Source organism: Sus scrofa, chromosome X, assembly GCF_054392235.1.
Source record: "Sus scrofa isolate SSC_HxYL_T2T_F1_AM1 chromosome X, Sscrofa_HxYL_maternal_Yorkshire_Landrace_v2.0, whole genome shotgun sequence".
Classification (NCBI taxonomy): domain Eukaryota; kingdom Metazoa; phylum Chordata; class Mammalia; order Artiodactyla; family Suidae; genus Sus; species Sus scrofa.
In genome coordinates, this window is record NC_139401.1 from 10,568,368 (window position 1) to 10,710,323 (window position 141,956).

At 50.1% G+C, this 141,956-nt stretch overlaps 1 protein-coding gene, 1 long non-coding RNA gene and 1 pseudogene across 3 annotated transcripts in view; 2 read left to right on the top strand and 1 right to left on the bottom strand.

The window, feature by feature from the left end:
• Positions 1-6,969: 6,969 nt before the first annotated feature.
• CLCN4 (chloride voltage-gated channel 4) lies at positions 6,970-81,698 on the top strand. Of its 2 annotated transcripts, none has more exons than XM_085007305.1 (12): positions 6,970-7,033; positions 39,071-40,185; positions 43,151-43,698; positions 46,589-46,776; positions 50,149-50,271; positions 57,983-58,189; positions 58,302-58,382; positions 59,056-59,601; positions 61,798-61,984; positions 63,466-63,864; positions 70,578-70,794; positions 79,597-81,698. In XM_085007305.1, the coding sequence occupies exons 3-12, from the start codon at positions 43,461-43,463 to the stop codon at positions 79,685-79,687; spliced, it is 2,277 nt and encodes a 758-aa protein (XP_084863431.1). In that variant the 5' UTR covers positions 6,970-7,033; positions 39,071-40,185; positions 43,151-43,460; the 3' UTR covers positions 79,688-81,698. The 2 variants fall into 2 exon arrangements, with proteins under 2 accessions (XP_084863431.1, XP_001925262.5); XM_001925227.7 differs by having other exon boundaries at positions 39,071-39,225; positions 43,599-43,698.
• Positions 81,699-87,602: 5,904 nt separating this feature from the next.
• LOC110257807 (uncharacterized) overlaps positions 87,603-141,956 on the top strand; it is a 222,429-nt gene continuing 168,075 nt past the window's right edge. The window contains exons 1-4 of the long non-coding RNA XR_014835145.1: positions 87,603-87,727; positions 98,351-98,811; positions 112,349-112,438; positions 115,328-115,476. This is a non-coding gene — a long non-coding RNA (uncharacterized LOC110257807). The remainder of the gene's footprint in view (positions 87,728-98,350; positions 98,812-112,348; positions 112,439-115,327; positions 115,477-141,956) is intronic.
• On the bottom strand, positions 93,961-94,394 carry LOC100153188 (large ribosomal subunit protein uL24 pseudogene; annotated as a pseudogene).

Below are 141,956 nucleotides of genomic sequence, written 5' to 3' on the forward strand. Positions count from 1 at the left end.
AAACACATCTCCTGATTTTTTTTTTTTTCTTTTTAGGGCTGCACCAGCGGCATATGGAGGTTCCCAGGCTAGGGGTCAAATCAGAGCTGTAGCTGCCGGCCTACCCCACAGCCACAGCAACACAGGATTCAAACCACGTCTGCCACCTACACCACAGCTCATGACAATGCCGGATCCTTAACCCACTGAGCGAGGCCAGGGATCAATCCCGCGGCGTCCTGGATACTAGTCAGGTTCCTTTGCACTGAGCCACAACGGGAACTCCCAATACATCTCTCGATTTATTGACCTATTGTGCGGCGAGCAGTAGAAACTTGGACTCAGTCACACAGCCAAGGCCAGCAATGTAGCACCTTCAAATCTCTGTCTCTCTGACTTGTGTTTCTGTTGTCACAATTTCTCTGACTCCAACCCTCCTGCCTTCTCTCTTAGAAGGACTCGTGATCACACTGGGCCCAGCCACACAACCAAAGATCTTCTCCCCGTCGCAGGAACCTTAACCTAATCACAGCTGCAAAGTCCCTTTTGCCAAGTAAGGTAACATATTCACAGGTTCTGGGAATGAGGGGCATTGTACAGCCACAGAGACGTTCACCTTTGAAGGGTGTGTTGCTTTATTCCAATATGTGTAAGCTTTTGTCATGCATCTCAATTTTTGCGTAGAAACAAGTGACCAGACACTCCCCTGTTAATTTAGAACAAGATAGGCCGGCTCCCGGTTGCATCCAAAGGCAGTGGCTGTACATTTTGTGACATTTGAAAATGTCTTGCCTGGAACCTGTGGCCAGAGGCACGCAGCCTTCTGGAATCTGTGCTCCACTGTGCTCATTCGGCCAGCTTGAGGAGATAGGTCTACTGAATTGCCTTGGCACAACCTGAGTTTCCTGGCAGCCAAAGAGAAAAAGGGGATGCTGTCAGCTACTAGTTCTTTTCAGAGAGAAAAACAGCATAATGGGTTCTCAGGGGGGAGCAAGGGTTCTCTGAGCCTGTAGTGACACACAGGATCTGCTCTCAGGCGTCCTGGAATGACACTGTCCTTGACAAGAACTCCACTGCCAGAGCGCAGAGGGCTTCCAAAGCTGTCATTTGTCACAGCGAATGGGGTGGCATGGCCCCCATGTGCAGCTTTCAGATGTCCATTGCGATCTGCGACCACAGCAGGGGGTGCCTGGGGAAGGCTGGATGGAATCTTCCTATAATCTCCTTCATTCACTTATCCCCACATCTTTCAGGTTGGCCACGGGGACAGCACCCCCCTAGGTGTGGGGGAACGCATTCCTTTGCCCATTGGGAGGAAGTGTTTGGATGCACATGAGCTCACTGCGTAAAGACAGATGAAATACGGTCCTCACCTCTGGGTTTTTATCAGACACACCGTTTCCAGGATAATTTACCAGCCACTTGGGGCTGGAATTTGGAGGAGGTGAGGAAGGTACTTGCCCTTGGGTGCGACATTTAAATCAGCCCCACAAAATTCAGTAATCAAGATACCATACCAGTCATAAAAATCAAGATTAATGCAAACAATTCACGAGGAGCAAAATGTCACATTTTTCAATAGACAGGTTGTGGTTTGACAACCTGCGTTATTGTGTAAGTGGAATAGTCATTTCCAAGTGGCCAGGGGTTACATGCCTTGCTCGTCCCTGTGGGTGGGTTTATGTGAGTTGACAGTGGTGTGCAAATAAGCTGGGCCACGTGGGGCTTTATGTCTGGTTGTGTGTGTGTGTGTGTGAGTCTTTATTAGCTTTTTCCACTTGGCTCAAAATATGGGAGGATATTTTGATGAGCATATATAGGGGTACACATGTTTCCTTGCGTCTCAGGTTCCAGGAAGGCTCTGCAAGGCGCTGCTTTCTCTTTCCAGATCTCTCACTTCAGCCTCAGAGCGCCCCCAGGTGGTGGATACTATTATCACCACCACTGCTCCCCACTTTACAGAAGGGAAAATTGAGGCTTGCAGAAGCTTGGCAAATAGCACAGACAGTGATACTATAATATGGTCATGTAATATTTTAAGATGCAGTATGAGAATATTTGGAGACACTTGGTTCTGGTCTAACATTGTATCCCAGAGAGAGTTTTTTGGTTTTTCTTTTTTTTTTTTTTTTACCATGCAATGTATTTCCATGTCTATGAAAACTTCCTTTCCTCTTCTGTGTCCCAGCCACTGGGTTTTAATCCCTAGGGATAACTGCCTTTCCCAGCTTCCTGTGCATTGATTCTGGAATAGTCTAGGAACATACAGGCAATTATACTTCACACGTGCCAACAGTATAATATTTAAAGGACTGTAATGAAGCAGAGCTTCTAGCATGTTCTACAATGGGGAACTCTTACAAATGGCTAGGAGGAGTTCCCTGGTGGCCTAGCAGTTAAGGACCTGGTATAATCACTGCTGTGCCATGGGTTCGATCCCTGGTCTGGGAACTTCTGCATGCCCTGGGCACAGCCCAAAAAAAGAGGGGGGTGCTGGGGAATGGAAGATTTGGGGCATCAAATTACACTTTATAAGGACCGCTAAAGTAGGGTTTCTCCACTTCAGCACCAATGATATTCTGGGCTGGAACATTCTGTGTTTCGAGGCTGTCCTGGGCGCTGTGGGATGGTGAGCAGCATCCCTGCCTTCCAGCCACCAGATGCCAGAAGCACCCCTCTTCCTGAGTTGTGGCGGCCAACAATGTCCCCAGACATTGCCAAATGTCCCAGCAGCAGATAAGAGGGAAAAAAAATGTGAACGATTCAAAGTGATTGACAAGGAGAAGTCTGTGAAGAAACTAGAAGGCGCCAGTAAGCGAAGAATCTTTTCAGGAAGGATGGTGACAGGTGACTTTCTCTCAGAGCAGAAGAGAAAGTGAATTTGAAAGGAAGAGAAATTGAGGCTGGATCTACAGATGATTAAACAGTAACATCAGTTCGGAGTTCCCATCATGGCTCAGTGGTTAATGAACCTGATCAATATCCATGAGGATGTGGGTTTGATCCCTGGCCTCACTCAGTGGGTTAAAGATCTGGTGTTGCTGTGGCTATGGTGTAGGCCAGCAGCTACAGCTCTGATTGGACCCCCTGCCTGGGAATCTCCCTAGGACGTGGGTGTGCCCCCCCCCAAAGACAACCCTCCAAAAAAAACCCCAGTAACACCAGTTTCAGGCTGCCATCTTCTTTCCTAAAGATTTTTATGACTAGGAATTGTTCTCTCAGGGCTTTAAGATTTGTGAATCTTCAAGTAATGAAACCTGCATTAAAAAGTAGCAAAAAAGGAGCTCCTGCTGTGGCACAGCAGGTTAAGGATCCGTGTTGTCTCTACAGGGAGACTTGGGTCCATGCTGAGGCTTGGGTTTAATCCCTGGCCCTGGGAACTTCCTTATGCCCCGGTTGCAGCCAAAAAAAAAAAAAAATCAAAAGAGATATATTTCATAATCATGTCTACTATGGTGCTTTTAAAAAACAAGCAAAAACTGTTTCTTTTTACAAAAGCAATGCATGTTAGAGAAAAATTAGAAAATGCAGCTAAGCTAAAAAGAAGAAAGTGAGAAGTACCCTTAATCTCAAAAATGAGTGAAACATTAAGGTTGATACTTTAGTGCATTTGCTTCTGAGTTGTTTTCTATGTTCATAGATAAAGGTATTTGCGTAGATACAAATATATTAAACTGTAGGGGCAGAAAACTTTTCCCTTCTTCCCTTCTAGATCTTTCGACAGGCCTAATAATTCAATTGACATAAAATAGATGGACTGGAGAGAAACCAAGTTAATTCCCTCCTATTTGGGAGCCCAGAGAAGGATGATTCGGAGAAGTCACCAAAGCAGGCAGCTCTTAGACCTCCAGACAAGGAAACGGCAATTGTGGGAAATCAAAGCGCTTTGGGTTTGGGCTAGCAAATTAGTGAAGTAACAAGATTTGTGTAGACAACCTTCCAAGGGGTCTCTGGTGATAAGAAGGTCTTCTATCTGCCTGGTCCAGGAAGGGTACCTCTGCCAGCGCCCATTCGTGTGCCCGATGCACAGTGAGGCCAAACAAACTGAGACAGGGTTTGGAGCAGAGAAGGGTTTATTGCAGGGCCTAGGTAAGGAGCTGGGTAGCTTGTGCCCTGACCCCACCCCCCCAAAAAAAAAAACCCCAAACTCGCCAAACCAAAATTGTAAAGCATTTTGAAAAGCCAGGAGAGGGAGGGGGTTCGCAGGGTATGCGATCAGCTCGTGCCTAAGTCTCTGATTTGCTGATGGGGAGCTGGTGGCGCCGAGTCCGAGGCCTTAACCGCGGTCCTTAGGCTCCAGGAGGTCTGGAGGCTGTGTGCTCCCGGTCATCCAGAAGTTAACTTCCTCCATTTGGTGGGGGCGGGGCGGGGGGGATTTTCACCTGCGTAAAACAGCTCTGGAAATGCGCATCAAATACTGTTATCTGTGCTTTAGAGCGGAGCTAAGCCGAGGATGCTGGAAGGGCCCTAGGGTCCTGCTGGGTTATACTTCCACAGGCTCTTTTGTTTTGGGTGGGGGGACAATGCTTAGGCTGTTTCTTAAGTAATTTTAATGTAAAATAACCAATAGGCCAAGCGGCATATTCTGCTTCCCCTCATCAGCATTGGATCATTCAGCATCTAATGCTTTGGGCCTTGTTTCATTTAAGACACTGTAAGTCTTTAAAGTATCTACCATCCTATCAGTTTTAATTCTTCCACTGGACCAGTGTCTTATGATTTAACCCATCCTCTGTTTTTGAGGTGCTTTGAGGTCCTAAGTAAGAGCTTCTGGTGCTTCGAGGTCCTAAATCATAGCTCAGCAATTTTTCCTTGCACGATTCGTTCCATTTCCTTCCTCTTTACGTCCAGAAGCAAGTTCCCAGAGAAAAAAAAAAATGACCTGTCCGGGCCCAATAGTGTTTTCCAGTCTGCACACATTCGGAAGGCTTTTGGTAGGAATTGCTCAACCAGCCCACCGGGAAGATTGTTCAATTTACATTCTTAAGGGTGTTATCTGGGGGTTTTTGAAAGCCTTTGCCAAAAGGACAATTTCGTAGGTGGGGACGGAGGGCGTCGGGAAGGATCTCATTGTGCTGAAAATCGCCTTTCGGCCTTTTCTGAATTGCCCGTTTGCCGTCGTTTTTGTTTGTTTGTTTTGCTTCTTTTTAAACGCTGGGAACTATCACCTGGAAGAGAAAAGGTGAAGCTAACCTACCGGCCAGAAAATCGCCCCACCATAAGGGAGGTGCCTCTACTTGAGCCGTTTCCGCCCAGCGGGAACGCACAGCGAGTCTTTTCAGACCTCGGGAGGGCACTTTATAGACCAACCCCCCGCCCCGCCTCCCATTGATTCTAGGAACTCCCAGCCCTGGACTCCGTGCAGCCCAGCCTCCCGGGGCAGCGCGTCCAGGGTCGGGGACACAGGGTTCCCTCGGGACTCGAAGGCACTGACCGCCAGAGGTGAAAGGGATTGGCAGGGCCGGCCTCCGGAGCTGAGAGGTGACCGAGCCGGCGGGGCGGGGCTGAGTGGCGGGGCGCCGCACGTGACCCTCCCCGCCAGGCTCCCGGCTGGGAGGTTACGGGGGGGGGGGGGGGTTGGGGGCGGGGCCGGCCCTGGGCGCCCGCTGCTGAAATCGACATTTGCCTCCGGCCGGAAAATGAATTTGTCAGTTTCTGTCTCTGTCAGACCCTCAACCCACTGGAGCCGGGGATCTCCGTAGCTATTTTTTAATTTTATATCTCAGGCATCTGGAGCAAAAGGTAAGTTGCTTATCAGAAAAACACATGAGAGGACGGACCTAGAATGCCACACGGCCACTTGGTTGATTTTTAAAATCGAGCTGGAAATGATCGATCGCTAGGAGAGGCAAGGGCCGTTATTTATCCCCCACTTAGAGACTGACCTTCTGAACAGCACTTTGGTTAATCAGGAGGGAATAGTGGTACAAAGGGCCTGGGTTAAATATAGGACATGAAAGCTGCGGGAATAAATAGCAAGTCTGTAACCCTGGCCTGCTTGTAAAACAATCCATGTCACATCTTTTTCAGGGGCGCGTGGGAAGGGAATGTTAAAATTGTAATTTAAACTCAAAAGAAAGGAAACGAATCTATATGAAGCTGGACTACAAAGAGAAAGTTCCCGCCTTTGCCCTTTCACATTTCAAAAAGGTTTACGTGCTTTGGCAAGAAAGTTGGTATCTTCACTGTCCATATTTTCTCTAACAGTAAGATGACTCCCTTCCGCAGAAGGTGATAAAAATTAGAAAACGTGAAATAATGAACTGGTGTGAGTTAACTTGCATGTCTGAGAGATCAGGTTCTTTGCCAGAAGACTTGAGAACACAGACACAAGTACAATCATGTTGATGCAATAGCGCTTTATTTTAAGTAACCCGATGTTCAAGTAAGTAGTATCCATATGTGATGTCACGATTTTTTCCTTTAGCAAACACACGTTACTATTGAAATAAATTGAGCGTGATTAACTGAGAGTAATTGAAAGGGTTATTCGTCAGTGCAATGAGTATACATATCCACAGTGAATATGCTTCACATTGATATTTGATCTCGTATTTGATAGACGACTTGAAACACTGGCCCTCTTCAAAGTAGCTGTGTGCGCTCTGTATTTTAACTGCCCCAATGATTTGCACAAAATACGTTTATTTCTTTCTCCACTGTATTTGGTGTTAAAAATAAACAATGATTTCCTTTCATTACTAATCCCCTTATTGCTAGTTCTTTTGAAATCCTATTACCTGCGTGGAGGCTGGAATCATCTGGGTCTCTCCTGCGTGCTTTGTTCCCCACAGTCGGTGCAAGGCTACACCAGGTGCCCACATCAAACCGCGCTGAAAAGAAGCCGGAGCGGGGCTTCCCGGCCACCGGCTCCCCACCTCCCGGGACTTCCAGGGTCTTCCCACCCCGCCCCTCCCAGCCCCGAGGGCGTCACGTGGCGGCGCGGGGCCCGCCTCCCGGTGACGTCACCGCGCTCGCTGCCGTCGCGCTGAAGAAAGGATGCTCTAGGATGCTGTGCAGGTGGGCGGCTGGCCTGCGCCATGCGGCAATGCAGGTAAGGGACGCTGCAGGCGGGGCCCCTGCCCACGGGCCTGCAGTCCGTCGGCGCCCCAAGGGAGCGAAAGCGGGGTCTCTGGCTGCTGCGGCCGCTGCCTGCGCCAGGCGCCAGGGGGGCGCGGGGGCGGCGGGGGGGGCTCCCGCGTGACATGGGTCTTGGCTTGACCGTCCTGGGAAAGTGGGCAGGGGCCTGGGCTTCTTGCACAGGAGGGGAAAAAAAAAATGGAGCGATCACAATACATGCATTATGAGGCGAGAAAGGGGCTTGTCAGAGATAACTATCAACTGTTTACCAGCTGTCATTGTGCTTCTTGAATAATGACACATTTGCTAAATCTCCCTGCACGGATTTGTCCTCAGTATTTAGCCTGATTTCTTTTGAAGCAAAAGCTGCTTTGCTGGAAACTTCTTGGTTAGCAATTTAAGAGCTAGATATGCAGTCTGAATTGTTTTGCGTTATTTTGCAAGGTTTCAGCATTTAAAGGGAGTATGTCAGAAGTGCGGCTTTTTTCCCCCTCCGCATCGTTTAAGGAAATTAAAAAATAACAGTATCTGATAAGATAAAGCTTCCAATTCGCATTTAAGAGAGGGCAAACCAGCTACATCTTTTTAAGCACAAAATGGTTTTTAGAAGGGGGTGGAGTTGGAGACGAACACCCAAACCCATGATTTCTCAGTGTTCTTTTTAATTCCCTTGCTGAATAATTTGCCTGCGGAAAGAAGGGGCTTGATGACTCAGCAGCAGATGGAGGGGGGATCAGGTGACTTCAATTTTAGCAGAACAGGGGGTGGGATTTTAATGGAACTCTCCTTCCCACCTGGGTTTGCATTCCTTTCTCTGGTTCACATTCCGACCTGAGGCCAGGACCTGTGTGGACACCCTTCGGAGGAGAATGTGGCGTTGTTTCCTGCAAAACGTGACGGCTCTGGAAGCCGTGGTGTCACTTAATTGTATTAGAACCCACCGCGTGAGTCGGCCGACCACGTCAGCAACTGTTGGAAGACCTGTAAAGCCATGCTATTTAAGTTGATCATTAAAGAAGGCATTTCTTTCCGAGTTTGGCCACCCCAGTGTGTTGCTGCAGTAAATGAGTCGTTAATTTCCTGCCGTTTTCTTCATTTGGTTCAGGTCCGCTGTGAAGGTTAATGCCCTTAGGTCTTCACTCACCCTTCTCCTCCCTGCCCCCACCTTAGAGCAGAGCAGACGATAGAGACCTGTTTCCGTTTCTGGCTGTGGGACTGTGGAGCCTGGAAAAAGCCACATTGGGTCTTTGGGCCTCAGTTTTCCTGTCCTCAGAGGAACCAAGGAATTTAGATCAGAGTTTCTCAACCTTGGTGCTGTTGACATGTGGGGCTGCGTGAGTCTCTGGTGGGGCCAGCAGCTCGGCAGCATCCTTGACCTCTACCCTCTAGACGCCAGGAGCACCCCCCCACACACAAGTTGTGACAACCAGAAAGGTCTCCAGACCCTGCCAGGTGCCCCTCGTGGGGCTCTGTTGAGTGGTTGGGAATCCCTGATTTGAAAGATCTGGAAATATTCTTCTGGCTGTGGTAGTCTAGGGATCATTTTCCTGGGACGTGTGTAATGCTGAGCTCTTGGTGGGAGATCTGATTCCCTTTCAAAACGTGGGCTATATGGGGAAACACAATGCGAAGCCTTTTTTTATGCTGTGGGGTTCCAGAAATAGTTTCTGTTAAAAGGGAGGGGGCCCGTTGGTGTGCCAGTTGTAGCAGGGAAGCTAGCTTGGCAGAAAGCGTGTCAGGGAAAGAGGAAAAAAGTGTTTGGAACTGGGATAGACCAGAGTCCCTGTCTTTTGTGTATTGTTTTTTGTTTTGCTTTTTAACTGACGTGGGCATAGCAGGACCTGCGAGGAGGTGTTTTAAGGAGGCAAAAGGAGGTACTGGTGCCCACTGTGGTGGGGAGATGGTGGCGGTGTGTCCTGCAGTGGTGTTGTGGAGTAATTTGTTACGTGTGTGTGTGTGTGTGTGTGTGTGTGTGTGTGTGTGTGTAGACAAGCCTTATTTTGTGATGCAGTGCTGAAGTATTTAGAGGTAAAGTGTCAGGATAACAGTAAGTTACTTGAAAAAATTTTTTTTAAACATTTTTGGAGATCTCTTAAATTTAATGGGCATGGGTGGCTGAAGAGAGGGCAGATGAATTCTCAAACTTGCTTCAGCTTTCAGTCTGTGACAATAGCATGTCATGTGGCCTTTGGAAACTGCCACCGGCCACTCCTGAGAGAATGAAAATGGAAAAAGGCAAATACCAATTTAAGATGATCATATAAACATTTTTGGGAGTTTCCTTTGTGGCTTAGTGGTAACGAACTTGAGTAGCATCCATGAGGACACGGGTTTGATCCCTGGTCCTGCTCAGTGGGTTAAGGATCTGGCGTTGCTGTGGTGTAGGCCGGCAGCTACAGCTCTGATTGGACCCCTAGCCTGGGAACTCGCATATGCCAGCAGGTGCTACCCTAAAAAGACAAAAAAAAAAAAATTTTTTTTTTGACAGTATGGTTCTGCTTAAAAGAGTCTTGGGGAACCTCAGGGTGAAACCAGACCACATTTTGCAAATCACAATAATTTACTTTTATTTTTTATTGTATTTATTTATTTGGCTTCCCTGTGCAGCGGCTTGATGTGGGATCTCAGTTCCCAGACCAGGGAGTGAACCTGAGTTACAGCGGTGAAAGCGCTGAGTAGTCCTAAAAACACTAGACCACCAGGGAACTCTGTTCAGTAATTTTCTTTTAAATGGTTCAGTTAAATGGAGAGTGAGTGCGTGAGATGAGGGAAATGCCATCAAATAGGAAAACCCTGGCTTAATTTGATAGGTGTTATTCATTGGCCTCTTTTTCATGTTCTGTGCATTTAAAAATGTGCACAAGAAAGAGTTAAAGAGAAGGAAGGAGGGGAGTTCCTGTTGTGGCTCAGTGGAAGTGAATCTGTCTAGGAACCATGAGGTTGTGAGTTCGATCCCCGGCCTTGCTCAGTGGGTTAAGGATCTGGTGTTGCCGTGAGCTGTGGTGTAGGTCACAGACGCGGCTCGGATCTGGCAGATCTGGCGTGGCTGTGGCTGTGGTGTAGGCTGGTGGCAACAGCTCCAATTCAACCCCTAGCCTGGGAACCTCCATATGCTGCGGGTGTAGCTCTAAAAAGACAGAAAACAAAAAACAAAACAAAAAGAGAAGGAAGGAAGGAAAGGTAGACTTGGGGGCATTTGGGGGATGCTGATTGAGATGTGGGGTGAAGCTCAGGTACCCCCAAGTGCAGGGACCTGAGGCCCGATGGATCCCCTGCCAGCCCTCCGCCCTCCTGGGCCAGGCCCAAGGGGGTTAGTTAGTGGCCGTGGCTCCTGTTCTCTCACCACCGAGGCGGGTGGGGGAAAGGCTTCATTATCAAAGCCTTGCCTGACCACGTTGTCAGGGCACAGCCAGGCGGAAATTTTCCTTTCTAAGGGCGGGAGTGGATTTCCTTTATGGAGCATGATGATAAGTATTTTTGGTTTTCTTTTCTTTTTTTTTGTCCTATTTTTTAAAGTTTTATTGAATTATATTCGACTTCCAGTGTTGTGATCATTTCTGCTGTACAACACGGTCACTCAGTTACATACATACGCACTCTCTTTCGGATTCTTCTCCCACGTAGATGCTCCCAGAATATCGGGTAGAGTTCCCCGGGCCGCACAGCAGGTCCCTGCCGGCCAGTCACTCCAATGCATGTGTGCATATGCCGATCCCAAACCCCAGGTCCATCCCTCCCCGCCAAAGGTTTTTCTATTTTTGCTTTTTAGGGGCGCAGCTTCGGCCTATGGAAATTCCCAGGCTAAGGGTCGAATCGGAGCTGTAGCCGCTGGCCTACACCACAGCCACAGCAACGCGGGATCCGAGCCACATCTGCGACCTACACCACGGCTCACGGCAATGGCGGATCCTTAACCCACTGAGCGAGGCCAGGGATCGAACTTGTGTCCTCATGAATACTAGTTAGGTCCTTAGCCTGCTGAGCCACAATGGGAGCTACCCCCCCCCCGCCCCCCCCGCAACACCCACAAAGTATTTTTCGAATTACTTTTTCACTGAAGTAGTAATAGATGCAGGTGGTGAGAATTTCAAGCAGGATCAAGGTTATGCAGAGAAAGTGGAGTCTCTTTCCCATTCGCAGTCCCTCGACTCCCTTTCCAAAGGCACCTACTGGCCTCGGTCTCATATATCGTTCAGAAAATGTCTGTGCAAACACACCCCTGTGTGGAATGCCTGTGGCTCTCGCCTTTACCTTTTCTCTCTTGGGATGCAGTGGACACGGAGTGATGTCTTCATTCAGTTGCTTTTGACAAACCGAGACGGAACATTCTCGGTCCTCACCCAGGGCCCCTCATGCCCTCCTTTGGCCAAATCCTCTGTCCGGTCAGCACGGTTTCCTTGTGCCTGTTAAACTTGATATATATGCAGCCCTACCATCTGTACACTTTGCTATCTGGCTTCTATGCACTTGTATTTCTGGCTTCTTCTTTTTTTGGGGGGGGGGCGCCACACCTGCGGCATCTGGAGGTTCCCAGGCTGGGGGTCGAATCCGAGCTACAGCTGCTGGCCTACACCACAGCCACAGCAACGCAGAATCCGAGCTGAGTCCGAGACCTCCTACACCACAGCTCAGGGCAACGCTGGATCCTTAACCCACCGAGCGAGGCCCGCAACCTCATGGTTCTTCGTCAGATTCGTTTCCATTGCGCCACTGTGGGAACTCCTGGCTTCTTTGACTAGGCGTGATTTTGAGATCCATCCATGCTGTTTCATGTAGTGGTAACTCATTCCGTCCGTGAAAGTACCTTTCGAGAAAGAATGGGAGCGCTTGCCATACCTCGTTTCTCTTACTCCTGTTGTTCAGGGGCTATTTGATACGAGCGTGCTCACAGTGTGTTCCAGAATGTGGCTGGTGTGGGAGTCTGCTGAACCAGTCCCTTCCTGACGGCTGTGTGGATTACTCAAACCTTTGTCATCCGTGTTCAGGGTATGAATGACATGCATGTGACAATGCCAAAGAGAAAAGGACCTGTGGGATTAATGAAATGCATGGAATTTTGATGTTGGAAGCCAGCTTCAAAATCAAAGCAACCCTTACATTTTCCATGTGACAGAGATGTCCCGGGGAGTCAGGTGACTTGCCTAAGGTCATGTGACCAATAGGGACAGCGTTGGGGAAGCCCTCAGGTCCCCAGATGCCTCATACCAAAGGTTCTTTTTTCTGCTGTGGGTTCTGTGAGGGCCTGGTGAGTGCTCGTTACATATTTGTTGGAAGAAAAATTAAGTGAAATATGTGTACCCTGAGAAAAGACCGCCAGTATCCCATGAACTGCAAAGGCATCTCCATGAGACCTGAGCCCCAGTGTTCCTTCCTTCCTCACTCCTTCGTATCCTCCTTTGTTCAGCCAGTATTTGCTGGGTCCCCGCTGTATGTCTAGGCCAGGGTTTCTCACCCTGGACACCGTGGACCGTTGGGCTGGATGGTCCTGTGCCGGGAGCTTGGCCTGTGCTCTGTAGGAGGTTTAGTGTAGTCGATGCGGGGGGCAGCCTCTGCCCCACTCCCACTCGTGACATCTGAACTCTAGATGCTGCCACGTGTTCCCTGGTGGGCAAAATTGCCTCCCTCCCCGCCACCCTGGCTCCTTCCGTTGAGACCTACTGGTCTAGGCAGAGGGTTTACTGGGGAACCAAACAGACAAGGTTCGACATTCAAGTTGAAGAAAGAGAAAATAACTGTATTTTCTAGGCTGTGCTGTTGGGTGCAGTGAACTCTAGCGGGAGGCGGAGGGCGGGCAGTGGTGGGTGAGGATGCCCAGTACACAAGGCGGCCACGGAGGCCTCTCTGAGGGCTCACATGTGAACAGGGATTGAACAGGCGCCAGGGGAACATTGAGAGGGCAGAGAACTCAGGGCTGAGGGAACAGCCAGTGCAAAGGCCCTGAGGCAAGCCAGGGCCGAGGGCATTGGACAGACAGCAAGGAGGTTGGTGTGTCTGGAGAAGGCCAAGTGGGAGAGGTGCACAGAGGGGGAACCGGGGCGGGCCACTGGGGATGTGGCCGGAGTGGCACCAACCCTGGGTGACTCTTAAGTAGGATGGCAAGCCACTGGCTACATTTGGGTGGGAGAGTGACATGTCGGGACTCGTGTGAAAGGATCACTCTGGCTGCTGTAAGGAGAACCGTCAGAGGGGCGAGAGAAAGGAAGCAGTGTGGCCAGCGAGGAGGCTGGGACAGTGGCCAGGTGAGCTGTAGCTTAGAGATGGAGCCCCCAGCTCATTGAGCTCAGCACCTGCGGGCCGTGGCCATCAAAGGAGTCCGGGAGGTCTGGTCAACCCGACCGTGTGATTACAGCGCCTCAAGGTGGAGGCCGCCTGCGCCCCCTCTCAGGACAGGGTGCCTGGTGATGGGCAGAGGTGCGCAGAGACAGCAAAGGCGACAGCACATGCATTGCACGTCTGACACCAGAAAGGCTCCCTTTTGGCCTTGGGGTGAAGGTACCCAAGCTTTCCCTCCTCCCCTGGAGACCAGAGCCTTCCCTTTTGGAGGTGACTGTCCCCTTCCTGCAGTCCTGTGTGGGGAGAGCCCTGTGGGGCGGGGCTGGGCCGGGCCTCTGATCCCCAAGAATGCTGTCTGCTGTCACCAGGGTGGGTATGGGGTGTGGCTGCAGGGAGCATCACGCAGCAGGGCTTCATTCTGTGTGTCCCCTTGGGAAGCCCACTCCTTGCTCTGGTGGCCGGGGGCCTGCTGACTCACTGCTGGCAGTGGACGCTGCTTCCTCCGTGCTTGCCTGGCACTTTTTAACGTGTCTCCGGGGTGGACGGAGCTTCCCTCCTTCGGGGATCGAGGCCCTTGCTGGGCTGGGGTAGCTCAGTATGGAGCTGCTCTTCCGGTCCCCAAACCCTGGGAGGCGTAGGTGGCGTAGGAGAAGCGGCCGCTGCGACATTTAAAGACCCGCTGTTTTTCCCCTTCGCACAGTCAAACCTCTCACCTCTTTTGCCCAAAACAAAGGAATTGACTGACATTTCTGGCCTCACCTTGGCAACCCCCCCTGGAATACTGTCAGGCCCCCTGGTGGCCAAGTTCCTGCCATGGCCTTGCTCTGAGGACACGTGGGAGGCCGTGTCGAGGCCGCGTTGAATGCCTCCCTGCATTTAACCCTCACGGAGGTGCCACTTGCGAGTCTGTGACTGTGCTTTCATCCATGAGAGCGAGCAGCGCACGTGAGCAGAAAGTAGATGGTTGTGGCAGAAGACGGTCTGCAGGGGTCCCAGGAGAGGGGGCGATGCTGGGTGGCCTTTCTCACCAGCAGCGTGTCTTCAGCCGCTGTTAGGGGCAGAAACGGCATCTCTCCAAATGCACATGTTGAAGTCCTAACCCCTGGTGCCTCAGGATGTGACCTTCTGTGGAGAGAGGATCTTTAGAGTGGGAATCAGGTTAAAGTGAGGCCGTGAGGGTGGCCCCACTTATCCTGGCTGGTGACCCCAGAAGCAGAGGAAGTCTCTGCACAGACAGGCGCAGAGAGAAGATGGTGCGAACGGATGCGGGGAGAAGACGGCTGGCTGCAGGCCACGGACAGGGGCCTGGGACCCATCCTGCCCTCGTAGCCCCTCAGGCAGCACACCTGCTGTCCCCTTGATGTCAGGCTTCTGGCCTCCAGAACAGGGAGATGAGAAGTCTCTGCCATCTGCGCCCCCCAGGGGTCGGAGGGTGGTCCAGTGGGCCCTGCCTTGAGCTCCTTCCACACAGTTGGGGAGAAGCGTGGCAGTGGCGCCCTCTCTGTGGCAGCAGGTGGTGCTCGGGTCCTGAGGGGAACGAGGCCTGTCCCATCCTCTCAGGACCCAAGAGGAAGGGCCTTTGGGGCCCCAAGGGAGTCTGGGTCCCTGCTCACTATCTGTGGGACTCGGCCTTGAGACCTAACCTCTCCTTTGCCTCAGTTGGCTTATCTGTAATGTGGGCCCGAGGGGGTTGGTATTGAATTCAGAGAGTGCCAGGAGCCCTGGTGGTGGTGGTGGACGCGTCAGGTGCTGAGTGGGAGCCCTGTACCAAGTCGTCGTTAATGTTGTTATTATTATCGTGAGGGGAAGTCTCTGGGGAAATCCGCAGTCCTCTGCCCTTGGCGCCAGGAGCCAGGAACGCAGAGACCTCGTGCCAGGCCTCCCTGCCCCCCCGGGGCGGGATGTGCGAACACTGGGTCCATTGTGTCACCCGAGGCCACGGGCAGTTTTCCTCATACCCTTCCCACCGTGCAGGGTATGTTCCAAAAGGGGACAGATTGCTGCCCGGGGGCCTGGGGTCCCAGGAACTGTGCCACAGAGGGCGGCCCCCAGCCCTGCGGAAGCAGAGGGGGTGCGGGAGGGCTGGATGCAAGGCAGGGGCCAGGGGAAGGAGGAAGGGGAGGGGGAAGTGACCCACCCGCTCTGCCTGCTCCAGGCAACATTTTCAAATGGGCCGAGATGAATTTTCCTGTCGCTTTTTGCACGTCCCGAGACTTGGAGTTTTTTTTTTCTTGGGGACTCCTGTTGGTTCCCTGGCCCTTGGTTCCTTACCACGTGGCCACCAGGGGCCCCTCTCAGGGTCCGTGCCTTGGGTCTGATCCCCCCACCGGAGCCCCGCTGGGGGCCAGAGGACTGGCTTCAAGGGGCAGGTGAAGCGTGTCCCCTCACAGTTCTGAAGGGGTCTGCATTTTATTTATTTATTTATTTTTGCTTTTTAGGGCTGCACCCGAGGCATATGGAGGTTCCCAGGCTAGGGGTCCAATCAGAGCTGCAGCTGTCGGCCTACACCACAGCCACAGCACGGCCAGATCCGAGTTGTGTCTGTGACCTACAGCACAGCTCATGGCAACGCCAGATCCTTAACCCACTGAGCGAGGCCAGGGATCGAACCCGCAACCTCATGGTTCCTCGTCGGATTCATTTCCACTGCGCCATGACAGGAGCTCCAGTGTGTGCATTTTAAAAGGTGAGACTCCATCATCTCAAAGGAATTCGAAGTTGGCAGGGTTCCAGATAAGCAGGTGAAGGGAGGCAAAGAGTGTTGACTAGTGGGGGACCCGGCCTCCAAGGTGCCCCATGCCTCTGCCTCCTGTGTTCATGTCCATGTGCAGCCCTTCCCACACTGAGTCCCTCCAGGCTGACCGTGCCACCAGCGGGTGCCCTAGAAGGGCCAGTGTGTGGCTTCCAAGGTCAGGTCCCGAGAGACTGCTGCTTCCACCTCGCTCCTGTGGATCGTCTGTTCTGGCGGAAGCGGCTGCCATGTCCTAAGGATGCTCAAGCAGCGCGGCGGAGGTGCAGGGGGCAGCGGAGCAGAGACCTCCCTCCAGCAGCCAGCACAGCTGGCCAGCTGTGTGTGGGCGCCGCCTTGGACGTGGGACCTCCTGCCCCCGTCCAGCCATCAGATGCCTGGCCAACAGCTGGACCACAACCTCCTGAGAGACCTGGAGCCGGAAAGACGCAGCCAAGCTGCTCCCAGATCCCTGACCCTTAGAAGTTGTGTACGATCATATGTTTATTGTTGTAACTTGCTGAGCTCCGTGGTCGTTTGTTCTGTAGCATTGGGAGGAGAGGAGCTCCAGGCATGGTTTAGGTTATTGACTATAAGTTAGGACGAGCCGATGATCTCTTTCAGGGTATTGATTTTAAGTGAGTGGACACCTGCCTGTGTTTCAGGAAAACGTCTCCTTCCGTGTCCGTCTTCATAGCCTGGCGACTTCAGTCCAGTAGCCCCCAACTGCCAGTGGGGTTTGGATGTCTGGCTGTCACTTTGAGTACCCAGCATGGCAAGCCTGGGAGGTCACTGTCTGCAGGACCATCTTCCCTTTTGTCCCTGCGCCAGCGAAACATGCTCCGGCCTGGAGTAGAGCTTGGAGCCCACGTCACGGTGGGTTTGCCAACCCCAGGGCCTTTGCTCGGCCAGAGGGTTCAGACCTTTGGCCTGAATTATCTCGGTGGGAGATCATTTTTCTAAGAGCTGATGCAGTAGGTATTTTAAAAGTGTTGCACGGACGTGTCAGGGACGTGTTGCAGCACGCCAGCTAAAAAGTGAACTTTTGTACAGCGAGGCAGTGAGATTGAATGCGAGCTGATGGCTCTTCGGGATGGGATTGCCGTTGGTGAACCTTTGATTGAGATACACGTGCAGGAGTGCGTGGCAAGCGTCCGTGTACAGCTTGACGACCTGCCACAAGGTGATCCCGCCTGGGTCACCAGGGCCCCGATTAAGGAACGCAACGTGACCAGCCACCAGAAGCCACCCCCTGTCCTTTCTGGTCCTTCCCCAGCCCCAGGGTGACTGCTGGCCTGATGAGCGCCGTGCCTCCGGCTTGCTTGTTGGAACCTGGTATTAACGGACTCAGGCGTTGCCGTGTCCGGCTTTCCCTTGACCGTGACTTTGCAAACTTCATCTGTGTCCGTTGTTCGTCTTCGTGGTTGTGTCTAGACGCATAGTTTTCTCTGTGTGTGTGTGTGTCTCTTTTCTCTTGCCGCTTGGAAGCTATCCTCCTTTGCACTGGGTTTAACAATTTAATTAGACGACCCCCCTCTGTTGGTTTTGTTCAGTTCATTTATCCGGGGGCTTGGGGTGTGTAGATTCGCCGAGCTTCTTGTTTCTGCGGCACCGTAGGCTCCCAGCGTGAATCTCTGTGTAGAACAGGGTGTCCTATAGTAAAAGCTCTGGGCCACCCCTCAAAATTTATTTCAGAGAAATTTCTTGGGCGTTGGGAGGGAGTCATAAAGCAGTGTCCGCCTCCCCTCCCCTCCGGTTCGAATTGTGCCGAAGAAGGGTTCGGCCCACCTGGCTGCTGCATTGCCGGTTTGTGATGCCTTTACTGCTGGGCCGGGTCCAAAGTCCACTCCCTGCGGCCCTGCGATTCTGGGTCAAATGCCGATGTTTGGGTATCAGCCAGGATGCTCGCCGCCTGCTCGGAGGAAGAAATCTGACTTTATTTATTTAGTCTTTTTAGGGCCGCACACGCGGCACATGGAGGTTCCCAGGCTAGGGGTCGAATAGGAGCTGCAGCTGCCTGTCTACACCACAGCCACAGCCACGCCCGATCTGAGCCGTGTCTGTGACCTACACCACAGCTCACGGCAACGCTGGATCCCCGACCCACTGAGTGAGGCCAGGGATCGAACCCGCAACCTCATGGTTCCTAGTTGAGTTCGTTACCACCGAGCCCCAATGGGAACTCCAGAAATCTGTCTTTACATTTGTCAGCCCAGCTTTTCCCCTGGGTGAAAAGCAGTAAGGGCAAAATCACGCTGGATCGAGCCGTTAAAGAAACCCCCGAGCAGGGGAGAGAAAGTCGTGCCCTTCAGACTTGTGTTGCTGCAGAGGGTAAAGCTGCGGACCATGGTGCCTGTGATGCAGTCGCAGCAGCGTGTCACCACCTCTTGGTTTCACTCTGAGTGACCCCAGTGTGGTTTGCATGTTCTTTTCGTCCTATATATATATATATGCACGGAGAGGCTTCCCGGAAGCTGGTAAGAAATGCAGATTCTCAGGCCCCGCCCCAGCGATGCCGCAGCCGTGTGTCTGCCTGGACCCTGGCCCCAGCCCTCCCGATCGGCCGCCAGCATCCCGTTGTGGCCATCGGTGCTCCCGTGTCCTGGAATCGCCGGAGGCCTCAGCACAGCCTGGGCCTTCTGGCTGCCTGGGCGTCTGTCACAGTCAGGAGCATGTCGGGGACGTTTCCTGCGCTCTTAAACTGCTGGCGCGTTTGACTTTGCCCGTTAGGAGAGCTTAGCCAGTTTGTTTCTTCTGAGGATCATGCTTTGGGGTCATTCCTAGTAACTCTGCCTCGCCCCGGGTCATGACGGTTTAGCCATAAAAGTTAGTCATGGGGTTTCACGGGCAAAGGTGTCACTGGCTCAAGGAATGGGACAGGGCACCTTCGTGGCAGCAAGGTGATGCTGCCTTCCTTTGAGTTCTCTTAGCAGTGGACCCCCAGACAAGGGTTCCAGTGCGAGGCGTTTCTTGGGCACTCAGGGACTCCTGGGGGGAGGCGCTGGGGGGCCACCAGCAAAGGCAGGTGGCACCTGTTAGAGGCTGGGCTGGTATCCACCTCCCTCCCCGCCAAGGGCGGCCGGAGCTTCCCTCCGTGCTTCGGAAACTCCAGGAAGCCGTGCTTGTTGTGTCATGAGCCCCCACTTCACCTCTGGGAGGACTCAGGGGACTCAGCACATGGTTGTCGTCACGGCTGTGACTTACTGCTGTGCAAGGATGTGGGACAAACTCAGCAAAGGGACAAGGCGCACGGGGCGGAGTCTGGAGGAAACCAGGCTTCGGCTTCCAGAGTCGTCTTCCCTCGGAATCAGGCGGGAATTTTCCCACGGCGAGTTGAGACGCTACGTGTGAAGTGCTGTCTCCCTGGGATGCTCGTTAGTCTCGGGTTTTTATGGAGGGCTGGTCCTGTGGGCTCGCTTTGTCCAGCTTGTGGCAAACTTGGGGACTCCCGGAAGGGAGAGCAGGGGTTCAGCCTCCGTCACTGTGCCCGCATGTGCCGTTCTTCGCGGTTCTGGGAATAGTGTGACCCTTGCTGAAATCCAAGTTCTCAGATGCCGGCTAAGGCCCACCCTCGCCAGCAGGCCTTCCTGAGCAGAGCCGTCTCCGGCCTGCAGTGGGAAGTGTTTTCGGCACGGGTACCGAACACATGCCTTGAAATGATCCCGTGCAAGGGTCCGAGGGAGTGGGGGGTATTTATGCACCTGTTCTGAGAGTCGTCTCTTAACACCTGCTCCCAGGAATGCACTTCCGGCAGGCCTCATCAGCAGAGATGCAGTTGGCAATCAACTGGAGCTCACTGGAAGGCTTCGCGGGTCATGGGTGGGACAGCATCGGCTGTAATAGTTATTCTTGGAGTTGGGTGGAGACGACGGAGCCATATATGCAGGGCAGGTCACGGGTGTGTGGTCCTGTGGCAGCCTTACAACCCAGAACTGTGCGTGAGACCAAGGTCCAGGCTTCCCTCGAACTTCCTTAGGTGCGGCAGGAATGCCGGCCAGGAGGCCCAGGGAGAGCCACACATGGCTACCTCCTCCCCGCGTCTGCCTTTTCCTTTCTCTTCTTCTGAGACTCCCATATGCATATATTTGTTTACCTGATGGAGTCCCGTGTGTGTGTGTGTGTGTGTGTGTGTGTGTGTGTGTGTGTGTGTTGGGGGATCATTGTGGGGGCAGAAAATACTGGTATGCTTGTTGTGTGTGTGTGTGTGTGTGGTTTTTTTTGGCTGTACCCCTAACATGTGGAAGTTTCCCGGGCCAGGGATCAAACCCACACCACAGCAGTGCCCCAGACGGCTGTAGGGACAAGGTCAGATCCTTATGTTTGTTGTCGTTTAAACTTTCTCTTTTCCTCTTCGAGTTCAGGGCAGCAGAAATGAACAGATAGACAGATGTTTGCTCTAGCATCACACATGCATGGCCAAAACATTTTTTTTCTGGAAGCCCATGAGCAGATGAAGAGAAGCGCGTCTGTTGTATAATTCGAAGCTAGCTCTGAAAGTATATTGCCTTGCATTTCCCAAGGGGGTCGTGGGGTTGTGTGCACAGAGGTTCAGGGCGTGAAGAGAGGCAGTCTGGGGGCTCCTCCTCCGGTTTGAGCTGCTCATTTCCTCCCCTGGTCAGAGAACTGAGCGACCGGATGGGGAGCTGGCCTGGCCGAGCCAAGCGGAGGGGCCGGGGACTGCCCTCTGCCCCACCCCGCCTCCAGGATCGGAATCTGTCTTTTAATAAGAGCCCCCACCCCCGCCCCCGCCCCGGATTCATGGGCACATCCCAGCCTGAGTCAGGGTCTCATTCGAGAGGCTGTACATCGGAAGCAGCTGGGGAGCTTTAAAAATGCTTGGTGCCTGGGCTCCCAGTCCCTGATTGAACTCCCCTGGGCTGGCGCTGGGGGCTGCGGGGTTTCTGAAAGGCCCCTGGCAGCTGGGTGGCACAGCCAGACTCGGGTGGGCCTGGGCCCTGCTGAACGCGCCTCCTGGAGGTCTCCTTCCTGCCAGACCCCCCCCCCCCCCGGGCCACTTACTGTCCTGGTGCCCTGGCTCTTTCTCTGGCCCCTGCTCCTGGCCAGCTCCCCGGGTGTCTCACTTCAGCCCGCGGCCTCTTCTCTACTCAACGTGCCGTCTGCGGACCTGTGGCAGTGGCCCCGCCGGGAGCCAGTGAGAAGGGCCCCACCCTGGCCGTGCTGGATCGGAAGCTGAGTTTCAGCCAGACGCCCCCTGCTCTGGATGTACAGAAGGGTGGGCGAGGTGCTGGTCCTGCTGCCAGAGCAGGGGACCTCAGCTGGCTTTGGCCTAAGGGACAGGAAGGGTCTGCGTGTTTGTTCAGTTTCTCAGGTGTCGCCCTTGACCCTGGGGCAGGTTGTTCTTTGCTGCACTGCTGTCCAGCCCACTGATGCTCCACTAGATGTCAGGAGCACTCCCCCCCCCCCCATGGTGACAGTTTAGAATGTCCCCAGGCATTGCCACATGGCCCCTTGGGGACACAGTTGGCTTTGGTAGGAACCACTGCTTCAGAGCAAAGCTTGCCCATAGTGGAAAGCCACTCTGGGAAGATGCGACTTGCGGATCTGCATGGTTCAAAGGTCGCCCGTTGGCCCTGGGGTCCCCAAACAACCCTCACAGGGAAGTGCCCAAAAGGCTCATCGGATCCATTTTTGGATCAAGGCAGAGTTTCTCTGCCTCAGCACTCCTGGCATTGGGGGCCGCCCTGGGCCCCCAGATGGTGAGCAGCCTGCCTGCCATGCCCTCCAGATGCCAGGAGCACCCCATCAGATGTGACACATGTCACATCTGTCCCCTGGAGGCAGAATCGCCGGTGGGGAGCCTCTGGTCTCTTCGTCTGTGGTCTCTGCTGCCTGGCCTCATCCCCGCTGCAGACCTCTCATAGCGGCGCTGGCTCCCAGGGGACCTCCTTTCCTTCTTGTCCACACATGCCCCCTTTTTTTTGGCCACCTCATGGCATATGGAGTTCCCAGGGCAGGGATCAAATCCGAGCTGTAGTTGCAACCTAAGCCGCAGCAGCAGCAACGTCGGATCCTTAATCTGCTGTGCTGGGCCGGGGATCAAACTTGTGTCCCAGCGCTGCCAAGACACTAACGATCCCATTGCACCACAGCAGGAGCTCCCCCCATGTGGTTGTGTGGGTCCCTTTCTCACCCCACGGCCAGTCACTCTGCCTGGTGGCTGCAGACTGTCACTGATCAGCGGGTGGCAGCTTTGGTACCAAATCGGGGCGGGGGGCCTTCTGGGGAGGGCGGAGGATGCCTGCTCACGCTCGTGCTCACAGCCCTATGTGGAGCTCAAGGCTCTGCTGAGCTGCCATCCCGGTGCCCACCTTGCCCACCTACCCCCAGGCCCCCCTTAGAGGGCGCTCCGCCCTTTGCCAGGTGTGCAGCCACATCTGCCTGCAGGGTCCAGGTGTCCTCGTCCCCACACCCCCTTCCCTTTCTCTTCTCCCCGCCGCCCCCGTGCCCCCCCAGGCCCGCCCCCCCCGCGGCTGTCAGGGCTGGTTCTTAACGGTTCCAAAGAAAGCGTGGCCCGGACTGTCTGCCTGGCTGACGGGAGGTGTCTTCCCAGCATAGTCCGCTTGGACCTGAACCTCCAGGACCGTGGAGAAGGGAGCAGGGCTTGTACTCCACAGAGCAGTGATGCTACTGTTGCCAGAAGAAGGCAGACACCCCTGGCAAAAGCCCCAGATGAGAATCGTGCCCGAGAATCTGCGTTTACCAGTGGTTAGGCCACGCTTTCAATCACTGCTTCAGTTGAGAAGGGTGACAGACAGGTCCCCGAAGTGCATACCACCTAACTGTGTGGCTTACTGGCATGTAAAAGAAGCATCCACGCCACCACCCGAGGTAGCACTGTTCTGATTCCATGTAGACGGAGTCACGCAGTGCGGATTCAAATCCGTCTAGACCTTGGTCAGCAGGCTGGTGTGAGACCCGCCGATTGCAAGCCCGTTTTGGGAAGCCCCGGAGTCACAGGGTGGGGAGAAGCAAAGGAGCCACTGAAGGTGACAGGAGTGGCGATGGGTTGGAGCAAGAATTGCCCCTGAGCCTCTCAGGGCGGAAAACCCAAGCCTTGGACTGTGAAGACAGGAGGTTCCTGTGACCTGAGGCAGGAGTCAGGGCTAAAGGAGGCGGAGGGAAGGACCGCAGGTGAGGCCGGGCGGGGAAGGCCACCTGCCTTCCCTCTGGGCAGAGGTGGGAGCGGATGGAGAAAGGACTCCCGGTGCTCCAGGCAGCAGGGCTGCTCGCAGAGCACCCTCTGGTGGCCTCATCGTGCAATGACACCCCCGCGGGGCCCAGGCTGGTGGCCTTCAGAGGAGCAGCCAGCAGCCAGGAGCTGACAGCCAGCAGATATCAACCCTGAGCTGGGTGCCCGGTGGAATCTACGCAGGTTGCAAGAAAAGGGAGTTCATAGAGGCTGCTTGTGATTGATTGATGGAGCTTCTGGAAAATCCGTAAGACAGGAAGCTAGTTTTTTTGTTGTTGTTGTTGTTGGTTGCACCTGAGGCGTGCAGAAGTTCCTGGGCCAGAGATCGAACCCACACCACACAGCAGTGACAACGCTGGTTCCTTTAACCACTCGCTTTTTCTGTGTATTTTTTTTAGTTGCCCGTCTAATTAAGGTCTGGCTCAGAGCTCGGTGTTCTCGGATCCTCTCCTCCTGTGTCCTATTCCTTTCACGGTGCTTTGTGAACACAGGTGACCTCTGCCTCTGGTGGCCTTGACCACTTTGTCAGAGTCTGCTACAACCATATTTTTTTTTTTTTGTCTTTTTGCCATTTCTTTGGGCTGCTCCCGCGGCATATGGAGGTTCCCAGGCTAGGGGTCGAATCGGAGCTGTAGCCACCGGCCTACGCCAGAGCCACAGCAACGCGGGATCCGAGCCGCGTCTGCAACCTACACCACAGCTCACGGCAACGCCGGATCGTTAACCCGCTGAGCAAGGGCAGGGACCGAACCCGCAACCTCATGGTTCCTAGTCGTATTCGTTAACCACTGCGCCACCACGGGAACTCCTACAACCATATTTTTATTCACGAGCCAGGGGCATCTGGAGTCTTGAAGTATTAGGAGAGCTCAGTGGGTGGAGAAACTTTTCTGATGGTAGGCTGTTGTGGGAACCTCCACGTGCGTGTGTGTTAAGAACGACCTTTTATTTCTGTGGAGTTCCCATCGTGGTGCAGCGGAAATGAATCCAACTAGGAATCATGAGGTTGTGGGTTCAATCCCTGGCCTCGCTCAGTGGGTTAAGGATCCGGCGTTGCCGTGAGCTGTAGTGTAGGTCACAGACGTGGCTCGGATCCTGAGTTGCTGTAGGCCGGCAGCTGTAGCTCCAGTTCGATCCCTAGCCTGGGAACCTCCATATGCCGTGGGTGCGGCCCTAAAAAGACCAAAAAAAAAAAAAAAAAAAAAAAAAAAAAAACCTTTTATTTCCAGATTGAAGCTTCCAGATTGAAACATTGCTGGTGAAGTCCTGTGCTCGCATGCCCGGGGGCCCGTCCTTCTCTTCGGAGTCCTGTGAGGGATGAGGGTGCCTCTTTATCTTTGTGCATTCCCAGTGATGGCCATGCTTTCTTTGCTGCTCCCGTTGGTGGCCGAGGCTTATAGGCCTGCTGGTGGCTCAGGAACCCGGACAGGGGCCTGGCACGTAGCGGACCCCATGTGCCTTCACGTGGGAAGCAGGCCTGGCAGCCCCCAGCCCACTGCCCACTTCTGTCGGTCACATGTCAGAGGCACACAGGCACCTGCCTGCCTTCTGCTCTGTCTGGGCTGCTTTGTGCTTCGCTGGCCGAAGGGCCAGCTGGAGCAATTGCCACAAAGACTGTGCGGCCCGCCGACCTCAAAATATTTCCCATCTGGCCCTTTACAGGAAACAGTTGCCAACCCCTGAATGGCAGTTAAGTTACTGCAAGGGGACAGGAAGGAGAAAGTGGCGAGGCCAGCCTGCCGGAAAGGCTCCCAAGGCCGGGAGGAGATTTTGGTAGCAGTTTCTTTCTTTTCTTTTCTTTCTTTCTGTATTTTTTGGTCTTTTTAGGGCTGCACCTGCGGCATATGGAGGTTCCCAGGCTAGGGGTCTAATCAGAGCTACAGCCGCTGGTCTATGCCACAGCCACAGCAACGCCAGATCTGAGCCACGTCTGTGACCTACACCACAGCTCATGCCAACGCTGAATCCTTAACCCACTGAGCAAGGCCAGGAGTCAAACTGCATCCTCATGGATACTAGTCAGATTCGTTTGTGCTGTGCCACGATGGGAATGCTAGCAGTTTCTGTCATGCCCATGCTGCCCAAGGAACCTGCTGGAACTCACTTCGGTGGTGACCAGCCTTCCTTGCTGGTGAGGAGTCGTCATTTAATCCGAGTTCTGACTTTCTCTTGCATCCGCCCAAGTAAGTCATCTGGGGATTAGCTAGTAGAGCCGGTAGGCAGAGAAGATGACAGGTCTGGTTTGGGAGAGGTGCACTGGCGTGACAATTGCCAGGCTCTTGGCCCCCTGGGCCCTGCTGTGTGGACAGCGGAGGGAAGAGGGGGAAAGGGCTTCAAGCAGTGTCTTAGGGGAGGGGGTTGGTGGCACCATGTGTGATGGCGCCCCGTGAGAAACCCCCCAGATGTCCATGGGCAGGAGAATGGATGAATTCATTGGACTTTGTTTTCGCAACTGGACACCACAGGACCGGAATAGGCAGAGAGCATCATCCTGTGGCCAAATCCAGCTCCCCGCCTGAGCCAAGAATGAGCTAAAAGTGGTTTTTACAGTTTATTTTACTTTATTTTATTGGCCACCCCCACTGCATGTGGAAGTTCCCAGGCCGGGGATCGAACCTGCGCCACAGCAGCAACCCGAGCTGCTGCAGTGACAGCGCTGGATCCTTAACCTGCTGCGCCACAGGAGAGCTCCGGTTTTCACATGTTTTTCATGATTGGAAGAAACTGAAGGAAGAAGAATGTTTTGTGTCAGGTGACGATTGTATGCAATTCAGATTTCAGTGTCCCTAAATCAGGTTTTATTGAAACCCAGCCCCAGTCGTCCGTTTGTGTACTGTTTCTGGCTGCTTTTACGTGCCGGGGGCAGAGCTGAGTAGTTCCCAACACAGGTCACGTGGCCAAGAAAGCTACAAATATTTACTCTCTGGCCTTTCATTGAAAAAGTTTGCTGTTCTAGGGTGTTCCCATCGTGGTGTATTGGTTAACGAATCTGACTAGGAACCATGAGGTTGTGGGTTCGGTCCCTGCCCTTGCTCAATGGGTTGGGGATCCGGCGTTGCCGTGAGCTGTGGTGTAGGTTGCAGACACGGCTCGAATCCCACGTTGCTGTGGCTCTGGTGTAGGCTGGTGGCTACAGCTCCGATTGGACCCCTAGCCTGGGAACCTCCATATGCTGCAGGAGCGGCCCTAGAAATGGCAAAAAGACAAAAAAAAAAAAAAAAAAAAAAGAAAAAAAAAGAAAAAGTTTGCTGTTCTAGAGCACTGAGGACGAACAGACAGTAAACTCAGCAGCGTGGCTCCGTCTCCCAACGTGATAGGGAACAAGAGGAAGAGACTCCCTTTTCAAAGAAGCTGGCAGTGAAAGAGTCCCTGTGTATAAAGTTCAAAAACAGGCAAAATTAGTCTGTGGTGTGAGTTACTTTTAGGGGTAGGGTAGGGCCTGGAAGGGGCCGTGGCGGGGCTCCCGGGAGCTGGTTATGTGGCCGGGTTCACTTTGTGAAAATGCATGGAGGTGTACGCTTCAGATTTTTGCCTTTTTAGGGATTGATGGTGACTTCAAGGAAAAACTCACTTAAGAAACGTGATTTCAGGAGTTCTCTTGTGGCGCAGTGGGTTAAATAAAGATCCAGTCTTGACACTGCAGTGGTTTGGGTCGCTGCTGTGGTGCGGGTTCGATTCCCGGCCTGGGAACTTCTGCATGCTGCGGGCCTGGCCAAAAAAAAGTGATTTCAGTTTGGCAGCTCCTCAAAAAGTTAAACTTAGAGTTGCCCTATGAGGGTGAGCCAGTAACCCTACTGCTAGGAGTCTTGCCCCTGGAAGTACGTGTCTCCACAGGGGACTCGGACGTGAATGATGATGCGAGCATCAGTCCCTATAGCCCCAAAGTGGGAACAACCCAGATGTCCCATCGGCTGATGAAAGGACAAGCATACAGTTCTCGCTGCGCGCAATGGAATTCTCTTCTTGAGCTGCGGAGAGGAGTGAGCAAGGAAGTTCCCCTTGTGGCTCAGTGGTTACAAACCTGACTGGTATCCGTGCGGCTTTGCTCAGTGGGTTAATAAGGGTCCGGCGTTGCCATGAGCTGTGACGCGACTCAGACCTGGCCTTGCTGTGGCTGTGGTGTAGGCCAGTGGCTGCAGCTCCGATTTGACCCCTAGCCTGGGAGCCTCCATATGCCGCGGGCGTGGCCCTACAAAGCAGGAAAACAACAGCAAAAAAGGAGTGAAGCAAGGGTGCCACACACGAAAACATGAGAATAAGAGGAAGAAGCCAGAAGCAAATCCATAGAGTCAGAAAGTAGTTTAGTTGTTGCCAGAGACTGGGCCAGGGGAGTGGCTGCTGTGGTCCTGGGGCTACTTTTAGAGCGTGAAAATGTTCTGGAATTAGATAGCGATGCTGGTTTTATGACCTTGTGAATATGTTAAATCTCACTTTAAAAAGGTGAATATCATGGTATGTGTATCATATCTTTTTTTCTTTTTAGGGCTGCACCTACGGCATATGGAGGTTCCCAGGCTAGGGGTCAAATCAGAGCTGTAGCTGCCGGCCTACCCCACAGCCACAGCAACACAGGATTCAAACCACGTCTGCCACCTACACCACAGCTCATGACAACACCGGATCCTTAACCCATGGAGTGAGGCCAGGGATCGAAGCCGTTGTCCTCGTGGAGGCTAGTTGGGTCCGCTAACTGCTGAGCCACGATGGGAACTCCGGTATGTGAATTATATCTTAAGAAATGTTTAAAATAAACAGGTTGCTGCTCTAGCCACCTGTCCATCTGTGTAAGTCAGAGGGCAAAGGCCCCAGGATGACCGCCACCTCGCCCGCTCTTCTAAGCACAGTTGACGCGAAGGTTGACGGGGGAAAGGCCTGACCTTTCCACCAGGTCATCCAGACCTGTCCCCAGATCCAAGGGGGTTGAGTAGCACAGAGCACTTTCCAGAAGCTGGCTGAAATGAGTGCATTTGATTTGCTACTTGTGTTTACTAAAACCGCAGTTCTACAAAAAACAGCACATTGGAAAATTGCAGACAACTCGCTTTTTGGACCTTTCCTGTGATTATGCCCAGCTCAGCCCCCCCCCCCCCGCCATTTTCCTGATCTCTGTTTCCATTTGGCCTGACTGGTTGGAGAGAAATTCGAATTTTTGCCGCAGCTTCTGGTGCGCATGCGTTTCCATCGAGGAGTGACGCGTGGACCATTGGCTTCTCCTGGTTATGAGGTCCCTGTGCTTACGGGGACCTGCTTTTCTGTGTGTTTAGCGAGCTCTTCTGGATTACACTTCGGGACCCCCATGTCTCTGCCTTCTCCCTGAGCAGGTGGAAGGGACTGGTACGCGGTTTCAGTCTCCAGGTCGTGCGCTTGGGCTTGGAAGCGCCGGAGAGACGGTTCTTTCTAGAACTCTGCTTTTCGAAGGGAGGGTGGCGAGAGTCAGCAGGGGTCGGCGGGGGTCACACAGCCGGACGGGCTTCCTGCACGTTTTTTTCTCGTTTAGTGGTCTTCCCACTTTGAGGAGATGCATTTCACTGGAAAGGAAACAGTCTGTAACCCGTGTAAATACTTGGAGGGGTTTTCAGGGAAAGATATGAAATGCCAGGCTGAGATTCCTGTTTCAACGGCCGCACGAGTTCTTGGCAAACAGACGTCACAGAGGGTCCCCCCCACCCCCCAGAGCTCAGTGTGATTTGTGGAGTGTCCCGGTGCAGTGCTGGAATCCATCAGGTCCCGTCCTCGAGCTCCAGACCTCAGAGGCCTGATGAGCTAGATTTGGGGAATGAGGCACGTGCAGGGTGGGCAGGAAAATGTTCGCATGAAATCCGAAAGGATTTTCACTTTACACATGCTTGTGAAGCACCAACAGTCTTGTGTCAGGAACAAGGTGCTTTATAAGTGTCTGCTCTTTGCGTCTTGTGAGGTGCGTGCTGTTAGCCTCCCACTTCAGAGATGGGCAGACTGAGGCACAGGGTGTATGATACTTGGTATGTTTGCTTTAAAACCTATCTCCGAAGACAGTACACCAGCATGCTACAGTGATGATTCTCTCTCGCGTATGACGACAGGTAATCGCTATTTTCTTCCTGATATTTTTCTGTGTTTTTCCAAAAATTTTTTGGTAACTTGAGTGATAAGTTGTATTTTTGAAAAATGCCACAATATTCCTGACTTGGAATGTTCTTCTAGAACCTTGCCATTCCTTTATTAAGTAATGGAGTCTTCTCCCCTCGCCTTGAACCTGGGCAGGCGTTTGTAACTGCCGTATGAAAGGAACGTGGCCACAGGGCCACTGTGCGACTTCTGAGTCTGGGTCATGCGAGGTGATCCACGAGAGCGATTTCTGCCCATCTGTCTCTCTCTTTCTCTCTGACATACTTACTTGGAGTCCAGAGCTTCCAGGTAAGAAGTCCTGCCATCCTAAAGCTACCGGGCTGGAGAGGCCGGTGGAACCAGATGCCCGGGGAGCACCAGCTCTTCTAGTCCCCAGTGTTGAGTCTTCCAGCCCAGGCACCAGATGTGTGGGTGCACAGCCTTCAGATGATTCCAGCCCTGGCCCCTCTCTCTGCCTGCAGCCTTGTGAGAAAGACAACACAGAATTCTGGGGTCAAAAAGATCAGTTACTTGGTATTTGCTCTGAAGGGTTTTACCTATATTAACTCAGTCTTCATGAGCCTAGGGGGGATATGAACTCTGACTCGCCCCGTTTCACAGATGAGGAAATTGAGGCCCAGAGTGTTTAAGGTGTGGGCAGAACCTCATGGTGGGCATAAGTTGGGGCCCTTACTCCTGCACATGGCCTAGACCTTAGATCCAAAGTTTGGTTTTTCCTGGGAAGCAGAAGCAATCAGTGAAGGGGATGGACTGACCGAAAACTGTTAAACAGGTGTAAACTTGGATGCTGATTTGTGAAGTCAAAACTGAGGCGTGGACTACAATTTTTTTTTTTTTTGTCTTTTTGCTATTTCTTTGGGCTGCTCCCACGGCATATGGAGGTTCCCAGGCTAGGGGTCGAATCAGAGCTATAGCCACTGGCCTACGCCAGAGCCACAGCAACGCGGGATCCAAGCCGCGTCTGCAACCTACACCACAGCTCACAGCAACGCCGGACCGTTAACCCACTGAGCAAGGGCAGGGACCGAACCCGCAACCTCATGGTTCCTAGTCTGATTCGTTAACCACTGCGCCACGACGGGAGCTCCGTGGACTACAATGTTAAGGAAAGGTGCTCTCTGTTCTCTGTACTGCAGGTATTCCCAGAAGCCAGGGCACAGGACCAGGGACTTCTTGGGGGGGGATCTCAGTGGCTCCTGCTGTCTTTTTCTGAGAGTCTGAGGTGCCCCCGGTCATTCTGAGGCTGCCTCTTCAGAGGAGGCTGGTTCGGACTCCGCGGACTCTGCCGGAGTCAAACTGCCAAGCAGGCTCTTTGTACTCCTTTTATTCTAGGCTATGTCATCTGCTCACAAGTTTATTTTTGAGTCTATCCTATTTCTGATAAAGTTGGGACTTAGACATTTTGGGCGGGTACATAGAGCCTACACAAATGGCGTCATGAGCCTTGCCTTTGTGCCTCGGTGGGTCATAGATGTGCATACGTTTAAGTGAGCTCAAAGCACTTCAGTGACTGTTGATGACATGCCAGACACGGCGGTGGGAGTGCAGATGTAAGTGAGTCAGAGATCACGGAGGAGTGGGAAGATGTTTCTGCCACAACATAATTGGGAGTCCTGATAATGCTTTCAGACAGAGTGACAAATTAAAAAAAAATGGTACCATACATAGAAAGTCCCAGTGCTTGTTCCCTCACAGAAACACCAGTAACCATGATATGCAGACCTTTATGACAAGTCTAGGTTCTAGTTAAGAGGTTGTAGTGCCCCAGGTCAGCACAAAGCCAAGAACAGCTGTGTTGAGGAAGGTAAGAGGAATGATTTCACTGTACCTGTGTCAGTCCCTCCCCAAAGGTGGCACAGCTCAGTGCTGAGAGAGAGCTCCTGTGATTTCTCCCTCTGGGGAAAAGAGAGTAGAACTCGTCTCCAGCATCCCAACCTTTCAGAGCCTTACCTCAGGACTCGCCTCCCTCAGAGCCCTGATGGAACCAGCATAGGTTGGAGGCCTGAGGGTAGCTGAGAACAACAGAACGTGGTGGGTGGTTTGTAGCAGCAGGCATGGATTTGCATGCTTGGGAGAGGGCAGTGCCTCGAACATTCTGCCTTCTCTGAGGGCAGCCTGAGGGACTGTTAGCTGTTTGGCCTGATTTGGGGTACCGACAGAGAACTGCCTGGTCGCCCCTGAGAACCTAGGAGAGGGAGGTGCCTTGCTCCTGTGGAACCAGAGAAATTGCAGAGCCACAGACGGACACCAGAGGGAGCAAGAGATTACAATCTCATGAAAAAACCAAAACAAAACAACAAAACAGGCAGATTCCTTTAATTAGGATTTTACATGCGCAAGTCCAGAGAAATTACATCCAGAGAAAAGGTTCGAGAGGCTTCCACATTCTCTAGCTGGACTGACTTGTGAAAGTCTTTGCCTGTATGAAATTAGTTTGTAAAGACTAGGTGGCTCTTTTTCCACGTGTAGATACCAATACAGAAGTTGAAAAAAGAACATGAGGAAGTAGACAAACGTAATTGAACCAAAAAAACAAAATAAATATCCAGAAACCAATCTCAAACAGGTATATGATGTACGTGATGAAGAATTCAAAATAAACTGTCATAAAGGTACTCAGCGAACACAAAAGAACAACCCATGAACAAAATGAGCATTTTAACAGAAATTTTGAAGCTGGCAAATACAATAACGGAACAGAAACTTCATTAGAGGTGTTCCACAACAGACTTGATCAAACAGAAGAAAGAATCCGAGAACTTGGAGGCAGATAATTGGAAATTTTCTAGTCAGAGGACAAAAAGAAAAAAGAATGAAAAAGAATGAAGAAAGCCCAAGGAACTTATGGGATTCTATGAAGTGAACAAATAGACACATATGGGAATCTCAGAAGAAGAAAAGAAAGGGGCAGAATGCTTAATTAAAGGAATAGTGATAAGTGTTCCCATTGTGGCTCAGTGGGTTAAGAACCTGACACAGGAGTTCCTGTCGTGGCTCAGTGGTTAATGAACCCGACTAGCATTCATGAGGATGCAGGTTTGATCCCTGGCCTTGCTCAGTGGGTTAAGGATCCAGCGTTGCTGTGAGCTGTGGTGTAGGTTGGTGGCTACAGCTCCAGTTGGACCCCTAGCCTGGAAACCTCCATGTGCCGCGAGTGTGGCCGTAAAAAGACAACAAGACGAGAAAAAAAAAAGGACTCAACATAGTATCTGTGAGGATGCAAGTTCGATCCCTGGCCTTGCACCAGTTAAGGACCTGGTGTTGCTGCAAGGTGTGGCATAGGTCACAGAAGTGGCTTGGATGTGGCGTTGCTGTGGCTGTGGTGCAGACCGGCAACTGCAGCTCCAATTCGACCCCTAGCCTGGGAACTTCCATATGCTGTAGGTGCAGCTCTAAAAAGACGAAAAAAAAAAACAAAAAACAAAAAACCCCAGAAACCTTCCGAGTCCCGGTGAAAATGTGGTAGATGAAAGGACAGGAACAGAATCTGAGCTGTTTCTGCATTCGGTCCACTGTATAGATCAGGGCTCAAGAAACGTTTTCTGTAAATGGCCACATAGTAAACACTTGAGGCTTTTTGGGGGGCTCATATGGTCTTTGTCTGAACTACTTACCTCTGCTGTTGTGATGTGAAAGCAGCCAGAGACAATTCGTACATGAGCGGGCCTGGCTGGGTTCCACGAGAACTTATTTACAGAAGCAGGCAGCAGGTCGGACTTGGCCCACAAACTGCAGTTTGCTGAGCCCTGACCCTGGTGATCCAGACCCAGTAGGAATCTCAGGATCAGCTTCTAGGATGGCGTCCTTCAGGAAATCATGGCTTTGAGGCCATAAGCAGAGGAGCCCTCTGCCAGCAGAAATGCCCCAAAGGACCACAGCTGACCCTTGAACAACCTGGGGGCTAGGGACCCGACCCCCAGCACAGTCGAAAGTCCACATACTGCTCTCTCTGCCTCGAAAACAGGAATTGTGGGAGTTTCCACTGTGGGTCAGCAGGTTAAGGAGCTGGTGGTGTCTCTGAGGAGATGTGGGTTCGATCCCCAGCCTGACGCAGTTGGTTAAGGATCCAGCGTTGCCGCAGCAGTGGCATAGGTCATGGCTCGGATTGATTCTGCGGCCGGGAAGTACCATGTGCCATGGGTGTGGCCGAAAAAGAAAACGACGTCAACGACAAAGGAATTAATAAGTGACTCACCCAAGGGCGGGAAGCTGAAACAGTTGGATAGAGTCAGGACTCAAACCCTAGTTCTTTTGACTTCACATATTATGAGCTCTGATCATAAACGGACTTTTCCCCTCACTTAGTTAATTTAAAGATCTGGAAAATGAAAAGACAGGTACTGTATTTATAGAAAACAATCCACGGATGAGTGGACCCACCCAGTTCAAACATGTGTTGTTCAAGGGTCAGCTGTGTTTGTATCCATTTGGGCGCCATATTGAACTCAGGTCAAGTTCATTTCTCAGCTAGCCAGTCCTTGGAGTTCACTCCTTATTGCTCCTCTGTTGGGCTGAATTCTCATTTCGTATCTGTATGTATCTTCCAAATGGATCGCAGGCAGAATTCTTTCCATTTTCTGACCCGGATGCCTTCTTGTTGCAGTTCTCCTGGCCCTTCCTCTTTCTCAACCTCAGCGTCGGAAGCGAAGTCGCCAGCTCCTTCTGGGCTCCTGGGGAAGCCCCCAGTTAGATCTACACATTAGATCATGTTTCTTTTTCTTTACCACTTGTGTGTCTGATGGTCATGCCCATGACATGCTCCATCAAAGTTTAAAGATGTAGTTGTTCTCCAGAGTGACTTTTTGTTTCAACCGTTATTGCCTGGAGTTGTTGCTTGGCTACAGATTTGGCTAAAACTTCAGGTGTCATGAACTTCTTTTTTTTTTTTGGCTGCACCCAAGGCGTACAAAAGTTTGGCCAGAGATTGAACCCATACCACAGCAGCAACCTGAGCCACAGAAGTGACAGTGCTGGATCCCTAACTCTCTGAGCCGAGCCACCAGGGCACTCCCAACATGAACTTTTTTTTTTTTTTCTTTTTTGGTCTTTTGTCTTTTTGAGGGCTGCACCAGGGCATACGGAGGTTCCCAGGCTAGGGGTCGAATCGGAACTGTAGCTCCCGGCCTACACAACAGGCACAGCAATGCAGGATCCGAGCTACGTTTGCGACCTACACCACAGCTCGTGGCAATGCCGAATCCTTAACCCACTGAGTGAGGCCAGGGATCGAACTCGCATCCTCATGGATGCTAGTCGGGTTCATTAACCACTGAGCCATGACGGGAACTCTAAACTTCTTTTTAATAGAATGTCTCAAGTCTCTGTGCTTCTTCGATCCACTGGTTTGGTTTTTTCACAAGGGCTCCCTTTTGGGGGTCAGTAGCCTGCTGTCTTCTTTTTCCCATCAGAGGTTTTCTTTACTGCATATAATGCAAGGCTATTACTATCTTGTTTTTATAGAAATGAGAGTGAAATCTTTGCTTTCCAGTTTTATTCCTTTTATTATTGGTTGCTACTGACTTAGGCAACCTGATTCTTCCCTGGGCACTCATCCGTGCATATATAGTTTGCAGCTTGGCATGGCTCAGACCTCAAATTTTCAAAGTTTCAAAGCAGCTAAGTTGTGCAGACAGTTAATAAATCAGTCACTTTGGCCACCTTATTGCTTGTAAGGTGATAACCCCACTTTGCCCGTAGTGACTTTTCAACTCGACCAAAATGCAGTTGTGTCAGATTGTGGTTGCATCCTCCAGATAAAAAAATACATAAAGCAACGAGTGAAGCCTCTACGCCACTCCTTTTCTAACTGCCCTTCACGTCCTGAGCCCTCTCTGGTGGCACTGGGTAGTCCTTGCCCTGTAATTCACAGGTCCCTGCTTGCTGCCAAAGTACTTTTGCTTTAGCGCCTCTTCCAGCCTCTTGCCTGTGTCACAGTGTGTTAGCTGTCTTGCTCCCTGGTGGTGAGAGTGTTGGTCCGGCTGCAGTGTTTGCTCCATGTCACGCGAGCTCCCGTGTGGTCCGCACATCGGCTTCCGACGGTGGGAAACGTGGAAGATGGCTTGGCTTATTTGTCATTGTTTTCCAGACAAGGGGAGCCCGAAGGGTGACAGTGGAGTTCCTGTCTTAGGCAGGAGGGGAAGAACCTGCAGCTCTGCTCCTGCCCTGGCAGCAGGCGCCCTTTAGACGGTGTTTTAAGGAAGATGAGGAGTGAGCGCCTGCACCTGGGGCTGCTTGGAGTGTGCCCCCGGCCCGGCGCGGTTCTTGGCTCGGCTTAGTCTATTCTGGTTGCTCTAACAAGATACCACAGCCTAGGTAGCTAATAATGATAATAAACATTAATAAAGTAGAATTTATTTTTACTTTAATAAATATTTATTTAAATATAAATATTTCAATTGAAAAATATTTATTATTATTAATGATAGACATTTATTTCTCGCAGCTCTGGAGGTTGGATGTCTGAGATCCGGTGCCTGTGTGGTACAGGGGGAAGGGGCCCTTCTCCCCGTTGGATTTCTTGTTGTGTTCTTTCATGGTGGAAGGGGCAAGGGGGGACTCCCTGGGGCTCTTTTTTTTTTTTGGCCACACCTGCGGCATGTGGAAGTTCCCAGGCTAGGGATTGAACCCGCACCATAGCAGTGACCCGATCCACTGCAGTGACAACACCAGATCCTTAACCTGCTGAGCCACAAGGGAACTCCGCTGGGGCCTCTCTCTCTCTTTTTTTTTTTTTGGCCTATCTAGGGCTGCACCTGGGGCATATGGAGGTGCCCAGGCTAGGGGTCTCATTGGAGCTGCAGCTGCCGGCCTCCACCACAGCCACAGCCAGATGTGAGCCACCTCTGCAGCTCACGGCAAGGCTGGATCCTTACCTCCCTGAGTGAGGCCAGGGATTGAACCCGCCTCCTCATGGACACTGGTCAGGTTGTTAACCTGCCGAGCCACAGCAGGAGCTCCCTGGCGCCTCTTTTTTAAGGGCACTACTCCCATGCATGAGGGCACTGGCCTTATGACCCGGTCACCTCCCAAAGACCCCACCTTCTCATGCCAGCACGTCGGGGGTTAGGATCTCAGTGTCTGAACTTGGGGGAGGGGCACACCACCAGTGGGGCTATGGCATGGCTCACGCGGCACATGGTCCTGCCTCCTCGCGCATCCCCCGGCCGCCCCCTGGTGCGGAGGACCGCCCCTTCGCCCAAGGCCTTGGCTCCCACCGGCCAGTTGTCTTGCCAGCATCTTTTCTCAGCCATCGCCGTGCATCAGGAATATCCACGGTGACCGCCACCGAGGCTGCCCGCCTGCGTGATCCGCCTCATCGCCCAGGAGAACTGGTGTCCGCTTTGGCTCCAGGGATTGGGTTTTGAGTGCTGGGCTTCAGCCCCATCTCCCCTCCACCGTCTCCTGTTGACGGCTCGCTTTCACAGAACATGAGGTTCTCCAGACACGGCGTTGAGCTTCATTTTTAGCTAAGGGTTCTGTACGTGTGAATTGGGCTGCTCCCCGAAATGTATCTGGCACCCCTGGGTCGATGCAGGTGGCCCTTGCCTGGTCATTCACAGAGTGCACGTGCAAGGTCCCCGAAGTTCAGGTCCTCGGGAATGCACGTTTCCAGCGGAGGTTGGAGAAGGCCTTCTTGTTTCCGTTTGCAGACTGGAAACGTGTCCTTTTCACAGTCTCTCTCTCTCTTTTAAACATTTTTAAAAATTAGAGTGTAGTTGATCTATAGTGTTTCTTCCGTTTCTGTTGTACAGCGAAGTGTCCGAGTCCCACACGGGTCCCTGTGCTGTGCAGCAGGGCCTCGTTGCCCATCCATTCCAGATGCGACAGTTGACATTCCCCAGACCGAACTTGCCCGTCTATCCCACTCCCCCTCCCCGCTGGCCACCACACGTCTGTTCTCCTTGGCCGTGATCTGTTTCTGTTCTGTAGATGGTAGCATCTGTGCCACAGCTTAGACTCTACGAATAAGTGATGCCATAAACTGTATTTGTCGTCTTCTCTCTGGCTCACTGCATTTAGTGTCAGAGTCTCTAGTTCTATCCATGTTGCTGCAGATGGCATTATTTTGTCTTTTTCGAGGCTCCGTAGTATTCCATTGTATTTCATAGATTCTTAGGGCTGCATTTTTGTGCTTTTTTTTTTTATTGGTAATTTCACTGGTTCCACTGGTTCTGAAATGCAGGGCAGGAGTGCCTGTAGCATTTCTAAGCACAAGAAGGCTGCACTGTGCCTGACAGAGAAAGTAAAGGTGTTAGACAAGCTTCCTGCAGCATGAGTGACAGTGTAACAGTGCTTTTGGCTGTGAGTGCGGTGTGGATGAATCAACAGTATATATATTCAGTGGAGTTCCCGTTGTGGCACAGCGGAAATGAATCTGACAAGGAACAGTGAGGTTGTGAGTTTGATCCCTGGCCTTGCTCAGTGGGTTAAGGATCCGGCCTTGCCGTGAGCTGTGGTGTAGGTCGCAGACTCGGCTTGGATCCCATGTGGCTGTGGCTGTGGCTGTGGTGTAGGCCAGTGGCTACAGTTCTGATTGGACCCCAGCCTGGGAACCTCCGTATGCCTTGGGTGTGGCCCTGAAAAGCCAAAAACAAACAAAACCCCAAAACAAAAAACCACAATATATATTCAGTATAGTGACTATTTTTTTTGGCTGTGCCTCTGGCACATGGAAGTTCCTGGGACAGGGATCAAACCCACACCACAGCAGCGACCCAAGCCACTGGAGTTGCAGTGCTGGATCCTTAACCCACTGCACCATAAGGAAGCTCCTCAGTAAGGTGTCTTTAAGTGGAAACACAAAAAACAAGGTCATGTAGTGATCGCTTGATGAAAATGTGACCAGAGCCTTGAAGGAACCTCACCCTGTATTTCTCTTGGGCACAGGGCTTCCCTGCTCACCAATTAGGAGTCCATGGTGACTTTATAGCCCTTCACTACTGCAAATAATAGGAATTGAATGTACCCCCCACCCAGCCGCAAATTCCTCTGTCGAAGCCTAATCCCCAGTGTGATGGTATTATTAGGGGTTGGGTGGAGTCTTTGGAGGTGATCAGGTCGTGAGGGTGGCGCCCTCATGAGTGGAATTAGTGCCCTCGTTAGAGTGCCCAGAGCTCCACCAGGCAGGGGTGGCCGTCTTTGCACCAGGAAGTGGGCTCTCACCAGACACTGAATCTGTTAGTGCCTTGATTTTGGACTTCCTAGTCTCCAGAACTGTGAGAAGCAGGTGTGCGGGTTTTTTTGTTTTGTTTTGTCTTTTTTGTCTTTTTACGACTGCACCCATGGCATATGGAGGTTCCCAGGCTAGGGGTCCAATCCGAGCTGCTGCAGCCAGCCTACACCAGAGCCACAGCAACGCGGGATCCGAGCCACGTCTGCAGCCTACACCACAGCTGGGGGCAACGCCAGATCCTTAACCCACTGAGGCCAGGGATGGAACCTGCACCCTCATGGTTCCTAGGCGGATTCATTTCTGCGCACCACAATGGGAACTCTGGGTGTGTGTTGTTGATAAGCCACCCCGGTCTGTGGTGTTTTTGTTTCAGCAGCCGGCGCTCAGACAGACGGCATCTTTCATTACAGCAGAGACGCCCACGCTGAAACCAGTCTTTCTTGCACGAGGCAGTAGCTCCCGTGGATTGTTCTGTGCCGCTGTCCTGCTCACGTTTCTAACCACAGGTTTCCTCTCCCAGGTGTAAGTAGCATGGTCCATGCGGGAGTGATGAGCGGTTCTGGAAACCTGATGGATTTCCTCGACGAGCCATTCCCTGACGTGGGGACCTATGAGGACTTCCACACCATCGACTGGCTGCGGGAAAAGTCCAGGGACACTGACCGCCACAGAAAGGTCGGTGCTGTTGGTAATGATGCGTTGAGGGGCCGTCCCTTCAGAGGGCTGGGCCGTGCTTTCATTGGCCAGTTGCTGAGCACGTGCTGGGGTTCCCAGGTCACGTGCTGGGCTGGGCTTCAAAGAAGAGAAGGCTGGTGCGCGGGGCGCGGCTGCGGAGAGGCAGGTATGACCCCGGGTGCGTGGGGCGGGAGGCTCTGTCGTACAGGGGGGTGGGGTGGAGGACAAGGAGGGGACGCTGGGACCAGACAAATGGGGTACATCCTGCCCTTGACGCCAGCAGTCTGGGTGACTCTCAGGGTGCCATTTCTGGACCTGTCTTCTCATCTGTAAGGATGGACTTCATTTTACCTGAGGATTAAATGAGGCACACACTACAGTGCCTGGCATCTAGTTGGCAGTCAGTCTCTCTCTCTCTAGGTGCGTGTGTATACTTGTTTTTCCTTTCGGCTGCCCCACAGCATATGGAATTCCCGGGTCAGGGATGAGATCCGAGCCGCAGTGGAGGCCTTTGCTGCAGCTGTGGCAGCACCAGGTCCTTAACCCACTGTGCCAGGCTGGGGATCGAACCTGCGTCCAGGCGCTGCAGAGATGCTGCTGATCCTGTTGCACCACAGCTGGAACTCTTCACTATATATTTAATGGGCTATAATAAAGTTACATATCATGTGCTGGCGAATCATTTAGGGGGGATGGTTAGGGAGAGGGTTTTTAGAGAGGGTGACATTTCAGCTGGGTCTTGAAGGATGACTTGGAGTTCGCTAGACGGAGGGGAAAGGATTCTAATCAGGAGGCGCTCCCATTCATTCATTCATTCATTCATTTATTTATTCATTGTCTTTTTGCCTTTTCTAGGGCCGCTCCCACTGCATATGGAGGTTCCCAGGCTAGGGATCTAATCCGAGTTGTAGCCGCCGGCCTACGCCACAGCCACAGCAAGGCAGGATCCGAGCCAGGTCTGTGACCTATACCACAGCTCATAGCAATGCCAGATCCTTAACCCACTGAACAAGGCCAGGGACTGAACCTGCAACCTCATGGTTCCTAGTCAGATTCGTGAACCACTGCGCCACGACGGGAACTCCAGGAGCAGCTCCCTTTTAGGTCACAGAGGCATGAAAGACTGAGACACATGGAGGCAGTTCAAGGTGCGGTGGCAGATTCATGGGGAGGGGGTGGTTAGAGATGCATCTGGGCACGTGGATGATGGTGCCACGTAGAGAGTGACCGCATAGACCATGCAGAGGAGCCACAGAATTCGATAAGGATGCACTGCCCAGGCTGAGACAGGGGACTTGGAAGTCAGCTCAGGAGGAGGCAGAAGATGTGACAGAGGGCAGTGAGGTGCCAACGGAGAGAGGCTCGGGGTCAAGGTTCTTCCCAGAAGCCACTGCCAGGACAGAGGGGAGAACTGGGGTCCTCATGACACCCTGGCTGTGGCCAGAAGTGAGTGAGGCCTTGGATGACAACGGGGCAGAAAAGGGGAGCGGCGGATTTTGGAGAGAGCGGGGTCACTGAATTTGGGTTCAGCCGCTGTGAGTTGGAGCTGTTTGTCCGGCGTGTGGTCGGCTAGAGGGGAGACCCCTGTGCAGTTCAAGGGCAGGGCCAGGGTCACAGTGGAGAACGTGGAGCCCTTGGCGGGCGAGTGGATGCTGAGGCTTTAGACGTGGCCCGGTGGCCTGGGTCTGTAGTGGGGGAGGGAAGAGCGGGCGGCCCTGGGGCAGTGCCAGGATTCACTGGGTGCAGTGGGAGGGGCCTGGGGCCAGTGACGGACACGAAGAAGCAGGGAGCGGTGGAGGGGGGCCAGCAGCAGTGTCCCTAGCGGCGGGGGAGAGAGAGGCGAGGATGAGGCTGCCGGCTGTCGCGACGCTGGGAGAGCAGCTTCAGAGAGGGCGCCGCACAGTGAGTGACGTCGAGAGTGTGACTGTCACATTGTTGCACGCGAGTTGGCCGGGCCGGAGGCAGAGGGATGTGTAGGGAGCGAGGTGGGGTCGAGAAGCTGATGCAGCCGCTTGACTCCAGCCTGGAGGAGCGGGGGAGACAGGGCAGCCTTGGGTCCGAGCAGGGGTCGTGGAACTGTGGCCCTCGGGCACGTTAAGCATGGCACATGTTCGTCTAAGGACTATTTCCTTGGCACACAGCCACGCCTGCGCATGCGTGGGCTCTTCACGGCCCCTTTTGTGCTGCGACGTCAGAGTCCAGGAGTTGTCCTGGGGACCATCTGCCCTGCTGAGCTGGAAATACTTACTTTCTGTCTTTTTACAGAAAATGCTTGCCAACCTTTGCTCCAAAGGGTCCTGAGGGGAACGGTGATTTCAGAGGCATGGAGGTTTCTTTTAACACAGGCAAAGGGATGCTTTTACAGTGTGTTTATTTTCATTTTATTTTTTTTCCTCTTTAAATTTAGTTTAATGTAGGGAATCAAACTATTGGAAAAAATTTTTTTCCTGTTTTTTCCCCTGAAGATTATTTTCATTTTAGCAACTATGGTACAAAGGAAAAACATGCCTTTGATGACACACTGGCAGGGGGGGAAATGGAAAAAGAGAACATCTCATGATTTTTTGAATATACTTGATTATCAAATTCAGAAAGTTATTTTCGTGAAAGAGGCAGAATTGGTCTTGAGCTGCTTCAGTCTATGTCTGAAGGTTTTCCTGAAATTCTGGTCCAGTCTTAGGAGGAAAATTCAAAGAAAGTCAGACTGTAGATTTTGAGAAGGAAACTCCGAGGTGGTCTTACAGTGTGTTTAGATGTAGCCATCTGCCCAGAAAATGTGGTCCATGCTGGCGCATTCAGAGTTCTTGCCGTCTGTCCAGACTGCAATGAGGTGCCTCCCCGACACCCGTCAGAATGGCCATCATTGAAAAGTCTCCAGATAATAAATGCTGGCGAGAGTGTGGAGAAAAGGGAACCCTCCTGCACTGTTGGTGGGGATGTAAGTTGGTGCAGCCACTAAGGGCAACATTATGGTGGTTCCTTCAAAGAACTAAAAATAGAGCTAAACATGACCCTGCGATCCCATGCCTCGACATATATATGGAGAAAACTCCAATTGGAAAAGATACCACAGTGTTTATAGCAGCGTTACTTATAATGGCCAAGACATGGAACCCACCTAACTGCCCATCAACAGATGAATGGATAAAGATGTGGAGGGTGTGTGTGCGTGTATACACGTATACATGTGTATATATACACCACATATGCAAGGGAATATTACTCAGCCATAAAAAAGGATGAAATAATGCCATTTGCAGCAACATGGATGGATCTAGAGATTATTATACTAAGTGAAGTAAGTCAGACAAAGACAATATTTGGGGCCACTTATATCCTTATGGAATCTAAAAAGGGACCCAAATGAACTTATTTTCAAAACAGACGCACAGATATAGAAAACATACGGTTACCAAAGGGGAAAGGAAGGGGGAGGCATAAATTAGAGGGGTTTGGGATTAGCAGATAAAAACTACTGTATATAAAATAAAAAACAAGGACCTCCTGTATAGCACAGGGAGCTGTATTCAATGTCTTGTAATAAACTATAATGGAAAAGAATCTGAAAAAGGATATGGGTGTACATGTGAATGTATCTGTGTAAATATGTATATATCTGAATCACTTTGCTGTACCCCAGAAACTAACACAACATTGTAAGTCAACTATATTTTGATTAAATAAAAAAGTTATTGCTGGTAACATTTTACCTGAAAAACAAAAGAGGGAAATGAAGTCTTTGTTGAAGAGGGTTTTTTTGTGAACAGACCTTATGGTATAAGCTAAAATAGTGGTTCGTATTCAAAATAGTGGCACCGGAGTTCCTGTCGTGGTGCAGCGGAAATGAATCCGCCTGGGAGCCATGAGGTTGCGGGTTCGATCCCTGGCCTCGCTCAGTGGGTTAAGGATCTGGCGTTGCTGTGAGCTGTGGTGTAGGTCACGATGGGCCTCGGATCTGGTGTTGCTGTGGCTCCGATTGGACCCCTAGCCTGGGAACTTCCATGTGCTGCGGGTGTGACCCTCAAAAGCAAAAAATAATAATAAAAAAAATGGTGACACCAAATCCGTGTCCCCCTTTCCGAAAGGCTGTGGAGGAATCAAAGGTCAAATCACACTTGCTGAGGTGTTTTAATGGAATGCATTGTTTTGGCTTCTCATTCTTCGGAGGCTCTTCCGGCGTCTTTAGCGCTCTGTGAACTAGAAAGCCCATTGGGTCGTTGCGCTCTCGGGTCGGAATGGCTCATGGAAGCGGGAATCCTGTTGCCTCATCACCTTCGTCTTCTCACTCACCCTGTTGGCCGAGGCAGCAGTTTCAGGGAAGGAAGCGCGAACTGGAAAGGATTGCTCTCACCTGCTGTGTCCTTGGTTTCCAGATAACCAGCAAGAGCAAGGAGTCCATATGGGAGTTCATCAAGAGCCTGCTGGACGCCTGGTCGGGATGGGTGGTGATGCTGCTCATCGGCCTGCTGGCGGGTACGTGCGGGGCAGGCCCACGGTGGCGCTGGCACACGCGCCGGCCCTCGGCGCCCACAGCCTGTCGGTGGAGTGTTGCTCTCTTACTTCAGGCAAAGGGGGTTGTTACTTGAAGTATCTGAGCGCAGAATACCCGCCCCTGCACTTAACAGAAAGCCTGTCATCAGCGCTCGGAGAGCCCTGATGAGAGAGCTGGCCGGCCCTTGCTGCACCTGCAGAGCTCTCGCTGTGCTGGATTCTAGCAAAGGCGCACATCTCACATCCTGTAGTTCTTCTTGGCTGTGGAGGAGGCCAGAAAGCACGGGGAAGTTTCCATCTCCGGGAATGAAGCATCATGTCATCGTGGCCGTTCCTAACACTGCCAGGCCCTGGCATGAACTGTGAACAGCGAGAGATGCTCCCCGTAACGGGAGTCACCGTGGGGTCCCCGGTAGGCCACCCCTCGGGAGGGACCTCCAGCCCAGATGCTGCTGTGCCGACCCTCAGGGACGCTGCTTCCTTCATTTTGCCAATCCCAACACCACATTTGTGAGCAGGAGATGTTTCCAGAGTGAACAAAGGAGTGTCCGGAGGGGAAGCCTCCCCTTTTAATGTCAACCTCACCCGCCTTCCACGGAAATTGTTTCCTGAAACTGAACTTCCTTAGGGGAGGCTGGGGAGGTTAATGGCTAAGAATAGAAAATTCGATCATGCTAAAGAGAGTCCCTTAGTAAGACCCCCTGCCTGTAATAACATGTTGCTTCCGGTTATGGGACTGGCGCGAGAATGGCGGTGATACGGGTCGGATGTAGTACCTGCCCTCAGACAGAGCACTTCCGGGGCCCAGAGAAATTGTCCGGTCCTGGCCGAGCTCTCGCACCTTCGATCTACAGTGGTAGGTGGGGTTTACTTGTCGGGGAAGGGCCTCATCTGCCCCCGTGTCCTCAAGGGCCGAGAAGAATGCTGAAGGGGATCCTTCTCCTCGGGGTCACAGTAGCGGCCTGCTCATCCCCCCCCCCCATCCCGCCCTCCCCGCTTCTTGTCCTTCCCCTCCCAGCGGCACTTCCGGTACATGTGGTACCCATTTGTTTGGCTGCTTCTGTGAAGACCTTTAAAGGTAGGCAGGGGTTTGCTGTGAATTTTGATGTCTTTACTTAGAATAGGCTTATAAAACCGTGCCCTGTATTACTCTCGGCTCCTCGGGAGGAGCGATGAATACGGGAAAGGAAGGGATCAGAGTTGTGTCCTGGCGTCTCGCTGGTGTACACAGCTCAGCTCAGGTGTATGGACTGATCCGAGAGCCCGGCTGGACTGCCCTGAACAAGTCAGATACTGGCCAGCGGGCTTCCTTATTAGCCTGATTTCCCTCGGTTCTTTCAGGAAGAATCACCGGGGGAATTAACGACAAAAATACTGCGGCCCAGGCTTCAGTTAAAGAATTCCCTGGGGATGATGCTCTGACAGTGAAGGTGGCCAGACTGTTTTTTTCATCTGGATAGACCTGGAAGGGAAAGCCGGAAAACTGTGCCCCGTTCACCTTCCTGTTCCCCAGCTGTGGGGAACTCAGAGACTGTAGAGAGACTCAGGGGTGCAACGGCCTGGCCTGTCACCTCCTTTGTGGCAGCCCAGACGTTGTATTCTGACTCCCAAGGAAGAGAAGCCCAAGCTGTGGCGCCTCTGCCGGGCATTAACTGGGAGCCACCACTGGGTGTCGCTGTTGCTCCACGGACCGCAGCTCAGACGTCCCGCCTTTCAGAGGCAGTCAGCCCAGCAGGTTGGGGTGAGGTGATGTGATTATAAGTGAGTGAATGACTAGCGATGCAATTTGGGGTGAACGTTGGTTCTCGTCCCTGGATGTTTTCAGGACCCCTCTCTCCCCCTCTTTAAGTTTTTGTTCAAATGTCACCTTAGGCTTGAGGCTTTTTCTCGGACCATCTTTTCCAGAAGTGCATCTCTCCCTCTCTGAGCCTTAATCCCCCGCGCCCACCGTATGTCTGTGTGGACGTATGTACGTAACGGCTTGATTGAGCTGTAACTCACATACCGTACAGTTCGCCCAGGTCGAGGGCACAGTTCAGTGGTTTTTAGTGTATTCACGGAGTTGTGCAGCCGTCACCCAGATCAATCTGAGAACATTTTCATCAGCCCCCAAAGAACCTCCCCGCCCTTGAGCTGTCAGCCCCGGTGCCCCCAGCCTCCCGCCAGCCTTTGGCTACCACTTACCTACTTTCTCTCTCTGTAGATTTGCCTGTTCTGACAGTTCAGGCAAATGCAGCCATACAATATGTGATCCTTCACGACTGGCTTTTGTTCAAAGTAATGTTTTGAGGGATCATCCAGGCTGTAGCCTGTGGTATTACAGATAGGATTCCTTGCTGCTGCTAAATACTCTTCCTTTATCAATAATTGAAAAAATCCAGAGACGTTCCCGATGTGGCGCAGTGGGTTAAGGATCCCGCCTTGTCACTGCAGAGGCTGGGTCGCTGCTGTGGTTTTGCAGGGTCAGTCCCTGGCCTGGGAATTTCCAGATGCTGTGGGTGCTGCCAAATAACACCCTCAAAAGCCTAAACTTCGGAAGGGCTGGAATCTGGAAGCCACTCGGCCCCCGGGACTTGTGATGCCCTCAGACCTGTGGTCTCTCCCTCCCGCCTGATTGAAGCCCCCCGAGGGCTGCAGGTCACTGGCCTTTGTGTTCCCCTGGACTGGGCGCTGCCTTTGCTGCGGCAGGTGCCTTGTCGCTTGCTCAGGTGACTTGGGGACGGATGAAAGAGGTTTCCTGGGTGCGCGGTGGCCCGAGGCGTGGCGTCTCCGCCTGGCCTCCCCGGCCCTTGTGCTGCATTGGCCCCTGCGGCGCATCCTCAGCGCTGCGCCCCGGGCTCTTCCTCTGAGTGGCTCTCACTGCTTCTTGCAGGCACCTTGGCCGGGGTCATCGATCTCGCCGTCGATTGGATGACCGACCTGAAGGAGGGCGTCTGCCTCTCTGCCTTCTGGTACAGCCACGAGCAGTGCTGCTGGACTTCCAACGAGACCACCTTTGAGGACAGGGACAAGTGTCCCCTGTGGCAGAAGTGGTCGGAGCTGCTGGTGAATCAGTCGGAGGTGCGTGGGGGGCAGCTCGTGGCGGGGCCCCGCCGGCATCGGGGAACGTCCGCCCTCTCGCTGTCTGCTTTCCTTCTCTTCGGACTGTCGTCCCTGACAAATGCTAGTCGCACGTGCCGCCTGGCTTTTCCCAGCTCTGGTGTCCACATGTCACCTTGAAAATCCTTCCCCACTGTTTCGAGTGCATGATGTTTGTATTTTTGTTCTTAGGGCCTGTTTCTTTTTAAAATTTCTTTTATTTTTTATCAAAAACATTTTTTTCCACCACACCCGCAGCACGTGGAAGTTTCCAGGCCAGGGATTGAACGTACGCTGCAGTTGGGGCAATGCCAGATCCTTAACCCACTGCACCACAAGGGAACTTCCTGTATTTTTTTTTGTCTTTTGTCTTTTTAGGGCCGCACCTGTGACATATGGAGGTTCCCAGGCTAGGGGTCTAATCGGAGCTACAGCTGCTGCCCTACACCATAGCCACAGCAATGCCAGACCCGAGCCACGTCTGCGACCTACACCACAGCTCACAGCAATGCCAGATCCTTAACCCACTGAGCGAGGCCAGCGATCGAACCCGCAACCTCATGGTTCCTAGTCGGATTCGTTTCTGCTGTGCCATGACGGGAACTCCTGCATTTTTTTTTTTTTAAAGCCTTGTGTCTGGCTTTATTTTTCCTACTGAGAGTGGTTTGTTGATCATGCTGAATAAGTAGGGTTGATTTTTATACCCTCTGGTCAAGGAGAAAAGATACTATTTTTTAAACAACCGCTTTAGTGAGATGTAATTCACCTTCCAGATGCTGTACACATTAAAGTGTATAACGCAGTGGCTTCTAGAATATTCAGAGTTGTGTCACCATCACCGTGTTCTAATTTCAGAACCCCTTTATCACTCCAAATAGCAGCCACTCCCCCTTCCCCTTCAATTTGCCAGCCCGAGGCAACCACTGGTCGGCTTTCTTATCTCTAAAATATTTGCCTGTTCTGGACATTTCATGTAAAAGGAATCATACAACATGTGGTCTTGTGTCTGGCTTCATTCACTTAGGCTTGTGTTTTCCAAATTCATTCCTGTTGTAGCCCAAGTTGGTACTTCATTCCTTTTCATGGCCAAGTAATGTTCCACGGTAGGGAGAGAGCACGTTTTATTTCTTCACTCATCGGCTGATGAACGTGGGTTGCTTCCACTTTTGTGCCATTATGCAGGATTTTGCGTTGAGCAGTAGTGCTGAGGTTTTGGGGAGTCCTCTGGCTTCGTTTCTTTTGGGTAGCTACTTAATTGCTGGGTCACATGGCTGCCCTATATTTAGCCTTTTGAGGAGCCGCCAGACTGCCTTCCAAAGACAGTTTTACATTCCACCAGCCGTGTTCATGGGTTCCACTTTCCCACACCTCCTCTCCACTCTGCTTGTGACCTTGCTTGGATTGCAGCCCTCCAGGCTGGCGTGGAGTGCCGTCTCATGTGGATTAAGTTAGCATCTTCCAGTGCATCCCAGGAACACAGCACCCAGGGTGTTTGGGGGCCTTCCGTGATGCCAAGATCCCAGGCCCAGGCCATGTAGCGGTGAAGCCCAGATCGGGTGCTCCGAGCCTCGGATCCGCATACAAATCTCAGTTCAGGGGAAGGGTTAATTTCTAACTGAATCCAGTGGTTGCCCCAGTGGCTGTGGGTCATTGACAGATCAGAAACCCGGGGGATGGAGTTCCCGTTGTGGCGCAGCGGAAACGAATCCAACTAGGAACCATGAGGTTGCGGGTTCGATCCCTGGCCTCGCTCAGTGGGTTAAGGATCCGGCGTTGCTGTGAGCTATGGTGTAACTGCAGCTCTGATTGGACCCCTCGCCTGGGAACCTCTGTATGGCGTGGGTGTGGCCCTAAAATGACAAAAAGACAAAAAAAAAAAAAACCCAAAAAGAAAAGAAACCCAGGGGAGGGGGTTGCCTCCATTCATAGCAGCAGTCCTCTGGGGACCCTTCAAGCTAGAACTGTTCTTGGAAGACAGGTGTCACCCGTTTACTCCTGTCCCCTCCCCACCCCACCCTGCCCCCTTTGGCCCGATTGACTTACTGCAGCGCGTAAGACTTTGCGCGTCTGTGAAACCTCTTTCTCGGTGGAGTCCAACAGTAATTCCTGGAAATCTCAAGTCGACGGGGGGCCGTGATACCTCACGCCCCTCCATTCCTTCCAAAACTAAATTCTCCCCTCGGGTCGCTGGAGGCGGGCAGGCCGATGCGTCGGGGCGCCGTGGTTTCTTTGCGCACCTGCTTGAGCAGGAAGCCCCGCCATTCATCTTTCCCCCCCTTTCTGATTTGTCCTTTGATTCAAAGAATTACCGTTAGCAAGAGGGAGACGTTATTTCGGGTCTCAGGGCGAGTGCATGTTTTAACAGAGTGAACTGTCTTCCTCGGTGTGACTCGTCCCCGCAGAGGAGGTGCGTGTCTGCGGTGGCGAGGCCAGAATAGCCGACTGGAGCGTGTCTTTGCGTTTTATAGGCGCACACGGGGCCGCCCATGTCCACGGCCTGGCTCGTAGGTGTGCTCGCTTTCCTTCCCCGCTCTCCTGCGGGGTCCCGATGGTGGCAAGAAGCCGAATTGTGGAGAATCAGGGTCTGCACCTGGCGGGCCAAGTCCCGTCCCCGGCCTTGAAGACCGCAGACTGCGTGTCGGGTTCAGAAAGCACCCCCTGCTCCCCCCACCCCATCAGATATTTTGGCTGGTTCAGGGAATCATCCTGAAGGAGATGCTCAGAGGTGCTGCCTTGGGAATGGGAACTGCAGCCGAGTCCCTGGAGGGCTTGTTGAAACATTTGGCCGGGCCCCACCCGGGAGTGTCTGTTGACTTCCCCAGGTCTGGGGCGGGGCCTGAGACTCTGCATGTCCAGCCCTCGCCCAGGGGATGCTGAGGCTGCAGGTCCAGGGACCACGTTTGGGTAGAAGCATTCTGAAACGCAGTTCCTGCACTTGGATCGCAGCAGTGTGGGCCCCTTGCCGCACGGGCGTGGCCTCCAGAAACCAGAGGCCGATCCCGCCACAGACAAGACCAAACAAACGCTGTGGCTGCTCCAGGGCAGAAAGTCGCCCTCACACCTTTCGTGAACTCGTGCTCAAGCAGTGATTAAATCCAAGCCCCATTTGCAGTGTCCACGACTGCTGAGGTCTCCGCTGGTGGAAGGGCGAGCGCGCAGGCCCTGGTGCCGCGTCCGTGTACCAACCGGAGCCATAGCAACCACTGAGAAAACCACTGCTGCCCTTTTGTTGATGCAGGACCAGGCTCCGGAGCAGTTGCCCAGTCCGGTCACAGCTTCTGGGGAGGGGCGGGCACATGGGTCGCCCAGGCCTGTGACGGCTCACTCTTCTTTCTTGTTTGCTGTCCTGTTCAGGGAGCCAGTGCTTACATTCTGAATTACCTAATGTACATCCTGTGGGCGCTGCTGTTCGCGTTTCTGGCCGTCTCCCTGGTACGAGTGTTCGCGCCTTACGCCTGCGGTTCTGGTATACCAGAGGTGAGTGGCGCCCCACTTCTCTAGGGCTCATGAGAGTAGCACATGCTTACGTTGCCCTTGGATGCCAAGCACAGTTCCAGGCCCTGGACAGCTATTCATTCATCTGGTCCTCGCGAGGAGCCTGTGAGGTAGGTACTCGTGCTCTTATGCTTCATTTGATGGGAAGTTGCGTAACTTGCCCGAGGTCACTAAGCATGTAAGCTGGGAGGCGAACGCAGCCGTCTGGCTCCAGCGTTTATGCTCTGTTGCTTCTTCGATGCTTAAGTTCTTTTTCAGTTTTTTCGGCCATGCCTGCGGCATGTGGAAATTCCAGGGCCAGGGATGGAACCCACATGACAGCAGTGACAACGCCAGATCCTTAACGTGCTGTGCCACCGGAGAACTCCTCAGAGGCTTCAATTCTTGTCTTTGCAAACCAGGCAGAACTCTTAAAACCTGTGGAGTCGGAGTTCATCAACACACACACAACTACGGCACTCGAGTAACTTGTAAGAGCGTCTGTGACGGAGTGTGTAAAGGACAACAGTGGGGAGTTCCCGTCGTGGCTCAGCGGGAACAAATCTGACTATCAATCATGAGGTTGCAGGCTTGATCCCTGCCCTTGCTCAGTGGGTTAAGGATCTGGCATTGCCATGAGCTGTGGTGTAGGTCGCAGACGTGGCTCGGATCCCGCGTTGCTGTGGCTCTGGCGTAGGCCGGTGGCTACAGCTCCAATTCGACCCCTAGCCTGGGAACCTCCATATGCCACGGGTGCGGCCCTAAAGAGCCAAAAAAAAAAAAAAAAAACAAAACACAGCAACAAAAAGGACAACGGAGGTTTGTTGCTCACAGAGTTTCCTGATGAGTAAACTCCCTGCCACGCTTTGTTCTTCTGGTGACAGAGTAAGAGCAAACCTTAAAAAACAAATTCCATGTTCAGTGCATGCACCGTGAGCGCACCCCTGTGAGTTTAGCGTCCTTACAGGTATTTTTCAGCACTTTCTTGTAACCAAGGGAAGTGACCTCATCGATCCCAAGCAACACCTGAGCCCAAACTTCAACCAAGGAGGGTCTGCTGGGTTAGAATTACTGTCTTTGAGCCAAAGCCCGAAAAGCCCAGACATGGAAACTTCTAGCCAGACGTGGTTTGCAAGGTTCTTAGGGGCTTGCCCTCATCAGTGCGCTTCCCGGCTCCTTCACGTTGGTGCCGCAGCGATGCCCATAGACAGCGGAGGTGCTGAGTTCAAAGACGTGCGCCGTCACGGCACTGATCACACTCTCTGGCCGCGCCGCCAGCGCTGCCGCCGGGCCCGGCAGTTCATGGAAAGGGCCGGGGGAATGAAAGGATTGTTGAAAGGAAAGCTTAGCATTGTGTTTATTCCAGGAAAAGATGACCAAAAAAAAAAAAGGCTTACTATGAATTTTGGATGATTTATATTAACGTGTTGCTGCAGGAGCCTCAAAACCAAGTTGCGGTACCATCCTTGTCCCTCAGCGTGGCCAGCTCTGCCCTCACGCACCGTCCGTGTTCCTAACAATCCCAGGGCGACACAGAAGTGCCTGATGAGAACCACAGTGCCTGGGGGGAAAGTGGGGTTGGGGGCACGGCACTCAGAAAAGTCACTGGTGACACGTGAAAAAGATGGGACCCTCTTAAAGTCAGGAGCAGAGGTTTACGCCTGTTCGGTGGTGAAGAAAGGGATCAACCACACTCTCGAGCCCTCGGGAGCTGGGGGGCTTCTGGGGTATGTGCCTGTGTGTGTTGCGTGTATCCCCGCCTGGCTCCAGCCACCGCTTCCGTTTCTGCCGTGTGCTTCTCCCGGATGAAATGATGCAGAAACAGACGCGAAATTGGCGTTATGCTCAAGTTCTCCCCTGACGGCATGAATCACGTTGGAACAAGCTTGTGTCCTCAAAACAAGTGTGACGGCAGAGGCAGACCTGACTGCATCTTAATTGGATATCGAAGACCCAAGGCACCCCGGACAGTGAAAACAGATTCCTGGGAGTTCCCTGGTGGCCTACTGGCTTAAGGCTCTGGTGTTGTCACTTCTGTGGCTCAGGTCACTGTTGTGGTGAGAGTTCTATCCCTGGCACCAGAACTTCTGCATGTTGCAGTTGCAGCCAAAACAACAACAACAGCAAACTGAAACCCAAAAGAACAGATTCTTGTTGGCATCTCTATTTCTGATTCCAGTGCCCAACAGTAGGCACTTTTGGGCTCAAGCCACCTTGCAAAGTAAGGAGATGGGAGTTCCCACTGTGGCTCAGCAGTTAATGAACCCAACTAGTATCCATAAGGATGTGAGTTCAATCCCTGGTTGCTCAGTGGGTTAAGCATCTGGCATTGCCCTGAGCTGTGGTGTAGGTCACAGACACGGCTCAGATCCAGCATTGCTGTGGCTGTGGTGTAGACCAGCAGCTGTAGCTCCAATTCGACCCCTAGCCTGGGAACCTCCATATGCCGAGGGTGTGGCCCTAAACAGATAGAAAAAAAAAAAGGAGATGGGAGCTCCCTGGTGGCACAGCAAGTTAAGGATTGTCACTGCAGTGTTTTGAATTGCTGCTGTGGTGTGGGTTTGATCCCTGGTCTGGAGACTTCAACATTCTATGGGCATGGCCAGAAATAAAAACAGAAAACAAATAAACAAAAAAAAAAAAAAACAGGAAAAAAATGAGATGGCCGGTGGGAAATTTAGAGCAACAATAAAACGTGTGGGAAGCAAGCCCATCTTCCCCTGCCAGGAACTAAAGATGCCTGACTCAGCCAGACAGGGAGGGTGCACTGTCTGTGAGGGGCTGGCTGCTCCTGGTTTTTGTCCAAGGCGGGCATCTTTATTCGTGCCAGTTCCCCTCAAAACGAGTAAAATGGCGAGCTGAGCATTGCTTCCTCTGTGACAAAGCGCAGGGAACACGCTGTGGCTGAAACTCAAGAAAGCGGTATCAAGGGAGTTCCTGCTGTGGCGCAGTGGGTTAAGAACCTGACTGTAGTCGCTCTGGTCACTGTGGAGGTGCAGCTTTGACCCCTGGCCTGGCACAGTGGGGTAAGGGATCCAGCGTTGCTGCAGCTGGGATTCAATCCACTTAAAAAAAAAAAAAAAAAAGCCACTTAAAAAAAAAAAAAAAAGCGGTATCAAGTGAAAAAAGAAAGTTGCGGAAGAATATATAAAGTGTGATTCTGTTTATATAGAGTCCCTAAAACAACCAAAATGAAACAAGCATCTGTTCAGCGATACACGTAAATGCGAAAGCTATAAAGAAAGGCAAGGAAATGATTGGAGGCAGGGAGGAGGGAGATTCTATCGAGGAAGCAGACACAGGGCTTTCCGAGGTACCTGCTCTTCTGTGTTGAACTTGATCTTGGGGACGTGGGTGCTTGTTTTATCAGTATGCTCTCAGCCGTGTATAATACGTAACAGATTCATTTCTCTATTTATAAAAGAGTTCACAGTAATCGTTTCAAATATAAGGAACCCAATGGAGGTTTTATAATTAGGTTTTGGTTATTATGACTCGGCAGTAGCAAATTTTTCACTGTTATTATAGTAGAGCTTGAAATTCCTAACCTAAGGGTGCAATACCTTTCCCGGTTCTTGGAGGAAAGAGTAAAAAGCAAATGCAAATAAAGTAGTTTCTGGATGAAAAGAACTTTCTTCCAGGCAAGACCTAGCTAAAACCATGCAAACCAGTGGCACCCAGTTTGAGATACAGGCCTGTTCTTCATTCCAGCAAAGATTCTCAGAAGCTCTTTAGAAAGTCACTTCTGGTCGTTTGAGGTGATGGGCTGTGAGCTGCTCCGTGGCGTGGGTGCAGTGTCGGAACAAACTTTGAATGCAGTGTACTTCCGTCCAGTTTAAAAATTACAGCGTTTTCCTCCGAAACATTTTGATTACTCGGGTTGAAAATTCCTTCGGAAACATTTTTTTTTTTTTTTTGTCTTTTTGTCTTTTTCTAGGGCTGCAGCTGAGGCATATGGAGGTTCCTAGGCTAGGGATCGAATTGGAGCTGCAGCTGCTGGCCTACACCACAGCCACAGCAACACCAGATCCAAGCTGTGTCTGTGACCTACAGCACAGCTCACGGCAATGCTGGATCCTTAAGCCACTGAGCGAGGCCAGGGATCGAACCCGCAACCTCATGGTTCCTAGTCGGATTTATTAAACCACTGAGCCACAACGAGAACTCCCTTTTGGAAACATTTTTTAAATGCCAATTTAGGGACCTTTTTTTCCCCCCTGCGTAATAGATGTTCCCGGATGAGCTCTGGAAAGCATACTGAGAAGTGCTCACCCGTTCTTGGGCTTCAGGATCTAGAGCGAACCGGGCAAGGATGACCCTCTGTCTACTGCTCTCTGCCTCATTCGTAGAATCATGACTGACTATAGTGTGATGTCTTTGGAAGAAATCACATCCTTCTAGAACGTACTTTGAGTTGCTGTTTCAGTCCTCCACGACGTGAATTCTCTCGCAGATCTTTCTTTGCCAGAGAGGCTTTAAAGTTACCACCACTGAGTCACAGACGTGCTGCGATGCATCTCCTTAAAGCCCTGCTTGATCAGTCTCTCTTAATTCAAATTAAAGCAAGTGATTGGATTTTTGGCATCTGCTGGGAATGAATTTGCTTTCTTGAGTCTCTAATTTGATCATGACAATTTTATAAAGTCATTTGAGCGAATTACGAAATACCTATTACATTGTTCCATTCACCACATGTCATGGCTGGCAAAGGCTCAGGTAATTTAGATGCTTGTAATTTTCCAAATGGCATTACGCTCTTAAACCGTACCCTTGGGTCCAAATCCGCATTAACTAACTGACAAAAAATTAGAGATAATTTTATTCTAGGCGACACAAAAGGGCAGGATTGTGGCAGGCCTGATAAAACATCCGTTAAATAAAGGGATCTGAGATCCCCAGAGCACAGGTTCAGATGGGCCCACGACCGACCGCTAGTCGAAAGACCAGTTTGACCACTGCTACTTTGTCTGCCTTTGGCTAAAAGCTAGTTCACGGAATAGCATAGGAGCTGAGTGTTTTGGAAAAGGATGCCTCTATGCTTACTCGCTCTCGGTGGTTCTCCTTCAATTAAGAAATATCTCGGAGTTCCTGTCGGGGCGCAGCGGAAACGAATTCATTTCGGAGCCATGACGTTGCGGGTTCAATCCCCGGCCTCGCTCAGTGGGTGAAGGATCTGGCGTGGCTGTGGTGTAGGCCAGCAGCTACTGCTCCGATTCGACCCCTAGCCTGGGAAGCTCCATATGCCATGGGTGCGGCCCTAAAAAGCCAAAAAAAAAAAAAAAAAGAAGAAGAAAGAAAAACATCTCCATCAGTAATTCCTGAGATGAAAACGGTCCATTCGCATGCTTGTAAAATTTCCGGGGTTAGTTGATTTCATGACCCTTTCCAAGTCATCATAGGTGACATGGTGCTGAAGAGTGAGTGTTTCAGGACTGCCTCTGAAACATTGAGAAGCTGGAAATGCCCGCGCTGCCTTCTCGGGACTGGAGCAGCGCCTCCCCCCGGGACTGCGTTTAGAATCCCCTGGGGAGGCTGTCCGCCTCAGACCAGTTACCTCCATCGTGAGGTGTGGGGAGAGCCTGCCCTCACTGGTTTCGAATTCCCCGGGTGATTCCACTGCAGGGGTCAAGAAGGAAGCTCCTGGAGAAACCCATTTCTTGGCAGAGCAGTGCCCACGAGGAGGCGCCTTGAAGCCGTGTAAATTGTCCTGACCTTGGCCAGAGCTGAGATCGTCCCCTTAGGTGTCACACGATGGGACAACACACGCTGACCACGGATGTCATTGGCTGGCTCGCTTCGTGCTGATGAATCACTACAGGCTTGTAAATTGCTAGCTCCGCGGTGAACATTGACTCCATTTCAGGCCGTGGTGGGAGGGGTTGAAGGTAAAGCATCATTCACCCATGGGTGCTGCTTCTCTGTAAGAACCCTGTTTTGGGGGAAGAGGACTCCGGTGCATCAAGCTGATCCCTGAAATTGCCCCCCAGTTGAAGCCTAAGCGAGTTACGGAAACTCCCCTGCACCTTTAGGAAGAAAGCCCTCGTTTGGCATTTACAAAACCCAGCAGGTCTCAAGGTGGAGCGCCGGTCAGCTCTGCCTGTAATCAGGAGTGCTTCTCAGGACGAGAGGGCCGGAGTCAGTGCGAGGGCAGAGGCCGTCACGGACTCAAATGTCGAGAATCTTCATTCTCCAATATTGTATCAAGAATATTTTCAAATGTAGAGAAAACTTGAAGGAATTGGACAGTAAACACCCACATCCCCTCACCTGCAGTAGAGGTTGGCGCATTTTTCCGATCAAGGGCAGAGAGTCAGTGTTGTAGGCTTTGTTAGTCAAGAGGCACGATGGGAGTTCCTGTCGTGGCGCATTGGCAACAAATCCGACTAGGAGCCATGAGGTTGCAGGTTCGATCCCTGGCCTTGCTCCGTGGGTTAAGGATCCAGCGTTGTCATGAGCTGTGGTATAGGTCGCAGATGCAGCTCGGGTCTGGTGTCGCTGTGGCTGTGAGGTAGGCTGGCAGCTGTAGCTCTCATTTGACCCTTAGCCTGGGAACCTCCATATGCCACAGATGTGCCCCTTAAAAGCAAAAAAAAAAAAAAAACACAATGGAGCAACTATTCTGACCCAAAAGCCTAGGAGACTTGTTTACATATTACATTTAAAAACATTAAAAGCCCTTTTAGCTCATGGGTCATTAAAAAAAAATAGGCAGTGGGCTGGATTTGGCCCCCAGGCTGTAGTTTCCTGACCCGGATCTAAAGTTCAATTGATATTTTGTTCTCTTTGCTTGGTCACATCTGTTTCTTTATCTAGGCCGTCTTTGAGTAGTCAAATATTAACAGTTAAAATCAATAGGTAGTAGTTCCCGTAGTGGCTCAGCGGAAATGAATCTGATTAGTATCCACGAGGATGCAGGTTTGATATCTGGCCTCGCTTAGTGGGTTCAGAATCCGGTGTTGCCATGAGCTGTGGTGTACGTCACAGACTTGGCTCGACTCCTGGGTGGCTGTGGCTGTGCTGTAGGCCAGCAGGTGCAGCTCCAATTCGACCCCTAGCCTGGGAACCTCCACAGGCCGTGGGTGTGGCCCTAAAAAGACCAAAAATAAATAAAATCAATAGGTACATGTGTCTCTTCAACACAACAGAGAGTACAGCATACGTAACACAAAACGCCATCAATAAGAAGAGACTGGTAGTTACTCTGTTCTCTTTAGGCGCTTTCATTACTCTACCAATTTCTTTTTTTTTTTTAGGGCCGCACCTGCGGCATATGGAAGTTCCCAGGCTAGGGGTCGAATGGGGCTGCACGTGCCAGCCTACGCCACAGCCCCGGCAACTCGAGACCCAAGCCATGTCTGGAACCTACACCTCAATTCATGGCAATGCCGGATCCTGAACCCACTGAGCGAGGACAGGATTCGAACCCGTATCCTCATGGATGCTCGTTGGGTTCTTAACCTGCCGAGCCACAGCAGCCATTCCACTCTACTCATTCTTAAGATTTACTTTGCGTTGAATTGTGTAGGGTTTCCATTAACGTCACATAAAATTGTGTGTTAATATAAATTCTGCGAATATAGAATTCTAGCTTAATTTAACCACCAGAGCAGCCGCTCCGGCAAATGACCTAGCACATCTCACCTCGAAAGCTGCCTCTCTCTCCCTAGCTGGGCCCCGAAGCCGCTGACTCCACCTCCTCCATCCTCGTTTTCAGATCAAAACCATCTTGAGCGGCTTCATCATCAGGGGCTACTTGGGGAAGTGGACCCTGCTGATCAAGACTGTCACCCTGGTGCTGGTGGTGTCCTCGGGCCTGAGCCTCGGCAAAGAGGGGCCGCTGGTGCACGTGGCCTGCTGCTGTGGCAACTTCTTCAGCAGCCTTTTCTCCAAGTACAGCAAGAATGAGGGCAAGAGGCGCGAGGTGAGCAGCGCGGTTTCCGTCTGCTGTCGAGCCCCACCCCTGCCCCATCTTTCCTGCCCCTGCTGGTTTTCCTGAAGGGTCTCGGGCTGACGGGGAGCTCTTTGCCTTGCAGGTGCTGTCGGCTGCGGCTGCTGCCGGGGTGTCGGTCGCCTTTGGTGCCCCGATCGGGGGTGTGCTTTTCAGTCTGGAAGAGGTGGGTGTGGACAGCGGAGGGGCCTCGTGGGGCGGAGGGGCACGTGGGTGGTCGGCCCAGCCGGAGGCTCCATCTCCTTAGAGGACGAGATTCAACCTACTCCACAGCTCACAGCAACACCGGATTCTTAACCCCCTGAGCGAGGCCAGGCATCGAACCCGCAACCTCATGGTCCCTAGTCGGATTTGTTAGCCACTGTGCCACGACGGGAACTCCCCCTGCCCCAGTCATTTAAAAATGTAAAAACCATTCATAACGCATGCCGTCCGGGTGCACTTGCTGGGCCAGGCCTTTCATGCCATGGTCTGTTCTGTGGGCTGGAGAATCCAGTCAGAAGTGTCTTTGCTTTTAGGAGGGCCTCTGTGCCATAAACAGGACTGTGAGGAGGTATTTTCATTTCGCTCCAAAAAAGTCGCTCAGATGCACCTCGGCCAGTATCCATTGCGGTTTGAGACATGGTTAGAGCCCTTTAAATACCGTTGTCAGTGCATCTTGGCCCTAATGAAATCTGGATCGAGGGCGGGGGTACCGTCCACCTTTGGTCTTGAATGTGACTTTCACGGCCGGCACCCGCGGGTGGCTGCTGGTCCGTAGGCCTGGGGCGCTGGGCCGCTCTTCCAGTCTCTGATGTCCCCCCCGTCTGTCTGTCTGTCTGTCTGTCTGTCTGTCGCAGGTCAGTTACTACTTTCCCTTGAAGACCTTGTGGCGGTCCTTCTTCGCAGCCCTGGTGGCAGCCTTCACGCTGCGGTCCATCAACCCCTTCGGGAACAGCCGCCTGGTGCTCTTCTATGTGGAGTATCACACGCCCTGGTACATGGCCGAGCTCTTCCCCTTCATCCTGCTCGGGGTCTTCGGGGGCCTGTGGGGGACCCTCTTCATCCGCTGCAACATCGCCTGGTGCAGGAGGCGTAAAACCACCAGGCTGGGCAAGTACCCGGTGCTGGAGGTCATCGCCGTGACCGCCATCACCGCCATCGTCGCCTACCCCAACCCCTACACGCGCCGCAGCACAAGCGAGCTCATTTCCGAGCTCTTCAACGACTGCGGGGCCCTCGAGTCCTCGCAGCTCTGCGACTACATCAACGACCCCAACATGACGCGGCCCGTGGACGACATCCCCGACCGGCCGGCCGGGGTCGGGGTTTACACGGCCATGTGGCAGCTGGCGCTGGCGCTCATCTTCAAGATCGTCATCACCATATTTACCTTCGGCATGAAGGTGAGTGGAGGCGAGGCCCGACCCAGGCCTGGGCGGGGGGCACCTGCTGTCCTTCTGGGCCGAGACCCCCGTTCCCCAAGGGAAGGTGGGGACGGGAGCCACAGGGGTGCTGGTGTTGCCGAGCCCTTGGCTTGCCTCTAACCAGCAAGCAGCGACGCCTTGGAGTGAACAGCAAGCCCGTGGCGTAAAAGTGGTAACCCCGTTTTTTCTTGCCCTTTTTTTTTTTTTTTTTTTTTTTTTGGGTCTCACCTGTGGCATATGCAAGTTCCCAGGTTAGGGCTCCAATCGGAGCTGTAGCTACCGGCCTACACCACAGCCACAGCCACACGGGATCTGAGCTGTGTCTGTGACCTACACCACAGCTCACGGCCACACCGGAGCCGTAACCCACTGAGCGAGGCCAGGGATCGAACCCGAGACCTCACGGATACTTGCTGGATTCATTTCTGCCGCGCCACGACGGGAACTCCGAACCCCGTTTTCCAAGCAAAGAGGCTAAGGCTCGGAGTACATCCTTCACCTGGAGACGTGTACAGCTGGGTGAACTTTCACAAAACCCACGTGTGTACCAGCACCCAGGCCCAGGAGTAGGACGCTGGGAACCCTCCAGAGCCCCGTAGTGTTCTGTTCCTGTTGCTTTTGTGGTATTTTCATGAATTATTTCTTGTAGAAAAGTCTAAGAGGAGTTCCCTTGTGGTGCAGTGAGTTAAGGATCTGGTGTGGTCCCCACTACGGCACAGGTTGCTGTTGTGGCGCAGATTCCATCCCTGGCGCGGGAGCCTCCGCATGCTGTGGATGCGGCCATGAAAAGAGTCCGAGAAGCTGTGTATTTGAATGTAATGGCCAGGCACAAACCTGAATTTTTGATTTAAGAACAAGGAAGGGTGGGCTTTTATTAAGCAGCTGACTGCCTCTGATCCATCGTCTCGTAGCAAAGGGATTTATTTTCGTGTCTGAGGAAGACAACCGGCCGCATCTCCTGGTGCCTGCCGGGAGAGGTCTGCTTTGAAGTTGCAGGGGATGAAATGACTGGGGGATGAGGGGAGCTCGCAGCGGAATGAATTCCTTAGGCATGTCGCAGGCTCTGCACATCACACCGAGGAGTCAAACTCGAGTTTGGTTCAGTACCCGCTTTAGGAGCTCCTGTCGTAGCTCAGCGGGTTAAGAACCCACCTAGGATCCCTGAGGATGAGGGTTCTGTCCCTGGCCTTGCTCAGTGGGTTGAGGACCCGGCATTGCTGCAAGTTGCCGCCTAGGTTGGATGCAGACTCGGCTCAGATCTGGCGTTGCTGTGGTGCAGGCCGGCAGCTGCAGCTCCGATTGGACCCCTAGCCTGGGAACCTCCATATGCCACAGGTTTGGCTCGCAAAAGCAAAAAAAAAAAAAAAAGATCCTCTTTCGTTCTCAGGTGGATGACAGTCTCGGCACCGGGGGGCATAAATGCAGCTGCCGGTCAGGATCCGTGGTCACCTGCGGTGAACAGAGGCGTGTTCTGTAGCACATGTCTGATCACTAGAGAAGTGAAAAGGCGTTTTCACACAGCAAAGTGCAAAACACGCTCTTAGCAAGTTTACATCGTCTGTTTCTTTGCTGCCTCTAACCTGGCCTGAAGACACTCAGAATACTTTTCGGAAAGTGGACTTTGTCAGGAAGAGGGACCCGCCCGCCCTCTCTGTGACCGGCGCTTGGCCGCTGTATATTCAGGAGGCTAGTAATCCTGCGAGGAGCTTTCGGGAAGATGCAGGGCAGCTGCACTGGGGCTTCTCAGCCTCTTTCTTTGACCTGGGAACAGTCGAAGGCCCTGCTTTTCCATTTTCGTGCTGCGGCTCGGCCTTTAATTTGAAAAGCTAATCTGAATGATGCGCAAGGGGAGAGCGAAAGCGGCGCGTATCTCAAGTGACAGATGGGCACTTTGAATGTTAGTTGCAGCGGGGCTTATCATTCTTTAATCCCCAGCAGGCAAACCAGGCCAGCTCTTGAGGGCGAGGAAATGAAAGCGTAAAATCGCGTTTCCTCCAAGTGACAGTAGCTCCCACCAAGCAGGTGAAGTGCCTTGTCGGGGTTTCCCGGTTGACTCGCGTGGCGGCGTTGCCCTCCTTGGAAGACGGAAGCCAGACGCGGGCTTGTCGAGGGGGGCGCTTGTCTCTCGGGGGCGGGGCGCCTCCCCTCATGCCTCGCCCCCTGCGCTCCCCGCAGATCCCGTCCGGCCTCTTCATCCCCAGCATGGCCGTGGGGGCCATGGCGGGCAGGATGGTGGGCATCGGCGTGGAGCAGCTGGCGTACCATCACCACGACTGGATCATCTTCAGGAACTGGTGCCGGCCCGGAGCAGACTGCGTCACCCCAGGGCTCTATGCCATGGTGGGGGCGGCCGCCTGCCTAGGTACAGCCGAAGAGGGGGTGGACGGGGTTGGGGCGGGGGGGCAAGGAAAGGGAAGGTGGACCGATGCAGAGGCTGGTGTGGTGTGGAGGGCTGGCCAGAGGGAGGTATTTGCACTCTCGGGAGAGGCAGGGTTGTGCTGCTGTCACAAGGAAACCCCTCCAGTTCAGTGGCCTAATGCACCGAGGCTCGTGTCTTGCTCACGTAGGCAGCTGACGCCCCGCGTTCGTGGATTCCATTTGAGGAGCCCGCCTACTTGCTAAAACCGGTCTGTAACCCCCAAGCAATACTTGGGGTGCTGTGCGGTCATTCTCGGGACGCCTGCAGTGTGGTGGAAAACTGGAGTGTGTCCCACACACGTGTTCCCAGCCGAGGTGGATGGCGGCAAAGGCCCACCTTCTCGTTTCGGCTCCTGGACTGTACATAGGTGTCCGTTTGCTGGCCTCTTGAGGACTGGGTGTTTTTTTGTGTGTGTGTGTATGCTTTTTGTGAATGATTTTGCCGTTCACAGCAGCCCCCAAGTGCAAGGCTGCCGTGTTGTCTTGTGTTCCTAAGCACAGGAAGGGTGGGATGTGCCTTCCGGAGAAAATAAGTGTGTTCGAGAAGCTTCCTTCCAGCCCAGGTGTGAGTGCTGCTGGCTGTGAGGGCAGTGTTATTGAGTCAGCTATGGTTATCAAATAAATAAGGTGTCTTGAAACACAAACACACATAAAAGAAGGTTTTGTGTTGATTGGTTGACAAAAATGTGTCCAGAGGCTCGGAGAAACCTAACTCTCTGCCCTAGGGCAGTGATCCAGTATTGGCTAATTTATTGTTTGTGGTGACTTTATAGATTGTAACTACCTCGAATAATGAGAGTCAGCGTGTGTGTGTGTGTGTGTGTGTGTGTGTGTGGTGTGTGTGTGTGTGTGTGTAATGTGAGTAGCAGAGGGCATTTCTCTGTTCAGGCATCCAGGGACCCAGGCGGATGGATGGGGTTTCTGGCATCCTGCTGCCGTACTGTCTAGAATAGTGATTTTCACCTGGGGGCTGTTGGTGGCAATGGAGGAGACATTTTTGATTGTCCCACTAGGGGGTGGGGGTGCTACTCACATGTAGTGGGTGGGGGACAGGGTTGCTGCTCAGCATCCTGTTGGATCCAACACTAGATTGTACGGGACAACCTCCCCCCCCCGCCCCAATAAAAAATGATCCAGCTCCAAATGTTCCCCATGCTGGGCTCCAGATACCCTGGTTTCAGCTCACTGGAAGGTGGGGAGTTGGGATGGAGTCTTCTTTTGAAAACCAAGGGGCGCAGGAGTGGTCCAGGCCCGTCACCTGTCTCTGGCCCCTAAAAATCGCTCCCATTTTCCAGCCAGTGGGGTTCCGGAAGAGAGCCGCCCTTGCTGAGTTCGAAACCCGCAGAGCCCACCTGGGATCCACTCGACATGCTCTCGAGGCCGTGGACTTGAGCCCCGCCCCTTCCTCGCCCTCTCCTCTTGCAGGTGGAGTTACCAGGATGACGGTGTCGTTGGTGGTTATCATGTTTGAGCTGACGGGTGGCCTGGAGTACATCGTGCCTCTGATGGCGGCGGCCGTGACCAGCAAGTGGGTGGCCGATGCCTTTGGGAAGGAAGGCATCTACGAGGCCCACATCCACTTAAACGGGTACCCGTTCCTGGACGTGAAGGACGAGTTCACCCACCGCACGCTGGCCACCGACGTCATGCGGCCCCGGCGCGGGGAGCCGCCGCTGTCGGTGCTCACGCAGGACAGCATGACCGTCGAGGACGTGGAGACGCTCATCAAGGAGACTGACTACAACGGCTTCCCCGTCGTCGTCTCCAGGGACTCGGAGCGCCTCATCGGCTTCGCCCAGAGGAGGGAGCTGATTCTGGCAATAAGTGAGTGAAGCTGGGAAGGCTCTCCTTTCCCTGGGAGCCGAGCGCGTGGCCCTGGGTGTGCCCCCAAATTCTCGCAGAGCCTAGAGGGAATGGGGAGGGTCGGGGGGCCTCACGCCAGGGCCTCTGATGTTTTTTTCATGCTGGATCGTATCACCGCTGGGATCTGGCCGTCATGCAGTGTCTGAGCCTGTAGGTCTGGGCTGGGACCTGAGCCTCTGCATTGCTCCCAAGCAATTGTCCCCAGGTCACACTGTGAGGAACAGGGTCTTGGGAGAGGCATTCTTGGCTGGAAAATGACCACCGTGTTGCAAGCAGCCCCCTGGACCCCGACTGCTGGGAGGCAAGCTGCCGCCTTTTTTTTTTTTTTTTTTTTTCGTGGTACCTGTGCCATGCGGAAGTTCCCTGACCTGGGATGGAACCTGCAGCACAGTTGTGACCCAAGCCACAGTAGGGACAGTGCTGGATTCTTAACCCACTGAGACCCTAGGGAACTCCTGCTGCCTTCTCTTAGGGCCTTGTGGGGTGATGCTGAGTGGGAAAGATGGGAGAGCCTGGGCCGGCCTGGCCACCTGGGTGCAGAGACAGACTTCCAGGCAGGCCGATGGACTCAGATGCCCCCCGGGCACTGCGCAAGCCCAGCGCTTCACTTCGTGACGTTATGTCTGGTTCTGTCAGTTCGAGGCCCACGTGGGTCAAGCCGGTTCCTTGGGGTGCTTTTCTTCCTCGTGTGCTAACAGGGTCAGCTGGGCTGAGGGGCAGGCTGCTGAGTTGGGAGACGAGAGGTGGGTAAGGCTCAGGTGAGCGGTCCCAGGGACAGGCGGCTCAGAGACGCAGGCCTGCGGCCCGTCAGCCCGGGGATGACCGGCTTGGCAGGGGAGTGGGAGGTCAGAGGATTCCTAAGACGGAGGCCCAAGCAGGATGGAGCATTGAGCCTCAGGGGGCTCCTTTCCGGTGGTCCTTCGTGATGCGGCAGGGCAGGGAGCCACAGAGCGCATCCGGGGCGAGTGGTAACACAGATGCCCTCCCGCGCAGCAGCCCTGCCTCTCACGGTGGGCCGGGGCCCGTGACATGGCACAGCTGTGCCCTGGGTGACAGTGCCGCATGTCCCGTCTTCCAGAGCGTTTGTGAAGTTTGCGGGGGGATTGCGGGGAGGCGGCGTGGGGCTGCGTGGCAGAGCCTTCGCCGATCCCTGCCCTTTGTTAAGTGGTTCTAAGGCTCTCCCTTTGGATTTCTGAAACTTCTTTGAGGTGTTAAATAGCCTTTAAAATATTTTTAAAGTATCGTCATCAAAGGCTTTATAACAACAATAAGTTTAAATGCGCTGCAGCCTCTATTTTTTGCCTGTTGCCCCAACATATTTATCTTCTCCAAAGCAGCCGTCGATTTTATGTTTTAGACACGAAAGCACATTTGTGCTTAAGTGCCCCGTGGTTCTTCTCTTTATTATAGGTCCCATCGCTTAACAGATAGGTGCCTTTAGGCATAACTCTTGCCTTAGAAATAACGAGATTTTTTTTTTTTTTTAAAGCTGCGTAGTGGGGTTGGGCTTGTTTGAAATTAATGTAATCAGCAGCTTTTAAAAAATGTATTCAACCCCTAAAATCTTTTAAGCCAAGGTTGAAATTTCAAAACTCGAGTAATAAATGTCACGGAATCCATTACCTATTGTGTAGCTGCAGGCACACCTGCTAAGAGACAGCTTACTCATTTTGCTGAAACCCATTACTGTAATCAAGTGGGAAGCAGTAATTGCCATCAACCGGTAAGAGAAGAAATGTAAGCTTGCCAACCGAGCGCGCTCCTCGAAGCTATGTTTGGAATGTCTGAAGAGGCAACACGCGGCGTAAATAATACCTGTGCGCTTTCAATCAGACCGATAATAGTATAGAAGCTGCCTCTGACGTGGTTCGAGGGAAGGCCGGGCGCCTTCTGCTGGAGCCCTCAGAGAAGCCGTCCTCCTGCTCCGTGGCTCAGACGAGAGTCCTGTGCTCTGGTGGAGAAATTCGCGACCTGTATTTGCGGAACGAGCTGCCCTTTCAGGAATATGGAAATCAGACCATAGCACTTGAGCTAATGATGTGGCGCCCGTCCCATGTTCGAGGGCATCAGGAGCAGAGGTGTTTGACAGGTCCAGGATAAGAGAGGAATACCAAATGAGGCAAATAAGGATTTTTACTTCTCACAGGTCATCCTTAAAATGGTATCAGTTGCTCCCATGACGCTGAAAAGGTGTTACTTTCGCTCTGTCTCTGGAAGGCCGGCCCATGGCTGTTGTCTTTGTCGGCGAACATTCAGTCTCAGCATCTAGGCAACGTGGCCCTCCTCCCCCATCCCGGACTCGCACGTGGGGCCCTACGTGGCCCTTCCTCGCATTCCCGGGAGATGGGACGTTACCTCTTGGGATTCTTGGCAAGTATGAGGCCCTTTCTGCACTCGGCAGGCCCAGGCTCTCGCAGGCTTGCGTTCTGCAATTAGGTGGGGACGGATGCAGAGCGGACTCAGCGGGAAGCCGCAGAGATGATTAAAGGGATGGAAAGTTAGAGTTGCAGGCAAGAGTGAAGGGAGCTCTTGTTTTTTACGTCTGCTAGATGATTTAATGATGACTCTCCAGCAGGCGAAAGAGGCTTACTTGCAGAAAGGGGTCTCCGTCCGGGCTTGAATGAGCTGATACGTGTCAGATCTGATGGGTGGGCTCTTGAGGGGTAAAGAGTCTTCTTCCTGGGAGAGCAGTTAATATTGGCATAGGCCGTGGAGGACAGTGGTGTCATCTGTTTGTTTCTGCAGGGGATTAATTAGAACATCCGTGCAGGGGGACTTCTGTGCCTTCGTCAGCTATAACTTGTCATCAAGTCATCCACCTTTTCTTCTAAATTGTTCTTTTAAAAATCACATCACCTTTGTACTGATCACCTTGATAGTTGCTTTCGCTTTTCCTTTTTTTTCTTTTCCTGCTTTTTGAGGGCTGCACCTGTGGCATCTGGAAGTTCTCAGGCTAGGGGTCGAATCGGAGCTGTACTGCGGGCCTACACCATAGCCACCACAACACCAGGTCCAAGCTATATCTGCAACCTACACGACATCCTGTGGCAACGGTGGATCCTTAGCGCACTGAGCAGGACCAGGGATCGAACCTGCGTCCTCATGGATCCTAGGTGGGTTCGCTACCGCTGAGTCATGATGGGAACTCCCCAGTTTTCCATTTTAACCTTTCTTGTCAAGTACCTCTGTTTTAGGGAAGCATTTTTAATGAACAGGATGGTAGAGTATTACCTCCCTAAAAACCTGATTCGAGTTTCTCAACCTGAACACCATTGACATTGAGGCCGGATCATTCTTTGTCCAGAGGGGCTGTCCTGTGCACTGTAGGCTTGTCCCTGGTCCCTACCCATTAGGTGCCAGTAGCAACCCCATCCCGAGAACCGTCGCTCTAAAACCATTGTAATAACTTACTGGATATGTGATAATTTCCGGTCTTTTAAAATTTCCTGGCCTATCTTAGTTTGCGAAATTCCCTTGATCAACACTTCCCAAATCACCCTTTCTGCACCCGGCATCAGGCTCATTGCTGTTAGCGTGTGGAATGTCAAGTTGAAGGACCTTGGCAGGTGCTCATAAAACATACATCATTTTTCAGGAGTTGCAGCCAGCGAGAGTAGTTCTGGAAGAACACAACAGCAAGCCTCCTGTACCAGCAAGAATTTTGAAAACAGTGTAACCAAACACGACCTTTATTGCATTTCGTAAAGTAAAAGTAATACTGCTCAGAGTTTCTGCTGTGGCACAATGGGTTAAGAATCTGACTGCAGTGGCTCCGGTTGCTGCAGAGATGTGGGCTTGATCCTGGCCCAGTGCATTGGAATAAGGATCCAGCATTGCCCCACCTGTGGCGTAGGTCACAGCTGCAGCTCGGATTCGGTCCCTGGCCCGGGAACCTCTATATGCTGCTGGGGCCACCACCACAAAAAAAAAAAAAAAAAAAAAAAAAAGTAATACATAATCATAGAATGTTGGGGAAATCAGAAGCAAAAGGGAAAATAAAAAAGGTACCCACATTCACACTGTCAACACTGTAGAAAACCCCGATTAACACGTAGTGCCTTTTCTTCTTGTCTTTAAGGCCTTTTACACGTAGTCACTGGGACATCTTTCTTGTTCGCTTTTTTAGGGCCATACCTGCAGCATATGGATGTTCCCAGGCTTGGGGTCAAATCAGAGCTATACCACAGCCACGCCGGATCCTTAACCCACTGAGCGAGGCCAGGGATCAAACCTGCGTCCTCATGGACACTAGTCAGATTCATTTCTACTGACCCGTGACGGGAGCTCCTCGCTTCTTTTCTAACACAGGCTCTCATGAGTCCCTGGGGTCTGGGCGCCTGTACTGTGGATGTAGCCTTTAGCTCTGGATCGTGCTCTGGGTGAGGTGTCGGCTCACCCTTTCACACAGGAAGCGTTTCTGTCATGTAGCCCCCACAATGCACTGTGCTGTCCTGGGGGCACAGGGCTGGCAGCAGCCAGTGCCTGCCCTCTGTGAATGTACACGCTGGGATTGTCGCAGGCATTTTGGTGACTGATGAGTTCTTGTCCCAGCTGGGAGTAGATGCTTCACCCTGGTAGAGAGATGCGAAGAGCTTCCTTGCTGGTTCTTCCGTTCCCCAGCTTTTGGTCTGTATGTAGCACTTGCATCTGCAAAGTCCTAGGCTTTAGGATGGGTCTTTCTTTTTCTAAAATTTTTTTTTATAATTCATTGAATTTTATTATGTGTATAGTTGTGCAGCCGTCGTCCCAGCCTAAGTTTAGAGCGTCTCTAATAGCGCTTCAAAGTTGCCGCTCTTGGGGTAGCAAGGGGTTTCTGGCTCTGACTCCAGCTGATGCTAGGACAGCGGCTGGCTCGGGGCTCTCCTGCCCCAGGGGCTCTGTTCCCCAAGGCCGTCACAGCCACGTACCCCGATGTTCAGTAGACCCTCTCATTCGTTCACTCGTTGATGGATTGACACAGGCGTGCATTTGGCAGATACCTGTTTTGTGTGTCTGCCTTGTTCTGTGCATTGTCCCGGCACTGGGAACACACTGCTGAGTGAGAGTTCACAGAGCTACGTGCCGTTAGAATCAGGGCTTCTGACCCCATCACTAGATGCAGAGGAGGTGGAAGCTTGGGATTTATTTCTGCAAGTGAATCAGCAGTTGGCCAAGTTGTATTTGGTTTCATCAGGGCTTCAGCGCGTCCATGTCATCAGTGCTTGATTGGGGCTTGTGGCTTGACCTGATCCTGATGTTCAGCTGGATCATTGAAATAGATGGGATCCCTGTCACGTGGGACTTTTTTGAGAATCCGCTGGTCCATGGACATGAGCGGTAACTGCGCGGTGACTGTGTTCGGTGCTTCAGGACAGAACCATCTCGATTTAGGAGAGAAGCACACAGTGTGTCTCGTGCAGCATCTGCATCTGCAAACATGTTGCGCATCAGTGTCATCTGGTATTTGAGGCCGAGTCTTACTCCATTTGATGTAACTCGATTGAACCTGACCCACATACTGTGCAGGCATTTGCCCGGCGGGCCCTCTGTTCCCCTTTTAAACAGAGACCCCTTTTCAAACTCAGTCTGACCCCGAATGCTGCCAGTTTTCCATTAGAGGACTCTGTTGCAATAAATGGCCTTCGAGCCAACAGTTAGAATTTTATTTTTCAAAGAACAATATAGGTGAATAGTCGTCTTTGAGAAGGCAAAAAAAAAAAAAAAAGTATTATAGAAACCAGGATCCGTTTTAAGGCAAGCCTTGCTTGTACATTTTCCCTAACCTTTTCCCATGAACCAAAAGAAAGATTAAAATTCCAACAGAAGGAAAATCGCCTTGGAGAAATATCTTGAGACCGATGGATTTATTTCATGTGTGACTTAAAATAGCCTGGGTTTCTAGTGCGGCATAAAGCTGTATTTCTAATGAGTTCCTGTTACCCTACTTTTCTTCAGCTTTCGTTCACGTGGGCTTGCCTGCAGATAGAAAGCGGCTAATTGTTCCCATAACAGTTTTACTATCTTTCTTTGAGAAATCCACAAAATGGCCCATTTTTAAGAGAGGCCGTCCAAGGGGTAGGAGGGGGGAAATGCAGCTTTCCTAGGGTTGTTTCTTTGCTCCCAAGGGTCATATTTGGGATTGGGCTGCATTTCTGGGCTGTGAGCCTGGGATGGTCCTGTGGCTTGCTTGTTCCTCTCAGGATGCAGAATGTCATTTGTGGGCCAGTTGTAAGTTAGCTTGTGAAACAAACCAAAAAAAGCAGCAATGTGTCAGGGTCCTTGGGCAGCTAAAGGAGGTTTCTTTGCACCTCAAACTCGAGCCCCTGATGAGGTGAAGGCCTTAGGAAAGCAGGGGCGCGGGCCCTGGGCCAGCGGGGTGCCCTGGAGGCTGGGCAGAGAGGCAGCGCTCTCCCACCCAGGAGCCAGCCTGGTCAGGCCCGTCTTGCAAGACTCTGGCAGTGAACAATCAGGTCCCGGCAGGGGGGAGCCTCGCACGGCCTTAGCTGAAGAGAGAAATGCCAATTTCACAGATGTTTGGCTGAAGCCCCTCATTAAGAATGTGGAGTTTGCCCTGGGGACCCCCTCTCCGTGGGATTCTGGGCTGTGCGGGGAGGGAAGTCAGGGGTTGCCGTGCAGATGGGGTCGGCGGGAGGGACCCGGCCCGGGGGGCTCACGGCGCTGCTCGCCCATTGCAGAGAACGCCAGACAGAGGCAGGAGGGCATCGTCAGCGACTCCGTCATGTACTTCACGGAGGAGCCCCCCGAGCTGCCGGCCAACAGCCCACACCCGCTGAAGCTGCGGCGCGTCCTGAACCTCAGCCCTTTCACGGTCACGGACCACACGCCCATGGAGACGGTGGTGGACATCTTCCGGAAGCTGGGGCTCCGCCAGTGCCTGGTGACGCGGAGCGGGTGAGTGGCCGGACCCTCGTGGGGGACAAGACGAAGGGGACCGGGGGGGCCCGTGGTGAGCGCCGGGGAGGAGACGCCCTCGAGCCGGGGACTCAGGCTTCTGGGTGGGGATGCGGTCTCTGCCCTGAGGCTGAAGACGGAGTCCGGAGGGGAGGAGCTACCGGGGAGGGGCTGGGGCTCCCCCCCCCACAGGGGTCCTGGCTCCAAGAGAAGGTCCAGCCTGTCCTGCCGCGACATCGAGACATGGCCCAGGCGGTCCTCCAGATCAGGGCCCTGTGCAGAACTGAGCAGCCGAGATCTCAGGGTCGATGAGAAACACGGGGGCAGGCGTGCAACTGTCACTTCATCCGGGACACATTCAAAACAAGAGATGCCAGAGTTCCCGCTGTGATGCCCTGGGTTAAAAATGCAGCTGCAGCGGCTTGGGTCGCCGCGGAGTCCCTGGTTCTGTCCCCAGCCCGGCACCGTGGGTTAAGGATCTGGCATTACCACAGCTGTGTGTGTGGCCATTAAAAGAAAAAAGAGATGAGAGTCTAATAAAATTAGATGCAGTGGGTTCATTAAATGAACCCATTCAATGGTTGAGAAGTCTGTCAATATGACAGTAAAGCTGGGAGGAAGCCCTGCAGTTGGCTTGTGGACACGGGTGTCACCAAGGCTGTGGCTGGGTGACCCCACGGCCCTGGGTGTTCCCGGCTGCGTGCAGGGTTCCGTATTCTCCCGGAGGTTCCTATGGACGGAATCATCCGAAAGCAAATGCGAGGTTTGGGGAGTTCCTGTTGTGGTTCAGCAGAAATGAATCCAACTAGTACCCACGAGGAGGTAGGTGGCTTCAATCCCTGGCCTTGCTCAGTGGGTTGGGGATCCTGCATTGCCGTGAGCTGTGGTATAGGCTGCAGATATGGCTCAGATCCCACATCGCTGTGGCTGTGGTGTAGGCCAGCAGCTATGGTTCCGATTTGATCCCTAGCCTGGGAACCTCCATATGCTGCCCTTGTGGCCCTAAAAAGCAAAAAAAAAAAAAAAAAAAAAAAAGCAAAAGTGAGGTTTGCCTCATGCTCAGATTGTTCCCTAATATATATCAATCTGTTTGAAACAACCTACTGTTTTTTTTTTTAATTTTTGCCCATTTTTAAAATGTATGGATTTGATTTATTGATTTATTTTTTTCCTCTTTAGGGCCGCATCCACAGCACACGGAGGTTCCCAGGCTAGGGTTCTCATTGGAGCTCCAGCTGCCGGCCTACACCCCAGCCACAGCAACATGGGTTCTGAGCCGCATCTGTGACCTACGCTGCAGCTTGAGGCAACACCGGATCCTGAACCTACTGAGCAAGGCCAGGGATCAAACCTACATCCCCATGGATGTTAGTCAGGTTCTTAACTTGCTCCCAGCTTCCCGTTTTCAAATGTTATCACACAGCTGGGAGATTGGGTGGCCCATGGCATCGTCTCTGCCGCAGCAGAGTTGCTTTCCTTGGTGTTAACACGAACCTGGACACCAGCACTGCGGCGGTCAGAGGAGCCTGATGATGTGAGAGGGGCAGTGCCCCGAGGCCCATCCCTTGGGCTCAGGGGCTCTGCCTGAATGCCAGGGCCTCAGAAGCGCGGGTGGAGGAAGAGGTCGGCTTGGTCCAGGTAGCCTGGAACCTGGGATTCTCTCTGCCCAGTTCAATCCTCCATGGGCTGAGGAGACCCTGGAACCTTAAAGAGAGTTTCGGCCTGGATAGAATCTGGAGGCTTCACCTTCTGACGTGGTTGACGTTTCCAGAACTAGTACAGTCCTGTGAACCCAGCACTTCTCCACCCAGGGTGATGGGTCCTGCAGAGATGAGGGGCGTCATGAGTGGGGGGAGGGGATGCCCACGCCAGCTTCGGCGGGTCGAGGACAGGGATGCTCTTTAATATCCCCTGGCGCCAGGACCGCCCCCATCAACACGAAGAGCCGTGTGGCCCCCATGGCACTTGGCTTCCAACCAAGTGCCCTCAGCCTGGCTGCCTGCGGGTGGCGGCAGAGCAGCCCTCAGGCACTCGGCCCTCTTCCTGCTGCCCTGCTCACTGGGGCGCAGGGCTGTGCAAGCGGCTGGATTTGCCCTTGACCCAGAGAACCCCTGGCCAGGGGCACGAGTATCCTCCTGAGCTCTGACTGTAGCTCGAGGGTGTCTTGCTCAGGGGGAAAGGCCGTCGATGAGGAGCAGTTAAGTGTTTTGAGGCTAGAGGTCCTTTCTCCTGGTGGGTTTTGAAGGAACCCAGTGGTTCGCCGCCTCGAGTGGGCGTTAGAATCCCCCGGGGCTTAAACCTCCAGGTTAAACCCGGCGAGCCGGACCTCCCTGCAGTTCCTGAGCCCTCTGATCTGGGGCGGGTCCCGAGAAGGTGTATTTCTAACCAGCTGCCAGGTGCCGCTGCTGGTCGGGGTCCCCACGTTGCGAACCCCTGAAGCCCATTTCTGTACTTGAGTTTCCAGTGCTCGGCAGAAATACCACCGCGATGACCCGTGTCGTCTCACGTGTGTCGCAGTTTCTCTTTTCCTTTAAAATAATAATCCAATGTCGGTTATCATTGGAATTTCCCGTTCTGGCAGGAAATTCTGCCCTTAACGCCCGCTCACACCTCACGGAGCCCCACGAGGTTTTCCTGTGAAGATCTGGGTGCCGAAATTGGCTCCGAATGTTCTGCGAGAAAACAAAATCACGCTCTCTCACTCGCTCGCGCTCTCACTCTACGTATTTTAAACAAACACAGATGCTGATACGTTCGTGCTGGCAAGAGATCCTTGTGTGCGGGGCCTTTCATCTCCTCGGGCGCTCAGCCAGGGCAGGCACGGCTCAAGCCAGCTCGCGTTTTTGATGTGTTCCGTCGCCATGTGCCTCCCCTGCTCTTGGCCGAGAAGCCCAGCCTGTGCCCTTGCCTTGGGTTGCCTGCAGGATTTCTCAGGGCCTGGGCTCCCAGGTGATGGTGACACCAGGCCAGGAGCCAGCGAAGCCTTCGTCTCCATCAGGCCCGGGGTCTGGGAAGCCTCCAGTGGCCAGAAGTGAACGTGGGATTCCCCCCCCCCCCGCCAGAGGATCTAGAAAAAAATAGCAAGCCGGGGAGATGGGGTCAGCTAGGTGGGCCTCGGGGGCCTGCCCGGGAAGGCCCTCTTGCAGGAGCCCGGCTGCTCTAATCTGACTTGACTTATGTTCATGGTCCTAGATCGGCCATTTATCATTCCCCAGATTCACTTGAGCTGCTGCTCAAAGGCGCTGGACGTTGAAACACTTGCTTCAGATCAAATAGGACATTTGACACCGTGGCGAACCCCGCAGGATTGAAGGCTGCGTCCTCCTGGGAGGAGGTGCTGCTTTCTTCTTTTTCGAGACTTATTGTTGCAGGACGGGGTGCACTGTGGGCCCGAACCCAGGCAGCTCCTGAGTACCTATTTCCCCAGAACTGTTGGAACCAGCCTGACTTGGAGACATCAGCGTTGCCGAGCTTTAAGATGGGCCTGCGAACGGCCTGATCTTTTGATACAGTCTCCAGGATGAATATTAGGAAACACAACCCAGGCTTGTAGATCCGGGCGGGTGGGGTGTCCACCTGTGTTACAGTAAAGTTCGGGTTGCTTTGCAGCCACGCACAAGTCATGTTTTTGCCGAAGCGACCCTGTCTTCCTTAGCATCATACGGAGCAGCCGTGCGAGTGAGACCTGGAGGAGGCGCCTAACGTGTGGACCAAGAAATCAAGGCGCGTGTCCTCTACCGGGGCTCGTGGACGTGATCCGATTTCAGTGGTGTCCGCAGGTGGTCCGGAGGGGAGGACCCGGAGCCAGGTTTCAAGTAGAAAATGAATGTCCTAAAGGACAAAAGAGCATTTTAAGCTGAGGGACTGTCTGCCAGTTGGTGGCAGCCAGCCTCAGGACCCTTCCCTCTGCGCGGGTGGGAAGGTGATCCCTCTTTGTGGCCCCAGCTGCTCGCGTGTGCTGCCACTTCTCTGATGGTGGCAGCTTTCTTTGTGGCTTGCCTTGTGCCTCTTCCTTTTTGATCTTAAAGGGAGTGGAAGGACTGTTACTGACTGAGGTGTGTCCCCGCACCCCCAAAGCCATAGGTCGAAGCCCTAGCCTCCAGTGTGACCGTGCTTGGACATGAGGTCGTTAAGGGGGGATTAAGGTTAAGTGAGGTCATAAGGATGGGGCCCTAATCCGATAGGACTGGAGTCCTTTGAGGAAGAGGAGACGCCAGGGGTGCTTGCATAGAGAAAAAGGCCACGCGAGGAGGCCGCAGCAAAAAGGTGGCCGTCTGCAAGCCCAGGAGAGAGGCCTCTGGAGAAGCCAAACCAGCCAGCCCCTTGATCTTGGCCTTTCAGCCTCCAGAAGTTGCCGGGCCAGGGCTTGAATCTGAGCCACAGCTACGACCCACGACACAGCTGTGGCAAACCAGGAGCAACGCTCCCTGTGCCAGGCTGGGACTCGACCCTGTGCTTCCACAGTGACCCCAGCTGCTGCAGTCAGGTTCCTGACCCACTGCACCACAGCGGGAACTCTGAGAACGTACGTTTCTGTTGTTAAGCCACCTGGTCTGTGGTGCTTTGTTCCAGCAGCCCAGGCTGGCTCCGTCGGGACTCAGGCTTGGCTTGGCAGCTTTAGTATAGCATCTTGTTTTATGGGGCATCTTTGATTTTACTGGATTTTTATAAATTTTAGAAATGTGTTTAATCTACGAGCACAGTTAAAGTCAAGTAGCCTGAAACAGCTAGAAGGGAACACAACAATTCCTGGCTCTGTCCTCTCTCACCACCACCCGCTCCCTTCAGGCAACCACTTTCTTCCCCCGAAGAATTTTGTGTTCTTCAGTTAATAGACTTTATTTTTTGAGTAGTTTCAGGTTTACAGAAACCCTGAGCCAGACGTACAGAGTTCTCTCTTGTCCTCTCTCAGGTTCCTGTACTGTGAACATCTTGCATTTTTGTGTTACGTTTGTTGCCTTTGATGAGCCAGTATTGTTTTGTTGTTGTTATTATTTTTGGCTGCACCCATGACATACGGAAGGTCCCAGGCCAGGGGTCCTGAATCCACCGTGGCAGGCTGGGGATCGAACCCATGCCTCGGCAGTGACCCAGGCTGCTGCAGAGACAGCGCTGGATCCTTAACCCACTGTGCCACAGTGGGAACTCATGTTATTATCAACGACGATCCGTCCATCGTTTTCATTAGGGTTCATTCTTGGTGTGGTGCATTCTGGGAGTTTGGAGACATGCGAAATGACATGTGTCCACCATTGCAGCGTCTTAGGGCGCAGTCTCACAGCCCCAAGAATCCTCCGTGCGCTGCCGGTTCATCCCTCCCTCCCCCACCCCCAACCCCTGGTGACCAGTGGTCTTGTTCCTGGCTCCATCGTTTGGCCTTGGCCAGAATGCCCTGGAGTTGGAGTCATCGCGTGGTATGTAGCCTTTTCAGACGGGCTGCTTTCATTAGCCATGTGCTCTTCGGGTTCCTCCATGCCTTTTCCTGGCTTGATGGCTCATTCCTTTTTGGTGCTGAGTGGTGTTCCATTGTGTGGATGTACCATTTTGTGGATGCACTCACGCACTGAAGGACATCTTGTTGCTTCCAAGTTCTGGCGATTATGTGTGAAGCACCTGTCTGCTGAGAGTGAGGACAGTCTGGTACGTAACCACTCTGCTGTAATTACACAGACCTAACAATAACTCCCTGTATCGTTCACGATCTAGTTGATGTCAAATTTCAGTCCAGAATTCCTTCAAGGTTCACACATTGCATTTGGTTGTTTTGCCTTTTTAGTTTTTTGGCGGTGGTTTTTGTCTTTTTAGGGTCGCACCCACGGGCGTATGGAGGGTCCCAGGCTAGGGCTGGAATTGGAGCTGTAGCTACTGGCCTGCACCACAGCCACAGCAACACAAGATCAGAGCCATGTCTGTGACCCGCACCACAGCTCACGGCAACGCTGCATCCTTAACCCACTGTGCGAAGCCAGGGATTGAACCTGCGTCCTCATGGATGCTAGTCAGATTCGTTTCTGCTGAGCCATGACGGGAACACCTGCCTCTTGAGTCTTTTATCTGGAGTCGTTCTGTGCCATTTTGGTTTGTTATTTATAACAGATTATTATTACTTTCTAAGCGTCCAGACTAGTAGTCCCACGTTCTCAATTTGTTTGATTGCTTCCTCGTGGTTTGATCTGGTTTAAATAGTTTTGGGCAACGTTCCAGCGTAGATGATGTCACAGTGTCAGCTTTTCCGCGTGGTCGGCGATAGGCTCCGTCGGTGGCATGAGGTGCTGGTGGCCGGAGCCCTCCGTTGTCGAGGGACGTTCTGCTCTTTGTGTGTCATCTCTGGGGGGTGCTTGGGCACCATGCGGACTTTCAGTTTTCCAGCAGCCGTGGTTGGGGAATCCATTACTAATTGTCGACTAAACTCCTTAATTACATTGGGGGTTGCAAAATGTTGATTTTCTAATCCTATGCTGCTTGCTGCATTTTCTCATCGTCTTTTGTTTTGTTTTGTTTTCATGATCCTGTTAGTCATGGCGCTTTCTCTGAGCGTTTTGTCATCTGTATTGTTATCATTCCCTATGGCCTGGTTTTAAAGGCCCTTTTTTTTTTTTTTTTTGCCGTTTCCATCTCTCCTGAAGATGTTCCCCTGAGATGGATGGAAGGCGTGGTATCTGCTGTCTCCCCCCGCGTGAGAGATGGGGAGACGACCCCAAGGCATCCATCCCTTTTTCAAGGTTAAGGTCCAGCGTGGTGAGGGACAAAGAAATCAGAACTCTGGCCTGGCAGTGTCACTGACTGGTGTCCATTTCCCCAGCTGTGACCTGCGGGAATACTCCTCCGTGTACCCACCCTTTCTCCTCCGGTTCACTTGCTCTTGGGGAGTAAGAGATGTGTTTGACAGCTCGGCTTTCATGAAATCAGTGACAGTGTATTTTCAGATGCATTTTCTAAGTTTTTGGACTATCATTGTTTTCTGCAGGTATAGCATAGGAACCTGGCAGTTGATTAGCTGTATGGTATTCCAGGGTGAGGCTGCCATCCTTCCCTTCCCCTTCCCCTTCCCTTTCCCTTCCCTCTTCCTTTCTTTTTTTAACTCGCCTTGCCTGCAGCATGGGCAAATTCTAGGCCAGGGATTGAACCTGTGCCACAGCTGTGACCCGAGCCATAGCAGTGATGACGTTGGGTCCTTAACCCACAGCGCCGCCAAGGCAACTCCATCCTTTACTTTCCTCTTCCCCTCGTCTTGGGAACGACGGCCATACAGTGAGCAGCATTTTGCAAACTAATTTGGCAATAGAACGTCTTCTCTTGGAAAAAGTTGTGTGCCCCCGCTTCTTTGACATCTCTTGCTTTCACCCCCCCCGGGGGGGGGGGCATGATTTGAGTCCAGCAGGTGGTGATGGAAGTATTTGGTGAAATCAAGAATGAAGCGAGGGCTGACGTGGACAGTGGTGCAAGTGTGTATGCATGATCCCAGGCGCTGCTTCTGCTGTCGTGTTTGTGAATGGAGTTGTGCGGCACACAGTCCAGGAGGCTCTACACCAAGGGCCCTGGAAAGTGACATTGTTTCTGTACATTGAAAGCCATGACATTTTAGAAGACGAGGAAATTTCCATATATGGTCGGAGATGAATGTTAAACGTTACCCTTCCAGTAAGATAAGTTTAAAATAGAACTGATTGTGGAGTTCCCGTTGCAGCTCAGCAGTTAGCAAACCCGACTAGCATCCAGGAGGATGCAGGTTTGATCCCTGGCCTCGCTCAGTGGGTTAAGGATCCGACGTTGCCGTGAGCTGTGGTGTAGGTCGCAGACGCGGCTCGGATGTGGTGTGGCGTGGCTGTGGCCGTGGCGCAGGCAGCGGCTGCAGTTCCAATTGGACCTCTAGCTTGGGAACCTCCGTATGCTGTGGCTGTGGCCTTAAAAGACTAAAAAAAAAAAAAAGAACTGATCGTTACGTTATGCTTAAATTTTTTTTCTTCCTTCCTCCCTCCCTCCTTCCTTTCCTATTTTGGCTGCACCTGCGGCACATGTAAGTTCCCAGGCTAGGGGTCGAATGGGAGCTGCAGCTGCCAGCCCACACCACAGCAACTCCAGATCCGAGCTGTATCTTCAACTTATGTTGCAGCTCATGGCAATGCCGGATCCTTAACCCACTGAGCGAGACCAGGGATCAAACCTGCATCCTCACAGATACTAGGTCAGGTTCTTAACCCACTGAGCTACAGTGGGAACACCGAACTTGCTGAGATTTATAATGCCTTATACTTGGAAGTTCTGTGGTGTCATCGAGTCTTGACAGTGGCTTTCATAAGCTCTTTTAAATTTATTACAGTCTTGAAATTTAGTGGAGCGTGTTCGTCGTCATAGGCTGACGGCTGTAATAAAGAAGCCTGCAATCTCAGTGGCCTAACACATAAAAGGTTCACTTTTCTCCCACGTCACTCATATCCAGTGCGGGTTGCGGCAGGCGTGGGCTCTGCACCACACAGTCACTCAAGGACCCGGGTCTTTGAACCTGGTGGCTCCTAATTCGGTCCCCTGTGACCTCAGAGTCCTTCCCTAGCTCCTCTGTCTCGGGCTGGCAGATGAGGAGAGAGATGGAGGAAAGGTGCAGGTGACCCGGGAGGGGCATCGCAAACCACCACTCTCCCGCCGCTGGCCAGAGGCCCGTCACTTGGCCCCAGCCACCCGCAAGGGAGGCTGGGAAATGGTGCGCTCTCTGTTGCCTGCGTGGAAAGGGGGCTGGGGATGAGGGGCAGGCATGAAGCAGTATTGCGAGGCTGATCTCTCTTCTCTGTTTTGTTTCTTCTCCAGGAGACTTCTTGGCATCATCACAAAAAAGGATGTTCTGAGACATATGGCCCAGATGGCAAACCAGGACCCTGAATCTATCATGTTTAATTAGAAACAAGATGGCATTTACTTTGTGAAAAACACAACTGTGTCATTTTAAAAGAAATAAACAAATGACGTGTTATTATCCTAAGGAACGATCATGTGCTGGGGGCAGCGGAAACAAAAGCTTTGTTTGAAAGCATGGGAAAAAGAATGAAACTTAAAAAAAACAAAACAAACCATCATCGAGTAGGCATTTTATAGCTTTAACCCCTTGTGAATTTCAAGCTGTGTCTTATGCGTTTAGCGACTGCTGAGGGGGCATGGGGGTGGGTATGAACAGTGTGGTTTGTACAAGGACACGGAACACAGTTGCTGAGTCACGACACATTTGCCCCTTCTGTTGAAGGCTGAGGTTGGCGAAGCTTTGAGTCTGAAAGGCCAAGGGGCAGTGGCTTGTCAGCATCCTTATTTATTGGTCCCTGCAGTTTTGCTGCTATGTTACTGAATCAGACTAAAGATATTTGCACTTTGTTGGAAAAGAAAAAGAATTTCAAGGCGAACACAGTGAACGTTGCAAGCATGCCCGTGGATTCGCTCTCGACCATCCATTGCTGGCTCCTGTTCTCAGCCTGTTACTTCGCTGTTTCTGTTTCTGTATCTCTGTTTCTGAACCAACATCGGCTCATCTGCCGTGTTGAGCATGAAGAAATCCTTTCTCTCAAGACCAGCATCTTGGGACTGCACGTTGCACTGATGGAGCATTCAGTGTTGCACTGTGTTTCTTGCCACAAAAAGGGATTCATCTTTGTTTGGAGGGTATATGTACCTGTCCTAGATTCACCTCCCCGTTGCATTTGCTCCATTTATTTATTGCTCTTGCCTGTGCATTCTTAAATATTGATCAGTCCAGCATTTTTCACGGGCCCTGTCCTGTATTCTGCCAGCTTGCCATAGTGGCTTTAATTTCCAAATAGCATATACAAGAGTCAAAACAGGCTACCCAGTGTTACTACTTATTTTTCCGCACAGATCTTATTAAAGACGGCTGCAGAGAGAGTGAGGCAGATGAGTTCTCAGTGGGAACTCCTCCAAATGGATTGCAAGAGAAATACTAAATTGATTCTAAATCTGTTCCATTCTTTTCTCTGTAGGATGCAAAACATCCAGCTTTAGCGTAGAAGCATGCATTTTCATATTCGCAATCAAAGCACAGAAGGACAGAGTTAAATTTGAGACAGCCAGTTCGAGCTTTGGGCATCATTGTATTGAATGTAATGATGCATTTATTCTTTTAGTCAGGACTTCTGTCTTGTCGGCGGGCAGAGAAGTAAGCTGTGTGTTTTTGGGCCCCGTGTGATCTCTGGAAGACTGAGCCTGCTTACCCTTTCACTCGAGTCTTTGTTCTTCCCTCTCACTGAGTCAGCCTCATTCTTTCCAATCTCATTGGATATCGATGTATTCCGTGTGCGTTTGGCTGCAGATGTTAGAAAACCGAACGCTCAATGAAGAGCTAAGGAGCCTGGGAGTGGGCACTCGGGCCTGTCTCTATGAGGTAGATGACCCACTATCTTTGGCATTTTTTCCTCGCCCTCCTTACCCCTTGTCCTTTGGCCTATACTGCCTCATAGTCCCAAGACGGGTCATGGAACCGCCAGGTCTGACGTCTGCCTCCTAAGCAGAAAGGGAGAAGAGGCAAGTGACAGGGTACAATGTCTGTGTCGTGAAAGCAAAGCTTTCCCAGAGAGGCTCGGCTAACATCCATTGGTTAGAACCTGTCATGTGGCTCCCCCAGCCGCATGTGAGTCTGGGAAGGGAAATGCTTACCAGGTAGGCACATGCTCTGAATGGTGTTCTCTAAATAAGGCAGGGGTTGGTCCTTGGGAGGGGAACATTGCTCTATCAGATGTTCTTGTGTATCCCTGTCATTGTCCTACCTGCCTCCTTCCCTCTCCTGCCCACCTCCTCCAAATACTCTCTTAGGACCTTACAGTGGCCCACCCCTCCCCTTGGATTTGACATAGAACTCCCAATCAAAATCATTTCTCAGCCCTAATAAAAATGTTCATTCTGGATGAAAACCTACCTCTGAGTTTCTTGGAACTTCTAGTTGATATCAGAAAGTATATTGATGTGTTTAACCTGACTTTGATCTTTTTTTGCCACCACCCCGGCATTTGGTGACTTCCAGGCCTGGGATCCAACTGACGCCACAGCAGTGACCCAAGCCACAGAGTGACAATGCCAGATCCTTAACCACTAGGCTACCAGGCAACGCCATCTTGACAAATCTTTTTCTTTTTTCCTTTTTAGGGCTGCCCGCTTGGCACATGGAAGTTCCCAGGCTAGCGGTCGAATTGAAGCTGCAGTTGCTGGTCGACAGCACAGTGACAGCACCATGGGATCTGAGCCGTGTCTGCAACCTACACCACAGCTCATGGCAACGCTGGATCCTTGACCCACTGAGCCACACCAGGAACTCCATGACTTAACGAGGTTTGAGTCAGGTTATACTGACAAATTATGGAAAATTTGTTTCTATAATTAATTGGCCTTCTCCAAAATAGTATCAAATTGTGGAAAGGTCAGTCTGTAGTTGAGAAGGTCGTCTTTGGTCCTACAGTGGAATGAACTTGGTCTCCTTCACAACACGTAAGTGCTGGGTAATGGGCCCACAGGCTCGTGTTGCTCTTGGGGTTTCCATGGAACAACGCAAGTGAAGCTGGATCCTCTTGGACTCTGTCTTAAAAAGGTTTTCATGGAGTCCCCTCCTCCTCCTGCGTGGGCTCCCAAAAGAGCCTTAGTCATAGTCTGGATTTATATAATCCAGAACACTCTTGTTAGCTGAAACAAGGAGCTTCAGAAGGGAACATGCAACAGTGAACAGAGAGCCGAAGATCAGTGAAGCCACAGAATTCCTCCTCTTCCAGCTGAGGCCCGGGAAGGGGAGGGGAGAGTGATGCTGGCCCAAGGTCACCCAGGCGACTTGCGTCCTCTCCTCAGTGCTCAGCATGGAGTTGCCCTCAACAGAGGGCTCCTGTCAGGCATGCAGGTCGGGGCCGGGCTGGGGGTTTGCCGCACCACTGCCCAAGCCAATTACCTGCCTCTGGAGCCCTGACCCAGCTTCCAGCATGGGCCTCAGACAAACCTGACAGGTCATGCTGCTGGGCCCTTGGTCACGCTGCCTCGTAGGAGTGCCTGGGCGGGGTTCTCAGGGTGTTGGCTGTATCCGAATGTGGAACCTGGTCTGCTTTACCTGGTGATCTGATGAACAAGGTGAGTAGAACTGGGCTGTGGAGGCGAAACAAACATTTCTCAGAATCATACTTGTGTTTCTTTTTCCAGAACCATAGGCTGTAGGCATTGGTAGAACTTTCTGGATTCTTTGTGAATCGGTATTTGTTCGTATAAATACATACAAATACATAATGGGGAGGAAGTTCTGTGATGAGGCCACGCGAACCCACTCCTTATGTTGTAGAAGGATGGACAGCCAATGAAGAGCATCCTGCAACATGATGTGTGAATTGCATGTGTTTTTCAGCGCAGCCCCAGGGCAACGCGGCTGCGCAAGTGGCTTTTCGGGCAAAGCAAGTGTGCTAGAGGCGAATCAGTCTTCAGTGTTTGCTGTTGCTTGGAACCAGGGAGTCCCGGGTTCTCTTACTCCGCATTCTTCCCGACGACCTGAGAAAGGAGAAGACATGTCAGTAGATGTTTTGGGGGCCCTAATAAGTCCCAGAAACTGAAAAATTTTCGAGCAGTCTGTTTCACTTCGGTGAGACCTGGTTCCTTGAAATGATCAGCATGTGTGAGTTGTGTTCAGTATTCATTATATTCATTATTCAAATGCTGAGCTGGAAAAGGTGAGAAACCCAAGGAGGAGGGCTCTTGAATTTCAAGGAATTGTAATACGGCATCTTCATTTTAATTTCATGTGGGCAGTGTTCCATCAGACCCAGCTTCAAAGCTCTGAAATGGTTGACAGGAGAGAGGAGCCTGTGTCTCTAAAACTTGGGGAACATTAACCAGACTCCATTTTCACCAGCGTGGTCGTAACTTTCTGCCGTCGAAGGACACTGCGTGTGAGTTTTATGAGACGTGTTTGCATTTGGTGTTGGAATGATGACATAGCAACGAGGGTTTTTTTTTTTTCTTTCTTGTAACACTGTGTCAACGTGGGCATCTTGCTAGACGTTACATATTTGAACTCCATTGTAAGAAAGGAACCAAGCACGGTGTCCTCAAGAAGCACCTTGCAAATGGGTGACCAATTGCTCAGCTTGTGGAGCCTCTGGGAACCTGATTCTGGTGCCTGCTGAGGTACCTGGCAAAGTTAAAGTCCCCTTAAGAGGGTTGCACAAGTCATTTTGATCGTGCAGTGTCACTTTGGTCATTTTTCAGATCCCTTGTTCTTAGTCTGGTGGGTTTGAATTACGTACTTCCTTGTCAGTTTTGTGTTTTGAAATTTCCAACTTTCGAGAAAATTTGAAAAACAGAAAACCCACACCGGGACAAAGAATGCCGCCATAACTTTGACCTAGAAGACGCAGTAAGAGGAGTCCCTTTGGGCGGGAGGAGGGGGTTTGAAGTTGGTTTTGTCTTTCCTGTGGGGGCGAGGGGAGGCACAAGGAGCTGCTTCAGGGTCTTGGGGGGGACATAGGAGGAAGGACATGATTTGATTTGCATTGCACGTGAGCCCTTCTGACTGTGGCATAGCAGGAACTAGAAGCCGGGAGTCTGGCTGGGTGGCAATTGCAAATAGGTGAGTTCTGATGGAGGCTCTCCCCAGAGAGAAGTTCTTGAATTCTGGATGTATTTCCAGGGCCGAACTCATAGACTGACTCGTGGAACGGATGTGAAATGCTAAGTTGCCATGGACCGAGATGGGCTGGTAGAGGTAGAGGGGTCCGTTTCGGAAGTACTAACACTGGAGAGAATTGTTAGACATTCAAGTTCAGAGTTGGGGAAGATCATTAGGGTTGGAGATGGAGAGCAAGCCATTGGCACAGCAGTGGTACTAAAGCCACGCTTGGAAATGTCTGTGGTTTGATGGTGTCTGAAGGGCAGACGGAACCAATATTCTGTTCTTCGGGAGTCACACTGACTTGGGTGCCTGGAGGACTGCCCTTGGCTGCGTGACATTGTCAAAGAACCGCCCCTCTCTGAGCCTGGCTTTCCCCATCTCTGCAGAGTGAGCTAATATTCCTGACCAGAGGCGTGGCTGTGAGAGTTAATCACGAGATAATTACTGTCAAGCACTTGGCATGGAAAAGGCCATGCAAATGGCAGATGCCATCATCTTCTCACATTATGCAGCCCTCCTAGGAGCTTTAACTGGAAATTAATTATTTTGTGTGGTTAAAGGACATATTACACTTCAATGACAAGACCGCTAAAAGTAAAGACAGTTTGAGCCAACTGATTGCTTTTCTTCCCAACTCTTCTTGCAGTCATTGCCCCCCTAAAACAAAGTGGAACAAAGCCAACAAAATGAACATCTCAGATGTCTTAAGGGACGTCAACCCTCCCCCCCCCCAAAAAAAAACCCTCACCGACTCCACATTAATGGGAAATTATTAGGAAATAAACCACTTGGTAGGAAGTTCCGTTTCTCTCTGGCTTCATATTGACTTCTAAACAAATTGAAGTATAGTGATTTAGAATGTTGTGTTTCAGGTGTACAGCGAAGTGACTCAGATACCTGTTTGATACTGACTTTTGAGCATAAAAGTGAACATACACACGGATGCTGAACTCTCGATGAGCTTCAGGTTGGGAGCGAGAGTTCGCAAAACCCGAGACTGGGTGTAACTTGCTTACACAATACCCACTACCCTTCCAGACTGAGAAAACTCTGGCATGGGGTTAACGGAGAAGTCAGTCTCCTCCGTAAAACTCATGAAGCGCAGCCTTTTCTGGGTCTCGGGCATGTCCCTTGGACATCATGTGGTTCACGGCCCCAGGGGGAGAACAAAGAAACAGGATTTGTCCGAAAGGCGACAACCCATCCGTTTTAATTCTGGGGGCTTGGCTCGAGCTAATCCGGATGGCCTTGCAAAGAAATGTCCAGGTCACGCAGGCTTCTTTCTGGGCTTCTGGTTGAGACAGGACCAGAAGCTTCCAGGTCCTCCCGGGCCTGCGTGCTCCGGCTGAGCCCGGGGAGCCCGGCGTGCCTGTTGTTGCAGCGCTTCCCCAGTTCATTGGTAGTTAATTGGCTAGAAAGAAGCTACCATATGTGAGGGCAGATAGGGAGCATCTCTTCCTGGCAGTTCCTCAACACTGCATTTCATTAGAGAAATGGCTTTTTCTTTCCGAATGAGCAATAACCAAAGAGCACCTTGCAGGGATTTCCAAACCCCTTTGGTCGGGCTTTGGCTCCCAGAACGGAGGGAGCAATTGCGATGTGATTCCAGCGTTTGTGATGGAACACATATTTCAAAGATTAAACAGCCGTGCTCAATCCAAACAGATTCTGTCAGAGAAATTGAAAACACACACGTGAATTCTCGTCCCACAGGCTGCCTGACAGGCTAAGTCCCAAGGATGCTGCTGCAAGTAGAGCCTCCCTCCCTCCGTCCTCCCTTCCTCCCTTTCTCCCTTTCTTGGGGCTCCATGTACATTTCCTGCCCTCGCGCCCACTCTCTGGGCTCCCACCTTTCTCCTGCCCATGACGCCGACTGACCGAGGGGAAACTGGCTCCCTTCCGATGAACGCTTCCTTTGCTGCCATTTCTCAACCTTCAGTGGGTCCCCAGAAAGACTAGGGCGTTGCCAGGACTGGCGGTGGGTGGTTTGCATGATCCCGGAGGGACTCTCGCCAGGCAGTTGCTCCGCGCGGGGTCGGAGTCTTGGAGGGCGCAGAGAACGAGCCTGTCTGCGTGCAGTGGGGATGCTCTTCCCAACGTGTCTCTAAGACACAATGTTTCTGCAGGAGGCTTCCAGTGAGGACAAGGGTGGAATCCGTGCTTAGCTAAATTGGGACGTTCCATGTCGTGGGACGGGGGTTCCAAAGACCAGTCCTGGGGAGGCACTGCTCTAGCGGCAGGAGTGGGAGAGTCCAGAGGCCAGGAAGTCTCTCTTTGGGCTTCTTTGCACAATTTCTCTCTGAGTGACCTGGAAGAAGCGAAACGGTCTTCATGAACTTCGAGCACATCATCTGTGAGGCTTGATAACCAGGACGATGTCTAGGGACTCGCCGTGTCTGACCCCAGAGCTGGTCCAAGCCCCACCTGTGTCAACTGAGTCCGAATCTGCATCTTTTTTTTTTTTTAGAGCCACACCCACGGCATATGGAGGTTCCCAGGCTAGGGGTTGAATTGGAGCTGCAGCTGCCAGCCTACACCACAGCCACAGCCACGCCAGATCCAAGCCACGTCTGCTACCCTCACCACAGTTCACGGCAACTCTGGATCCTTAACCCACTGGGCAAGGCCAGGGCTCAAACTTGCATCCTCACAGAGACAATGTTGGGTCCTTAACCCGCTGAGCCGCAATGGGAACTCCAGAATCTGCATCTTAATAGGATCCGCAGGGGGTCTGGGTGCAGTGTAGTTTAGGAAGCACTACCTTAGGTGACAGGTCTGAATGAGGTGCCGTCCTTGAGCTTACTTCTGGCTCTCAGATTCAGAGTTGTGCAAGATTCCCTCACTCCTAGAGTAAGAGAGCGATGGCTGCAGTGATGGAGTCCCTGAAGGAGCCTGTCCAGAGAACCGAGGTGGAGAGAGACTTGGCCTGAGATCTCTATGTTCCACTTCTCAGCCCCCAGCCTTCCGAGGTCCCAACTGCCCTGAGTGTGATGCACCATCTCAGGATTTCTCACCATCAGAACCGGTGGCCTTTGGGGCAGGGTCATCCTTTGTGTGGGACCGGCCTGTGCACTGCAGGATGTTTGGCTGCATCCCTGGCCTCCACCCACTAGGTGTCAGTAGCAGTAGCAGCTATCCCCCCAGTGCTGACAACCAAAGTGTCTCCAGACATTGCCAAGGTGTGTGTGTGTGTGTGTATGTGTGTGTGTGGTGGCAAATCCCCCACACACTCTAATTGTACAGAAGGGAACAAACACCAAGATTTACCAAGTATGGACAAAAGGACCGTGCTTTGGTGTCACTTTGGTGAGTTTTTCCATAAAGTGGGATGAAAATGCCTCATGTTAGGCAAGGACACGGTGGGGAGTCCAAGGCCTGGGGACAGGCTTTGCTGTGCCAGGGGGCTGGGGAAGAGTGTCCCCCACCTTTAAGCAGAAAGCCACTAGGGACGGGGGACATTAGCCTCTTTTGCCTCACGAGCACATAACGTGGCCCACCTGGGAAGGCCCTGGTCACTTTAGCTGGGCACACAGCACGTACAGTGACGATCGTGAAGCAAGTGGCTTGCCTTCCAGGTGGCCGTGTGATGTCTCTGCCATCTTTCCTCACTTACATCCGTCTTCCAGTCCACGCCCGTGAGTGTGACTAGAAAACCATGCTTTGCTTGTTACATTCCACTAGATTCCCAGCTGTTTCTTGTGTTGACATTGAACATTTGCGCATCTTGAGGGGAAGTTTAGAGCAAGGGTTGGCAAACTACTGCCCATGGGCCAAATCCAGCCTGCCACCTGTCTTCGTTAAATAGTTTTACTGGCGCACGGCCATGCCCATTCATTTCCGAGTTGTCTGTGGCTGCTTTCAAGCCACAAAGGCAGAGTTCAGTCGTTGCAACATAGCCTGAAAAGCTTAACATGTTTACTGTTTGTCCCTTTACAGAAAAAGTTTGCCAACTCCTGGCTTAGTGTTAATTAGGGTCACCAAGCCACTGGCTAGCCACCAAGAGTAATTTCCCTTTCTTACAACAAGTGGAAAACATGGAGAGATGCTTTCAAAACAGAAGCGAGGAGGAGTTCCCATGTCACTCAGTGGGTTAAGGATCTGGCACTGTCACTGCTGTGGCGAGGGTTCGATCCCTGGCCTGGGAATTTCTGCATGTCGTGGCCATGACCGAAAACAAACAAACAAACCAAAAACCAAAAGCAAAAACAAAGAGAAGCAGGGAGTGGCAGGTATAGTGATGGAGTAAGAGGAACATGTCGAAATGCTTTTCGGTTTTCTAAGTTTTCCAAGAATTCAACTTGTACCAGAAATATGTCCTGACGTAGGTATTAACAGAGGTCTTGGTGATTTCAGTGAAAAAAACTGTTTAAGTCTCTCTACATTATTTAATTAAATTAATGAATTAATATAAAATTGAAATATTTTAAATAAAGATTTATAACATGTTAATTTCTTTTTAGGCCCACACACGTGGCATATGGAGGTTTTCAGGCTAGGGTTCGAACTGAAGCTGCAGCAGCCGACCTACACCACAGCCACAGCAATGTGGGATCTGAGCTGCATCTGCAACCTATGCCACAGTTCACGGTAACGCTGGATCCTTAACCCACTGAGCAAGGCCAGGGATCGATCCTGCATCCTCATGGATGCTAGTCGGATTTGTTAACTGCTGAGCCATGACAGGAACTCCTATAATGTGTTAATTTCTGCTGTACAGCAAAGTGACTCAGGCAGATACACTCATTTTTTCCCCCCTTTTATGGCTACACCCACAGCATATGGAAGTCCCGGGGCAGGGATCCAATCTGAGCTGCAGCTATGGTCTATACCAATGGCCGTGGCAACGCCAGGTCCTTAACCCACTGCACCACAGTGGGAACTCCAATATATATACTCTTTTTAAAAATACTCTTTTCTGTTACAGTTTATCGTAGGACTTTTAATATGGTTCTTTGTGCTCTACAGTAGGGCCTTGTCTATCCCTCCCAAGTATGGTAGCTTGCATCTGTTAATCCCAATCTCCCCCTCCATCCCTCCCCCAACCTCCTCCCCCTTGGCAACCACAAGTCTGTTCTCCTTGTCTGTGAGTCTGTTTCTGTTTTGTTGATAGATTCATTTGTGTCATGTTTTAGATTCTACATATAGATGATATCATACGGTATTTGTCTTTGTCTGGCTTACTTAGTATGATCATCTCTAGGTCCATCCACATTACTGCGAATGGCATTATTTCATCCTTTTTTATGGCTCAGTAGTATTCCATTGTATCTCTGTACCACATCTTGATCCATTCATCTGTCGATGGCCATTTAAGTTGTTTCCATGTCTTGTCTACTGTAAATAGTGCTGCAGTGAACATAGGGGTGCATGTATCTTTTTGAATTATCGTTTTGTTTGTATATATGCCCGGGAGTGGGATTGCTGGATCATATGGTAGTTCTATATTTAATTTTCCCATGAACTTCCGTATTGTTTTCCATAATGGTTGTACCAAGTTACATTCGCACCAACAGTGCAAGAGGGTTCCCTTTTCTCCACACCCTCTCCAGCATTTGTAGACTTTCTAATGATGGCCATTCTGACTGGTGTGAGGTGGTACCTCATTGTAGTTTCGTTTTGCCTCTCTCTAATAACTAGTGATACTGAGCATTTTTTTTATGTGCCTGTTGACCATTTGTATGTCTTCTTTGGAAAAATGTCCATTTAGGTCTTCTGCCCATTTTTCTATTGGTTGTATTTTTATTTTTGTATTTTTTTGCTCTTGAGTTGTGTGAGTTGTTTGTATCTTTGGGAGTTTAAGCCCTTGTTGGTTGCATCATTTGCAACTATTTTCTCCCATCCCGTAGGTTGTCTTTTTTTTTTTTTTTTTTGTCTTTTGTCTTTTGTTGTTGTTGTTGTTGTTGTTGCTATTTCTTGGGCCGTTCCCGCGGCATATGGAGGTTCCCAGGCTAGGGGTTGAATCAGAGCTGTAGCCACCGGCCTACGCCAGAGCCACAGCAACACGGGATCCGAGCCGCGTCTGCGACCTATGCCACAGCTCATGGCAACGCCAGATCGTTAACCCACTGAGCAAGGGCAGGGACCGAACCCGCAACCTCATGGTTCCTAGTCGGATTCGTTAACCACTGCGCCACGACGGGAACTCCTTTTTTTATTTTTTTTTTAATGGTTTCCTTTGCTGTGCAAAATGTTTAAGTTTGATCAGGTCCTATTGGTTCATTTTTGTTTTAATTTCTCTTGCTTCTGGAGACTGACATGAGATAATATTGGTATGATTTATGCCAAAGAATGCTTTGCTATGATCACTTCTTGGAGTTTTATGGTGTCTTGTCTTAGGTTTATTCCTTTAAGCAATTAAAAAAAATCTTTTGATGGCTACACCTGTGGCATATGAAAGTTCCCAGGTTAGGGGTCGAATTGGAGCTGCAGCTGAGGCCGATGCTACAGCCATGGCAACACTGGATCTGTGCTGCATCTGTGACCTATGCTGCAGCTTGTGGAAACGCCAGATCCTTAACCCTCTGAGCAGGGCCAGTAATTGAACCTGCATCCTTACAGAGACAATGTTGGGTCCTTAATCCACAAAGCCACAGTGGGAACTCCTTCAAGCTATTCTGAGTTGTGTATGATGTGGGGATGTGTGGCAGTTAAAATTTAAGTAATTTTCTGAGAGGGAGACGAACACCTAACATTCAATGGGTACTTTGTCATGTATGAAGGCGTTTTAATATTTATTTGTGTTTCTTCCTCTCAGTGGTTCTGCGGGGTAGAGACCATTATACCCATTGCTCAGAAGATGAAGCTGAGGCACAGAGAGGTTAAAGCACAGGGGAATCAGCTCTGGAGCTTTGATAATATTGTTATCGTGTGCTGTGCCCCAGGGTTCTGATTCGGTCCACGAAGGGTAGGGCCTGGCATTAACTTGATAAAAGGCTGCTGGGGGATTCCGGAGCGTGGTCAAAGTTGAAAAGCCCTGGCTTCACGGACTTGCCCAAGTTGACACAGCTCATTGGTGATGTAACGAGAGCTCAAACTTGGCTTTTCTTGGTGACTTTAGGTTTTCCTCACATGACAACACACTTTAACTCAGATTTGTCTCTCACTTGAACTGGTCGGTGTAACCCAATTGTTCTCAAAGCACGTTCCCTGGATCAGCAGCATCAGGATCCTGCAGCAGTTTGCTGGAAATGCAACTTTTCTGCCCAAAGCTGGACCTAGAGAATCAGAAGGTCTGAGGCGGGAGCCCGGCCATCTGAGTTTTAACAGTTGACTCAGATGCAGTTCAAGTTTGAGAACCGCTGGTCTAAGGTAGTGGGAGAGTTTTGATGGAGATAAGATGCTAAAACCAGGGAGTTCCTATTGTGGCTCAGATTAGTATCTATGAGGATGCGGGTTCGATCCCTGGCCTTGCTTGGTGGGTTAAAGGATCCAGCGCTGCCGCAAGCTGTGGTGTAGGTCACAGACGCGGCTCGGATCTGGTGTTGCTGTGGCTGTGGCGTAGGCTGGCAGGTACAGCTCCAATTCAACCCCTAGCCTGGGAACTTCCATATGTGCAGGTGCGACTGGACGAAGAAAAAAATTAAAAAAAATTAAACAAGAGATGCTAAAGCCAGAACACACATACACTCTCTCTCTCTCTCCCTGGAACAGGCACTGCCTCTGGGAAATTAGCCCTGGGTAACGACAGGCAGAAGAAGCCTGAGAGGGAATGGAAAAAGTGGGAATCCATGGGCGTCTGGGGTGGGAGGAAGACACCAGGGCAGCAGAAAGGAAAAAAGATCCCACCGTTGTCCTGGGATGAGCATCTGCTAACTTAATTTTACCCTGGGCGGCCCCGAAGGTGTGAGCAAGACTTCCTCCATTGCTTGGCTGTGCTGGCAAGTCGGTGGGTTAGTTCTGTTTCATTGTGTTGCCTTTGTGTTTTTTAGAGTTTGGGGTTTTTCTGAATCAAGCCCTTTGCCGAGATGAACATCCTTGTGTGATTAAATGAGCCCCCTTCTGCTCAGAGCCAGAGGCCCCTCCTTTGCTTCGGCTTCAGCCCAGGTGCTCCTTCTTAATTGCATTTCGTATTCCACTGCGCGGCCACCCCCTTTCCCAGAGAGGGCTGGCCTCCTAATCACTCCAGTGCCTTTGCTCCTGCAGCTGGGACATCAAAGGCCCCAGAAGTCCGATTGTAACGTGAGCTCCACATTGTGCCCGAGATGGAACACAGAGAGGCGGCGTCAGTCAAGGCCCGTCAAGGTCAAGAGCCACCTCCTCGGCGTGGCAAGGGGGTGAAAGACTCCAGCCCCACCCTCAGCACCTCTCAGGCTGTCCTCCCCCAGAGCCCTGCCGTCCCCAACTTGAAAACCGCACCAAGGCATGCATCCCTCAAGGCTGTGCACTGGTGGCCCAGAGCGAGGGGACAGACGTTCAGGCCCCAGGAAAGAATGTTTGTTTCAAGCAAATGTTCTCACAGCGCCAGCTGCCAACAGGAGAAGAAAAGCAGAGAGCGGGGCTCCCACAGACTGACATGGGAAAGTATAAACAGTGACTACAGACTTGGGAGAAAGGGCTCTTGTTGGGTGAAATTGCATCATCCGATTCGGGGCTTGTTTTCGCAATCCCTGGACCTAGAGAACGGAACTGCAAAGCGCGTGCTCCTCCCAGGATGGGTGGGACCACGAGAGCTTACGATGGCTTCAGGTCTTGTGCTTTGACATTCAACGTGGATGCTAAGCGGTAAGAGCAAGGCTCGCGTTCCACGGGGGCTTCATTTGAAGCTCCAAAACAGTCTCTAGGAACAGATGCAGGGACTTGTGGTTCTGTTTGATTTCTTTAGTCCAGAACGGACTTTTTATGTCAGAGTATCGATTCCGAACGTGGGCATCCTGAAGGTGAAACGCTGGGATTTTGCCTTCTTGGTCAAATCTATGAGTTTGTCAAGGTCAAGGAGCTACGCGGCCATTGTCTTTCTTCAGCGTCAGTCCTAGTATCTTGTATATCGGATGCTCTTCCCCTGTTTCTGAAGGACAGATCCGTTCTTTCGTTGTGATCTTTTCGAGTAAGTCAAGAAAATAAGTCCTGGCGGACTTTTTCTGGAGACACGGAGCCTGTTCCCAGAAGAGACCCATAAAAATGTCATCAGAAACCCTCCGAGTCAAAAGAAAATGGCAATTGACTTGGTGTTTCATGGCCTGAGAAGGGCTGCTGGGTTGAGAGATCCGGACCTTGCAACGAATGAACCTGAAAAAGGAATCCGAAGACCCTATATGCCCTGGTGTATCTTTGATTAAACTGACCCTACAAAGAAGTGTGGCGGGTGCTCGATGCCGCAGAGACTCACGGCTTGGGAAATCCATGCCCGTGGCTTTACTGAACATGTCACATCAAAGGGAAAAAAATGCACTGCTGTTTGGAAAGTTCTTCTGGGGTTCAGTGTTGAGAAAGAATAGAAATGAGATTAAATTTCAGTGTTTCTGGATGTAGTCCGTAGACTCTCTGTCTCTTTTATTGTTTTTCGTGTTACGTTTTTAACGAAAGTTCGATACCAGATTATTTTATTCCTGCATCTCCTCAATTGTTTCTTCCTTATATTTGCCCTTTGTCTTGCCTACTTGGCGAGAGTCGGCTTTACGTTTGAGGATCTTTTGCTGGTCCTGGTCCAGTTTTAGTGTCGTGATCGCCACCTTGCTGGGATGAATGCCCACTGACAGTCATGATCGTAGCCTTCTCCCGCTGCCCTCGTTTCATGTAGATGACAATATTTCTTCCTGTAAACCTGGATGACTTTGCCAACCCATTGCCCTTTGTAGTGCCCTCGTGCAGTGCCTTCATCGTCCTTTTGGATGGGCATGGATCGAACGTTGTACTTCTGGCTCAGCTCTTTGGAAAGAGGGGCAGACACCATCTTCCTGCGAATGTGGGAAGATGCATTGAAGTGCCTTTTACGGTTCTTGCTTCGGTCAGCAGTCACAAAGGAAGTGAACTTCATTTCGGCCGCTGGCATTTCGGAGATGGCCACAAAAGGGAAGAGCGATTTTCTTTCTCTTTTAAGTGGGAGAACTCGAAGCGATTCTCTTTGCTTTAGTAGAAAAATATCCCCAAAGTGCATCTCATAGCCATGGTTGGAGGGGAATAAACAGATAGCTGTAGATCGAAGGTGCATGGCCGTCTTTAGAGAATTGGTTCCACAAGTTGTTTTCAGCTGGGACAGTCAACATGGCTGAAGTTCAGCGGCACAAATGCTCCCCCAGGGAGACTGAGTTTGGGCAAATCCCAGGACACCTGTTTGCAACCTGACTCGCTTTCGTAGGGATTCAAGGAGGCTGAGGCAAAATGTTGGGGAATAATATTGGAGGTATAAGCATGCTAGTTTATATCTTATAAGAAGAAGAAGTACTGTGCGTGCATGAGTACTTCATATTATTAACGGACTGCTTAGACCCCACCTCCAAAACCAGGCAGCCTGATTGTTGAGCCCATGCTTGTAATCGGCAATGGTACCGTCATGCCTTTGGGGGATCCAACATCATTGTGATGTTTGGCGGCCTATTTTCAGTTAGTTTTGGGGATCAGCTTTCAGGGTTAGCTGCCACCCAGGTCAGGGTTGGCGTGTCTCTGAGGTCTGCTGTCATCTGTTCTTTCACTCATTGCCCCCTGAGACTCTCTTCACTCTTTGCTTTAGCAGGGGTGAGCTGGTTCCCTTACCATGACCCCTCAGTCTGGACTTCACCTGTTTTCTCTCGGCTGCCCTTGAACGCGACTTTGATCCTACAGGCACCCTGACCTCTGTATGTATTCAATCCCCTCAGTGCCTTCATGTAGAAGAAGGATGATTTGAAGAATCATTTGACTCACTCTCCTAAAAATGACCAAACTGGAGAGGTCTTCTCTTACCGTCTAATGTGATTCTAGTCATCTTGGATCAGATGTATAGTTCATCAGATCGTCTCTGCTGTAGTGGCTCCGAAAATTGCCTGCAGAGATGTCCACAGCCTGATCCCTGGAACCCGTGAATATTTTTGCAGGGCTTTTGCCGGGATGATTCAAAAGGATCTTGAGATGCAGAGATGACCCTGGCTTATCGGAGTGTCTTGTAAGAGGGAGGCGGGAATGTCAGAGTCAGAGAGGGTGATGGGCTGAAGGAAGCAGATTGGAGTTACGTGGGCCTGGGAGCCAAGGAATGTGGGCAGCCCTTAGAAGCTGGAAGATGAGGAATGGACTCTCCTCAGAGCCTCTACAAGGAATGCAGCTCTGCTGACACCTTGACTTTAGCCCCTAAGACCTATGTGGCTGTCTACCCTCTAGAGCTATAAGAGAATACCCTCTGGGGTTGTTTTAAGCTACTAAGTCTGTGGCGGTTTGTTACATCAGCAAGACGAATATATTCAAGTTTTGAAAATATTATATATATATTTTTATTTTTTTTAGGGCTGCACCTGCGGCATATGGAATTACTTGGGCTAGGGTTCAAATCGGAGCTGCGCCTGTAGGCCTGTGCCATGGCCACTGCAACACTGGATCCGAGCCACAGAGGCAGTATGTGGTAGCTTGTGGCAACGCCGGATCCTTAACCCACTGATTGAGGCCAGGGATCAAACCTGCATCCTCATCGAGGCCACGTCGCATTCTTAACCCACTGAGCCACAATGGGAACTCCTAAAAAGTATATATGTTTTTTTACATTGCCTTTGGGGGACCCAACATCATTGTGATGTTTGGTAGCCCATTTTCAGTTAGTTTTGGGGATCAGCTGTCGGGGTTAATTGCCACCCAGGTCAGGGTTGGCATGTCTCTGAGGTCTGCTGTCAGCTGGGGCATCTCAGGGCAGAGACCTGGACCGAGCACATAGGTAGGTTAACCATTGCCAGAAGGGAAATTTGCTGGTGATGGTGGCTGCTGATGGTGGTCTGGTTATTTCTGGGTTAACCACTGCTTTTGATCACCTGATCTATTTGTAGATCATCCCTCAGCCGGTAATTGAAAATTCTCTGCCCGAGCACGCTACGTTTTTGGCCACTTGGGGTCCTCAGGTTTGGCGGCTCCACATTTCTGGTGGGGCCTCCCAAGCACCAGTGAAAATGTATGTTCTCGCCAGACTGGTTGGCTCATTCCAGAATGTACTTCATTCCAGATGTGAATAGCACCTATCTCCTGAACCCTTGACCAGTCGAGCTTCAGGCTGGGCACTTTTTAGGATGGTCATGTTTTTGGAGACTCGCTCTGAGCGGCGTCCCGCATGGCTGCCCCACTTGTACACAGGAGGACTGGCGGCTCTCGGTAGCTCACTTAACTAGTGCACGGCAGAGCCCACCTCCGAAACCAGGCAGCCTGATTGTCCAGCCCACGCTTCTAATCGGCAGTGGTACTGTCACCCTCTTTTGTGGAAATGGCTCAAGTTTGTTCCTGGACGTAGAGCTGAAGTCAGCATCTCACTTTAACGGGTATCGGAAGAGGCCACCAGCCAGGGAGCAGGTTTTTGTGAAGGGAGGGGCTCCCTGGGTGTGATGGGTGCTGGACTTCACCTCCCACGTCGCAAAAAAGTGAAGATTGCAGGTCTCTTAATGTTTAGTGATAAAAAACGGGTTGAAAAGCGTTGTTGCTCGTGTCCACTGGTGGTTCAGCGAGATTGTCTAATCAACAAAAAAGCAAGGTGCTGGTTAGCCTGCATTTCAGCCCCCCCGCATCCAGTGGCCATCTGCATTTTTCTAGCACATCAGTGGTCTCAACCGGGGTTCAATTCGTACAATGGTTGGGTAGCATTTACAGGCTCAGGAATTCCTTTTATTTTCCTTTTTTCTTTTTCTTTTTATGGCTGCACTCACAGCATTTGAAGGTTCCCAGGCTAGAGGTCAAATCGGAGCTGCAGCTGCCAGCCTACACCACAGCCACAGCAACGCGGGATATGAGATGCATCTGCAACCTATGTTGCAGCTCGCAGCAACGCTGGATCCTTAACCCACTGATGGAGGCCAAGGATCGAACCTACATCTTCACAGAGGCAATGTTGGGTCCTTAACCTGCTGAGCCACAACGAGAACTCCTCCTTCCTGTTACATTGGAAAACTTCTCTTTCGATTTTCTGAAGTGTAATGCTAACACAGCGGTTCTCAACCAGGGGCAGTTTTGCTCCTCATGGGACATGGGGCGATGTCTGGGGACACTTTTTGATTGTCACACCTGAAGGAGGGTGCTACTGGAAGCTAATGGGTTGTATTAGTTTCCTGTCCCTGTTGGATCAAACTGCTATGAGATGGGTGGCTTAATAGAAGGGAAATTTTGGAGTTTCTGTCATGGTTCAGGGGAAACGAATCTGACTAGTATCCATGAGCATGCAGGCTCGATCCTTGATCTCGCTCAGGGGGTTAAGGATCCGGTGTTGCTGTGAGCTGTGGTGTAGGTCACAGACACAGCTCTGATCTGGCATGGCTGTGGCTGCGGTGTAGGCCAGTGGCTACAGTTCCAGTTTGACCCCTAGCCTGGGAACCTCCGGATGCTGTGGGTGCAGCCCTAAAAAAAAAAAAAGGAAAAAAAAAATAATGGAAATTTCTTCCACCACATTTCTGGAGGCCTGAAGTCCAAAAGATGTCTGCAGAATTGGTCCCTGCTGGAGGCTCTGAAGGGGAATTCAATTCATGCCTCTGCCTGAGCTCCCAGTGGCTGCAGCAATGGCCACGTGACTCCATTCTCTGCCTCCACCTGCACAGGCCGTCCGCCTTGACAATTCGAATCACCCTTTTCTTTCTCTTCTCAGGACCCCTGCTGCTGGACTTGAGGCCCACCCTAAATCTAGAACGATCTCATCTCAAGACCCTTAGCTTAAAAAATTTGTTGTATTATAGTTGATTTACAATGATCTATCAATTTCTGCTGTACAGCGAAGTGACCCAGGCATACCCATATATACATTCTTTTTCTCATAATATCTTCCATCATGTTCTATGCCAGGAGACTGGATAGAGTTCCTTGTGCTGTACAGCAGGACCTCACGGCTCGAGACCCTTCACTCAATGACATCTGTGATGACACTATTTTCAAATAAGTTCACAGTTACTGGGGCTGAGGACTTGGACATAATTTCTGCGGGGGGCACAGGTCAGCCCCCGGCGTGAGTAGAGTCCCAAGAAAGCTGAGATCCACACTGCGATGCACAGGACAGCCCCCACCACAGAGGGACCGAGAGAGCCTGCTCTGCCCCGAGCGAGAAGTTGAGCTGCGGCGGAGCGCACCTCTCAGCGGCCTCCACGCCATCTGCCCACTGTCACGTGCTGTGTGGCCCAGCCAGGCGATGCGGTCATGTGCCCACATCCCCGCCCAGTTTGTTGCCAATGAGTGGAGGTCATTCGTGCCCAGCAGGTGGCATTCCAATACCCAGTATCGCCAAGGCTGGCGTGCCCGTGACGCGAAAGGTAAGGAAATTAATGCAACTTTCTGAAGTGTGTGTGTTCCGGTGTATAAGTATATGGTTTGCGGAGTTCCCGTCGTGGCGCAGTGGTTAACAAATCCAACTAGGAACCATGAGGTTGCGGGTTCGGCCCCTGCCCTTGCTCAGTGGGTTAAGGATCTGGCGTTGCCGTGAGCTGTGGTGTAGGTCACAGACGCGCCTCGATCCCGCGTTGCTGTGGCTCTGGCGTAGGCCGGTGGCTACAGCTTCAATTCGACCCATAGCCTGGGAACCTCTATATGCCGTGGGAGCAGCCCAAGAAATGGCAAAAAGACACACACACACAAAAAGTATATGGTTTGCACCTCTCTTCTGGATGCCTGTTAAGAACCTCTGATTTCTCAGCGTCTATTCCTGAGGCTATCCCTTCTCCAGCCCTCTCATGATTAATATCTTGCGGAAAATGTTTTATGGAAATTTACACCGATGGTTCCCAGCTTCCTCTGTAGCGGGACAGTAAATATGCCTGATCTTGCTGGTCCAGGTGCAAAGCTGAGCACATTCTGTCGGTTCAGACAGAACCAGACAGAGGGTCCTGCCCCGCCCTGCCCCATTTGCCCAGGTGGCTGGTCTTGGGTGGTGGGCAACTTGGTGCCCAGTGGCCATCTGCTGGGACCTCCAGAGCAGGGGTGGGGTGTGGGGAGGGGGACCCCAGGTCCCCACACATTCCTCTCTCCTCTTGAAGAGCCAAACCGTCTCAACTGGGCGCCTGCTCAGAGGGCCGGGGCTGCTCACTGCTCGGCAGTTGCCCAAAGCAGAGGCCCCAGGGTGTGGGTGGCGACTGGTGTGTGAGGGCCCTGAGCAGTGGCCACTGGCCCCATAGGCAGATTATGGGTGCAGAGGGGTGAGTGGGTTGGAGGGTGATGCCCTGGGCTCACAGGGCCAGACTGGCCTTACTTTGCCAGTCTCTGGTCTGACCTTATGGCAGATGCTCAGTAAGTCCTTTGTTGGCTTGAACAAGTGCATCCCTCTTTTGCAAAATCATGATGTTGAAAGCAGCAAGGACCTTACCCTTATGGTAAGGTAGTCCATGGATTTTCTTCCCCCTTTTGAAGACTGCATCTGCGGCATATGGAAGTTTCCAGGCTAGGAGTTGAATCGGAGCTGCAGCTGCCGGCCTACACCACAGCCACAGCAACGCCAGACCCGAGCTGTGTCTGCGACCTATACCACAGCTCATGGCTGGATCCTTTACCCACTGAATGAAGTCAGAGATCCAATCTGTATCTCACAAACACTAAGTCGGTTTTTTTTTTTTTTTTTTTTTGCTTTTTTAGGGCTGCGGGTACGGCATATGAAAGTTCCCAGGCTAGGGATCAAATCGGAGCTATAGCTGAGCCATGTCTGTCACCCGCACCACCGTTCATGGCAACGCTGGATCCCCAACCCACTGAGGGAGGCCAGGGATCAACTCGCATCCTCATGGATATAGTCAGGTTCGTTACCGCTGAGCCACAACAGGAACTCCCTAAGGCAGGTTCTTCGCCCGCTTAGCCACAATGGGAACTCCCAGTCCATGGGTTTTTATGGACAGTGCACGGAGGCTGTGGATAATGGGAGCTGCAAAGCCTCCCTGTGCAAATGCGTGCGTGTGGCCCCGGAGCTCCCCAGCATCGGGGTGGTGAGCGGAATGGGCCTTTTGCATTCTGAAGTTTAGTTGTTTCTCTCCATTTGCACCCCCAGCCATCGTACTGGAGTACATATTCCCGCACAACAGCAGGTGTTAGGGAATCCGATTCTGTTTAGTCTTGTAGCTTCATTTGGGCAACTAATGCTTTCGGAATGGTGATCAGGGACTTTATCTTGCTTTTTACTGGATAGTCCTCCAAGGCGAATATCACAAGCAGTACGTTTGGAGAGAATAAAAGAGCAGAGAGCCGTGTCATCCCAAGTTGCAAATGTCATTAGGACCTCTGTGCTGCGCGCATGCCAGCTGTCTGGCATTGGCAGTATGGACGTGTTGGTTAAGACAATATGCCTTCTTAGCTAAAGCCCTAGAAAATTGTCTGCTGTCATGGTAGCGACCGCTGTCTGTCAGCAAGTATTCTCTTCCTGCTTAGAAACTTCATTAAGATGCCTTCTTAACAAGCAGCTGTCACCTCCCATTTTATTCAGCTAACCTCATCCTGTATCCCCGTCCTTCTGACGTGTGCTTCGCAAGCCTCTCTAAGGCAAGTTCAATCAGGTTTGTGGAATGTCAGCTCTCTCCCCATCCCCGTTTCAGTTCCTCTCGATGCCATTTGAGCATGATTACCAAGCCTGGGGACCTTTCCCGGAGTCCTTTAATTGTGCACAAGTTTAGAACTAAGTAAATTTCAGGCCTGCCGCTCGACCACGGAAGGGACCAGCAGCCACCGGGAATGGAGCGGTTTTTAATGGGAAAACAGGAGATCGAAGATAGCACGTGAGAGCTTTGAGCCCGGGAAAGAGGGCAGAGGTTGGTTCTCAGCCCTCCAAACCACGCTCTTGCCTCAGTCAGTCGTCTCGAGTGATCTGATCGGTGCTGACAAGGGAGCCTTCTGGGAGGGAGCCTGGACGCTCAGAGATGTGGCTGAAGATGCTGACATGGCCCACTTCCTCCCCCTGATCCAGATCCTTGGGCTGGCCAGACGGATGGGGTGCGTCTGTGAGGAAAGGGGCACTCAGTGAGGGTTCTTCTACCTCCTGGGTCTGTTTTTCTTTCTGCAGCCCTTGAAATCTTGCTCTCGAGGTTTCCTCTGGGGCTGTGTAATACGCCTGTAGTGACCAGGAGCGCGACAGCGAGCACCGACCCCCCTCTGGCCTTGGCCTTCCTGCCTGTCCAGCTCTTGGGGCGACCTCATGCAGGCTCTCGGGTTTGACCATCTATCTCTCACCAGGGTCTGGCCTTGACCTGTCTCCAGAACTCCAGGTTGGCTCCTTTAGCTTCCTGATTGGGTACAGCTGGAGGTCCCCGAGACCCTTCAAAGTCAACGTGCTGCCTTAAAGAGACACACTTTATTTTTGCTTATTACAGTCTAGTTGATTGACAATGTTGTGCTAATTTCTGCTGTACAACAAAATGACTCAGTTATATATATTCTTGTGTGCGGATATATATACACACATATATATACACATATATATCCGCACACAGGAATATACACACACACGCAAATATATACACACAATGTGTATGTATACATATATACACACAAAGAATGTATATATATGCACATATATATATATACTTTTGTATATTTTTTCCATCATAGTCTATCCCAAGAGATTGGATTATAGTTCCCTGTGCTGTGCAGTAGAACCTCATTGCCTATCCATTTTAAAAGTAATAGTTGGCATCTATTAAGCCCAAACTCCCCATCCATCCCACGTCCTCGCTCCTCCCCTTGGCACCACAAGACTGCTCTCCATTTCCGTGAGTCTGCTTCTGTTTTGTAGATAAGTTCATCTGTGTCATATTTTGGATTCCACATATAAGTGTTATCATACGGTATTTGTTTTTCTCTTTCTGACTTCGCTTAGTGTGATAATCTCTAGTTGCATCCACGTTGCTGCAGAGGGCATTATTTTGTTCTTTTTTTATGGCTGAGTAGTATTCCATTATATATATGTACCATATCTTCTCTTTTTTGTATTTTTTTTAGGGCCACACCCCCGGCACATGGAAGTTCCCAGGCTAGGGATCAAATCAGAACTGTAGTTGCTGGCCTACACCTCAGCCACAGCCATGCTAGATCCAAGTCATGTCTGCAACCCACACCACAGCTTACGCCAAGGCTGGATCCTTATCTTAACCCACTGAGTGAGGCCAGGGATCAAACCTACATCCTCATGGATACTAGTCAGGTTCGTTACCTCTGAGCCCCAATGAAACTCCCCATATCTTTTTAATCCATTCATCTGTTGATGGGCATTTAGGTTGTTTCCAAGTTTTGGCCATTGTGAATAGTGCTGCTGTGAACATAATGGTTCATGTATCTTTCTGAATTATTGTTTTGTCTGGGTGTATGGTCAGGAATGGGTTGGAGCATATGGTAACTCTACCCTTAGTTTTCTGAGGAAACTACTTACTGTTTTCCATAGTGGTTGTACCAACTTACATTCCCACCAGCAGTGTAGGAGGGGTCCCTTTTCTTTTCTTTCTTTTTTTTTTTTAATAATAATTGATTTCTAATGTTGTGCCAAAATCTGCTGTACAGCAGAATGACCCAGTCATACATACATATATATATTCTTATATTTCTTACATTATCTTCCATCATGGTCTATCCCAAAAGACTGGATATAGTTCCCTGTGCTGTACAGTAAGATCTCATTGCTTATCCATTACAAGTGTAATAGTTTGCATCTATTACAATCGGGTTCCCTTTTCTATAAGAGACACACTTTAGGTGCACAACACTGAAAGGCAGCAAGGTTTGCCATCTGGTTGTTTGTGGGAAGAGATGGATGGGAAGGGATTACTGGTAACACTTCATCTTCCTGGAGCTGTCTGGGAGGGTAGAGAGGTGTTGGGAATGTGGACATGTTGGTGATGTAATGGCAGTGATGAGCAACTTAGAAGAGGATAATAGGGTTGTGGGGATAAGTTCTCTTTTGGCTGCAAATTACAAAGACTCAACTCAAACTAGCTTAAACACACACACACACACACACACACACACACACACACACACATCCAAGAAAGAAAAAGAAAAAAGAAACTGTAATTTCATCGACTCAAGGAATTGAGAAGTCTAAGACAATGGTTTCAGGAACAGCTGAATCCAGGTGCTCATAGTGTTATCTGTCACAGACTGGGTTACTCCACAAAAGAACCCAAGACAAAGGCTTGTGTCCCAGTAGTTTATCTGGGAGCAGCATTGGAAAGGAAAGGTGAAAGACCTAACCAGAAGATGCTCGTATGAGTTGCCTGGCAGTGTGGGAAACTGGAGCTCGAGCTGTGAGATCTTCAGGAGAGCCTTCCAGGGCATCTCAGGACTGTTCTTGGTGGAGACAGAAGGGGAAAGCATTGGGTCGTGGGCTTTGTCCCCCATTTATCAACTGTGGCCCGTGGGCATTGATGCCACACACACTGAAGGACGGCATGTGGTGAGGAGGTTGCATGGGTGTCCTACCAGAGAGAAACCTACGGGTAGAAGGTGAACTTGCTGCAGCCACTGAGAAGTCCTAGGGCAACACACACCATGAGGCTATACCTGCATGAGGCTGACCGAAGCCTGCATGCTGTTGACAGCAGTGGCTGGAACAAGGGCAGAGGCCAGGGAAATGGGAAGTAGCTCCTACAGGGATGTCCCTCACCATTAGTGTGTCCTCATCTCCCCATCTCTTGTTCTATCTCTTGGCTGTGTTTCATCTGATCCTCAGACAGGCTTATCCACATGGTGGCAGGACGCTCCCGAGAAAGACCCTCACCACCTTCTGCCTAATGTTCAAAGCTGATTCTGATCATCCTTCCCTGGGGCATGTGCTCATCCCTGTGACCAGGAAAGCAAAGGGTCTCAACTCTTTGCGCGGCTAGAATTACATGGAGTTGGATGTGGCGTGTTTCCCAGTGCAGAGCTGTTGGCTCTGGCAGATGCGAAGATGCACTGCTCAGATCTTCCTTCAAGCTTCAGGGAAAGGCTGGCAGAGTTCCTGTTGTAGCTCAGTGGGTTAAGGTCTTGATATTGTCTCTTTGAGGATGCGGGTTCAATTCCTGGCCTCACTCAGTGGGTTAAGGATCTGGCATTGCCGTGAGCTGTGGTGTAGGTTGCATGGCTGTGGCTGTGGCTGTGGTATAGGCCTCAGCTGCAGCTCTGATTCGACCCCTAGCCCTGGAACTTCCATATACCGCAGGGGCATCCATAAAAAGAAAAGGAAAAGAAAAGACTGCTGAGCTGCGGGAAGTATGCTTGGCCAACTGCCTCTGCTTCGGAGCCGGGGTCGTGGTCCTCTGTTCAGGGCCTGAAGAAAAAGGCAATGCTACCAAGACCTTAGCCATTTCTTCCCAATGCTGGCTCCTTTAAGGGTGATGCTGGCTCTGGAGTTCCCTTTTGGGTTGATGGAGAAATTGGCAGGTTAATGTCAAAGTCTGGTGCCTTCTGCCCATCTCTCCTTCTCCCCCCTTTCCCCTCAGGTGTTCCTCTCTGACGCATCTTTTGCATTCCCAAGTCCATGTCCGTGCCTGCTTCCTGGAGAACTCAAGTAACACACGGGCAGCTGAAGAACTAACCCATGTTCACCCAGGGAAGAAGGGGCCTCAAAGGAGGAAGAGGGAAGTGCGAGGTGAGAACCCCAGACTTTGAATGGGTACCAAACGGGCTTCCAATTGCTGCCTTATTGGTATTTCTTTTTTCTTTCTTTCTTTCTTCTTCTTCTTCTTTTTTTTTTTTTTTTTTGTCTTTTTTAGGGCCACACCCACGGCATATGGAGGTTCCCAGCCTAGGGATCCAATTGGAGCTGTTGCTGCTGGCCTACACCACAGCCACAGCAACAATGGATTCTTAACCCACCGAGAAAGGCCAGAGATCGAACTCTCAACCTCATGGTTCCTAGCCAGATTCGTTTCCGCTGTGCCACGATGGGACCTCCAGGGATGGAGTTCTTTTGTTTGGGGATTGGCTTTACCCTTGCTAAACTGCAAAGCCGAGGTCCGAGGAAGACTAGCAAAGTAGCTTATTACCCAGACTCATCCTTTCTCTGAGGCCACTCTGTCTAATACGTCTCCAAACACCTGGTTTGCACGTCATTGGCCTCGGGTTTACAAACTGGGAGTGAATTTTATGGGAAGGTGGCACATACAATTATGGGTCTATAAATGGCCCTCGGAAGCCAGCCAAGTCACAGGCATGAATTCCAAGTCATATGGTCTGAAGAAACTGAGCTGCAATTACTGTTATTTTTGCTGGCAGGCAAACAAAAATGAACGAAGCCCTTCTTTTTCTGAATGTACAAGAATCATAACACATTGCCATAGTGACGTCTCATGACCTGCATTCAAAGGAACAAAACAGAAGGTCAGGTTCACCATTCTGACTTCTAATCACTGAGCTTCGATAGGAAAACCAATAACCATGGTTTTCTGTGGTACCTTCATCATGGAAATCCCGTAAGGCATCACTGGCAGTGTCATAAAACTTTCCCCATGGCCCTAAGGGGCAGATTTAAGGGCAATGCTGTTACAAGCCTGTATGTAGCTGGATAAATTTAACAAATGAAGGATTATATAATTGCTACTTTGTAGTTTAAAGAATGGAGCTCCTTTTGCATCCATTCCGGTTAAACCATAAACCACAACAAAGGTGAGTGACTTTGTTGTACTGAGTCCCAGTGGCCAGGAGAGAATGTGGTTGCGTCCAGGGGAGGAGTCTTCGCTGGTGCAGCTCAAGACATGAGATGAGATGAGATGAGATGAGATGGAGTGATGGGCTGACAGTTTAGGCAAAACAGGGGCTCACTGTGTTCTGGGTTTTCCAGAACAGAGAGTCTATTTTATCAATACTGTCAGTGGCACTGGGGTCTTGGGAGGTGACTCAAACTAGCCAATCACCTAAGAGCCTGAGGGATAACACAGAACACAAATGCAAGCTCTAACTGTGTGCTGGGCTGGAGTATTTCTGTCTTGGTGTCTAGGCATCTGGAGATGTGGTTTAGAAATGAGAAGACTAGGTGGATAGCAGGGACTTAGGATGAAGGCCGGTAGATGGTCCCAAGGCTACTCCATCCAGGTCATAGTGACTCTTGATAAACCACCAAAGTTTCTCAGTAGTATTTATCTCTAAGAATGAGAGCATTTATGTTTTTCAGATTCAGTGACCAGTAACCCCTCCTGGATAAACACTACCATATTTTGCTTCTATTATGCACCTTTTTCTAGTCTACAGATAGACCAGTATCATCTTAGCTGAAAAAAATAGCCTTTCAGGAGTTCCCTGGTGGCTCAGTGGATTAAGGATCTGGTGTTGTCGTTGCAGCAGCTTGGGTTGCTGCTGTGGTGCGGGTTTGATCCTTGGCCCTGGGAACTTTGCATGCTGCAGGCGAGGCCAAAAAATAGACTTTTTTAAAAAATGCATATAACACAATGGAATAGTTTACAGTTACCTTCTAGAGCTGCCTAAATTGACGCTGGTGTAATTATGATCTTACCAGGCTCAGGGACAACTTCTTACTAGACCCAATTATCTCATTGGCTTTTGAAAGTTGGATAGACATCTCAAAACACAAAGAGGTAAACAAACACAAGGAGAGTTTTTCTATCATTTCTTTTTCCCGGGACGGTATCAAGTAATAATTGCATATTAATCACATTGGGTTTTTCAGCCCTGTATGTGAGATTTTCTTTCTTTCTTTTTTGCTTTTTTTTGGGGGGGTGGGGTGCTGCACCCACAGCATATGGAAGTTCCAAGGCTAGGGGTCAGATCAGAGCTGCAGCTGCCAGTCTATGCCACAGCCACAACAATGCAGGATCTGAGCCATTCTGCAACCTACACCACAGCTCATGGCAACACCGGATCCTTAACCCACTGAGCGAGGCCAGGGATTAAACCCCTGTCCTCGTGGGTACCAGTCAGGTTCACTACCACTGTGCCACAACGGGAACTCCAAGGTGAGATTTTCTTTATCTTTCAAATGTTGGAACTGAGAGTGCTGATACTAAGCTCAGCTGGCATGACCCAGTGATTCTGTTTCATTTGGGGCAGAGATGGTGAGAATTGGTGTTTTCTGCTTGTGATTTACTCTTTTCATTGGGAGGCTTTCCCTTTTGTCTCATAAGATTATCAAGCTACCGAGTCACACTTTTGGAAGAGGAAGCGCTATTTTAGGAATCTTAGATCTGTATCTGCAATTCTCTTCCCTTTCTGCAGTATCTCTAAATTATATTTGAGTCGAAATGAGAATCTGGTAGCACCTTGCCTTCTTGACAGAAGTGTCAGTTTAGGAATGCCTTCTTTCCTGGGCGAAGGAAAAGTTGATACACTGCCAGCGGCTGGAAGCCCCATGCCTGTTAATCTCCAGATTAGCCACTGATTTTCCGGAGCTGCAAGGTCTTTATGGGGTTCTGGATATTGCCCTGGCCCTCAGTCACCCATTTACACACATGCTCCTGATTCCTAATTATATCCATGATATGTGACTGTTGTCCCTTTAACTTTCTTTTTTCCTTTCTTTTTCTCTTTTCTTGGCCATGTCCAAGGGATGTAGTAGTTCCCAGGCCAGGATCAAACCCGTGCCACAACAGTGACCTGAGCCACTTTAGTGACAATGTTGGATCCTTAACCCAGTGCGCCACAAGAGAACTCCCCCGTTTAACTTTCTAAAAGTAATTTTATTTCTCTTCTGAGGTGAAGATGGTTAGTTATCAGACTTACAGTGTGCTCCCCTATTTTTTCGTAGCCTTTTGGGAAGTTAAAGTGGGGGCCTTCTGACAACTTTGAGTGAGTAAACTAGGGGTGGAAATGACATGTGTCACCTATGAGCCAGGGAAGTGAAGAGTTGGCCCATAAGTGGCACATCCTTCTCTTTCCCAAGCATGGCAACCTGGGATATCACATATTGTGAGGGCGGCATTACCAGATGGAAGAAGCTTGGATCCCTGAGTCACCAGATGGAGACGAGCTCTGGCCAACTTGCATTGGACTTCACGTAAGTGAGAAGTAAACTTATGTTGTGCTCAGCCTTTGAGATATTTATCGCTGTTGCATAGCCAGTCTTATACTGACTAACCTTAATTTCCACACTCTTATAAACATACACACTGTCTTCTCTGGGAACCGACCCCACATATGTTAAAAAGTATGGAACTCTCAGCCTCAACTACCTCAAGTATCAGAAGAGGCTAGGTAGATAAGCCTTCTGTCTTGACTCCTTTAGGACTCAAACTGAACAAGTAAATAAAAACAAACAAGCAAATACGAACCCAGGTTTTCTGTCCCAATGAGTCTCTTCTTCCAAAGTACCCAGGACCTCAGAAATTATGTAGTTTGTCAGTGCAGAACTACAAAATACAGCCTCTTGAGAAATATCATTATTTACCAGATGGGTCAGAGTAGGCTTGAAAGTAGTGTGGAGGAGTGTCCCCCGTGGGGCAGGGGTGGCGGGGACTATGGAAAATCATGCATTTACCAACATCGTCTATATTCTCTCTCTTTTGGCATTCATTCTTTAAGTACTGGGCTAGATGTGATTACCTGATAGGTAGGCAATGATGTTCTTGGGATACTAGTGACACACACACACACACACACTATTCAGGGGTGGGGAGAGATCAGATATTTTGAAACAATAGTGAACTAATAATCAGAGGAAAATCTGAAACTTGGAGTTCCTCCCATTTATTCTTTGGGGCTCAAGTATTTTTATTTAGGTTGACATTGGGAAAGAGGGTTGGAGGTGGGTAGAGTTTCTGTCATATCTCTTAGAGCTTAGAGCCTCTAAAGCTCTTCCTAGGACAATTGTTAGAAATTTCTTTTTTAAACATTTGTTATTAGAGTATAGTTGATTTTAATGTTGTGCCAATTTCTACTGTATAGCAAAGTGACCAAATCATACACATACATACATTCTATTTTATATTATTTTCCATCATGGGCTATACCAAGATAGATATTTCTTCGGAATTGTGTCGTGTATCCGATTCTTCGCAAATGGCTGCTATCAGGCGTTAAATACAAATTAAGCATTTATTATTATTTGTTTCAGTAACAGAGGGTATTGACACTTTTGAGAGGTAGGGACAGGTTAGTAAGAGTTTGTGGCAGAAACTGACTAGTTGATCTCCAGATTATTTTCTTTCTAGGGCACAAGCTTGACAACATTCCTCAGGATTCCTTGTAGCTGGATGAAGTGTTATAAGCCAACTCGAGGCACGGCCCATCAACAGTTTCCTCATTATTTTCCTTACTTTCTCTTTCCCTGAGGGTTCTAGAATAACTGTGTGGAGCAGAGCCGATGGGCTGCACTGAACTGTGATACGCATGAGGATTAAACCTTTAAATTAATGTCAGGCCACTGAGATCTGAGATCTGGGAGTTGTTTGCTGCAGTGGTTAACCTACCTGACTAATCCAAACCTCTTAGCCAGCCATGGTTTATTCTTCCCTAAGAAATGTGCACTGTACGAAGCCCTTCAGGTGCCCTAAACACCTCTGCTTAAGCTCGGGGGGTTGAGGATTAGCAAGCACAAAGGGGTTCCATGTTTGTGGAGAATTTCTCAGTGCATCCTTCCAAAGTTAGTGTTGATTAGTTCCTCTTCCCTGACAACATGATAACAAGTTTTTAACCTTTCTTTTGTCACCATTATACAGTATCGAAATTTACCATTAATGGTATAACTTGATAACCTTAGCCAAAAGGGGGAATAATTTATTTCCTCTTAGAAAGTGGGGGATGGAGTTACCGTTGTGACTCAGCGGTAACGAAGCTGACTTTTATTCATGAGGATGTGGGTTCGATCCCTGGCCTTGCTCAGCGGGTTAAGGATCCGGCGTTGCTGTGATTGCTGTGAGCTGTGGTGTAGGTCACAGACACGGCAAGGATCCCATGTTGCTGTGGCTGTGGCGTAGGCCGGCAGCTGTAGCTCCGATTCGATCCCTAGCCTGGCAACGTCCCTGAGCCACGGGTGCAGACATAAAAAGAAAAAAAAAGTGGGGAGAACGTCTCTGAAGATGGGCACCATCAATTCCTCTCCTCCCTGTACACACATGCTGCTCTGTATCCTCTCTCCTGGTATCTGAACCGTGGCCTTGTAACTTGCTTTGCCCCATGGGATATCACGGATATGACATTCTAGGACTTCTGAGCCTGGGCTTTAAAAGGAATGGCTGCTTTAACGCCCTCCGTCTGGGAAGCCAGCTGTCATTCGAGGTCTGACTCTCTTGGGACCCCCATGCTGTGAGAAAGCCCAAGGCAACCACGTGGAGCTCCGGCTTAGGCACCAGCAGGGGGTAAAGGCTTCTCGACCTGGGGGTAAAGGCTTCTCGACCTTTCCATTCAGCTCTGATGCCTGCTGAATACAGCTGCGTGAGTGACTCCAGCCCAGGCCAGAAGAACCACCCGCTGAGCCCAGTCAACTTACAGATTCATGGGAAAAATAAATAAATCATTGCTGGCTTTAGCCACAAAGTTCGGCGTGGCGTATTCCACAGCAATAGGTAACTAAAACAGGAGAGACCCTGGATGTGAGGTTCTGAGTGGTTGAAGAAAGTCTTGTGAAATCTCCCGTGGGATTGTTTATGGTTGTGTTGTAAGTTATGGGGGTGGAAATACGACTTTCAAAGAGGTCCGATCAAGGCTGCTATGGTCGGGGGGGCGTACACTGGCCACTTTCCCGTGCTCATACTTGAGTCTCGGCGAGTATTTCTTTCACAGAAGCTTTTTGAATGAAAGTAATCCTCCCCCACCTCTCTGTTCCCTCTCTTAAGCGGTGCGCTTTCGCAGCGGTCCTTGTCTGGGCATGGAATAGTGCTTTTGCTTTCAAGGTTTATTGACTGAGTTAATGGTGGGCTTGGGAGAGGACCTCATCCTTTCGGAGGATGAGGGCGTGAGAAGGAGGAACCCTTGCCTTACCCCTGATGTCTCACCCAGAGGTCAGAGGAAGCGCTCAATGGAGAAAGCTTCAGTGCATCTAGACTGTTGTGGTCAATCAATACGACACGTCCCTCCATGCTGCAAAAAAGAGTTCGGATGCCACTCCATAGAAAAAGAAAAAAGTTCCTTATCATTAGGCCAGAAACCACTCTCTGAGGATAAAGATCCATCAGCATGCATTTGAAACACTTTCCTTATTGCTCTGAGGGCCCTGTTCTTGAGTCATGATGTAGCGCTCGCTATAGACAGCGGGGTGACCTCCAGGTGCAAATGACAGCAGAGATGGCCCTGAACTAGAGAAAGCAGAGGTGTCTGATGGGGACAAGATGCGCAAGCGCTGTTGCTTACCTGGTTTGCCTCGCACGTTGGATATCGTTATCTTTACTTCCGTAGCCAGGGAGAGCCTGTTCCACGGACTTCCATTTGTAACACAGCAAGAGGGGTTCCTTAACCTGGGACTTGGTGAAGATAATAAAAGGATTGGCTGAGAAGAGATGAACCATGCCATGGAAAGAGAACTATATCCATTTTAATATTGTTAGTTACCACAGACTCTAAAGAATGTGCTGGAAGGTTGTGTGATAACATCCGGCTACTATGTTTTAGGGAGCTGATCAGAACTTCTGCAAGGACCCAGGATATTGTACTCAGAATTTCCTTGATTCCTTCCTTTCTTCCACCCACTCACCACCCACCCATCCATCCATCTATCCACCCAACCACCCATCCAAGGGGTGAGCTTCTGCGATGTATCAGGCACTGTTTAGGGGGCTGGCACATTTTTTTAAGCAAAGTGAAAACAGTCTGTTACGTTGTTCCTTATGACTTAGATGTGCTTTTTAGAATTTAGTCACTCGAGCCTAAATCAGTTTGGGGGAGTTTATAGCTGAATTTCTTCTTAGGAAAATAGGCTTGTTATCTTTGAAATCGACCAACGGATTGGTTTCTTACCCGCAGGATTCTCCTTCAGGAAAAAAGAAACTGTCTCCTGATGCAGCTGGAAGAAGCTACCCGCCTAACATCTTATCTCCAGTCCCAGTTAAAGAGGTGGGTAACTGGAAGGGAGAAGACCATGCTTGATTGGCACTACAGAAGGACGTGTCCGTGAACTGCCCCCTTCCCTTTAGCTTGCTTTTCTCTCCCTGAACTTAGAACCCGCAGGGGTTGTGAACACAGGACAGAAAAGTGGAGACATGATATCGTTACGAGTTGCTGCTGATTCATGATCCAAGGATGGTGGGGAGAGCCCAGTGTGACTTCAGAACAGCAAATCCGAAGTCAGACTGAGCCAAGGACTTGGTTACAGCTTCAGAAGTCTATCTGTCCATGTATGTGTATGCATAGTCCCATTTTTATTTTCCTTTTTAAAAGGATATGAATATTTTAGAAATAACATTTGGATGCTCACCTTTCTGAAGCCCTCCATGAACCCCCCCCCCCCAGGATTTTTAGTGCTTAATTAGAGATCTGTTCACATCTCAAGTGCGCGTCCATTTCCGTTTGTGAAATTGTTGAAATGTGCGGCATTTGCTGAAGCCCCATCCTCTGGCACAGTCAGGAGAGGCATAATAATCATTTGTAAACAGATGACTGAATACTGCACTTTGTGACTCTTCCTATCTTCAATGACTTCTTTTATTTTAATCACAATTTTATCTCCTTCTGATCCTGACATTTAAGCTCAGCTTTCTCTTGATCGGAGGGGGCTTGGAGGTTCGTTTTAACCTGATTTCTCCTGAGGAAATATATTTCAGGACTAGAGGACTGGGTTATCTCATGTGACTTGCCCCAGGCCCCAGAGCCCTCTGGAGAGCCTAGTTCTTTGCAAACACACAGAGGGAATTTTAATGCACAGTTAATTGGAAGGTTTTACTAACTTCTGCCCTTCTGCTTGCCCAGATAGCACAGTGTTTACCTTAGAAAAGAATTTTTTTTTTTTAATTGCAAAACTAAAAAAAAAAAAAAAATAGGTTGTGGCTTGTCATATGTTCTTGCAATAGAGTCTTCATGTTTATACAAGATTAAAAGTGAATGAATGGGAGTTCCCATCATGGTGCAGTGGAATGAATCTGACTACGAGCCATGAGGTTGCAGGTTTGATCCCTGGCCTCCCACAGTGGGTTAAAGATCCGTGAGCTGTGGTGTAGGTCGCAGACACAGCTTGGATCTGGCATTGCTGTGACTGTGGTGTAGGCTGGCAGCTGTAGCTCTGATTATACTCCTAGCCTGGGAACCTCCACATGCCACGGGTGCGGCCCTAAAAAGACAAAAAGACAAAAAAAAAAATGAATGAATGGGAGTTCTCTTGTGACACAGCCGATTAAGGCTCTGTAAGGATCTGGCATTGTCACTGCAGTGGCTTGGGTTCATTCTGTGGCCTGGGAACTTCCACAGGCTGCAGGTGCGGCCAAAAAAAAAAAAAAAAAAAAAAGGAAAAGGAAATGAATGAATGAAAATGAATGCCTTTATTTCGATTTTCATTTTTTCTGCCTTTCTAAAAATGTGAGGCCACCTGCTAGAAATGGGAGTTATCTTTGAAACATTACTCTGAGCCACGTGAAAGAATTAGAACTTGGCAATAAAGTGGACAGTCACTCATCGCACTTTTCATTCAAGTTGTTCACTCTCTTTGGGGGTTTAAAAGAGGCCTCCACATTCAGAAATGTAACACGCGCATGATTTTCCTGGACTCTACCTGCTGCGTAAAGTGAGACGCACCCACAGATGATAAAAAGGGAACCAGCCTCTTCACTGGACCTTGTAGTCAACGATCCGCTCAGTGGAAACCACGAGGAAGGCTGAGCTTGCTTTCTTTCGGATAGTGAGTCATGGTATCCTTGCAATAAACACAATTACCCAATTGTGAATTCTGGTGAATTCACTTGCCAGGGACTAATGACCCATTATTTTACTTATGGAAGATGGTGCCTTCTAGTTCCTGGTGCGGAAGCTGCCAAATGATAGGTGCCAGCATATACTGGTCTCTGCCCATGACTAATGAGTGTGTTCTGCTCATTTGGATCCTGCATTAAAATGGGGGAAATAGCAACACCTCCCTCCAGCAGCCGTGGAGGCTGATGTCTGACCCACAGCAGCCACGAGCTTGGAGGACGTGATCTGTCGGGCACAGCTTATTCACAGTAAGCCGCAGGTAGTCTGATCCAGTCTGCCTGACCTCGAAATGGCAAAGGTCGTCCCAGCCTGGATCTCCCAGAGCTGAGCTGGGCACAGTCGTTCCCCGCTGGCAAGGTCTTCCGCTGCATTCTCTCTGTATGGTGTGTCCGGGTCACCATTTGTTTGTCCATTTCAGAGACGGAAATATTTAATGATGTTGAGTTCACTGGTCTCGCATCTGTTTTGACTCTTAGATTAGAGTACATGAGAATCTGTCCCATCAACCAATTTCCCCTCTTTCTTTTTTTTTTGGCCTTTATTTGCCATAAGAAGTGAATCATCAGATAGACAAATGTGACATCATAAAAATCATGCACCTTAAAAAAGGAAAGAAATCTATGTACACGGTTTTTAGCTAATTCCTGTTAAAAGTACTCTTTGGAGCTGCCCATTGTGGCTCAACGGGTTAAGAACCTGCCTAGTATCCATGAAGATGTGGGTTTGATCCCTGGCCTCGTTCGGCAGGTTAGGGATACGGTGTTGCCTTGAGCTGCATCGTAGGTTGCAAATGTGGCTCGGATCTGCCATTGCTGTGGCTGTGGTGTAGGCCTGCAGCTGTACCTCTGATTCGATCCTTAGCCCGGAAACTTCCACATGCTGCAAGTGTGGCCCTAAAAGGAAAAAAAAAAGTAATCTACTTTGGGCTAATGGAACCTACAAGCTCATTCTTTCAAAACAAGTCATTGTCTCGGGGCTGATGAATGTTTTCAGCTCACAAACAACACACATTTCTTTCCACTTTCTGCTTCCTCTATGTTACAGCCCCATACAGACACTGGACATGCTGGCTCCTGGTCTTATCTCCAGGCTGGAAATTCCATCACTCACCTGGTGCCGGGGTTGGTATGCTAGCCGTGACACATGCAGTCGTGGCAAATCTTTGTCTGGAAGGCTGGACAGGAGCTTAAGAGGTAGGCTCTAGAGAGGGGATGGCCAGGGGCAAACTGGCAGGAGGCCCTGGTTCTAATGGCAGTAATTGTTAACTTTGTGACGTTGGGCAGAGTCACTTAAGATACTTTTTCCTCCATAAAGCGAAAGGATTGGCCATGTCTTCTAAGAGCCCATCACTTCTACAATTCTGGTTTCTAGACCTGCACCTCTGTGGGGTCACCCAGACCAGAGGGTCAACTTGCCTGGAACTTTGCAGCTGTCACTCAGGCTTCCTGTCCCTGGACAGCCCTGTTCCTCCATTCGGAACACTTGACAGATAATAATGTGTTTCCCAAATATCAGGCATTCCATACGACCTTGAGGTTTGTACCATGTCCCTGTCCTACCTAAAATTTTCTTTACTAAATATTTTTCTTTGAAGTGACTCGGTTTTTAAAACTTAAATTTATGTAAGGAAAGATTGGCACTGATTGTAGCAGAAATAACTACAATGACAAAAAAAAAAAAAAAAAAAAAAAAAAAAGACCCGGGGTCATGTTAACAAATTAAGAAAAACAAGAATTGTTGGCAGAAGAACTGAGTGAGGAGTCCCCATCGTGTCTCTGTGGAAACGAGCCTGACTAGTATCCATGAGGATGTGGGTTCGATCCCTGGCCTTGCTCAGTGGGTTAAGGGTCTGGCGTTGCCATGAGTGATGGTGTAGTTCGCAGATGCAGCTTGGATGCTGTGTTGCTGTGGCTGTGGTGTAGGCCGGCAGGTGTAGCTCTTTGTCAACCCCTAGCCCGGGAACCTCCATGTGCCGCAGGTACAGCCTGAGAAAGAAAGGAAAGAAAGAAAGAAAGAAAGGAAGGAAGGAAGCAAGCAAGCAAGAAAGAAAGAAAGAAAGAAAGAAAGAGAAAGAAAGAAAGAGAAAGAAAGAAAGAAAAGAAAAGAAAAGAAGGAAGAAAAGAAGGAAGAACTGAGCAAAATTGTTGCTAGCGGACCTGAGCTGTGAGAAATGCCAACAGTGGTTTTTCAGGCTAGGAGATGAGGCCAGATTACAACGTGGCTCTTCAAGGAAGAATGAAGAGCAGTTCTCGGTGTGCTCACTGATGTTGCAACTGTGTCCTTAGAAAAATGTAGCTCAGATATAGCACAGGAAGCAGTGTCCACGGTACCATGATGGTGCTAGAGATCATGGGCAGCTACATGAAAGTGCTGCTGTAGAATCTGGATTTTTCCCAGTGAAGAGACTGCATCCAGAGCCGCAGCCTCAATCGGCGTCACCCTCTGACTTGGACAACCCATCTCTCTTTACTGTTTCTGAGGCAGAGGTCAGTGGAGATGGATGGAAATGCCCATCCTGCATCTTTCAGGCCTTCAGTGGTGCCTTCCAATCAGTAACCGTTCCCCTGGGTTCATGGTGTTGCTCATAATTGCCTTTCTTGCTATGGAGGGAAGTCTCTGGAGCCTTCCGCTCCCCTCCTCCCATGGACTGGGAGCACAGTTGGTATTTAGCTCATGGCTGAGCATACACTCAGGATTTAGAAGAACTAAACACAGGTGGACCTGAGCTTCCACTGGGCTTACCACTAGGTCAACTCAGCTCAAATTCTATTTCACTTCGGACCCTCATTAGGCCCCACCTCTGGCTAATGGGCCACAGAAACATTCCAGTTCTCTAGACGATACTGTTGGCTCAGTGTCCTGGAGGGGTTCAAATGCTGGCTGCCAAAGAGGGGAAAAAACATCCCAGCATCTACTTTCCTTGGTGTTGCATGCTCCTTATGTCTTGGATGAGTATTTTCCTTGTGTATTTAGGTCTTTCTCTACCCTCCACAAGCAAGAGCTCCTGAGAGCAGAGCCCATGCCCTGTTCTTTTTAATGCATCGCTAGCCCAGGGACAGGCTTCCATAGGACCTCCCCCCCCTCCCCCGCCATGACTTGAGCCATGCAGAGGTGAGCTTTCATGCCATTGTTTAAACCCAATGCCTTTGCCTTTAAGCAGGATGGTATCAGGGCTGTGTAACTTTGCTATGGCGGGAGGCTGGGCCAACTCTGAGTCTATGTACTCCGAGCATGAACTTTGGCTGACAAAGAACCCACATCCCAGGAGTTTCTGTTGTGGCTCAGTGGGTTAAGCATCTGGTCATCCGGCATTGCCACAAATTGCAGCACAGGTCACAGATGCAACTCAGATCCCAAGTTGCTGTGGCTGTGGTGTAGGCTGGTAGCTGCAGCTCCGATTCGACTCCTAGCCTGGGAGCCTCCATATGCTGCAGGTGTGGCCCTAAAAAGAAAATTAAAAAAGAACCCACATTCCAGGTGAAACTTAAGAAGAAGACAGTGACCACCTGTTGTCTTTGATGGCTTTTGGCTTTTAGGAAGCCCCCACCTATGGTCGCTTGGTGCCAAATACTATACGAAGTGGGCAGAGGCACAGGTCCTGTTCTTCAGGGCATAGGGTTGAAAATAGACCTTCTCTGCGCTTACACTGTAGAGCATTCTAGATGCTTCCTCCAAAAAGTTTCTTTCTTCTCCATGACTTTTGGTGGTAATGTCATCTACACAAGGAAAGGACCTAGCTTCTCTTCAACAAAGCCCCACACTTCTGTGGTTTGAGCCCCAGAAAGCAGATCTCTAGAGGAGTTGCCTGGTGGACCAGGCACCCCCAAATCTGTTCACCCCGAGTTGCTTCTTCCCTCTGGGGTTCTCTCACCTGATTTCCACACTCAACACTGTCCTGCTTTCCTCGGAAAAACTGCTGGCCCTCCGGGGACATTTGCCTCTGCCTTGGTTCCCCTTGACAGTGGCGAGCAGGGCTTTACTCTGCATACATTTCACACTAAAAAGCAAATAAAATAAGGGACCAAAAAACCAGAATTGTAGGGGTTCCTGCTGTGGTGCAGTGGGTTAAAATATCTGGCGCAGGTTGCGCTGTGCCTTGGAACTTCCATATTCCTCTGGTGCAGCCATAAAACAAAAACGAAAACAAAGACCAACAGACCCCTGTCTGTGGGTCTGCTTCTGTTTCACAGATAAGTTCATTTATGTCATAATTTAGATGTGACATAATTGTAACTCAAAAGAGACTAGAGCCCAAGAGCTAAAATGATGTAGACACAAAGTACACCAGTGTGATAACAGCACAACTCAGCAAGACCGGCTACCTCCCGCATAACACCGTCGTCCTTGTCTGTGAACGCTTCCTTCCAGCCCCCGCCTCGGCTGACCTTGCCCGAATTCCTTGCTCCCCAGACACACACTCTGTATCAGGGTTTCTCCAACCTCAGCACTTGACATTTGGGGCCAGATAATTCTTTTTTTTTTTTTTTTAATCTTTTTAGGGCCAAACCCTTGGCATATGGAGGTTCCCAGGCTAGGGGTCCAATCTGAGCTCTAGCCACCCGCCTACACCCCAGCCACAGGCATACAGGATCCGAGCCGTGTCTGCAACCCACACCACAGCTCATGGCAACGCTGGATCCTTAACCCACTGAGCGAGGCCAGGGATCAAACCCACATCCTCGTGGATACTAGTTGGGTTTGTTAACGGCTGAGCCAAGATGGGAACTCCTGGGGCTGGATAATTCTTGAGGAAGGGCTGTCCTGTGCATGATGCAATGTTGAGCAGCATCCCTGGCTTTTCCTGCTGGACACCAAGGGCCCCAACTCCCACCTCCCACCTCCACCCTGCCGAGTGGCAGCCAAAAATATCTGTAGACATTGCTAGATTCTTCTAGGGGGCCACAGGCAGGGCTGAGACCTGCTATACTAGGTCCTGTAGCCCCTCCCCAGGGCAGTGCTCCCTCCACTGGAAGCAAGGTGTTGTGGTTACCACCTAAGGAACCAAATTTTTGTCTGGTTCAGGTTTCTGCCTTAGATGGTTGTGGCATAATAAAAAATATATGTGATCTTTGTGTCTGGTTCCTGGCACAGAGCTCCTAAAACCCTTGTAATTTCTGGAGTGATAGGAGTGTCTTTTTAAAAAAATTTCTTTTATTGAAGTATAGTTGATTTACAATGTTGTGCTAGTTTCTCTTGTGCAGCAAAGTGACTCGTATATATATATATATATATACATATATACATATATATACATATATATGTACATACATTCTTTTTCATATTATTTTCCATTATAGTTTATCACAGGATATTGACTATAATTCCCTGTGCTGTACAGTAGGACTTTGTTGTTTATTCAGTCCATATATAATCGTTTGCATCTGCTAATCCCCAACTTCCAATCCAACCCCCACCCCCCTCCCCCTTGGCAATCAGGAGTCTGTTCTCTGTCTGTGAATCTGTTTCTGTTTCATGGACAAGTTGATTTATGTCATATTTTAGATTCCACATATAAGTGATATCATATGGTATTTGTCTTTTTCTTTCTGACTTACTTCACTTAGTATGATAATCTCTAGGTCCATCCGTGGAGCTGCGAATGGCATTATTTCATACTTTTTCCTGAATGAGTAGTATTCCATTGTGCATACGTACACCATCTTCTTTATCCACTGCTCTGTTGATGGACATTTAGGTTTTTTCCATGTCTTGGCTGTTCTAAGCAGTGCTGCTACGAACATAAGAGTGCATGTATCTTTTTGAATTATACTTTTGTCTGGATAGATGCCCAAGAGTTGGCTTGCTGAATCATATGGCAACTCTATTTTTAGTTTTTAAGGAACCTCCATACTGTTTCCTATAGTGGCTGTACCAATTTACACTCCCACCAACCGTGTAGGAGGGCTCCCTTTTCGGTAGGAGTGTCTTTTGTTTTTCATAATAAGCTCCTTTCAACCCTGTCTGAACTTATGCTAACGAGGTGGCTCACAAAGGAGGCAGGGCTAGATAGCTTACGAGGGGGGCGGGGGGGGGGGAGGAACCACCTGTGTGACTAGAAAATTAGGCCTTTCATCCCAGTCCCTCCACCTCCAGGGAGGGGAGGGGAGCTGAAGATTGAGTTGAGTCACCAATGACTGATGATTTTATCAATCATGTCTCTGTAATGAAACCATAATAAAAACTCTGAATGATGAGATTTGGGGGAGCTCCTGGTTGGTGAACCTATCAATGTACCAGGAAGGTGGCTCACCCTGACTCCGTGGGGACAGAGGTCCTATACTCAGGATCATTTTGGACCTCACTCTGTGTACCTCTTTATCTGGCTGGTCCTTTGTATCTTTTACGATAAACTGTCATTGTGAGTGTAGTGCTTTCCTGAGGTCTCTAAGTCATTCTTGCAAATTGTCTACTCTGAGCAGTTGTGAGAACCCGTGTGTTTGTAGTCTGATAGGTAGAAATGTGGGTAGGCTGGGGACTTTATTTGTGGCTGGTTTCTATAGTGGGGGCAGTCTTGTAGGACTGAGCCCTTCACCTATAAGATCGGTGCTAACTCCAAGTAGTGTCTGAATTGAATTAAATCGTAGGACTCTCCGTTGATGTGGAGAATAGGAGAATTAATTGGTGGTAGTTGCAAAAACAACATAGTTGTTGACAGGATCACTGGAATATCCAAAATGAAAGATCTCATACTTCTGAGAGAGTCAAGCCTGATGGAACACTTTGAAAATTACAGGAAATTGATGGGGCATCATAATGTCACCGAATAGATACATAATTGCACTCACCGAGATGGCAACATTCATTGTTTTGATCTTACAGATGAACTAATTGTTGAAACAACTGATAAAAATGGATGGGTTCCCTGCTGGTGTAAATCTACCACAAAGAGTTCCATGGCAAAATAATACTTGATTTTTCTGAAAAAAATATTTAAAATGTTGAGACAAATTGGGAAGCCTGACCTTATTTGTCAGTGGCAGTTATTAGTTGTAGAAATTGGGGAAATGGTTGGGGGGGGTGGAGATGTGGTCGGGCTGCGGGTGGCAGGGCCTCTGGCCTGTGTGCCACTGGCAGCACATCCCCAAGAGTGACTTGTTCCTAACCTAGGACTCTGTCAGGGTGGCCACAGTTTTGCCCGCTGTGGGCTGAGGAATCTTGATCGTGATAGGAAGGTTCCCTTTATCCCCGTGTATTCGTTTCCTGCAGCTGCTATAACAAATCGCCACAACCTTAGTGGCCTGAAGCAACACAAGTTCATTATCTTCTTGTTCTGGTGCATCTAAAAGGGGCTGAAATCCAGGTGTCGATGGGGTGGGTTCCTTCTGGAAGCTCTGAAGGAGAATCCCCTCATTGCCTTTTTGCCTTCCTTGGCTCATTGGCTCCCTTCCAGCCAGCGATGGCAGGACTCCAAAATCTCTGACTCTCCCACTTTCCTATTGTAAGGACCCTGTGATTCCATTGGGCTCATCGGATAATCCGGGATAATCTCCCCATCTCAAGACCCTTAACTGGATCACATCTGCAAAATCTCCTTTGCCATCTAGGCGAACACCTTCTCAGGTTTCAGGGATCAGGATGTGGACAGATTTGTGGGCTCTCACTGCTGCGTACCATGCCGTGCTCTGCATGTAACAATCCGTGATGGACTTCATTAAGCCAGGACCTCAGGAACGTGAAAGGAGGATGTGGCACAGAGCCAGAAGTTACTATGAAAACTACTCGGAGAGGTCCTGTCACCCGTCTCCAGGTGTTAGTCTTCAGTGACCATCACCTGGTCTCTGTTTGGGGCTGGTTTGACTGTCTCTCTCTCTCCTCTGGCTTCTGCTAATCTTCTCTTCTGAGCTCGAGAGAGGGGGTGTGTGCACTGAAATAAGCATGGATGCATGACCAGTTCACGTCTTTGCATTACATGGTACCCTGAACCCAGAGGTGCTTAGGAAAATAGGCATCATTAGCGGTGGCGGCTCCATTCTTAGAGCTTTTATGGCAAATGTCCATTGGCTAAATCCAAATCCCAGCTGTCCAACGCGAGTGCCAAAACCATGGGGCTCGGTGGCTGCCAGCAGCTGCCATCATCGTCGTCATCCCCCTGTAGCCAGAGAGAGTGGTGAGAACAGACGAGATCAAGTTCCGCTGCTCCTCCTGGGAACGGGGAAGAGCACGCGTGATGAACACACGCCAGAGTGAGCTGCAGGGCGCCCAAGACAGGGCGGCTCTCAACCAGGGTTGCACCTGAGAATCACCTGGGGGGGATTTCAGCCGCACCCTCACTCAGCCTGCACTGCCCAGGATTCGAATCTAACTGGTCTGGGCATCAGAGCTGCAAAAGCTCCCCCAGATGATTCCAGCGTTGAGCTGAGAACCAGGGAGCTGAGAACCAGGAACCTCGGAAGCAGGCTGCGAGGAGGGCCCCAGGGGAGCTAGCCTTGCACCCACGGAAGGCGTCCCCCCGCCCCAGGGCCTCCCCACCCTCCATGGACGTTGGGATGGTGGGGGTCTGGTGGAAATCAAATGCTGGTTTGGCAGGTCTGGGGGCGGGACGGGGGCGGGCTTTCTAGCAGCCTCCCAGGTGATGCTGAGGCTTCCTGTCCAAGGATCAGACTTTAAGGAGCCAGGCTCTCTCATAGCAGGAGAGGACGGAGGCCTCGGGAGCCTGGGTGAGTTTCTGAAAGTTTGTGGCTGAGTCGGAACTGACTCGGATGGCCTTCTTCCCAGGCCTCCAAACATCCCTCGTGACATGCGTCTCCCAGCTGAGAAAAGGATTCAGCCATGCCAGCTGTTGATGAAAATAGGACCTTGGCCAAAGGTACAAAACATAAATCATTTAGCCACATGGAAAGAGAGATATTGTGATCACGTGAATCAGTCATATTAATTCCTTGTGAGCAATGTGGGCGTAAGTGGTTTGTTTGCTTAAGGCACCAAACTTTCCATCTATTCAGGTTTTATATGTTATTTTGTTCTTTGTGAAACATTTTATTTTCTATTTTTTTTTAATTTTTTTGTCTTTTGTCTTTTTAGGGCCGCCCCTGCGGCATATGGAGGTTCCCAGGCTAAGGGTCAAATTGGAGCTGTCACTGCCGGCCTACACCACAGCCACAGCAACGCCAGATCCTTAACCCGCTGAGCGAGGCCAGCAATCGAACCTGCAGCCTCATGGTTCCTAGTCGGATTTGTTTCAGCTGAGCCATGACAGAAACTCCGTGAAACACGATTTTAATGAGAAGAAACCTTGATGACTATTCATGGGCCAGGAGTGAGAAAGGGGCTCTGAACCTGACTTTGGGTGAAGGAATCAGACTAAATATCTTCCAGCTGGAGGTGGCCATTGCCAGCCAGGAGCTCGGAGGGACCGGTGGGGGCTTGACTGCGGCTGGGGGTTTGCTCCGCTGGGTCTGTTACCAGCAGCAGCAGGTAATTTTCTTTCCTTCCCTTTTCCTTCTCCTCTTTTCCTCGCCAAGTGGGGGTGAGGTAGCTGTGCTAAGACCTTTACATCTGGGGAAAGGACTGGCCCCACCCACCTCCCACCCATGGCTCTTGGCTCATGGACAAGCCCCTTAGACCTCTACTAACCCCACTGGTTAAAAAGGGGCAATGAGATTGGGTTTTTTTTTAAAGAGTTGTTATAGGAGTTCCCATCGTGGCACAACGGTAATGAACCTGACTAGTGTCCATGAGGATGCAGGTTCGATCTCTGGCCTCTCTCAGTGGGTTAAGAATCCAGCGTTGCCATGAGTTGTGGTACAGGTTGCAGACATGGCTCAGATCCTGTGTGGCTGTGGCTGTGTCGGAAGCTGGCAGCTGCAGCTCTGATTGGACCCCTAGCCTGGGAACTTCCATATGTTGCAGGTGTGGCTCTTAAAAAAAAAAAAAAAGTTCTAAAAGATGATTCAGGGGAAAATGGAGAATTCCGCGGCTGCTGTTGTTGGGCTAAGGTAAATTCCGATCAAGACCACCTCCATACTTTAAGACAGATTAAAGAGCAAAAAGGACTTGCTTAAGGAGTACAGAGAGGCTGTGGCTTGTTTTATCGTTAGACCTGACCCCCCCACCCCCACCCCGAGAGTCCCAGCTGGCCTGGCATGAAGAGGTACTGGCACTGCCAGGCCCTCTCCCCGAGATGACAGCCCTGGTGTTTGTGAGCCCTGACAGGTCCCAGGCAGACAGAGCTCAGTGTGGCTGGTGGCTGTGCACACAGGCCCTAGGCCATGCACCCAGTCCGATCTACATTTGGAATGGGATTTCTGTTGCTGTTGTGTCTACTTGGCACAGCGAGACTTTATGAAAAGCGAAATTAACCCCCCCCCATTTCTCGGGGTTCCCATTGTGTCTCAGAGGGTTAAGAACCCGACACTGTCCATGAGGATGCGGTTCAATCCCTGGCCTCACTCAGTGGGTTAAGGATCCAATGTTGCCGCAAGCTGTGCTATAGGTCATGGATGTGGCTCTAAACTGGCGTGGCTGTGGCTGTGGTGTAGACTGGCAGCTGCAGCTCCACTTTGAACCCTAGCCCAGGAACGTCCATCTGCTACTGGTGCAGCCATAAAAAGTAAACAAGAACAGAAGCAAAAAACTCAGGTTGCTTAAGAAGTCACCACTTGGAGGTGGCATTGATTCAGAAGAAATGGCTAGAGAAGCTCTGGCATTGAAAAGAAAGAGTCAAATGTGAATAGAAGCCCAAACCCTGTAGCGTTGGTGGCCACCGTCCTCAGTATCTGTGACATTGGGGAAGGCTGTGCTGCTGGATTGTTCTTTCCAGTTTATATTGACTTCCAAGTCTGTCCTACATCTGAAAATACCAATGGCAAGAAAGCGTGATATTAGCCTGAAGATGATGGCATTGAGAGTTCATTACAAAATTGTTGTGGGGTGCTGTTCTTGTATTTTTCTTGCACTTCTTGGGTTTGTGTTCTGAAAAGGTGAAGTCTGGATGCTGAAGAGTGAGGAGTATCTAGGGATTGCGAGTGAGGAAATGGATCATGACACTGAGTCTAAGCCCTGCCTTACAGATGACAACAAAGTAAGCTGTATGGATGATTCCCGGCCACTTGTTGAAGAGCTACCTGGCGTGTGGTGGGGGGGAGGGTGCTTGCTAAAAAAGTAGATGTTTCTGCGCGTGCCCTGGTCATACGGCAGGTCAAGGATCTGGTGTTGTCACTGCTGTGCCTCAGATCACTGCTGCGGTTCAGGTTCCATCTCTGGCCCTGGCACTTCTGCATGCCTTGGGCATGGGTGAAAAAAAAAAGAAGTAGATTCCAGGGTTCTGTCCTTGAGGCTGAGAGCTCAGTGCATCTGGGAAGTTGTATTTTTAAAGCTCCCCTCTTGGTGCTACAGCTTAGCTGAATTGAACGTATGCGAGGCTGCCCAGGATATGTGATGCCCCAGGGCTCAGGATCTTTGGCCAAATAGGATTGATGGGTAATTGAACTAGATCAAGGGGGCAGTGACTTTATGGCAAAAAGTAAGTGGTTCCAGAGACAGGAAAACAGCTAACAATTCTTGACTACTTATTATGGGTCAACCACCAAGCTAAAGGCTTTATAGAGATTAATCTTGGGCAGTTCCTTGCTGCTTTATTTTTAGGAAATGAGGAAACGGACACGGATAGCTTAGGCAATTTGGCCCAACTCATTACAGTTACAGGTACTGGGGTGATGGTTTGACTCCAGGTCTGTGTAAGTCCGCAGAGGAAGGGAAGGAGGGTGGGGGAGAGAGAGAGAAATTGAAAGAGAGATGGAGGAAGAGAGAAGGTTGCCTCCACCCCCAGCACAAAAGACGTAGAATTTTTCTTTGGACAAAGTTCGATGAATTTACGTATAACTACTGCAAGGAGCTGACAAAAGAATGCAAGATGATTTTAAAGTTGCTGTTAAAATTCTCCTTATGTTTGGGAGGATGAATCTGGTTCAATGTGGGCCAAACAAAGAAACATAATCTTAGGGAAAAATTATAATCAGACGCTAAACATCTGTGTGATGAATTTTTGTTTGATGGCCACCAAAGGCCAGTGTATTTTCTTGGTATATAGCCTTAGAGGTAATAAATCGATGTTTTAAATATGCTATTAGCCGTATAATTTTATTCTGCTTTGTTAGCTTATGTTAGCCCAATAAAATCTGACAATGGAATGAAAGACTCTCCTTGGGGTGATATTTTAATTGTCATAAAAATGTCATAGATTAAGGGGCCAGCTGAGCCCTTATAGTTTCTCAGGGACTAGAGAAATCATTAAAACAAATGCAGATGCTATTTCCAAGATCAAATAGTGGCCATGATTTCAGTCATAATGTTCCTTTTATGTGAATTTTGCCACATACAAAGCCATGAATTGTATTAATCCCTCATAATCATCTTCCAAATCGCTTACATGAAATATGAGCGATTTTTTTCCCCTCCTCCTCCTCCACTTTTTATGATGGGGAATTTTGAAATAATATAAAAGTGCACGGCATTCTGTAGCAAATTCCTTGGACCCAACATATTGAATTTCATAGCTTGTGCTCAACTTTGAGTCAAATGGATTCTCTGGTCCTTTATTTCTGGCAGGCATGGGACACACAGGATGGAAGAGGTTTTCCCTCTGAGCTGCGATCATCTCCTTCCTCGGGGTGTCTATCAGCCGTCGAGGCTCTGAGACCGAGTTACTTAGCTCATTGGCACAACGGCTGCCCAAAGGTCACATCCAGCTGCAGCTTGTTTTCGTTTCCATTTTTTTAATGGAGGATCCCAGACTAGGTGTTGAATCAGAGCTGTAGCTGCCATCAGCCTACACCACAGCCACAGCCACTCAGGATCCGAGCCGCATCCGCAACCTACACCACAGGTATCATGGCAATGCTGGATCCTTAACTCACTGAGTGAGGCCAGGGATTGAACTGGTGTCCTCATGGATACTAGTTGGGTTCATTACTGCTGAGCCATAACGGGAACTCCTGTTTTTGTTTCCTTTTTCTTTCTTCCTTTTTTGCTTTTTTCTTTTTTGGCCACCCTGCAGTATATGGAACGCCCAGGCCCAGGCCAGGGATCAGGTCTGAGCCACAGTTGCAACCTTTGCCACAGCAGCTGTGCCTCTTGAACCCACTGTGCTGGGCTGGGGATCGAACCTGTGTCCCAGGGCTCCAGCGATAGCACTGATCCTATTGCGTCACAGCAGAAACTCCTCTAAGTAGGGTTTTCTTGGCACATAGGCTGGCCCTCTCATTTAGGTACTGCCTCTGGCGGCTTCTCCAGTGGTAGGGCTGAATGGTCAGTACAGACTCCAAAGTTGAAAATACTCATTTTCTGGGCCTTCAGAGAAAAAATGGTCTAACCCCTGACTTTGGGAATTGGTTTTGTTTGTTTTGTTTTGTTTTGTTTTTGTTTTTGTTTGCTTTTTAGGGCTGCACCCGTGGCCTGTGGAAGTTCCCAGGCTAGGGGTTGAATGGGAGCTACAACTGCCGGCCTATGCCACAGCCACAACAATGCAGGATCCAAGCCATGTCTGTGACCTACACCCCAGCTCACGGCAACACCAGATCCCCGACCCACTGAGCGAGGCCAGGGATCGAACCTGAGGCCTCAAGGATACTAGTTGGATTTGTTTCCGCTGTGCTGCGATGGGAACTCTGGAGCTGCTGTTCTGACAAGAGTATTAAATTAGGTCAGTGTCTGTATTAGGCAGGGTCTAGTCAAGAAAAAATGAGTGCCAGACAGAAGAGTTTACTACCCAGGCTGAAAGAACACTGACCCTCTGGAATTTGCGGCTTACTGTGGCTGAGGAAAAGGGCCACCACCTATGGTTCTTAATGCTTCTGCCTAAAAGTGACACATATCATGCCTGTTCACATTTTTTTGGTCAACGCAAATGAGATGGCTGTACCTTTTTAGAAGGTGCAAAATGCAGTTCTCCTGTAAGCTAGAGTGTTGCGTGCAGAGCGCTAATGAAATCCAAACTCTGATGAATCCTTGCCCGAGGCAGACACATAAACTTAAAAAAAATACTGAAAATGTTCTAATATTTCTCAAATAGTTGAAAATCGTTCTAATACTTTAACTGGGCTGCAGTCTTGCATTGTGTTCTCTACACTGACGAATTTGTGTATTTCCCTCTGAAAACCTCGAACGCCTTCTTTCTCAACATTGTGTGTACCAGTCATTGCATTTGGGAAAAGAATGAAAACACCCATGTGTATATCTAATTAGAATTCTTTTAGTTTGACACAGGCTATTAAAAGTGATTTAAAACATAAGTAGTGGAGAGAAACAAAACAGTGGCATTTGCCTATAGTTGGAGCTTGGAGTAAAAATTCTAATGTTTTAATTTATAGGCACAACACATAATAAGTAGGCTGATAAGCAGAGCGTTCCCTCTGCCAGAAGCAAACACCTCTCAATTCCCAGGAATGTTGACCAGAGTCTGAAATGGTTAAAAGCCTGATGGAATGTTCTCGGTGTCAGCCTGCAGCTTGTGTGAAAAGCTGTGCTTTTCCGGAGGTGGTTTTCTTCACTTTGCTCCTTTTGGCAATTTCTTTGTGAAGTGGGGGGGGGAAGGTCTGTAAAGATATTAGGGTGTGAGTTCCCATTGTGGCTCCACGGGTTAAGGACCTGCCATTGCCTCTGTGAGGACGCGGGTTCGATCCCCAGCCTTGCTCAGTGCGTTAAGGATCCAGCGTTGCCGTGAGCTGTGGTGGCGGTCGAAGATGCGGCTCAGATTCAACCCCTAGGCTGGGAACCTCCATATGCAGGTGCAGCCATAAAAAGAACAAAAAAGATATTAGTGTGGATGAGGAGTCCTCAGATGAAGGTTCTCAGGCCAAATCTAGCTCAGCGCCTGTTTTTGTAAATAAAGATTTATTGGAGCACAGCTGTCCTCATCCACATCCAAGTCCTTGTTGGCTGTTTGCTTGCTACCATGCCAGAATTGAGTAGTTTGGACAGAGGCTGTCTGGCCTGCAAATCTGAAAATATCTATCATCTTGTCCTTTGTAGAAAAAGTTTACTGACCTTGCTTTTAGAGTCTTTCCCATCTGCTGAAAAAGGTCTCTCTATAAATTTTGCACCCACATAGAAAGTTGTGTAAAACCTCTCAACCACCTACAGAGCATGATGCTGTAACACATGAAATTTATAAGGAGTTTAATCATGATTACTTTTGGTAAATGGAGTATTTTTTTTTCCCCAGCACTTGACTTTTTATTTATTTTTAAAAAGTTGTTATTTCCTCAATATCGTTTTTTTTTTCTACTGTACAGCATGGTGACCCAGTTACACATACATGCACACATTCTATTTTCTCACGTTATCATGCTCTGAGTATTTTTTTTCTTGAGCTTGCTGTTTTCCACATGACACCTTCTCTGGAGCCCATCGAAAACTCTAGAATGTTCTTGGTTTGGCCTTAATCTCTCCTTGTTGAAATGTATTTCTCTATTTGCTCGTATTTGGCTTCTTGTTCTCTAATGAGTCCTTCTCAGTCCCTTGTCAACCCGGTCTTCCTTGTCACCCTGGAAACATTGGGGTCCCCATGGCTCTCTGCCTTTGGTTTTCTTCTTATTTGACCTACTCCACTGAGTGTCAGCCAGTCACTCCTGTGGTGCTGGTGACAAACGCTCCTCTAAAACTTGGCTTTACACCCAGATCATTCTCCTGAGGGCTGAGCTCTTTGTTCTGGAATCTTCTCTCTTGGACATCTCCACTCCCAGGGGTCTCAAGCTGCACACCTTCCTCATTGGGCTCACCCTCTTCTCCTGCAACCCTGCTCTTCCTTCTGTCTTTCCTGGTCACAAAAGCTCCATGACCCAAACCAGAGACTCAAGAGTCCACGCTGACTTTTCTTCTGCCAAGTGGCCACCAAGACCCACAGATTCTGTCATCTAAATCTCTCCCAAACACGCAGCCTCCTCTCCACGTCTGCTGTCACTTCAGACTCTCGACATGTCTTATCCGAACTGCCTCTCTGTGGTCTCTTGGTGATGTCCACTCCTGACTCCATGTTAATCAATACCCCACACTGACACCAGGGTTGCCCGCCTCAAATGCACATTTGATGGTTCTCAGACGTTCTGAAAACTCTCTAGTGGGTCCTCATCACCCTTAGGGAAATGTTCAAACATCTTAGTGAGGAATTTCGGTGCTTTCATGACATGGCTTTTGCTTAGCTATTCAGCCCCGTCTCCCACCATCCCTTGCCCTCCAACCTTTTGCTCCTTGCTCAAACCAGCATCTACTTTTGCCCATGCTGTTACCTCTGACCTGAGTGCCGTTTTCTGCGATGCTGCTTCCTTCTCTTATTCGTCCTTTTAGTTTGAGCTCAAGAATAGCCTCCTCCTAAAAGCCATCCCTGATTTCTCCAAGCTAGTAGCTAGTGCTGCCTGTGATCTCCTTATCACCTTATGACTGTCAACACCATGGGACTCCCCATCCTAGGCTGTAGCTGTTTCTCTCCTTCAGATAGTGGTGTGCTCATTGACTATTCTCTGACACTTAGTGTTCACATGCTGTCTGATGCCCAGTAGATGCCTACAAATGAGTAAATAAACGAAGAATGAATGAATGACTCATACTGTTGCCCATGTGTTGGGTTTCCTAGCCATCTTGACACAGCATTTTATAATCATCAGTACTTCGTATTCTGAGTCCTGGGAAGAACGGAATGTGTGCCCATCCTGGGTAATAGCACTTGGCCTTTCCTTTGGGGACATATCCCTCTAACTCATTTCATTTTGGTCGTGTAGTGGGAGGAGCTGGGCCCTCCTAGATCAGAGGGAAGGCAACGTGCAGCGCTGCCAGCATCTGTGTGCACATGCACAGTTCTGCAGCAGTGTAGCTTAACGTGTATCCATGAGCACAAGTGTCTCGTTTATCTGCACATAATCCCCACTAACAGTAGCGTTGTCCGTCCTGCCTCTCTGTCCAGGAGAATAAGCGTGTGACTTAGGCTGGCCAGTTATAGTCTCCTAATCATCTGGTCACAGTGAATGCTCTTAGCAGGGACCAGTTAACAAGCAAGTGTAGAGTCTTTCCTTTAATTGATGCCTGGACAACTGGAGTGGAAATCCCTGTCTCCTTGGACCACTGGCTGTGATGTTGGGATCCAGTAGCAGCATGGAGGAAGCCCCCTTGTGGGAGAGAGCGTGACACCACAAATGGGGCGACATGGAGCTGGGGCTGGAGAGAGAGCCCAAGAGAGTGAGGTGGTAACAGTATTTGAATTCTGGATCAGCATGCGTTAAGCTAGAACCTATGTGAATCAGTAAACCTCTATTTTCCCCCTTATAACAAGTTTCAACTGGATTTGTGTTACTTGAGATGCAATGATTCTTGACCACTACTAAACTTGACAAATTGATGTTTTTATTTTTTCTTGTCGTAGGAACTAGAATTAAATTTATATAAACCACATCTACTCTGACACAGGGATGAATGCATCAATAAACTTTTATTAAATGGCCTTGTACTGGAGTTCCTCTTGTAGCTCAGCAAGTTAAGAACTCAGCATAGTGTCTATGAGGATGCGGGTTTAATCCCTGGCCTCTCTCAGTGGGTTAAAGATCTGGCATGGCTGTGCTGTGGGCTGGTAGTTGTAGCTTCAACTAGACCCCTAGCCTAGGAGCTTCCATATGCTGCAGACACAACCCTAAAAAAAAAAAAGTCTCTTGTACCACCTTGTGATAAAGAGAACTTAAAGGAGTTTGCACTGTGGTGCAGTGGGTTAATGATCTGGTTTGTTCCTGTGGAGGTGCTGGTTCAATCCCTAGCCCGGCACAATGGGTTAAGGTTCTGATGTTGCCATAGCAGCATCCTAGGTTGCAGCTCTGGCTCAGGTTTATCCCCTGGCCTGGGAACATCCCTATGCCGCCAGTTTGGCTGAAAGAGAAAAAAAGAGACCTTAGAAAGGATGAAAAGATGGCCAATAATAATTTTAAAAGGAACTGTAAGATTTGTGTGCATGGCCAAAGACTAAGATTTGTAGATCTTAGAGAAAAGAAAATGTACTTGTGATCTTGATTTATATAAATGGTTGTCACTCGGAATATGATGAAAATGAGACTTCCTGGCCAGGATATTTGATGGAGGTTCAGGTATGGCGGAATGAAATCTCAACAGTGATCAAATATTGAAGGCACTTGTGGAATCTGCTTATTTGGAGGCTGACACCAAATTTTATTATTTGGAAAATTGTTTCTGTGGGCTTTGTCTTCCAGCCAGGTTAGGTCATTGGCTGGAATTAGTTTTTCTATATCCTCTAATGCATAATGGCTCCAGTTCATAACTTTCTTAAGCTCTGAGCATTAGTAAGCACCCATAAGGCTCACCTATTGAACTTGGCTCAGGAATGCTCCTTGGAGAAGGCAGTTTGACTGTATGTGCCATGCAGTTCAGCTGTGAGAACTGACAGCATGGGCTTCCTTGTCCTTTCTCATGCATTTTTGGTAAAAGAGATTTCACTTTTTCTTACTTTCATAAAATGGACATATTTTATGTTTATAAAAACTAAGGGGTACCTCTGTTATTTTTTAGTGCTACTAGAATTAGAAGTACAGTGGTTCCTACATTTCATACCTATGTACATCCATCCGTCCACACATATGTCCACCCAACCATCCATCATCCATCTAACCACCATTTTCCATCCATCCATCCACCCATTCATCTATCCATCCGCCCATTCATCCATTTATCCTTTGTAGAACTATTCGTCGAGTGCCTATGATGTGTCAGAAGTTGGGCTGGTCCTTTCTTAGGTCCTTGAACTTGTAACACACTTCTCAGCTCTCCTGGAGCCTGAATTCTGAAAATAGAGCCCCCTTCTAACATATCTCTTGACAAGTCACTATTTACCCTCACAATCAGTTTGTTCCAACTTCTGGTTCCTGGACTAGCCAGGCTGCCACTGCAAACCTCCCTCTTTCCTTATCTTGATCCCTTCCTTAGTGATCGTGGCGGACTCAGCATAGAGAGTTTCAAGTATTGAGGCAGGACTAGAGCTTAATCTCAGTGGGGAAAATGCTGCTCTCAATTCCGATTTTTTTGGGGATGGGGCTAGACATCTCTTGGCATGGCCTCGATTTTCTCTTTCCAGGCTCTCTGGTCTCATAGTCAGTTGCTCTTGTCACCTGGGTTGCAAGTTTTCCATTTTGAAGTCGGGCCAAACACTGTCTCCCCTCTGTTCCTGTTTCCATGGCGGATTCTCTGTCTGCCCTGATCTCATGAGTAAGGGTGAACTTTCAGCCCCTAATCTAGTGAAAGAAGAGGTGGCCTTGGAATGTGTACCCTTAAAATCTTCTGAGTTAAAAATTGGACAATGTTAACATTAGATGTTTCTTTAACATTTTGGACACTAAAATATTTTGTTTTTAGGACACTAAAATAATTTTGAAAATGCTGCTAAACATTTCCTGTTGATGATCTGCTTAACTGCTCGTGCAAAAAGATTAAGCCCCACAGGCTCTCAGCCAGTTCTGCCTTCCTTCCAGTAACCTATATTTGGTTTCTAACATCTGCTCCCATTGATTGATGCTCCCATCATGTAGCTGCTGGACTTCTTCTCACCACCTGGCCCCAACTCTCTGTCCCATCACATGGCTTTGAGTCAAATAGCAGCTTATGCCCTGGCACTCTCAGACACGCATGTGTGCACCTACACGGCACACCAGAGCCTTCTGTTTGGAAGCCATGCATATGGCAGGCAGACCTTCTTTTCATCAGGATCAGGTTCAATGCAGCTGTGACATCAAGTTCACCGGATGACGCCCCCGATCAAAGACTGGTTTCCTGGTCACTGAGATTAGCCCCTTCGTTTCCCAACTTCAGCTTGAATCACATTCAGCCAAGCTGAAATCCTCTTCAGCAGTTGGGGCCCAGGGGCCTCAGCATAAAGAAAATGTTCAGACAGTTCTTCTATTCCTTATCTTAAGCAGTAGAATAAATGCCTTCCCTACATTCTCAGACTGCCAGCTGATTAGGTGATCAGAGTAATAACTTGTATGATATTTGTCAGTAGGCATGGTCTTCACAAGACCCGATGATGTTTATCGTGAACATACTGGGACATGCCCTTGCCAAGGATGATCTCATTAGTTTATCCCGGGATGCCAGTCAAATGGCCAAAATGACTGTTTGAGGGAGAAGAAAGGGAAAGCTGGCTGAATTTCTCTCTCCACACCCCATCCAATTTTATTTTGAATTTTTAGGGCCATGCCCATGGCATATGGAAGTTCCTGGGCCAGGGGTCAAATTGGAGCTGCAGCTTCAGGCCTACGCCACAGCCACAGCAGTGCAGATCCGAGCCACACCTGCTGACCTATGCCATGGCTCATGGCAATGCTGGACCTTAACCTGCTGAGTGAGGCCAGGGATTGAACCTGTATCCTTGTGGATACTAATCAGGTTCCCACCCTGCTGAGTCACAACAGGAACTCCCAGTTTTTTTTTAAAAAAAAGTTTATGGTATTTGTCTTTCTCTTTCTGACTTACTTCACTTAGCATAAGAATCTTTCGTTCCATCCATGTTGCTGCAAATGGCATTATTTTGTTCTTTTTTATGGCTGAATAGTATTCCATTGCGTATTTATACTACATCTTCCTAATCCAAGCATCTGTCTCTGGACATTTGGGTTGTTTCCATGTCTTGGCTACTGTGAATAGTACTGCAGTGAACATGCAGATGTACTACCATATGATATCACTTATATCTGGAATCTAATATACAGCACAAATGAACCTTTCCACAGAAAAGAACATCATGGACTCAGAGAATAGACTTGTGGTTGCCAAGGGGGAGGTGGAGGAAGTGGGGTGGTTGAGGAGCTTGGGGTTAATAGATGCAGATTACTGCCTTTGGAATGGGTTAGCAGTGAGATCCTGCTGTGTAGCGCTGGGAACTGTCTGGTCACTTATGATGGAGCCTGATAATGGGAGAAAAAAGAATGTGTACATGGATGTGTAACTGGGTCACCATGCTGTACAGGAGAAAATTGACAGAACCCTGTAAACCAGCTATAATGGAAATTGTGTCACTTCAGGGTGATTATATAAGTGTAATCATACAGCATGTTAAGCAACCCTTTGAGATGGGCCTTTTCACTCGGCATACCCTTAAGCTCCATCCAAGTTGGGTGTATCACGAGTTGGTTATTTTTTGCATCCTCTATGAAAATGAGACTTCCTTCAACAGTGCCCTAACTGGAGTGTTCAGATTTCACCCAACTGTTACTCCATCTGCCTGTAATGGGCAGGGTGCTTTCTAGGCAAGGTCAGCTGCGGGGCGACCTGGGATCTCGGAGGTTTTTCTGTGTAAAGACGCTTCTGGCTTCAATCAAACCTCTTGCCTGTCACCCGGAACGTGGAATCTGCCTTCAGCACCTCGTCTTGTCTTTGCCTCGTTTTCTGCCATCTCTTGGTCTTAGCCCCCCGAGATGAGTACCTGCGATAAGGATTTAGGTGCACGTTTTTAATTTGGGAGGTGACGGCAGGAAGCAGGAGTGAGGGAGGACTAGAGAGTGGAGAAATGGATAAACCATGCGCTCACGAGTGGGTCACAGCAGTGGGCAGTTGGGGCCCAGTCCTACCAGGACCTCCTACAAAGCCATTCTGAAGAATGGCCACTCTGGAGCGTGGGAAGGGAAGGCATTTACCCCCTAAAACCACCTCTCCTTAGCTGAAGGTATTCCAAGCCCATGAATCCCCTGTGCCTCAGGATAAGTCCCCGCACAGGTGGATTTAGTGGGCTCTGGGATTTGTAGAGAAAACCCCAAGAAAATCCAGTAGAGGAACTCAGCATGGCGCCGAGGTGAAGGGCCAGCAGCATCCTTGGGAGCTGGCCGTCACCATGGTGCAGAGTCAAACAGGCTGGGTGTGCAGAGGTTTGTCCAAGGCAGCCTGGCCTGGCCGGAGCTCTTGCCATCTCATGTCCCGCTCCCTGCCTGCATGTCGCACCCTGACTTCCACCTTCTCCGGGGACCAGCTCAGGACCATCGAGTTATCCCACTCATCTAACTTGTCCAGTGGCCACAGTGGGCTTGATGCAAGGGAGGGCAGTGCTAGGCTGTACAGGGCGGCCTGGTCTCAGAGAGCCACCAGCAGCCGTTTTCTAGAGAAACTGAAGTTGAAAGGGCGGGAGAAGGAGAGGGGGGAGGAGAGAGAGAGAACCAGAAGGAATCCTGACAGGTGATAAGCTGGAGGGCTTGGAGACATGTGGAGAGAAGGGGAGATTTGGGAGATAGACCATGACCGAGGGAGGCCGCGAAAGTTCTAGCTGCTGACTGGAGGCTTTCAGTTCCAGGGTTAATTCTAATTCGTCCACGTGCAGCATGAGGTGTTCCTTTTTGCCTGGGATAACCAGGTGTGTCTCTTTTCCTGAGTTCTAACAAAATGATGCAAGAGCTGGATTTGAATCCCCAACCTGCCACCTGCAGTTTCTGTGTCCTTGGGCAAGTTAGTTCTGTGTTGCTGTCCTCCCATCTGCAAATGAGAATAATCACTGCCCCCATGTCCTGTGGTTGGTTTGAGTATTCCCGTATTTATAGTATGAGGGTTAATAGATTTGGCAACCCTGGGAACCGTGCCTGGCGTGTAACAGGCACTGCGTGAGTAATGGTTCATTTGAAAAAAGGAAGACGGTGTTTAGGAGTCTTGAGATGAGAGAACACAGAAAGAGTCTGCTTTGGAAAGCAAGGAGGATATCTTATTGGGAAAAATACATTCTTTTCTTCTGTAATCAAGGTAGGTCAGGGAACTTTATTCAATATGCTATAATAAACTATAATGGAAAATAATATGAAAAAAATATATGTATGTGTGTGTGTCTGTGTATATATATAACCGAGTCACTTTGCAGAAATTAACACAACATCGTAAATCATCTATACTTCAATAAAATCAAATAAAAAGGTAAGTCAGTCCTCCCAGGCGGTTATTGGGTGCCACTGAACTAAAAACATGGATCCTGAAAACTCTGGAGCCAGGCTGTCTGCAGCGTAGACGGAACTCTGACTGTAGTAATTCATGGAGCCAAGGCATCTTGATCCTTATCGGGACTCGAGGGCTTCTTTGCGCTTGCTCTGCTCCCCCTCCCCTTTCCTTCTTGCTGCCTTCTCCCCTTCTCGAGATAACCCAATTTCTAGAATTGCCTCAATATGGGCTGCTTGACATGATACCCTGAGCAGAGAAGCATGCCAGAGAGACCCAGTTGTAACCTGCTGATTGATGGTGGTTCGCTCCACTGTCACTTTCTGATTTCACATCAAAAGAACGGATGAAGAATGCAGTCAGTCACGCTGGGCAAACAAATAGACTGTTGCAAATGACTTTGCAAAGAAAAAAAAATTTTTTTTTTTATTCTGGCCACGTATAAAATGAACTACAAGTGGCCCTTGGTGCAATCATTCAAATGCCTTCGGGCTCTTGCCCCATCTGTTTCCTACGTTTTCTTTTATCACGTTGATTGTATATTATAATACAGGGCAATTCCAAAGGGGAACCAGATGGCTGTGTGTGTTTCTTAGTTCAGGATTCTCCGGTGAAAAGGAAGAAGGAATCCGGGGCTGTATTTGGTTCTGATGAAACCGATAGGCCATTGGAGGTGATAATCAGTGTATTGACGGGATGCTTGCATTTACAATAAGGGGTGTAAGTGCTTAATTACATCTGAATATGTCTGTAGCAGGCATCACCTTTAAAGAAATTTCAGCATGGATTTAATGTATGCCTTTCCATCTGCTGGACTTGAATATGTTAGGACAAGCAATATTTGAAACTCGGTTTCCCTTTTGGAAATATGCATGTTTCAGAAAAAGCAACTAATTTCCTGGAAAGACGGTTCACAGTATGGCCAATTTTCCACTCTTGCTCCCTCACTGTTTTGACTGCTAGAGAGTCATTTGCTCAATAAAAAAGACTGGACTTGGAGTTCCCAGTGTGGTTCAGTGCGTTAAGAACCCGACATAGTGTCCATGAGAATGCAAATTCGATCCCTGGCCTCGCTCAGCGGGTTAAGGATCTGGCGTTGCTGCAAGCGTGGTGTAGGTTGCAGATGCGGCTCGGATCCAGTGTTGCTGTGGCTGTGGCCCAAGTTGCAGCTCTGATTTGACTCCTAGCCTGGGAACTTCCAATATGCGGCCCAAAAAAGAGAAAAAAGAAAAGAAAAAAAAAAAAGACTGGGTTCAACTGGCAAGAAGGAAGCAGGGAAGGTGGTGACTTGAGAGTTTTCTCAACACAGTTGAAGGCTTCCTCTCTTCCCTCGGCCTCACAAAGGTGAAAGCATTTTGCCCTTAGAAGGGGGGGGGCACGTGAATTGCCTGATAGATGTTGCTGTCTTATTTGCTCTGCAGCGATGCAAAAATGATGCACCTCTCAACGTGAAAAAAAGAAACAAAATCTGTGACTACTTTGGACTAAGCGGATGACCACTCTGTCACTAGGCCATGTGGTCCTTGGACTCCCCTGCCCATCACAACATGCGTTCACAGGGAACTGTGTGCAGTGGTCTCTTGAACATCAATGGTGTTCTTAGTACTCTGGGGGTAAACGACAGATGTGGAAATAAAACACCTTTTCCAAAAAAATGATGGGCAAGTGGAAGGGCTAGGACGCGAACACCAGTTTCTTCCCTCCGCGGGGCTCCGCTGAGCCAGCTGCGTTTGACTTCTTCCCATTTCCTCAGGCATCACTTGCCCTTTGACGCCGATGCTCAGGTTGCCTCTCAGAGAAAAGCTCTTTCCTTTCTCCTCTCCTCGCCTCGCCCTGGCGATGAACCCCCACTTCCTACGTGTTCTTCCTGTGGGTTCTGATGTCCAGCTGGCAGCACTGTATGAGGGGACCCATGCCCCCAAACAAGGAACATAAAGGGACTGCTCCTTCTTTCATTAGGGAAGGTGGACGAGGAGGAGAAGTGGTGGTGGGATGGAGGCTCTGAGGCCTCACGGACAGACGGATGGACAGATGAAGGGCTGTCCCAGAGGAAGGAATGAGGGCAGGACTGCACTAGCCACACCAGCCAGCCTGTCCGCTACAACGTTTCAAAGGCCAGTCTTTGGTGGAGGGCTTTTATGTGCCTAAAAAGCCCTAGATAGACCCTGTGCTGAGCATTTCCTAGAATCGCTTCCCTTAATCTTCACAACAATCCAAGGAGTTAGAACTCGTATTAGTCCTGTTTACTTATTTGTTTATGGGAGGATAATTCACATTCTATAAAATTCACTGTTTGCAAGTGTACAATTAAATGGGTTTTTTAGGATATTCACAATGGATGTCCAACCAGGGCCACTAATTCTAGAATATTTCCATCCCCCCCAAAAGAAACTTGGTTCCCATTAGCATTCACTCCCTATTTCTCCCTACCCCCCCTCACCTGGAAATCACTAATCTTCGTGTCTCTATAATTCTAGACATTTCTAAAAATGACATCACACAGCATGTGGTCTTTTGCGTCCGGCTTCCTTCACTTAGTATCGTGTTTTCAAGGTTCATCCATGTTGTACATATGTCAGTACTTCATTCCTTTTTGTGGCTGCATGACAGGCCACTGTAGGGTTAGATCACATTTTGTTCATACATTCATCCCTTGATGGACATTGGGGTCATTTCCACCTTTTGGTCATCATGACTAGAGCTACTGTGAGCCCCATTGTACAGACAAAGAAACTGAGGCCCAGAAGGGTTAATTAAAGCACAGTAATTACAAGCATTACTTTTTGATCCAAACAAAACTGAGCTTCATTGCTATACAACCATGTGACTTTAGACAAATTGTTCATCCACTTTAGGGTCTAGGGTGGATACAAACACAGCAATATCATCTGACCACTAGGGTTGGTATGAGGACTCTTGATAATTCATATAAAGGAGGACTTTGGATGTCTTAGGACTTCCATGAAGAATAGTGATGGGACCACAGACACCTGGCCCTTCCTAGATATCCAATAACTAATTTTGAAGAAATGAACGAAAACATGATTTGCATGCCGATTTGACCACTTATGGATGATGTGACTTTGAACCAATTTATTCATCTGCAAAACTGAAGGTCGTAGCTGTCACCGTGGTCATAAATGAGGTCAAGTACAAGATCTAGCAGAGTCCCTAGCATGTGGTGGGGACTTTGGAAATGTAAGTTTTCATTCCCATAATGCCAGCTTAGTAGTTCCTCTTTTGCTATAATGTGACCTACAACTTAACCCCTGAACTAAGCTTTGAGGTCTGCATTAATCGTTACCCATAATTTTTCACTTTTGACTTGTACAAAATTTATCTTCTATATTATTAGGGAAAGAAATGTACAGCATTCAAAGCATAATTGGGGAGCTTCTTATTTGGATAACAAAATGTGTTCATCAAACATTAATTTGCTTCTTGCCTGAACCTTTCCTTTCCTTTTGTGTGTGTGTGTGTGTGTGTGAAAATGAATTTCTCTAAAATCAATTCTCTAAAACCAAGAGGCACCAGAACATCTAGCTTCTGCAGAAAGGCCCACGTGGAAATGACTTCTCTGGTGTTCTCAAGGTTTCTGCTTGGCAGGAGGGAGAGGCCGAGTCTCGATGGGGAAATTGCTAGAGGAGTTCCATTCATTTTGTAAGGAATGAAATGTAGGTCAGGGGTCAGGGCAGGGCGAGAGGAAATGTCTTAGAAAGAACTCATCAGATGTCATTCAGAGATTATTAATTTACTGAGAAGACTCCCTTTGGCCTGGGGATTTACTACGGTTAGAATTTGCTCAGTGTTTCCTTTGAACTCTGCCTCCAGAGCAGTGCTGGCACACTCCAGGGCTGTGGACTTTGCAAACCTGGCCCGTGTCATCGCCCAGCTTGAGCCTGTGATGATGCTGATGCCATGATTTTGTTCAGATGCTTCAGTCACATCAGGGCTTCAAAGATGAGGAGAGGAGTTCCTGCTGTGGTGCAGTGGGATCAGCAGCATCTCTGGATCATTGGGTCGCAGGATCAATCCCCAGCCCAGCACAGTGGGTTAAGGATCCGGTGTTGCTGCGGCATAGTCCATGACTGCAGCATGGATCTGATCCCTGGCCCGGGAGCTCCATATGCTGCAGGGCGGCCAAAAAAGAAAAATAAAAAAAGGATCAGGAGGAAATAAAAGAAAAACAAACTGGGCTTATTTTGGTATTCCATTGCTTTGACCCAGTTATTAGAATTCTTAAGTCTACAGAGATAAAGAGCACCATTTTTATCCGATAAGTCCATTGAGGATCCGATGAGAAATGAGATGTGTAGGAAGAAGGCGAGAGGGTGTTAGGATGCGTTACTTAGCAACCACACCACTTATTAGGAAATTGGCACCAGCACTTGTTATTAGCAGTGATAAACCCCATACACACTTCATCTTTCCTCTTCCCCTGCAAGTGGTTTATAGGTACATATCTTTTATGCTGTTTTAAAGTCTCACTTGGTTGGCTCTTACCCACTTTGGCACTTCAGGAAATTTTAGAAAGTTCATAGAGACAGGAAGTAGAAGGATGGTTTCCAGGGGTGAGGGGAGGGAGAAGGGGTTAAGAGGCACAGTTTCAGTTTTGCAAGATGCGGGGTGCTGGAACTGGATAATGGTGATGCTTGTACAACACTGTGGACATGCTTAAGGTCCCTGAACGGTATGTTTGATGTGACTAAGAGGATAAATTTTATGTTACGTGTATTTTATCACAATTTACAATAGTTAAAAAATTGTGCTGCCAGTCCTAAGGCTG

Bases quoted from the DNA above. Each gene is read 5' to 3' on its own strand.
- CLCN4 (XM_001925227.7), top strand. From the start codon at position 39,082: ATGGTCCATGCGGGAGTGATGAGCGGTTCTGGAAACCTGATGGATTTC. The intron at 50,272-57,982 runs GTGAGTGGCGCC...CCTCGTTTTCAG, and splicing joins GCGGTTCTGGTATACCAGAG to ATCAAAACCATCTTGAGCGG. The intron at 63,865-70,577 runs GTGAGTGAAGCT...CGCCCATTGCAG, and splicing joins GGAGCTGATTCTGGCAATAA to AGAACGCCAGACAGAGGCAG.